The sequence below is a fragment of the Strigops habroptila genome, chromosome 4, assembly GCF_004027225.2.
Source record: "Strigops habroptila isolate Jane chromosome 4, bStrHab1.2.pri, whole genome shotgun sequence".
Classification (NCBI taxonomy): domain Eukaryota; kingdom Metazoa; phylum Chordata; class Aves; order Psittaciformes; family Psittacidae; genus Strigops; species Strigops habroptila.
Window position 1 is genome coordinate 54,879,067 of NC_046358.1, and position 133,169 is coordinate 55,012,235.

General features: G+C 40.7%; 3 protein-coding genes and 1 long non-coding RNA gene across 5 annotated transcripts; 3 read left to right on the top strand and 1 right to left on the bottom strand.

Moving 5' to 3' along the window:
- The first annotated feature begins 3,718 nt into the window (after window positions 1-3,718).
- Window positions 3,719-13,523, top strand: PSMA1 (proteasome 20S subunit alpha 1). The gene is made up of 10 exons (XM_030483356.1): window positions 3,719-3,878; window positions 4,708-4,752; window positions 7,490-7,591; window positions 8,084-8,187; window positions 9,027-9,115; window positions 9,837-9,907; window positions 10,832-10,961; window positions 11,622-11,701; window positions 12,565-12,669; window positions 13,174-13,523. Exons 1-10 carry the CDS (start codon window positions 3,876-3,878, stop codon window positions 13,228-13,230), a joined length of 786 nt encoding a protein of 261 aa, XP_030339216.1. The 5' UTR covers window positions 3,719-3,875; the 3' UTR covers window positions 13,231-13,523.
- Window positions 13,524-14,820: 1,297 nt separating this feature from the next.
- COPB1 (COPI coat complex subunit beta 1) lies at window positions 14,821-37,533 on the top strand. Its single transcript, XM_030483357.1, has 22 exons — window positions 14,821-14,981; window positions 18,115-18,266; window positions 18,963-19,192; window positions 19,936-20,105; window positions 20,797-20,911; window positions 21,533-21,625; window positions 22,160-22,297; window positions 23,357-23,476; window positions 23,920-24,027; window positions 24,122-24,268; window positions 24,694-24,839; window positions 25,886-25,982; window positions 26,518-26,678; window positions 27,138-27,258; window positions 27,606-27,833; window positions 27,995-28,174; window positions 29,266-29,410; window positions 30,921-31,040; window positions 31,497-31,642; window positions 32,856-32,945; window positions 33,709-33,864; window positions 35,302-37,533. Exons 2-22 carry the CDS (start codon window positions 18,176-18,178, stop codon window positions 35,359-35,361), a joined length of 2,862 nt encoding a protein of 953 aa, XP_030339217.1. The 5' UTR covers window positions 14,821-14,981; window positions 18,115-18,175; the 3' UTR covers window positions 35,362-37,533.
- A 35,223-nt stretch (window positions 37,534-72,756) lies between these two features.
- Window positions 72,757-74,158, bottom strand: LOC115606288. The gene is made up of 2 exons (XR_003990875.1): window positions 73,828-74,158; window positions 72,757-73,118 (listed from the first exon to the last, which is right to left on the bottom strand). It is a non-coding gene; the product is annotated as an uncharacterized LOC115606288 (long non-coding RNA).
- A 2,977-nt stretch (window positions 74,159-77,135) lies between these two features.
- RRAS2 (RAS related 2) lies at window positions 77,136-121,350 on the top strand. 2 transcript variants are annotated; one of them, XM_030481948.1, is made up of 7 exons: window positions 77,159-77,436; window positions 94,846-94,906; window positions 108,108-108,195; window positions 108,919-109,021; window positions 111,358-111,466; window positions 119,311-119,429; window positions 119,899-121,350. In XM_030481948.1, the coding sequence occupies exons 4-7, from the start codon at window positions 108,954-108,956 to the stop codon at window positions 119,984-119,986; spliced, it is 384 nt and encodes a 127-aa protein (XP_030337808.1). In that variant the 5' UTR covers window positions 77,159-77,436; window positions 94,846-94,906; window positions 108,108-108,195; window positions 108,919-108,953; the 3' UTR covers window positions 119,987-121,350. The 2 variants fall into 2 exon arrangements, with proteins under 2 accessions (XP_030337807.1, XP_030337808.1); XM_030481947.1 differs by lacking the exon at window positions 94,846-94,906 and having other exon boundaries at window positions 77,136-77,436.
- Window positions 121,351-133,169: the final 11,819 nt, after the last annotated feature.

The window sequence follows — 133,169 nt, forward strand, 5'->3', positions numbered from 1 at the left end:
TGTGCCCATTCCTACTTGCTCAACAGTAACAGCTCTGCTATTTGGAAGTACCATTTGTCCCTGTGACAAGAGTGGCTCCATGATCTTCCTGGGACCTGTCCTTCCCCTTCTCCAAGGAGATAGAAATGCTGCCTTCATTCAGTCTGTCTCTTACTCTGGCACAATAGAGCTTGCTTTTTTTCTCCTTTTGTAATCTGCTGTGCCTGTGTAGCACAAAACATGCAGTCCCTGGGAGCGTTACCACTGGCCCCAGTGGAGACAATCTTTACCAAAGAAACTCTGTACAGTTACACGAGTATAGTACATAGCAACACAGTTGTTTTACACAGATGGACAGTGAGTGGTATCCCAAAAGGAGAGTTGGTGGAATGTTGTTTCCTTTAGTGAATCAGCAGAAGAGGAGGCATAATGACCTTGCCTTCTAGTTCCTGTATATTAATCTCTGCAGAGCAATGTCTGACATTGCTCAGATGTCAGATGCTGTTTATAACTAGGCTGGAAACATAACATTGAACAAAATAGTATCATTAATTTCTCTTGAGACTGTATATGCATGTTTTAGGTTAGCTGTTTTTTCACTGCTGCACGTAGTTCAAACATTGTATCACCAGTATTGTAAGGTTGCTTGAAAAGTCGTTTTGTCCATGAATTTGTCCAGCTGCTCCCTCAATCCATGACCAAAAGACCACAATGTGTTCAGGTGCAAAGGTTTTCAGAGCACATGTGAAAGTATCTGAAAAAAAGTATGACATGTCTCAGGCAGTACTGCTGTCTTTGCTTGAGCCTGCTGCTTTTAATGACACCCAGTTCCAGCATTGGAGGACAAAGAAGCATCGTTACCTATCCAGAACCTCCGTGCCAGTTGTGATTTGATGAGTGTTCATCACCTTTGCTTGTTTTCTGTTATTTGGACTGAAGACTAATTCTACTCTTTCCTGTTATTCTTTATATGAAGCTGTTCCATAATCTGAATAATTCTTTCCACGTTTCCTAGGGTCTGTAAGTACTGCCACATCGTTTTAAGGTGGGAAACAAGAATCACAGACAGTATTCAAGTGTGAATGGGTATCAGAATAGGCTGGGTGCTTTTTAACACCAACACACTGAAATGTAATCAGAAATACATTACAAACCCAGTGACTTTAGCCCTGCCTACACAGGGCTCATACAAGTGCCTGAAGGGCAAGCAGGACCATTCAGAAGGAAGTGAATGACTTCCTTCCCTGGTAAGCATTTCCCCTTTTGAGAGATTATTCCTGCCTCTGACATCCTTTTGTGCTGCTGCCTTGGGAATACGCTAACAGTTGTGCTGCCTGAAGCACTGGAGGGCAGTTGGAACTCCATTCCATGCCACTCTTCCTGCCATCACATGGCCTGAATCCACTTGCTTTAGAATAAATTTTTAATAGCTGGACATCTGCTTAGTGTGGTTTTGAATATATTTTTCTATCCATGTAATAATAAAGGATTAATAAAGGATGTTATTTAATAAATCTATACAATAGTTCATTTAGCTTCCAAAAGTTCTTAATCTATACAGCTTAATCTATATAGCTTCATCTATACAGTTCTTAATCTATAAAGCTGTATATGAAGTTTCATGCATGGATATATGGATGAAATTTCACAAATCCTGCCTTTTCATCACTAAAATTGTGGTTCCTAACATTACTTGCTGTATTTATACAGAACAATGTAGAGTCTTGGCATAGTTTAGCATTTTATTAAAACTAACATACTATTGCCAGAAGAGAGGAAATATCCGTCTATTGTTCTGTTACTGTAGGTGGAGTAAAGGGATCTTTAGTGAGTCCCTGATTGCTGTAGGAAGTTATTACAGGATGGTGTTATAGCAGAGACTAAGGGACTATCTGCTGAAACTGCAGTGAAATTTGAAAGCTGTTCAGCTCACTTAATAAAATGTTTATATATCCTGTTACAGTGCACACCCAACAATGTTGAAGAAAGGAAGTTATTTCAGATCAAATTATTTTTTATTAATCAGAAAGCTTATAAATAGCAAAACAAGTTAGATAAATCAATCTGGTTAGATTTTTTTATTTTTCCTAGAAAACACTGTAGCCCTCTCCAGGGAAAAAGAGAAAATTGTACAGTGGTAAGAGAAATGTGTCATTGGTCTGGCGGTAATCAAAAGGTGACTGGGTACTAGTTTGACTTTAAAGACTGTGACCTCAGCAGCTGGATACTTGTTTAAAAAAAATAAAACATTAAAAATAAAAAATAAAACAGTATTAATTGTTTTTCTTTTGTCTTACTGCTTGAGTCATGCAATCCTATAGAGGAGTTCTCTCAGCAATTTTTAACTCACTTTTCAGTTTTAAATATACAAAAGTACTTTATATTGTCCAAAATAAGAGCTCCAGTAAGCAATTAATTTTTGTTAAGCACTTGTAGTTTTTTATCTTTGAAAGCAAAAAGACCCATTTAGAAATTTAATCCCACCTTAGCTGTAATTGAGACATAGTAATATTTTTCTAATGTAATTTATAATAGTGCTTCTCATTTAGCTTCATATAATTTCAGAGACTTCCATTACTCTTTTTTTCCAAAACAGAAATATAAAAGGATTTCCAGTCTGCTACATCTGATTAGCAGTGGCTGTTGTTTTACTCCTACCCAACTGCCTTCATTTGGTTTTGGTTTGGCTTTTTTACCCTTAACTGCTTAAGCTCATAAGTGTTATGATCCTGGACACTGCAAGAAAATCTAACTGCAGTATTGGGGAGCACTCCGCTTCATAAACTGCATGCTTGTGAGAAAAGGGCAACGGCCTTCTAGTGGTTTTAGAATGGGGAGGGTTGGGCTCTGGAGCCTCCTGAAGCATGAGGTGCCATTCCTCTGCTGTCTGCATAGGACTGGTGCGGTGTACACTCTACAGAGATGCCTTCTCCTCGATAGCAATGGATTTTGCCTCAGAGTGGGAAAAAAGTGAGGAGGAACGCAATATAAGTCTAATATTGATGGTTCTTACAGTACAAACCCAACATTGATGGTTCTGCAGTACCTTTCCAAGTGTCTGTGCACATCTGTGCACAAACTCACAATGAAGTGATCAAACTCTCACAGCTGTTCTGGAGGGACCTTTTCTCCAGTTGGCAGTAGCGGGGTTCTTTAATCAATGTCTAAAGAGTACCTGTGATTGAATTTCTCCATACGTACTCCGGCTGCAGCTAAGGTTTTCATGTAGCCTGACGCTATTTGTAACAATGGGTGGAACGGCTGTGTTTTTACCCCATGCTCTCTTCATATCCCGTGAATGTAAAGAGCAGAGTTTTCCCAAAGAACAAAGAAAACCGGATAACAGCACATGATCCTATCTTATGTCAGTGCGTTTATCTTCAGTGTGTTTAAAAACACTACAGCTTTTCCAAAATCAACAGCTCGAGTTTTATTGAGAGAAACAGATGAATTTCAACCTCCACAATGCAAGTTTTCCTCAGGTAATGAAACTTTAGTATCGCACGCAGGAACCTGAGGAGACATGCTGCGTTGTTTCGAGCGGCAGAAGCGCTGAGCACGAACAACGCCCGGGCAGAGCAGGCCCAAGGCCGCCGCTCAGCACCTTTAGCACAGAGCAGCTGCTGCATTTTGTCAACCGGACCGTGTCCAGCCCCGCCGCCGCAGCGCCTCGGTGCGCCGGGATCCCCTTCGCAGGCGCAGCGCCGCGCCGCGGCCTCCCGCCGCCCGCCCGCCGGCACCGCGCATGCTGCAGGGGCGGGGCGAGCCGCCCTGCGCTCCATCGATGTCTCGAGGTGCGACTAGCGCTGCTTGACTGCTTCCAGCCCGGAGCGATCGCTGCCGGAGCGGTCCCCTCTCGCTGCTCCGGAGCCCGCGCCGCTGTCGGGGGAAGGAGGATGGTGAGGGGCGGCCGGGCCGGGCCGGTTCGGGCCGGGGCACCCCGCGCTCCCTGCCCGGGCTGCGGAGCGAGCGGCGGGGGAAAGGGGAGGGCGAGGAGGAGGGAGCGGGGCCGTGAGTAAGCAGTTCCCGGGCCGTGAGGGGCCGGGCTCGCCGCTGGCCGGGGACAGGCCTGTGACTGAGCGTCGCTGCCGGGGCTGCCCGGGAAGGGGGGCGGCCGCGCTCCCCTCGGCAGGGCCGGGGCAGGGAGGGAAGGAAGGGGAGTGCAGTGGTGGCGGCGGTGGGGCCCGGCCCATTTGGCCCGCCGCGGCGCGGCCCGGCCCGGCCCGGCCCGGCGTGACGGTGCAGAGCGGAGCATCGGTCCTGCAGGCGGCCCCCGGAACCGGCCGAGCAGCATCGTTCACCCCCGCGCTTAGCGGCAGGCAGCGGCCATGGCTATCCCGGCGCGGCACCGGGGTCTCGCCTCGCCTGGTGCCCCTCATGGTCCCGCCGTGCCCCTGGGGCTGCTCCGGGACTCGCGCTGCCAGCGCAGTGCGTGCGCGTGCTCTGACGGGAGAAGGGATTTGGCCGGAGAACGGTCCCTGCCTCAGGCCTGGGGACAGCCGTGTCGTGTGAGGGGCCCTGTAAAGAAATGGCCAGAACTTCACCGGGATGGACGGGGCTTGGAGCAACCTGGTCTAGTGGAAGGTGTCCCTGACCGTGGCAGGGGGCTGGAACTGGATGAGCTTTAAGGTCCCTTCCAACCCAAACCATTCTGTGATGATTTGCTGGGGAGTGCTCTTTCTGCCAGCTTATAAGTTACACTAATGAATCTTATTTTGCTTGTTCTAGTTTCGCAACCAGTATGACAATGATGTCACAGTTTGGAGCCCACAGGTAAAATTTTTATAAGCTTGGTAACAGACTTTTTCCTTGCTTTTTGGTTTTCTTCCACTCTAGCAGAAGTGGTATCACAGTAGTGTAGTTTGAATTCAGGTGCCTAGAGCTTGCTGCAGTCTGCTCCCTCTGGCTTTGTTGGCTGTTGGTTTCTACGAGGCCATTAACATGTCTCTGAGCTTCTGGTGTATGAACCTGAGTGATGCTTAGGTGGGCCCTGTTACCTCAAATTACTTAAGGCCCTTGCTTTCTAAATGTACTGTGAGGTACAAAATAGATGCTATCATTGTTGTGGCTTGCAACTGGATGATCTTTAAAGGTCCCTTCCAACTCAAACCATTCTGTGATTCTATGATCAATTTACAGACCTATAACGAAAAGTTAAGTAAGATATAAAAAAGCATGAAACTGGGTTTTAATCTCCCCAATGTTAGGCTACTGCTAGGTCATTCTCTCTTTTTATTCACTAGCTAATATTGGAAAGGAACTATTTGGTTTATAGTTGGGAAGAACTTGATTTTTTTTTTTTTTTAAGAGCTTTACTGTATTCAAATTGTTCAGAATAAAATAAAATTATCTCTGGTTTTATGCACAATTACACGATTTTTATTGGCTTGTAAGCCCCTGTTTGAATGACTCTACCCATGTGGCAGTCTGAAGTGTGGAATCTGAGATACTGATTTTTGTAGTATGAATTCACAGATCTTCATTTTCTAAATTGAAATGATCAAAAAACGTCCTGCTGAGTAAATTCCATGTATAAAGCTTGTAATTATAAGGTTGAGAGCTAGAATGTTTAAATGGTTAAATGCCTTTTTGTAGTGCAGTTAACACTGTGCTTCAGATACGAAGTCTGTGCAGCTGTGTGTCCCTAGTTTCCCATGTTGTGGAATGTCAGGGGGGCTTCACGCCATCTCTGTCCTTAAGATCGTATTGAGATTTGCTCCTAAATTGGAAATGTTATTATCTCCAAATCAGTTTCTCGTTGTGTATTGTTATTAAAACATATATGGTGTGTTCTGAAACTTACACAGGTTGTGTTGACTTCCAAATAAATATTCTAGAGGTTTAAAAGCAAGTGTCAGTTCAGGTGTTTAATATTGCCTCCGCTCTTGGTATGGACATTTCAAGATAAGATACTAATGGAAAACCAGAGTCTTGAAAATTGACTTTTATCTAGCTATAGCAAAACTAAAGCTTTATTTTAAAAGTAAGTAGTAAATTGTATTAAAGTTAATATAACTTTAGTTTATGAGTTTATATTAATACTGAAAATCATGGTCATGAAGACAGCATTGAATGTTGGAATGTTCCTCAGTCAATATCATGGTGGCTGTAGATAGCTTTGAACTGGTTTATCCTTAATGATTGTGTTTCTCTGCAGATTCTGTATCGGGAACTTCTATTTTTTTATAAATCTATCTTTAAAACTTTAAAAATTACTTTTAAAACTATAACATTCTCTTAACACCTTAAGTAGATATTATGAAGTCATCAACACTTCTTTTTTTTTCATAAATTACCTTGAAAATATGAGTAGTGTTGATACCTTTTATAAAAAAGACACTTAGAATTGCTGCTGTGCTGCAATTACTGCTCCATACTCTCCTGTAGGTGAAGCAGTGATATGATACTGCAATAATTCTTAATACAGGAGGAAAGAATAATCACATTTTATTGGGAAATGTTTTAAAATATTGTTATAAAGAAAAGAAAATAAGAGATTAAAGGCTAGAAGGGATTTCACACTTTTACGGCCTTGCAAGTCATTCATGAAAGCTGATAAATACATGTTGGAGAGTGTTCCATACTGCTGGACAGTATTCACAGTGATGCCGTACTGCTCTTGGACAGGAAATAGCCTATGTTACTGAAATTCCATTTGTAACTTATGGATGAAATGGGACAATAGGGTACTTTAAACATATAGTGGACTTTGCATTTCTCTAGAGAAATTAAGTGAAAAGCCTTGTACCAAAAAACCTCCCAAACAAGCTAATAGAAGGTGATTTCCTGTAGATAATCCCCAATACATTTCACTATAGCAACTCCATCACAACTGGTTGGTTGCAACTGTGTGCTGTGGTCAGTAATTCCGGTACTTGCACATCAGTAGTGAAACGCTGACTATTTGACGTAGGCTGGCCAACTAGAGTGCAGAAAATGAGCTGTGTTGCCCTCAATTGTTGCATTAAAAGGACATTGTCTTATTTTCCTGCAAAGCTCCTGGCTGCCTTTGCAGAACTTGTGGGGACTTAATTGTCTTTGAGACCTCTACTCCTCTTTCAGGCTTTACTGCAGTTGACTAATAACTTGTTCAGAAGTTATTAGGGAATGGATAGTGAGACACAACAATTGCATAAGACTCATTTCTTCAGGAAACTCGATTAAAAGTTAAGCATCCAACTTCGGCTGGAAGGTCTGTCTTTGAATCACACTGGGTCAAGTACTGATTCCTCTGAAGATAGTGACAAGTCTTATAATGGCAAGATTTTTCACCCTTTGTTTTTAGTTTTCCTGTTTCTTTGTATGCAGTAGTGAGTGGCTCGGAGATGGCCACATTTTTGGCAGTTAATGGTGAGGTGTTTGTAGAAGTTAACTGAGGAAGTCTATTGTAGGTTTAAACTGTTATGCAGTAAATTGGGGTGGAGGAATCAAAGGTTTGAAAACCAAAAGCCGTTGAAAATTGTTTCAGATTATTAACTTTAGAATGATTACTCTTGATTTTATTCTGTAGGGCCGAATTCATCAAATAGAATATGCTATGGAAGCTGTGAAACAAGGCTCAGCTACTGTGGGGCTGAAGTCGAAGACTCATGCTGTTCTGGTTGCTCTCAAGGTAACTTCAAAACTATGTTCTCAGGACAGTGATGTTAGTAGAAAAGTTTTGGTTTGGCAAATTAGTTTTGCGCAGTCTGAACTCTTATGTGAATGTAATCAATCCCAGCTTCCTTTTGCTTCTGTATCAGTATCGGACTATAAATATTTTCAGTGCCTACGTAAGGCAGATTTTCATAATATTTTGAAGGAAATGAGTGAAAGATTTTTCTTCCCTTTAAAAGATGTGTTCCTCTTCTTTTAATCTTTTTTTTTTTTATTAGTTATTAAGTAGTAAAACTATTTCTTTTCCCAAGGTTTGAGTGTCTGTTTTTTCTTTTGCTCTGACAGTTTCCTGCTGAAGTGGAAATAGGTTTCTGTTGCAAGTTTATAAATTTGTTTGTTTCATTGTTTCATGATCATACTTGATTCTTGCTATAAATGTTAGCAGATTTCTCCACAGTGCTTGGCAAACTGTTCAGCCTGCCACACAGCTTTCTCCTTTTATGCATAGAGAGCACAGTCTGAGCTCGCAGCTCATCAGAAAAAAATCCTGTACGTTGACAACCATATTGGTATCTCAATTGCTGGACTTACTGCTGATGCAAGACTCTTGTGGTGAGTATCTTAGTTGTTGACATACACGGTTCTGCAATAATGAGTGAAAGTTCATTTGTAGACTATTGCAAATGAAATTTTCTGGTCAGCTAAGGATTAGTATTAAGTTGCTGCTCTGTTGTACCATGCCAAAGACCTCAGCATGAAATTCCAGCAGATTTTTAACTAGTTGGCAGAAATCTCATTTGTTTGGGCCAAAATTTTGCTCTTTGGTTTTGTTACTAGTACGACAGTCGTCTGGTTTCCTCAGTGTGATGGGGTTTCCAAGCAGTCTGAGAAAGTGCATCACTTAGTTCCCACTAGCAGCTGCTTCTGTGTACATACATTTAAGAAAGTTATTAAAAACATGCACTGCTGTATGTCTCAGCTTTAGAGGGGCTTGCTTTTTACCTGCTGGCCACATAGTTTCATCAAATGAGGTAAACGTACACAGAATGAGGAGTGTTCCTCAGTTTGATAGGAAAGGGCATAGAAGAAATTTCTAAAATAAATTTAAATTGCTGTAGCATTACAAAGAAATGTTAGCATTTAACTGTGGCTTTTTTCCAGACTGTCGTCTGTTGCCTGCATGAACTTCTACCTTCTTTGCATTTGTATGGCTGAAATACAATAATACTCTTTCAAACCTGTGGTGAACTTTAAATAACAATGATAGGTCATGATGAAATGAAATTATGGAATGCCTTTCACCCTTTTTCTCAACGAGCAGAGTTGAAACAAAAATGCTTATATTAACAGACAAGTATTGAGACAAAACCTCATTGTGTCTTTAATCCCTGCGTTGATTTGATTTTCTTTTTTCCCTTCCTTTTTTTTTTTTTTTTCTTTTTTCCTCTTAGCAATTTCATGCGTCAGGAGTGTCTGGATTCTAGATTTGTGTTTGATAGACCTCTTCCAGTTTCTCGCCTAGTGTCACTAATTGGAAGCAGTATCCTTTTTTTACACTTGTATGACTTTTATATATTTTTACTTGTTCATACATGTTCATAAAATTATTTTCTGATATCCCATCTTAAAAGTCACTTTAAATTAAAAGAGTTAAATCAAAGTTAATTTTTCTTTATTCAGAGAGCTTGCGTATTCTTTCAGAGAATATCCCATAACATGCACTGAACTGATAGAGAAGCAATAAAGTGCTATGCAACATTTAACATGGCACTGGTTTTTTTGTTACACAGTGCCATGCCTTTGGAGGTGGGGGAGGAGAGGTGACTGCACAATCCAAAATAGCATCATTTACTGGATTGTAGTTGCTCACTGGGGCACATATATATATTTTTTTTTTCCCTGTGGCAACTTCTTTCTCTCCATGGAACACAGCCGAGGCCTGGTATTCTGATATCAGGTGCCTAGAAAATGCTCAAAGGGATAGAAATTAAATGAGGCTGTGCAGCATTAGGTGAGCTATTTGTACTACTTGGTTTAATGCCTCACTGAGTTATTTCAGAAAAGCTAATTGCTAAATTTGTTCTGACAAAAAAGAAATTGGTATTCCAATAGGTCGCGAGATCTGTTTCTTTTGAACATAGTCTTCACTCCCGCAGAGAGGTTTGCAAAGATGGTATAATGATTTTGGTGTATCTTTGCTTGGCTTAGGAAAATGGGTAATTAACATGTTATTTTGAGATTGTTTCCTTAGCTTTCTTAAGAAACCCAGATACCAACACAGCGGTACGGCAGGAGACCGTATGGAGTAGGACTGCTCATTGCAGGTTATGATGTAAGTAAGCTGCAGTAGTTACTATTGACCTAGCAGAAAATGTGCTTAAGGCAATTTTATATGACAAATACATGTTAAGAGGGGAGGATGGAAGAGGCAGATTTACCAAAATTCTCGGAATAAGGAAATAATTTTCTGTGTCTTGCCCTAAAATATCTTTTAAAAATGCTTCTTAATAGCTAATGCTGCCTACACTTACGAGGTGTACATTTGCAAAAATGAACAGCTATTTACTGCAAAAATTAGATTTATGTTTTAAGGGATCAAAATGTTGATCCCACAATGACAGTAATTATTTTACTATTGATTATGAAGCTTTGCGAACTATTATTTTAAATACTTTCAATAAAAAAATGTATGTGGAAATCATCACTGGCCTCTATCTTACTTGTTTAGCAACAGCAGTTTGCTCAATACAGCACACACAGAATCTCTGACCTCAAGAATTTTGATATGAGGAAGGTTGAAGGAAATTGTCATCTTGCCTAAAATCTTGCATGGGATGTTTAAGCCTACAGCAAGTTTTTACTTCTGTGCAGATAAGATGGAATGTGTGTGAAATATCTGCTGCAAGCCATGAAGTAGAAAGCATACCTAGGCATAGTACTGTCTAAGGAACAGAGAAGGAAACACTTCTAGTGCCAGCTAGCCTGCCCACATAAAAACTGAATTTTAATGAACAAAGTGAAAGAAAGATTATTTTTTTTTTTTTTAGATTGCTTTTTTTCAGTAGTTTTGAAGGAACTGTATAAGAACGGTGATATGATAAGCAATATAGAATATATTTATGTGCATGCGTATAAACTGTGATGTACCATGAAGCAAAACTGTTTTATAAAATATCATGTGTTCCAGCACCAGACTTGGTATGAATTTATACATTTGGTTTACATTTTGTGGGTTGTTTTCTTTCTCTCTTTGTAGGATATGGGTCCTCATATCTTCCAGACTTGTCCCTCTGCAAACTATTTTGACTGCAAAGCAATGTCTATTGGTGCTCGTTCACAATCAGCACGAACTTATTTGGAGAGGCACATGACTGAATTTACTGACTGTGAGTAGTGAAACCCTGTCTATCTAATGGTATTCATCAGTTATGCAGTTTGTTTTCTACTATTGCTCCATTCTTTTGCATTTTGGGAGCCAAGTTTTGGCATAAGTGTAGATCTGGCATAAGTATAAATGAAGACAAAATCGTAGAGGAAATGTTACAGATTTTCATGTCTTAACTTCTGGGTGCTTGTAACATCTAATGAAGAGAAAGGTTGTGCTCAGGAAAGCAGAATTAAAAAAAACCTAATAGGCCTCTGCCCTGTTTAACTCAGGGAAAGTACAATTCTGTCCATATCAGAGCAGGGATAGTCTGTCAGGGCAGTTATTTAGGTGGTGCATTTAAAATGGTGAATTTATTTTTGCGTGAAATAGTGATGAGGAGGCTATTGAACAGCTGCTTGGGTTTAAAAAAAAAAGTTACTGCTTGCACTGGTGGCAAGGCAGATGCCAAAACCAGATGCATTCAACCTCAAGTGTAGGGAAGGGCTTGTTTCTCAAGATACACCTATAAAACCAACTCTCTGTTCAGTACCAGGAAGGAGAGGAGCTCTGGAAGTCAACTTAGCCAAGCTGATTTTCTTGTTATCAACTAGGTATGGGAAGAAGGGGAAAAGAGATAATAGCCTATAGTTTGTACATGTCTTTCTGGTTTTGTTTGAAGGTAATCTAAACGAGCTAGTTAAACATGGACTGCGTGCCCTGAGAGAGACTCTTCCTGCTGAACAGGATCTGACCACCAAGGTAAATACTAGGTTTTCTTATGAAGAAATTTTACTGCCACTGTTACTAGAAATTACTGTGACAAAATTCATGTGAAGTATGGCTGGCACTGAAATTTGGAAGCTGAATAGTGGTAGGCAATTTCATGTCCCCACTATCTACAGTTTCCTTACTAATCTTAGATTTAAGTTTCTTAACAAAAGTGATACTATCTCTATATCAGACCTTGCTTCACTGGTTGCTTCATTATTTTAAACTTTGATCAGTGTTTAAGATGCATCACATGCAACTAAAATCACAACTTGGCATTGTAAGCACAGTCAGTAATTCACCTGGGATGTGGGGGAAGGTAATGCACAAACAGTTGATTGAGTATCCAGCATCAAAAGTTGCAGAAACTTCTGACAATGAATTAACTATTGAACAAGAAAATTCTAAGGATATCCACTAGTCAGTGGTCTGCTTGTGGCTGATCTGCCCTTTTCCATGTTTATTTTTTCTTATTCTTAGCCCTCCTTTTTTTTTTTTTTTAGAACTCTTAAAATAATGAAAATCCAAAATAAGACTAAAATCGTGGAGTTTGAAAAATTGTGTATCTTATTAAAAAGAAAAAAAATTAAAGAAATTAGAAACCTTAAAAAGTGGTTTTAGTTGCAAGGTTTTGGAACATGATAACTTTTATAGGGTATAAATCTGCTCCCCTTTCCTAGTAAAATCTGCCAAAAAGGGAGTCTCTGGATTTTTTTTTTTTCCCCTTAAGTTGACACAGACAGCACAATGAGTCTCTGTCATGGGAGGAAACTTTTCATCTGTTTCACAACTGTAAAGCCAGAGTTTATTTGCAGAAAACTGCTTCTCACTTCTTTCAAAACTTTGCTTGACAGAATGTTTCCATTGGAATTGTTGGCAAAGACATGGAGTTCACCATCTATGACGATGATGACGTAGCACCATTCCTAGAAGGTCTTGAGGAGAGGCCACAGAGAAAGGTGTGTGGTTTAGATACAAATAAATAGGCTTTGTTGAAAGACAGCATTTTGTGATATATGACCTAAAACATTTGTGTTTACAACATTTAACTCTAGTACTCTAGAAGTTTTAGGAATGGGATTGTTAAAATTTGAAGTTACTATCTGAAAACCGTATAACCTCGGTTACTATGTGAAAATCATATAACCTTAGTTGGAAACTAAGATGCTTATTAAATCAGTTTATGCTGAACTTGCACCAGGCTGTTCCAATGTCATCTTTCCTCATCTTTGATCAAGTGCAAGTTTTCACTATTTTTCAATAGAAGTGGCTATGTATGTTTTATGCCTGTAGCAAGATGCTCTGTCCTGCCCCATGCTTAATTTGGATACTGCTACTTTGTAAGCGATTTGCTGGCATGAGCTGTATTTGCTGCTCATGGGGCTCAAACCAGGGTAAAGCTGATTTATTTGTCAAGTGTTGTCTTCTGCCTTCCTAAAATACTTGTTTTTCCTCTCTTCCAGCCTGCTCCACCTGCTGATGAACTTGCAGAAAAGGCAGAGGAGCCGATGGAGCACTAGTTGGTGGAGGAGTTCCTCGTATTGATGTATGTCTAATTATACAGGAAAGTTTATCCATTTGCTGGTAACTTTATCCTCACCTATTTCTGCCCATACATTCTGAGGATTACTCTTCAAAAAAGAAAGAAACAAACCCACCTATCCTTAAAAGGTAGACAGGAGGTCACGGTTGGGTGTTTCACAAGAAAGTTGTAATCATTTTCTAAATAGTACATGAAACTGTTTTTTAATGAAAAGCATACTATCTTTAACTTGTAAGGACAAGTGGAAATAAATCACTTTCTTGGAATCTGCTGTGGGTTTGGTTTCTTTTTTAATCTGAACAAACATATTCAAATTATTCTGTCATATCAAGGTGCCATTATGTATTTTATCGTTTGTCAGAGTAAGCATTTACTTACTGTATATAAATATGGTGCTTTGTTGAACTGAGAGGACTTTAAAATGCCTACAAAACTACAAAATAGTCATGGAACAACTAGAATGCAGCGTGTTTCCCCATGTTGTCTTGTCATTTTCTCAAACTCAACTTGAAAAGACAATTCTGGTGATGAGTGTTTACTAGAAACGTTGCAGGCTGAAGGAGCGGGAAGCTTCCAACCAGCTCGTGTTTGGGTTTTTTGAGTTCTGTGCTTGAGTAAACCCCAGCGCATTTGCAGCTGATTTGTATCACTTGGTTTCTTTAGAGCCATCAGGCAGACGTGGGTAGGAGGGGGCTTCTAGGTCACTGACGGCCTAAACTGGAGTATGGAGGGAAGCACACAAAATGCCCATCACAGGTTCCCTGACCCTTGGAGCCCCCACGGTGCTGTGGAAGAAGCCGGCTCCCTTTAGTGTGTTCTGTACGGTCCGGCTGAGTGGCACCCACTGCCTGCTCGGATTCAGATTTGGGACTAACAGTGGCTTCTTTAGGGATTGCTGGCAGGAAAGCCCAGTGAGTCGATGCTTCCAAACTGCAAAATGGGCGTGACGCTGTATTTTAAGCAAAAAGAGTTCAGTTGTTTGTTGTTGGTTTTTTTTCCAGTTTCCATGTTGGATCGTCCTATTTTAATTAGGAACACACTGAAAAGGATAAACCAGTTTTTGGGGTGGACTTTCATAGGGGCTTGATCACGTGCTCAATGCACTGTGTAAAAACCCAAACCAAAACAAAAAAACCCCAAACAAGCAAAACCACAAAATCCAAAAGCCTAACGTTAACACCTTGTATTTATTAATAAATTGCTGTTTTGAACAGGCTTTAAAACGGGCTGTGGATTTAGTTTTAAGCATTAGAGCCTATTATTACTTTCCCCTTTTATATTTTTCCCTATTATTTTGCTATTTGTTTCCCTATTATTTTGCTATTCATTTCCCCCACTATTATTTTTAATTTCACCCTATTAGTTTAGCTATTTTCCCCGCATTTACCTGTATTTATTTATCCATCCCCGTGTGGGTGCCTGTTCCCACCCTCCTCCCTCCCCGCGCGCGGGAAAAACCCGCCTTGCCGCGCCGCTGACGTGGCCGTGACGTCCCACCCTCCTTCCCGCCCTCGTGGCGGTCCGACGCGCCCGCACGGCACCTCCAGAGGTGGCCCCGCCCCTTTCGCGGTGTCGTGCGGGCTAGAGGCGTGTCCCGCTGGGGCCGCCGTACTATCGATGTGGCCTCGGAAGGAGCGGCTCCACGTCAGCCATCGCCGGAGCGGGAGCGCCGCGGGCACAGCTCCGCACCGGGCCCGACTCGACTGGGCCGGGCCGCCACGCCTCCGGGTAGGGAGCCCTGCGGCTGGGGAGCAGCGGGTTTGTGGGGTGCATGGTGATGGTGGTGGTGGTGGGGAGGCCATGGCGGTGCCACCGCCCCGTTGCGGCCCGCAGGCCCGAGGCCTCGCGGCCCCGCCGGCGTCTTCCTGGTGGTTCCCTGAGGGGAGCCCCCAGCGCCACGGGCGGGGGGGCATGGGGCTGCGGTGAGGCGGTGGTGTGGGCCCGTGAATTCCGTCAGGGGAATGGCAGGCAAACGGTAGCGTCAAATGGTTTAGCTCGTAGCTAAAAACGCTAGGCGTTTAGAGCTAAAAGTATTCGCCCGGAAAACTAAGAGAGAAATCTCCCCGAACCGGCTATAAATTTACTTGAGATTTTGTTTATTAGAAAATAATAAACGTTAATGTATCGTAGGTGGTGCATCAGTGAAATGCTGCTTTCTCAGGGGCTTGGCTTGTAAGGTGTCCCCATTCATAAGGCTCCCCATGGGTGCAGCTGGAGAGCAGGCGAGGCTTTTTGTCTTCCCGTGTTGTACAAACTGTGTAACTTTCAATTTCCTTCCACAAATACCCAGAAGTTTTGTTGGTGGAGGAGCAGCACGTACTTCTGTGTCTGTGGGGATTCTCTGTAAGAGTAAACCGTGGTTTCAGGGCTTGGTGCCTTGCAAGGAGGAAGACTCGGTGGTGGTTCTCCCAGCTCAGCATTTGTGGGGAGTTGTTTTTCACTGCTGCTTTTCAGAGCCTAAAGCACCCTCCACGTTCTCATGCTTCAGAGACCTGTTTGGCTGTGATTTTGGAGAGGATTTCTGCAGCTGGGATCTTTATATGAGTAAAAATACCTGGTCTACTTTTTGCAGTGATCTGCTTTATGTTCTGTGTGAGTCATCGCTAGAGATGAAGGTGCCAGCTGCAGGGCTTTGGGGCAGGAGCTGTGGGTAACAGTATGGGAAAAGCATGCAAAAAGCTGCTGCTGAGGCAAAAAAGCTCTCGTCTTTCTAAAAATGAGCAGGAGTCCTTTCTGTAGATACTAGTAAGCAATAGGTTGAAGGATCTAATCCTTAAAAATACAGCATTCATAAAAGAGGTGTTGTGTTTAGGTTGTGGGTTGTTTTTCTTTTTTAATCGTATTGCAGGTATTTGTTGGGGTAGTTGTGATACTGTTTTAGTCGTGTGGTGTTCCTGTGCAGAAAGAGGCTGTAGTCCAAGTTAGCACAACTTGCCTGCTCTGTGTTCAGCCTGAGGTTCTCTAGGTGCCCGCTGGATGAGAAAAGGACCCTGGACCCAGTACCAGGTTGTGTAGTGTCTCAAGCATTCATTCAAATGCTGCAACTCCATGTCCCACCTTCCCTCTCCTTCCCCAGAGCTATTTGTGGGGCAGTGCTTTTAGCCAGGCTGGGAATGGGTGTTTGTTGGTCTGTTGGATTTTGTTTTTCTTAGTGCTTCAAAAATAAGGTAGGAGCGGATAGTTTACAGTGTTTGTATCTCAAAAGACATCTGCACAGGTAAAAGAAGTGATTTGGGGCGGAAGCCGTTTTCCCCAGACAATAACTTCTTAAACTGGCATGTTAGTGAAAGCTTGATGTCAGGGAGGGAGGTATGGCTCTGCTCAGGACCGTTGAACTTAGCAGAAAAGTGATCTGCAGTGAAAGCATAGCCTTGAGTTGGAGAGTTGTGGAGTTCAGCGTTTTTGTCTTTACATAAATCACAGCCTTTGTGGGGATCATTTTGTTCAGTTCTGTTGGCTCTGTTGTTAGTTAGTGATATTAATTATATAAACCATGTGTGCTTTTACACAATAGGACAAGAGGTAACGGCCTCAAGCTGCGCCAGGGGAGGTTTAGACTGGATATTAGGAGAAATTTCTTCACCAAGAGGGTGCTCAGGCATTGGAACAGGCTGTCCAGGGCAGTGGTGGAATCACTGTGCCTAGAAGTGTTCAAATATAGTGTAGATGAGGTCCTTGGTGATATGGTTTAGTGGTGACCTTGGCAGTCACGGGGTTAAGGTTGGGCTTGATGATCTTAATGGACTTTTCCAACCTCACTGATTCTATGATTCTATGAATAATTGGCTGATGTCTAGTATCATAATTTAAAGTAAAAAGGCATCTTTCTTGTTTTAATGATTTGTTAAACTCATTCTAAGACTCACAGAAAATTAACAGCAATAGCGTAACTTTTCTGTAAGTTTTTTGACACATCTTCTGTAGAAAACACAAATTTGCACATGTAATAAGAAGTATCAGTTTTCTTTATTGTGCTTGGCAGTGTGGTATCGTAACGTTAATTGAGCAAACTCAAACTTGAGCATTTTACGTTGCTTAATAAATGGAATAAAAAGATTGATTTGATTCTTGATGTCTATTATATATGGAAGAAACAAACATGAGAATGAGGATTGAGCGTAATTGCTGATTCTGTTACCTGAACCATCAGCCACATAGCAGCTTTGATAGGTCTGTAACCTCTCATACTTTGTCACCATAAAAATACTTCCTGTGCTCAGAGGTGTCTAGCGGAGCAGTTTGGACAGTAGAGTTGAGCTGGTCTGGTGATCCTTGGCACGTAGAAGGGCAGTGCTGCTTCCCTCTCCACAGTGTTGACTTTTCTTCCGTCCTTGGTTTTTGCTCTGTTGGATCTTGTGCTCATCTTCAAAGCTTCCTTTATAAACTGATTCAATTTGTTAAACAAGCAAAGTATTCCTTTTTTGGGGGGAGGGAGCGGGAGAGTGTCTTTTTCTGTATTTTTTAGCTGATTTTGCAGCTTTGCCAGCTCTCCTGGAGGGGCACAGGCTACAAGGAAGGTAGTGGGAGTATGTAGCCAGAATCAAGGGGAGAGTAGATGAGGGAAAAACTGCTGCATCTGTTCAGCTGCAATCAGCTACACTTCTGTTATCTCTGACTGCGCCCTAAGCATTGGAAAGATTTCTTTCACTACCCTTTTCTTTTAGGAAATGTTACGCTCTTCATTTTTTGGTACTAACAAGAAGATTTTTGTGTAACAGAAAATTGAGAAGGCTTTTGAATGTGGCTTCTTGAGAAACCCAGCAGTTTCTTCAAGTCATTAAGTCAGTTGCAAAAACATTTTTGTGTTGTTTGTTAATACAATCTGTTAACTTTGGGATGGCTTTGTTTGCTTCTTTTTTAGGTTGTCTGATATTTGTGTCAAAATAATTCTTCCATTGAGAAAACTTCTGTAACCAAGAACCATGACTGCTGCAGAGAATGTGTGTTACACGTTAATCAACGTTCCCATGGATTCAGAGCCACCTTCTGAAATCAGCTTAAAGAATGACCTAGGCAAGTAATGGACAAAGATTTGAAGGATACTCCTCCTTACCTGAATTATTCTCGCATTCTCTCATTGTGCCTTTCCTAGAATATTGTTTAAATTTTATAAATTCAGACAAGTCAATTTCATGTTTATTTTGTTCTGTTTGATTTTTGAAATGTATACATTCCTCTGTTTGTGTTTTGAGAAACTTCGTGTTATTCATCTTATGTGCTTTAGTTTTGTGGTTTTGTTTGTTTTTCCCTCAGTCGGTGCAAACATTTGAAATCTTTTTCTGTCTTTCTGTTTGAAATAATACCTATTTGGGCTAAGGCAGATTTAAGTGATATAATGATAAGCAACAAGTTGGCTTATCACTTGTTCAATGCACAGCTGTATTTTGCTGGCAGAAGTGTCAGTGTTGGTATTTAGTATACATATGACATCAGAGGACATTGTAGTATCTGGTATAAAAGGCTGTTTAAATTTACGCATCAAAACAGCCATGAAATTTGTTGAACTTGGAAAATTCCAATATGTGGATCTTAGAATGGACTCCATGCTCATTCTTTAAATATCTCTTGCTTCCTCTTTATCGTTTTAATAGAGGTGAGGGTGTGAAAACCCCCCTTGAGAGCAGGTTTGTCTTTTTTGACACTGAAGATCAGTATTCCTGTTAAACTGTGACATGTTAGCTTTCCTGATTTCATTTCTTCCTCCTCTAGAAAAAGGAGATGTCAAGTTGAAGACGGAGGCCTTAAAGAAAGTAATCATTATGATTTTGAATGGTGAAAAACTCCCTGGGCTTCTGATGACCATCATACGTTTTGTACTGCCTCTCCAAGATCATACCATCAAAAAACTGCTGCTTGTCTTTTGGGAGATAGTGCCAAAGACCACTCCAGATGGCAGGCTTTTGCAGGAAATGATCCTTGTGTGTGATGCATACAGAAAGGTAGCACATTGTTTATTTCATTGTGTACGTTCCTATACTGGATCTTTATGGAAACTATATAATTTTGTGTTATTTAAGAAATATAAAAATGGTTTATGCTCAGCATTTCCTTCCTAATCGTTATGTCTCAGTGGATAATTGTAGACAACCAGCACACCTACTATCAAGGATTTTTCATGTGTTCTTTTACTATTACAAAAACAAAACAAAAATTATAACAAAAATTTAGTGCTTTTCATTTCCAAGTCAGTGAACCGCAAAGATGAGGGGTAACCTAATTACCATCTTCATAGTAACTTGGGACAAGCCGTGGGTCATAAAAGGACACTTTTTGGAATAAGTTCATCACTCCTTCACAAAGAAAAAGTCCTTCAGCTTCTTTTGGAATGGGTCAGAAGCAGATGAACTAATATACCTTAGAGGTTAGTATCCAGTGTGCAGGAATGCCTGCAGGGTGAGCTTTCACAGCCTTAGTAATCAGGGAAAATACATAGAATGCAGGAAAAATCCCACAGTCTTTGTAATTTTTACTACACAAAAATGCGTGGTTTTACATATTGTGGGGCAGCAGTGTTTTGAGAAGGTGTTTCATGAGAAGACAGACAGAAAGGTGTCATTGTGGATGTTGGTAACTTGTACTATGGGCAGGCTGAGTGTGGGGAAGACTAGCAAGTGCATTCATCTGAGCGTAACCATTTGACTGAAGAGTCTGGCATTTCAAATATGTTTCCTGTTGATTTTAGGATCTTCAGCACCCAAATGAATTTATCCGAGGCTCTACTCTCCGTTTCCTTTGTAAGCTGAAAGAAGCAGAACTATTGGAGCCTTTGATGCCCGCCATTCGTGCGTGTCTAGAACACCGCCACAGCTACGTGCGCAGAAATGCAGTTCTTGCTATTTACACAATTTATAGGTAAATGCCAGAAACTCTGTGAAGTCGTGGGTGCAGAAGATCAAGTCTAGTTTTAGTGACCTGGATAGTTTTTGAGATCTCATGAACATTTATCAGTCACTGGTGTGGTGGTTGGTGTTTTGATGGGGTTTTTTTTTTGTTTGTTTGTTTGATTGGGGTTTTTTTTCAGTTTGTTTGCTTTTTCTTCTCTGTCCAGTGGACTTACTTGGAAAAGCAAAGTAGCTTTCTCAAGTATGACCAAGGTCCTTATATTGCAGGTTAATTTGTATGGGAAAATGGCTTTCTTAATGATCTAAACATTATTAATAGGATCCATTATCCACAACCATTAATATAGAAGAATCCTTGCAGGAATATGCATATATAAATTTACTTGAAGTGAGACATTCTTCATGTGCTGCAGTTACATACTAAGCATTATTACAGTTGTTACCTGAGCAGTAAGACTGAGTATTACTATTAAACGGAAATCACTGATGGGGTGATGTCTTAGTTGTCATGATAACAAACAATGTTTGTAAAGCTCCTTGAGTCTGTTCACAGTTTCACATAGCTACGCAAAAGCTATGTATCACTGTTTCACGCTTCTTGAATTTTTGTAAATGCTTGTCTTTAGGATATGCCCTTAAGCCTGGGGTTCTACTCCCTGCCAGTAATCCTTTTAGTTCTGATTTTTTTTTTTTTCTTTAAGAAATTTTGAACATCTTATACCAGATGCTCCTGAATTGATTCATGATTTCTTGGTGAATGAGAAAGATGCAAGCTGCAAAAGAAATGCATTTATGATGCTAATTCATGCAGATCAGGTAGGAATACTCATCCTCAAACTCATTTTGTTTAAATACTTCAAAATGTGCTAGGTAACCAGCCCATAGTTTGTTGGTAGTATAAACTATTTATATTCATAAAAAGCCAACTATGGTACTGTTAACCTATTTGTGGAATATTTGGTGACTGAAAAAGTTAAAGTAGGTCTCTGTGCTGCCTTAATTTTAAAGGAGAATTACTGTATTGGGCGAACACATATGTTGGTGCTGACAACTGCAATTAGTTTCGCCAAGTGAGCTGAACCAGATTGAGAAGTGCTCCATTACCTACTGTTTTATGGCTTTTGTAGTCACATGAGAAAGAAACGGCAATTCCTGTTTAGTGTTCTGGGTTATTTGCTCTGGGTTAATTGCATACAAGCAATTGCCTTGTATGCCCAATTACTGTTAGTTTCGTCTCTCTTTTTGCCACCTATAGACAGAATGAATTAATTTGCTTTTCAGGTTTACAGTGTTTTTGTAAATTGCTTTAAATTTCAACTTGAAGGAGTGAATATATGTTGGTTTGTATTTTGATTTTTAAAACATGTTTCGATTAAAAATATAGCTCTGTGAGCAAACTCAGAATAGTTTAGAATCATTTGTCTTTTATTTGTATAGGATCGAGCCCTGGATTATTTGAGTACCTGTATCGACCAAGTCCAGACATTTGGTGACATACTGCAGTTGGTTATTGTTGAACTAATTTATAAGGTAAAAGGGAAATGTTGTGGCATGTTTAAAATAAATGTGCCTGTTAGATTGTTAGACTGCTTTTTAAAAGGGATAGGACATTGCTGGAAGAGGCATTATGGCTAGATTTAGTCCATGTCAGGAGTATGTCATTGTTTAGTAGAGCTAAGTAAGTTTTGTCTTTTCAAACAATAAACTGCTCAAGTGTGCACAGTATAGAGCAATATGCCTCACCTGCTTTGCTCTCATGTTGGCTGTGTATTATCAGACTGTTCTTCATGGACATGAGCAGGGCATCTGTTATAGAAGCTACTGGAGGCTATGCCTTTCCTTTTGGTCTGAGATTTTAAGACCTTGTAGCATTGCGTAGAATTGTCAATAATAGCTTTTTAATAGCTTTTGTAATTATATTTTTACAACTTCCTATCCCCAGAAAAGGTTGTCACATTTTGCTTAATTTTCTCCTTGTTGTAAGATAATGGAGCAGTTAAGCTGCACAGTTGCTATTTTCTTTCTTCCTTATGTGCTAACTATGTGGTGGTGTTCTCAATCTAGGTCTGTCATGCGAATCCATCAGAGAGAGCTCGGTTTATTCGCTGCATCTACAACTTGCTGCAGTCATCGAGTCCTGCAGTGAAGTATGAAGCTGCAGGTACTCTTGTTACGCTCTCCAGTGCACCAACAGCAATCAAGGTATGAAAGTGATGTTTTCAGATCTTTCAGTAGCTTTTAGTGCACTGGAATGAATACTGTATGCTATATGTTGATACTTTGAAAGAGTGAATGCTTTAGTAATACGGGTCTTGAACACTTCACATGTGAAACACTATGTTAAGATATCTCTTAAAATTGGTCATAAAAGAAGACTGAGACTATTTTGCAGAGCTGCAGCTAGTGTCACTTTGGTAAGGGACAAGCTTGAATACTGTGCATTCCAGCTCGAATATTGTACAAGAGGTGGTACCAACCTGCAGTCTTCTTGGCATATTTAGCAAGGCAGACTGAAGCTGAAGACTTGCTGAGATTGAATGGCTTTCTTTACTCATAAATGTTACTCTTTCCAGAGCAGGGTGGAAGCACAAAGCAGTAAAGATTTGTATTGGTTGCTGATTGACCTTGCATTCCTAGATCTATGTTGGTACAGCTGATTATTTGAGACCATGCAGAAATTTTGAACTTGTATGAAAATTTCAAAAATAAAACATGAAAGTCTAAAAATTAGACTTTTTTTTTTTTTCCCCTCCTTACTTCTAGAGTGAAAGCATTGTAAATAGTATTTTCAAAAGACCAGGAAGATTATTAATTCCAACATTCTCGCTTTAGCATAGTCATTTTTATTGAGCAGGAATATTATATAGAAGCTGTCATTAAACCGATGTCTAGATAGGCTAAAACTGGCAACTATTTTATATTGGTTTTCATGGCCTGCTATGTACTTAAGAGATGACCCAAAGCATGCCAGGAAATTTCTCTCTTTATTACTTTCTTTGAAATTGAAACCAAGTCTGTGTATTGTAAGCTGATGCCATTGTGAGCCTTCCTGTGTAATTTTTGTAGTGTGGTGGTGGAATTGATATTTGCAGTGGACCAGAAAGTTTTGAAGTCTGTTCGAAAGTTCATTTCTCTGCCAACTCTTCAAGTAGTTGCTTTAATAGCGATGTAGAAGAAGGTGTCTTTTTCCTGAATTTCTCGGAAATTTGCTAGTTTCTCTTCTTGATAACTTAAAAAATGTTTTGATCCTTTTAATTTTAGGCAGCTGCCCAGTGCTACATAGATTTGATTATTAAAGAAAGTGATAATAATGTGAAACTAATTGTTTTGGATCGGTTGATTGAATTAAAGGAGCATCCCTCACATGAACGAGTGTTACAGGTATGTGAGCTGTGTCTTTTCCTCCAAGCTTGTTGAATGCTTTGCTTTCCTAAATGAAAATTGGGTGTTGTGGTGTATGGAAAAATGTACTTCTGAAGTTTAAATCTTCTGTTGATACGTTTTTGATAAAAACATACTGGATGGAATTTTATGTCGATGACTTGATGCCTTTATTGTCCCTGCCTGTAACAACAATGGCAAATGCTGCCTTGATTGTGAGCCTTAATGATGTAGGTTGCATGGTAAGACTTGTGTGTAACTGTAGAATGTGTTAAATAAATGCTGTGAAGTTCCTAATGCCTAGGATATCTTGCTTGTTTGTCAGTAGGTAATGTATTATGTATCCAGAAAGGCTTTGAAAATCACTGAGGACTGAAAATTAGAATTGTATGAAGGAAGTAATTAAAAGTATCAAAGTAGTTACTATTTTGTTACTGTTTCAGGATCTAGTTATGGACATCCTCAGAGTGTTGAGTACCCCAGATCTAGAGGTGCGCAAAAAAACCCTTCAACTGGCTCTGGACCTTGTCTCTTCAAGAAATGTGGAGGAGGTAAAATATGTGTTGCTTCTGTTTCATTATACTGGATTTTTAGTCTTTGGAAATATATGGGGCTGTCTTTAATTTTATTTGATCTTTTCTGCAGCTTGTGATTGTTCTGAAGAAGGAAGTGATTAAAACTAATAATGTGACAGAGCATGAAGATACAGACAAGTACAGGCAGCTGCTTGTTCGTACACTGCATTCCTGTAGCGTTCGATTTCCAGATATGGCTGCAAATGTTATTCCAGTGGTATGTAAATGTTTAATTATATTGTCATTAAATTGATCTAGCTATACCCAAAACCTGGGGAATAATTGAAGCTGAGGTGTTTCTAATAGTGGCCTCACACAAAGCAATGCTGTTTTTAATGCATAAAGAAATACAGGACTTTTAATGCTGTAGTTTTGTCTTCTGAGACTTTATTTTGAAATATTTTTGAAGAACATGAGCTGAAGAGTACCTTTACTTAAAAGAGCAATAATTCATATAATTAGAAAAACAATTTGGGGATTATGGTAATTGGAAGTTGTTTGGAATGTACTTAAGGATGTTTGACTTCAGCTTTGTTTAATGGGAGATATACAGTTTTAATTTTCTGAATGTAGAAGGAAAATACTATTGTATAAACTTAGCTGTGCTGTTGTTTGTGCTCATGTTCACTCTTTTTGTGCTAGCTGATGGAGTTCCTTAGTGATAACAGTGAAGCAGCAGCTGCTGATGTCTTGGAGTTTGTGCGGGAAGCGATCCAGCGATTTGATAACCTCAGACCTCTTATTGTTGAGAAGATGCTTGAAGTCTTTCATGCTATTAAATCTGTCAAGTGAGTCCAAAATATGTATCAAACAGACATCGGAGCACCCTGTAGCTCACTTACATTGAATGTATATTGTCATTAAATATGTACCAAAATCCTTGCAACCCCTGCACAAAGAAGAATAACTGAAGCTGAGATATTTTGGGGGTAGATGATTTCTAGGTACAGCTTCCTTCTTGCCTGCTTGTATGAAAGATATATTGGGTGTTTATTGCATTGAATGCAAAAAATAAGTTCAAAAATTATTTTTTTTTTAATATTTTTTTTTTAATCTTATGATGCGATCGATGTTTGTATTTCTACTTGCTAGAAGACAGTAGTGTTGATGAAGGCCAACTTTCAAGTAATGCATGTGTTGAAACAGAGTTACTAAGGGATTAGTACAGCAGGAAATTGCACTTGTAGGCAATTGGAAATACCTCCTGTACATCTGTTAGAAAATCTAATTTAATGTAGACTGGGCTTTGCAATCTGCAAAACAAGTTTGGTACCTTTCAGGACTCTCAAAACTTGGTTTTCTGATGGATCTGTAAAGGTTAAGTCGTATGAGAACTTCTCTATATCAAGACACCACTCTGCCATTCTTCCAATACACAGGAAATTCTGAATCCTGTCTCGATTGTCATCTCATTAAGTGGGGAGGGAAAAATGTGAAGCTTTGCTAATTTTTCCCCTGATCTTCATTCATGTTCTTGTTTTTCATTTTTTCCTGTATGAAGGGAAAAATAGTTTGTCTCTCCAAGTTAACTGGAGAACTTGGATCTGACTTGATTCACACACATTGATTGACTCTGTGTTCAGTAGTTATTTCATTAACGCAGATGGGAATAAATTTGTAGCAGAGAATTTATGTCACTTGGTACGCTTGTTCGTTATTACTCAGTTCACTAAGGCTGAAAGTATGATTGCTTTTGATCAAACTTGCTTTCTGTCAATCATGTCCTTTTGAATTTATCAGGACTGGCCTTTACCACCTGACCAGAAACCACTTCCCTTGATGGTAGTTCGAGTATATCATGAAAACATGACTTATGTTACTGTTCTTGTCATAGGATTTATCGAGGAGCTCTGTGGATCCTTGGAGAATATTGCAGCACAAAGGAAGATATACAAAGTGTAATGACAGAAGTTCGCAGATCACTTGGAGAGGTGTGTTTACTTTGTTAGGCTAACTTAGTGTTTTTTCTTAGGATTACTCAGTGCGTTTTCTAAGAAAAATGTATTTTTAAGAACTCAAGATGCAACAGGGTTTTGAGCGCTTGTGATAGGTAAAGGCATGTGCATAAGAAATCTAACGTAAAAACTAATTAAGGCTTTGCATTCATTATTAATTTTGTTAAGTAGCATACCTGTAGCTAGCATATACTGGGAGATGAGAAACTCCTTGTTTCAGAAAATTTTGGCAGCTTTAAGGTACAACTCAATTGTACGCACTGACAAAGGAAGAGTGCTTTAAATCTGGGTTGTTCTGAGATCCAAAATGGGAACTTCATTGCATGGGTAGGAGCCTTCTGTGTATATTTCAACATCTGCCTTTCTCCTCAAATTCTCTCAAGATTATTGAACTGTAACTGACCTTTTATGTATAAAAACCTTAACAATGCAGATAATTTTTATTAAAACCTTCTCTAGAACAAAAATATTTTTATATTAATTGTAACAACTGTTTCTTTTTCGTTTCTAGATCCCAATTGTAGAATCTGAAATCAAGAAAGAAACTGGTGAGCTAAAACCTGAAGAAGAGGTGTCTGTGGGTCCAGCCCAAAAACTGGTGACGGAGATGGGCACTTACGCAACACAGAGTGCTCTCAGTAGTTCTCGACCTGCCAAAAAGGAAGAAGACAGGTATGGTATTTAAGATTTCAGAGTTGATTCTTTATAGTTTATGTTTAAAGCCCATCACAATTTTAATTGAACACAAAGATGTTGCCTTTAGATTAGAACTTTTTTTTTTTCCTTAAAATCACCTTACACTATAAAATACTTGATATAGCTTATTTTATTGGTAGCTAGAACAATTGGTCTGTTTCCTTAATTACTGCAAATGGGCTACTTCGTCTTGACTAGTCATTATGATCTCAGAGCTACAGTGAAATTATTCTACATTACACTTTTCACCGCTATTCTGTGTGTAAATGGCTATGTGAATTGTGAATATCTCTGTATCTGGAAAATTCCTTCTTGGGGGGGGGGGGGCGGAAATCTGAGACTTTTCAAACTTGTTCTGTTTATAAAATATGGATGTTAAGTAGGCTAAAGAGTGTCATCCAGACCTAGTTTTATGGTTATCGTTTGTCTTTTCAGACCTCCATTACGAGGATTCCTGCTCGATGGTGATTTCTTTGTTGCAGCTTCTCTTGCTACAACTTTAACTAAGATTGCTTTACGATATGTATCGCTAGTTCAGGAAAAGAAGAAACAAAATGTAAGTCGTCACTTAAGTTGCAAACGAGCGGGTTGTTGCCTCTTTTCTTTTAAACAGATGCAAAATGGGTGAAGTCCAAAGTGAAATGCCAGTTACGTGATTGGAAAATGATGAAAATTTGGGTCACAAACAGGACCTACTGCTTTCCAGCCACTCTATTTAGACAGTCTACAAATCATGCTTGGTTTCTAGATAGCAAGTAGTAAAAAAAAATAAAAGTAATCTGTTAGTACATTTAATGATTAATGTGCACCTTTCTGTAAATAAGTCAGAAATAAACATTTCTATAAAGCTATATAAAATGCAATAAACTCCTTCCATTCTCTTCCCTTTGTCCTTCTTCTCAGTCCTTTATTGCTGAAGCTATGCTGCTGATGGCCACTATTCTCCATTTGGGAAAGTCTTCTCTTCCCAAGAAGCCAATTACAGATGATGATGTGGATCGTATTTCCCTGTGTCTGAAAGTTTTGTCGGAATGTTCTCCTCTCATGAATGATATTTTCAACAAAGAATGCAGGCAGTCCCTCTCTCATATGCTGTCAGCCAAGCTAGAAGAGGAGAAACTTTCTCAGAAGGTGAGCTACTATAAGTGTGTAACCAGAAACACTTTTTATGTTTTTTGTATGGGTGTTAACATCCAAGCTGGTCCCAGAAATGTCACCATTTGACATTATTTGACTCTGTTTCTGTGTTAAGGAATTGAATTAATAGTCAACTCTTGAATATCTCCCTGCAGAAAGAATCTGAGAAGAGGAATGTGACAGTTCAGCCAGATGATCCCATTTCCTTCATGCAGCTTACTGCTAAAAATGAAATGAGCTCAAAGGAAGACCAGTTTCAGCTTAGCCTTCTTGCAGCAATGGGAAACACACAGAGGAAAGAGGCCGCTGATCCTCTTGCATCCAAACTTAATAAGGTGATGTAGAAGTCAGTGTTTTAATTATATACTTCTTATATACTTGTGCTGCTTATGCACAGGATCAGCTTTGGGAATCACAGGCTGGAACTAACAAACCAGGCTATGCTAGTTGACTCGAAAAGTATTTCCTGGTTAGGATGAGGAAAAAGAGAAAAGCCCTTCAGCTTAAAGTTGTTACCTTCTTCCCATGGGAGAGGAAGAATAAAGAGAAGACTTGGAGAGTGCTGAGCTTGTGGGATGTGGAGAAGAAATTAAGATTGTTTGCTGAAGAGTCCAGTAAAGTTCACAGGGAAGAGAGCAGGGATATCACAAGTGATTAACACCTGCCTTTCTTTGACTGCTGTATCCTACTGCAAGTGCAGTGCATCCTTGTCTCAATTTTATATGTTTTTTTTTTGCTGCTGGTTACCAGGGCTTGCAGAGAAGGTCCAAAGAAGAGAAATTTTTTGATTCATTGGCTGAAAGTTAACTCGAAAGAGTTAAACCCCCAGACTTTTATTCTTTCAAAGTCTGGATTAATTCTTTTTACTGTTTAAAGTTACCTGTTTATTTTAAGTCATCGTTTCTTTATCCTGCTGATCTTTTTAAGAATAAATGGCATTACAGTCCATGTTTTAGGAACTTACGTGTATTCAGTTCAGAATACATGTCATCTGGAAAGACTTTGTAGTGTGTATGCAAAAGGACATGTGAAGGAAGGAAGCAGTTAAAATTTATTTGTATGAATAATATGGACAGTGACTGTGTGTTTACCTATAAATTTGTGAAATACATTTATTTTGGAAGGGTTATGCATGAACTTTAGATTTCCTAAATATCACAACTACTTTAAATACTATTTTCTAGACAATACTTGTGATGGTTGTTTTCAGTGTTTTTTCTAATTTTATTTCTATTTTCCTTTTTCCTTACTAGTAAGTTGGTTCTGTGAAATTAAAAGCTCTGTGCACACCTGCTTGATTTGGAGGCTCACATTAAAAAGTAATGGATTTAATTGCACTTTATTTTTTTGTCATTGTTTGAAGCGATTCCATGTTTTGAACTGGTTTAAGAGAAGAAAAGTACCATAAACTCTTTTTCTCTCACAGGTTACTCAACTGACAGGTTTCTCGGATCCTGTCTATGCAGAAGCATATGTCCACGTCAATCAGTATGACATTGTGCTGGATGTGCTTGTGGTCAACCAGACCAGTGACACTCTGCAGAACTGCACACTAGAACTAGCCACGCTAGGTAAGGAGTGCTGTTGGAAACAGAGCAGCCTTTGAGCAGCAGTGAGCTGCTGGGCATTTGCACTCAGTTGTAAGGAGTGTCTGAAATAAATAATTACAAATATATGCCAGTTAGTGGCCGTTTTGAAAGGATGTTTTTGAACGCCTTTAATAAATTTTATTTCCAGTGCCAGTGGACTTGTTTTCCAATACTGTCTGATGATATAAACCGTAGTCAGATTTTGTGGGTTTTTTTTGTTCCACACACCTCCACACCCCCCCAGAAAAACAGCATTCCTCTTCCCCTTTTCCTTTTTTCCTGAAATATGGGCAGGGGCTTTTTTTAATATACTTATTCTCTATTGTGTTGTTAGCATTGAGCAAGAGGGTAAAATCCAAACTGGTATGGAGCAAATGTCAGGCAACAGAAAGCCATCTGCCCTAAGGTGATTCTTGCACTCAGCCTTAAGTACTTAAATACTTCATTTACACAGTTGAAACCGTTCCATGTACCAACAGCTACAGCAGAGGCTTGCTTGAACAATATTGAGGCTTCACTAACTTCTTTTAGGGAAGGGACTGGAGCAGATAATTCAAGAACAGTAAGGAGTTTGTATTAGTTGGCCTCTGTCTTGGCAGTTGAGTTGAAATACGCTTGCAACATGCTAGGAGAGCACATGTTAAATGCTTTTAGTTGATGTAAGTATGACTGGAGTGGCGTAACCTTCCTCCTAATCTTCTGTAAATCATTTGATCAAACTAGTAATGGAGATAAATAAAAATTAATATATTACTTAAGAGGTTGAATTTTTCTATTTATCAGCTCAGTAAAGTGGAATTCTGTATTTCCCAGTTGGTGTCTTCAGATATATTGCAAAAACTGACTGGATGCATCACTCCTGTGTGTAGAGCTGATGCTGTTCATGCTGTGTTCTCAAATTGCACAGCTTGATAGAACTAAGGAGTCTTTTACAATTGCTTGCTAAAGGATTAGGGAAAATAAATCTCTTGCTGTTTCCTGAGAGCAATTATATTCCAAATTAAGGTGATATTTGACCTGTTTATAAATAGCTTAGTGCATGTAACACTGGACGTTGAACTTTGGTTTTGAGACACTTGACTACAGGACTAGTAACTATGATGATGTCAGTGATTAAAACACAAGGTAGAATTAACCATTTCCTGATTGTTAGCCCCAATCTGAAGCCCATTTAAGTCAGTATTTGCATTTGTTTTGAGTGGGTGTTGGGTTTGTTTTCAGTTGTGCTTTATTTTAACTGAAATTTTTAATGTAAATGATTTTTGTCTTGCAGGTAGCAAACTGTAACAAACAACTAACCAACCGAAAAAAAAAATTCCAAATCAACTAATACCTTTATGGTGGTGTTTAGTGCAAGTCTGTAGACATTAGAACTTAATGGCAAGAAAATAAAAAAATGTCATTCCAAAAGCTGAACTCATTGTGAACTGTTAATTCTGTTAACTGTTAATGTGCCCTGATCCCGATCTCCCAATTTCTTTTCTTTTCACAGGTGACTTGAAACTTGTGGAAAAACCATCTCCTCTGACACTTGCTCCACATGATTTTGCAAACATTAAAGCTAATGTCAAAGTGGCTTCAACAGAAAATGGAATAATTTTTGGTAATGTTGGTAAGTAAACAATTCATTTTGCAAAATTAACATTAATGCATAGCATTTCGTAACTGAACCAAAAAATAATCAACACACTTCATGCTGGGAGAGGAAATTAAGTGGCCTACAATGAATGAATCTTTTGTGCCTTTTTTTTTTTTTTTTTTTAATTTTTAATTATATTGCTTCTACTTAAAAACATAGTAGAACATGCTGCCTTTAGAATGATTGTCAGTATGATACTTGAACCCAAGTCTCCAAATTGGAAATATGCTAGGCAGCCTTGCCTGAAAGGCCAATACAGTTAACTCAAAGTTCTGTAGCAACTGGGTGAAGTACTTGTAGAGGACATAGGTCAGCAATGAGATTGAGCAAGTGTTGACTATACTTAACTGGGAGGTGGTAGCTGAGCACTCTTATTAAGTGCAAATTCACTTTTTTAAGCATTGAGGTGGTTTGTGTTTTATATTGCAGTGTATGATGTCTCTGGAGCAGCCAGCGACAGGAACTGTGTGGTTCTCAGTGATATTCACATTGACATCATGGATTACATCCAGCCTGCTTCTTGTACGGATGCGGAATTCAGACAAATGTGGGCTGAATTTGAGTGGGAAAATAAAGTTAGTTTTATGTTTTGTATGTTGTTTGGGTTTGTTGTTGATGAGGTATAATTCTGTTTCTTGTTCTACATCAGCTCATTATATCAGCATTATCTCTTGGGATACAAACTTCTTTCAACATCCACATTGGATGTTAGCCTCAAGTAACTTATTCTCTTATTGCTATCTTATCTGTTTCACAAGCATAATGATGCAATAACTAGTTTTTTGGGTTTCTTTTACTAAAGAGGTATGTTCATTGAGCCTTACCTCTTTTATGGACGGTGTCCAAATTGCCTGGTGATTACTGTGTATTTTGGCTCAAAGGTGAGGTAGCAGTATGTGTAAGTTTGTGCTGAGACTGCAGAATTACTCATACTGCTGAGCTTCTCCAGTTCTGAATTACATTGTGGTTTTTGTTTCATTACTTTGCAAGATAGCTGTAGCACACAGTTACAGATACTATGTAAGATCAACAAAATAGTGGGTATGCTTAATATTAGGGGGTGGTCAAATTGTTAGTTACAGACCTGTTAAAAAAGGGCTTAAGGGAGATAGCGTCATACAACAGAGCAACATAATTTACAACTAGAGTAGAAACATTAAAACAGAATGGGATATATATTACGCAAACTGTAGCCTTGTTTGCCGCAAGTATTTAGGTGTATTCACTTAAGACTAGATTTAAATGTCTCAGAGGAAACTTGTGAACAATAAGTTTTAATACGTGGTATGTAAAGCCTTAGCAATTTGTAAACTACTCCTAAAAGATGTCTTAAAAAGCAATTAAAACAAGACCAGAAAATTGAATATGGGGAAGCTAAGCCAGACCAGAGAGCTTTGTTGCTAGAAGAGAAAGATGAAAGTAGTTTCTATCATTGGTTAAAAGCAAGCTTTTGGACTAGATAACTGCTTTTTCGTGTTCTGGCAATGTGTAAACTGTACTCGGATAAGTCCACTATTTACTGTAGGGAGACTACATGTTCATCAGAGTATCGTATTCACCTTATACATCTTAGAAACCATGGTAATAATATGAAATTCTCAGTCTTTAACAAGTCGATGGCAGGTGTGAAGACTTCATATGATGCCGTCACATAATGGGAAGTGCAGCTAGCTTACTGACTGTGATGTTCCTCAAGGAGAAATGTAGTGATAGTCTCCTTTATAGAGCCCTGAGGAAGAGATGGTTTCAGAAATGCCTGAGTAATTGCTGTTTTTTCTCTTCTTAAAGGTTACAGTGAATACAAATATTATTGATCTAAATGAATACTTACAACACATACTGAAATCAACCAATATGAAATGCTTGACTCCAGAGAAGGTGAGCTATTTCCTTGTAGACTTTTTAAACAACCTTTTTAGTTTGTATGCTTTATTGTTTAATTTGTTTATCATTTGTTAGGAATATTATTAGAGATGCTTGCTTGCAATGTGAAATAGTACATATACTTCAGATTTTTTAAATTAGTGGTCTGAAATGAGTAAAAGCAAATTAATGTCATCAGAAGTCTGTGTTGCTTAATCACTAGCTATTTCTTGCCCAGTTAGAAAATGCCTGGTTTAATTCATAGTATCTAAGCTGTAGTATAGATTTGATGGGACCATCTGTTTTTATAAAGGTTTTTTCAGTAGCTCCAAGTTCCTTCGTCTGTCAAAATTTACCTGTCTTTTGCCACGTTAGCCTTTTTGTTGTAAAGCAAAAAATACATACAATAGCTATTTGCTGTTAAGATAGAATATGTATAACATCTATTAGTTAATATATGTAAAGTAGCCAAAATAGGTGTAGAGCTATTAGTACTATTTAGCTGCTTTACCATTTTACTCTTAGTTAAATCAGACCATAAAATTCCATCCTACCTTAGCCTGATGAATACTGTAGATTGCATATCTTCCCATATTAATTTCATAGAAAGGCCACCACTGTTTCCCATTGGATGATTCTTAGTATTTCACAAGATGTTGCATGTGAAGAAAGAAGTTTAAACATTATATACTGATACCTCCCTAGCTAACCTAGGATGAATTAAAATGCATTTAAAGGATTTTGGCCTTTCTAAAGAGTTCGAATGTACTTTCCATAGGCGCTTTCTGGTTATTGTGGCTTCATGGCGGCCAACCTTTATGCACGTTCCATATTTGGAGAAGATGCACTTGCAAATGTCAGCATTGAAAAGCCAATTCATCTTGGACCAGAAGCGCCTGTCACTGGTCACATACGAATCCGTGCAAAGAGTCAGGTAATATGGCTCATATTTACAGCACTGTTTTGCATTGTAATTTTTAAGAAATGTACTAAGCACTCTAAAAACTTGTAAATTTCTGAGTAGAATCACAGAATGGTTTGGGTTGGAAGAGACCTTAAAGACCATCTAGTTCCAACCCCCATGCCATGGCCAGGGACACCTTCCACTAAACCAGGTTGCTCCAAGCCCCATCCAGCCTGGCCTTGAACACTGCCAGGGGTGGGGCAGCCACAACTTCTCTGGACAACCTGTTCCAGTGCCTCACCACCCTCACAGTAAAGCACTTCTTCCTAATACCTAATCTAAATCTAACCCTTTTTTGTTTAAAGCCATTACCGCTTGTATAGCACTGCATGCCCTTGTAAAAAGTCCCTCTCCAGATTTCCTGTAGGCCCCCTTTAGGTACTGGAAGGATATACGTTAGTTTCTGGTACTAGGTAAATGGGAAAATTTTTGGGGAAGATGAATATAGGAACTTTAGCCTTCATTTTGAAACTATCTGACACAAATTTTGTGAGGAAAGAATGTCTTTCTAATTAGGTGTAATCATACCCTAAACACATATAATAGATTTGTTTTTGTTGTTTTTTTTTTTCATCTCCCAGAGCATAATCAGAAAATAGGCCTTTGGGCCAAGATTTCCTTATTTTATCTACAGTGCTGCAAGTGGGATGTTAGATTTTATTTGCTTTTAAATAAAGAGCAAATGCTCCTCAAGGTTCCATGATCCATTTCCTACTAAGTTACACATTTCAGTTTCACACAAGGAAATGGTATGCATGTAATTACTCTTCAGTGGTTATTTTGAAAACAACAAACACAAAGTTTGTCAGTAGGATTATTTTCTGTAGGTACATCTGTGAGTCTGCTTTGGATTTTAGAACTACTTCTTTCCAACTAAAAAAAAGTACAAGATTTGTATAACAAAAAACCCCAGTATCGATAAAAGTATTTTAAACAGCATACCTGGGAGTATTGACATTCAAAGAAACCATTTAGTTTATGTGATGTCATTGTAAAGATCTTAGAATTGTTTAAATTAATGTTTCCAATATGTTTACACTGTCATTTTTCCCTAAGACTGCATTCAATTACATATGCCAGCTTGGTTTCATCTTGAAATCGTTCTGCTTTTGATTACATGGTTTTATTAATGCAGTTTCTTTTGACATTTCTTCAGTTTCTATGCAATGTTAATATAGTTCTGTGATTAAATTATTTCTATAGCTATAGTGCATTGAATGCTAGTATCAGCACTGAGGCTTTCAACAGCGGAATTCCAGTAACTGGGCTGACAATTGTAATTTCTGCAGTGGCAATATAGTTTCAGTTGGGAGGTATTCTGTATATAGATCTTCCATTTTAATATAGATAAGATAAAGTTGCTTTGAACTATCTGTGTCATGAATGTCGTCTTTCTTTTTCTTACAGGGAATGGCCCTGAGTCTTGGTGATAAGATCAATCTGTCTCAGAAGAAAACAAGTTTATAAATTTTACCTTATGTCTTTTTGGGTCTTTTACAATTTAACCTTAGGTATGTGGCTTTTGGGATCCAGAACATCTTATATACTTCAGTGTTCTGTAACTGTAGAAGCCAGGCTTTTGAGCTGAAAGCATTCCAGCAGATAATTTATAGTTCTCCATGATTGATACTGAGCAAAATTTTAAATCTCAAGGTTTTTTTCTTTGTCCTGGAAGTCATGTTTTTTTGTCTCTAATATATACTGATGCTTACAGTACAATAAACAAATTATGCCAGTAGTGTTTTGTCTGTAAATTATCTAATATCTGTATTATTTGATCAGTATTGAGTATCTGGCCAGGGATATTTTGTTACTCTTAAGAACACGGGAGTGTGTAATAGCTTAAGTGTTTATAATAATGACTAGGCCTGAATTTGTGTGAACATGTGATTATGACACTTAAAATACTCTGGTATACCTCGGAGAATATATATTTGGCAACTAAATCAAAGGCTGTATGTTCTGTATGGTTTGTTTAGTAATGTAATCACTTCATTCAGACAAGCTTGTAATATCAGAAGAGATTGTCAAAATTCAGCTCTTTCCAGCAAGTAGTAGAACCTTAAGCCTTGTTTCTGAAATGCTTTCCTAACAATGTTGTTGTGAGTAACGTAACATTGCTGGTGGTATTCTTGTCTTGTAGTTAATACAGAAAAGATAGCCAAGGGCAATATTAAAACTGTAGCATCATAAGAAGTATTTTCAGTGAATGCAGCCATTAGCCACATGTAAGCTCAGGAAGGAAGGATTCGTACTGTTTATGGTCTTCCAGTGAATTGAACCAGGTGGAGGAATTCTGGAAAAGGAAGAATTGTGATCGAAGGTCAGGTCAGGATGTGGGAGTGAGTTAACACCATTTGGTTACTAAATGTTATGCAAATTAGCAGTAGATTAAAACATATAACCGTTAGATTGAAAATACTTGTAGCTGAATCTGTTAAGCATTAATTCTAAATTTGTTACATTTTTGCAAGCAATTAATTCTACAGAAGAATCTCCAGAGCCAATGATACTCTTCCAGTTGGCAGAAAGTCCTGCCGCTGAAGTTGAAGAGCTGTTTACTGCTCCAGTAGGACAGAAGAGAACCGAGTTGGTATCCTAAGTAGCTGATTCCCAAAACGTTTAAGGACTCAGTGATGAAAATACCTATTTTCCACTCTGAATAAGCACAGGCAGGAGAAGACATGTAAATTCTGAGATGGAAGAGTCTAGGCTGCTGTATTTTATCTGCTAAAGGACAGTCCTAGAAGAACAATGCAAAAGCTGGGCTAATAAGTGACATTCATGTAAATATTTCATTACCTGTTCCTTCCAATACTACTTTTTTGCCAGCTGGATTTTGTCTGTTCTTATAAGCATTAAGTTCACTTATCGTTCCAATTCTGTTCTTAAGGTTAGGTGCTAGAAGGCAATATGTTGTCCACAGTAAAAAAAAAAAATGGGGCAGATCTGTCAACAGCTAAAACTTTGCACAGATGCAGCTGTACAGTTCTGAATTTTTAGTACATAAAATCTTTAAATGAATAAAAGTCTGCTGGCAGTAGTTATTTTAAGCCATTAGCCAAGTGTGGGAGGAATTTTATTCTACAACCCCTTTAAGCCAAAGCAAGAGAAAAGAAAATCTTAAGATTCCAGTGAATGGTTTCATCTCTTCACAAAGGCATTGCTAACAAAGATTGAGTCATACCTGCATGTATACTGACTGGTGTGAATGAGATGGGTTTGCTGACTACAACCAAGGAAAGGATGTTTGTGGCGAAGGGGAATAACTTCCAGTATCTGTTATCTAAGCCCTGTTTCAGTCACAATCTGCTATCCTTGTTGAAGAACAGAAAAAGCATCTTGGCATGTGCAGATACCCACGTTTCATGTGACTCTAGTCAGCTGGGAGGGGTGCATAATTTAACTTTGTTTACGATGTCTTTTGCTATCAGAACTTTATGTGAAGGCATGAAAACACCTGTTCACCAGATGCTGCCATGACTTTAGGATTAATTTTCCACCTGTCATGCTTTTCAATAGCTCTTCTGCATAATTGGTCTTGTACAGACATTTTCAGTGATGGTGTGCATTTTCTCAGTAACAAAGATGCGTGTTTCATGTCCGTACTTCAGAGATAAAATTCTATCCTTTTATGTACATCCTGTTGTGTTTTTGCTAAACTTTTGCTTAGTAGCTCAGATAATTGACTGGCTTTGGTTCAGAACACCTCTTTGTAAAATAGCTTTGTGCCCTACAGAGAGACTGACGGAGATTTTTCTGTGTCTGCTTATGTGCACAGACAGGATTCTCAAGTTGTGTTGTTGGAGACTGGTGGCCCACTGGTCTTCAGCCACTCCTGTGCAGGCCTGTCACTGCTTTAAAAAAATCTCTGCTTGTGACAACTACCGCAGCCATTTACAGGGAAAGGCAATAGGAGGAAACTTGATGTATGATCGTCTTGGTTTCCATGAGGATTAGTGATTGTGAGCAAATAGGAGAGCTGAGAACCACAGATGCACTACTGCTCACTTTAATAATTGCTGTTTGGAGAATGGGAACTTTGAACTAATTGCTGTTTAAGTATTTGATCAACATTAATGGGGTGCAAAACATTTCCTAGATACTAGAGAACTGTTCTGGATATAAAGAAGAATATCTTACACAAACTATCCTACTTTAGGATCCACTTACAGCTTTTCTATTGCAGCAAAACTTAGTAAAAGCTAGTGTAGCTGTGGCTATGCTGTACTGCTCAAAACTTTGTACAAGGAGGTGATTAAGCCATTTTCTGCACAGCAGTAAGTATTGCATACATTGTGCTTGGGAAAGGTAGTGTTATTCCACAACTCTGATTTCAGAAGATTTGATAAGAACAGGAATAAATTCCCAGTAGGAGTAAACAGAGTGAGGAAATTTTGCTGCTTTTCCATTAAAAATTCTGGGAAGTCACTGCATGAAGCAGTACGGGCATAGCAGGTTTCTCCTATGCCCCTGCTGCTGATGTAGAGTTGCTGTGAGTCAGGGCCAGATTTCTTTATTCAGAGTCCAATGAGGATTTGTATTTGTGTCCTGTTTAGATGATAACACGAGAAGCAGGAATGTTCATCTGATGTCAGGCATCATGTAGGCAACTCTCAGTTGGAGAGGAAGGGGTCATGCCAAGAAAAACATGAAGATAGGTAGTATAAAACAAAAATAAATCAGGATATGGGGGAACATAATTTTTATAGTGACCTTTAAACAGATTTGTAAAGGGTTTCTGTAGAGACAGCTGAACACAGCTCTCAGAAGCGTGAAGCCTCATGTGAAAGGCATTTGCTCTGCATCATGTGCTTTTTGGCACAGAGCTGCAGCTGGAGTGTTGAGGAAAGACCCAGCAAGTTAATCCACATCTCGGGTAATCTATATGGTAATACCTGTTGGTTAGCTGCACCCCATCACAAATAAAGGTATTTTTATAAAGTTTGTAAGGTTTTCGTGTGTTGCTACACCAGGGGGTGCTGTCTAACAACTGATCAATTTTGGTAGTTTTTGCTTTTGTTTTGTTTTTTAAAAGTATCAAGAGAAAGAAAGTAAAGGCTGTCCAGCAGGTTTCATCATAAAAGCAACACAGGCTAGTTTTAGCCCACTATTGGTGTCACTTTCCGTTGTTTTTTTGTGTATTTTAAGGTTGCCTAGCTATGTGTAACCAGTGCACAATGATGCTGAGAGCTCAGATTACTAATACAGTACATCTGCTTGAACACAGCCCTTTCTCTAGAGATTTTACTTTTCTAAAGCATAACCAGATAGATTTGGCTGTATACAGCTGGCCTAGGGAGGATCTCCTGTTTGAAAGACAAGATAATGAGTTGATTAAGAGGGATATGGGTGAAACACAGGAAATTCCAACTGGTTTTTGCCTGTACATTTGTAATACTAACCTAAGCAATTTTGTTTGAGCAAAGCCATAAATATCCATCTTATTTCACTAGATATTTCTCCTGAGGATTTTTGTGTGTTCTGTAGCTTGTAATTTTAACCTGTTCCAAACTGTGACATTCTTTTTATTTAATTTTCTTTTTTTGCATCAGAGCAGTATATTTCATCAGAATGATCCACAATTGCTAAGAATAGAATGGAGTTGCTAATGATCATTTGAATTTCAAAATGCAGCAATGAGTTTTTAATCTGACATTTTAGAAAAACTGCCGTCACTCATATTCAGACACAAGAATAAAGAATTACTTCCACTGAGTTGTCCTTAAGCTATATGTTAAATGAGAATACATAAATATTTTATTAATGTGTAGAGACTTCACTCTAGATGAGATTCCCCATGACCTTTACTTTTTCCTTCCTTAATTTTAAAACATTTATGTTACTGACAACTGTAAACCTGACGTACTGTCCAAAACTAACGTGACATTTTGCAGAGGTATCCCTGCTTCTAATTGTTCTTAAAATTAAATTCTGTCATTCTTTCCAATATCCATTGAATTCAGTGGTGCTAGTGGGCTAATTTCCTCTTTGAGCTATGCCTGCTGAAACACATGAAAAGGTTGTTCATATGCAGAAGCATATACCGTTTAGCAGTAAATTCTTTTTTGAGGCCAGGAGTAGCGAATGAACAGTGCAGGCATGCATAAGCCCCTTCAAACTCTGCAGGGTAGCACTGTTATTTTAGAGGTGTCTCAGCTTGATGCAGGGTACTCTTTTTTTTTTACCTGTTAAACAGAATGTGGGACCTGGGGGTGCAGTGAAAACCACTGTAGTGCATGGTTTTGGGTGTTAATCTGCTTTACATCTATAGCTATAGTCTTGTGCTATGCACTTGAACTTAAAGCAGCTTTCTTCCTTGTGGAACCCGGGCTGAAGTTGTGAACTAGAGCACAATCTTGGTGCATCACTTGCAACATGGCTGCAAGAGGGCCTTTGAGCAACTTGGTCTAGTAGAAGGTGTCCCTGCCTGTGGCAGGGGGTTGGAACTGCATGATCTTTAAGGTCCCTTCCAACCCAGCCCATTCTATTATTCTATGACCTCCAGCAGTTAGGTCTATATGCCTTTGTGATGTGCACCTGGGACCAGGACTTGGTGCCACCTTCATTCCCAGTTAAGACTGAGCCTGGACATGCAGTGCCAGAATGGCAACAGGTCAGACCAAATCAAAGCTGATCTCCAAGCTGGTGTCTGAGCTTCACTTCAGCCATTTACTTATCTAGGCCATTCCTACCTCGTTCAGTGGCTGCTGGCAGAGAAGCAGCTGCCTGCACTAGGCATTATCCCATGCTCTGAGATCTTTCAGGCTGTTCCTGTGCCTGTCAGTAGGAGGCCACTCTACGTGAGGAGACATCTTGTCACAAAGACCAAATGTGCAGTTCTTTGTACCAGATGGGAATTATGCTCCAGGCTTCTATCTATCAGGTCTTAAGAAACATCTCTGCCTGCTTACAATATTCTAATATCTGAAAAATGCAACTTGAAATGGTCCACTTAATTTATTGTGTGTTATGCACAGATCTGATACCAGCCTGGAAGGCAAGTGTCCCAGTTTATTTGGTTAGTACAGCTGATGATGTCCCCATGTAGAAAGTAACAGATATTCACTGGCTCCTTACAATTAGACCTCTATTGACATGCATTATTTTCTGAAGGAGAAAGAGTGAATTCTTATTCCACCATGGCTATGGTTCTTTGAAATGTAGTTTCCTCAGAGATCCTGTAGCTCACCCTTCATCCACACTTGAACTAGGTGGAGAAAAAGAAAAGGCCACTTGAGTCTGTACCTGGTGGCGCATGCAGCAAAGCACGTATCGCTGGTTGGTTCAGTCTGCAGGTCCTACAAGTGTGCCCATGGAGAGTCCCACTGGCTATACCTGCTCCTAAAACCCCTGCTGCTGAAAATCCATTCTTCCCTAGTTTACTAGGCTGCATTCAGACAGGTGATTACCTGCCCAGAGAGCACATAAGTGCCAGTAAAAACCCTGGCATAGGAGCATCCTGTTATTCTGCTTTATCTGACATAGACTTGGTAGAGCTGGTCTCGGAAACGTGTTTTCGCCCCAGGTGCGGTCACTAGCTCCCTGTGCCGTGCTGTACTGTCCCATGGTACAAGTGGCTATCTCTCTCCTATCTTTCTGGCATACAGAGACTAACAAGGCAATTGACAAAACTGAGATTTTGTTTCTTATAATTTACATATGTAACATATATAAATGTTTCCATCATGGAAACCTTTTACTCGGAAGGAATTCCCTTGGATAGTAGTAGTAGTTTTGGGTTGGGTTTTTTGGTTGGTTTGGGGGTTTTTTTGGGTTTTTTTGGGGTTTTTGGGTTTTTTGGGGTTTTTTTGGTTTTTTTTAATGCCATATCAAACTTTCTTTTATGAAGGTGCAAGAAAAATAAGCTATTAAAACCTTAAAGTGCTTGACCTGTCAATACTTTAATGCTTTATTTTAAAGCATGTAGTGCTATGTTAATGCATCTTTAACAAGAGACAGACTTATTCCAGGGTTCGTATGCCTATTCCATAAGTAAGAACAGGTGTTTTTTTCCTATGCCTGTTCTCACTTATGCTTCAGGTGCACAAGTTCAGCAGTGATACTATATCCAGCCTTGATAAATGTGAACGTTGCTGTGGAAACACTGTCACTTTGAGAGAGGTATGGAATGCCAGAAAAACCTGTTCTTGCAGCATGCAGATGCTAAAAGCAGATGACATTTATCAGTTAATCAGTTAAGCTTATTATTTATGGAAAATGCAGATCATGTGAGGCTATGGAATGCATTTGCTAATTAAGTGAAAATCAGGAATTGTGTGTGTTCCAGCTAATTCCTCATGTGTTACTGAGAGCAAGAAGATACAAGCCTTAATAAATATATACTTGTATTCTGGAAGCATAAAGTAGTCCCTAACTTCCCAAGTTACGTATATTAAAGCACATAGACAATGAAGCTGCAAATCTTGTTTAACCTTTTGCTTTTTTGTTACCAATCTATTTTTGCATTACCAATTTTCCTAAAAATTACTGGGGTTTGTAATTGGAGCAAACATGTTTTCTAAAGCTTGTAGCTGATTTTTGTGGCAGTATTTAATGGATGGTACATGGGAACAGGTCTTGAGATTGACACAGATTTCTGCCATTTTTCTCACATGCCCAGGAAATCCCCTTAGAGCCACAGTTTCATAGCTGGGAAGTGGAGATATGCTGCCACCTTTGTGAAGTGTTCTGAGATCTGTTGGTGAAAAGTTCTGTATGAAACTTCAGATGCTGTTTTGCTTCTGAAAACCTAGTCAACAGTCCCCACTTTCTTCCTAGTCCATAAATGGGCAGGTAATGAGCTGAGTCAGGTTTCAGGGAAAGCTTTGGGTGAATGCAACAGCGACAGCGGTAGCACCTCTGGGATAACGTAGTTCAGAAGAGGGAAAGGTGGCTGCACAGCAGCAATTGCAGCTGGAGAGAGGAGTGAGAGCACATGAGAGAAACAGCCCTGCAGACACCAAGGTCAGGGCAGAAGAAGGAGAGAAGATGCTCCAGGCGCTGGAGCAGAGATTCCCTTGCAGACTACAGTGAGGCCAGCTGTGCCCCCGCAGCCCACGAAGGACCCTGTGCTGAAGCAGGGGGATGCCTGAAGGAGGCTGTGATCCTGTGGGAAGACCAGGGGCTGGAGCAGGCTCCTGGCAGGACCTGTGGCCCCATGGAGAAAGGAGCCCATGCTGGAGCAGGTTTGCTGGCAGGACTTGTGACCACATGGGAGACCCATGAAGGAGCAGTTCATGAGGAACTGCAGCCCAATGTTGGAGCAGGGAAGAGTGTGAGGAGTCCTTCCCATAAAGAGAAAGGAGCATCAGAGACATGATAAACTGACCACAAGCCCCGTTCCCCATCCCCCTGCACCACTGGCAGGGAGGAGGTAGAGAATTCAGGAGCAAAGTTAAGCTTGGGAAAGAGGGAGAGGTGGGGGGAAGGTGTTTTTAAGACTTGATTTTGTTTCTCATTATCTCACTCTGATTAGATTGGTAATAAACTAATTTCCCCAAGTCAAGTTGGTGATGGTAATTGGCGAGTGATCTCTCCCTGTCCTTGTCTCAACCCACGAGCCTTTCATTACATTTTCTCTCCCCTGTGCAGCTGAGGACAGGGAGTGATAGAGTGGTTCTGGTGGGTACGTGGTGTTCAGCCAGTCAACCCACCACAGCCCCTTGAAAGGTTTAGCTGATCCTGGTTAATTAGATTATGATAAGATTTTGAGGGAAGTTAATTTCTTCAGCTTTGTGTGATACTATCCTATAACAACCTTCATAAAAAAGATTAGTGTCCCTGAACCATTCAAGGATCCTTTAGTAGCACTGTTCTCTGCAGCTGAAGCACCCACATCTTACCAAAGCAAGGGAATATGTACTTTGGTAGCCTAGAATATTTTGTGTCTGATCACTGCAGTTACTTTTATTCCAGGTATAGCTTTTTAACTTCACATATTACAGTATGTGAGATATATATACACACAGTATATATATGTATCGGTATATATATATTTTGAAGTAACCTGAAAATGCTTTAAATTAGTTGGGAGCTTGGAAACACAATGACATCCAGAGAAAGGATGTTGTACACTAAACTCCTGGTAGTGCTCATTCACAAAGCTTTCTGCGCTAAAACACTGCTACACAGAGAGTGTGAATGACAGTGATAACAGTTATGTTGTGGAGTGTGTCTGTATTGTATGATGAAAGTTTTCCTGGGTGATGTAAGTCATGCAGGTATTACAATCACTTGTCTCTTCATGTTTTTTGAGGGCAGTCTTAAATGTGATTTAGCTCTAACCTGATAGATTATCATATAAAATTCAGTCATCTGAAAAGTATGTTGAATTGGTGCCATTCACATAGATGAGCTCCATGTAACCATTTCAAAATCCAGCTGAATCTTGTAGATTGCCCAGTGGCAATCCAGTGCATTTTTGTTCGACTGGTTCTACATACGTTATGTGCCTGAAATTAATTCTGGTGCTTCTGACTGTGAAAGATACTTGTCTCTTTGAAGTTCCACTAAACCTCAGCTTTCTTAACGAAAGAAGCTACTCAGAGAATTGGATCTTTTGTTAGTTCTTTCCATGCAGAATTTGCATTATAGGTTGAAAACAGGGTCTGAGCCTCAGAATAACTGACTGGTGGTCATCTCTGCCCTGCAGTTTGGATCCAAGGAAATGCACAGTTACACTGCAATGTCAGCAGTGCAGTAATTGAGCATTAATTCAAGTTTCTTCAGTGCTATATTTGGGACTAGTGTGTCATTGATAATGCAGACAAGGAATGCTGTAATTTGCTGGAAGCTGGTCTTGAAGTGGCAAGGAAGTTTGCTGGTATCCCAGTTAGAGTCAGTTTAGAGGTTCTTAGAAGCATAGCAAGGTGGAATCTTGAAACCTGGAGCATGAGTGGCTTGGGCCTAGCTGGGCTGGGCTATTGCTCCCTACAAGAGAAGGACAAGGAGTGGATCTGAGGGCAATGGGAGGGTTGTAAATGATTTTACCTTGTAATGCATTCGTTATAAAATCTACATGCCAGGTACTACCTGTGGTTAATAGCAGTTACTACTGGCTGTATTGGTGCCAGGGCCTTAGCTGATATCCTTAGAACCAACGTTTGGTGCCACTTGCAAATTTGCAAGAGGGTTAATGCAGGGTTTAATTTTAAATTAATATGTTTGATTTGTTTTAGGAGTGTGTTTCGGGAGGCTATAGTAGTATATTTGGTCTGGAAAGCCTATTTCTAGATAAAAGCATAACAGCCCTCATCCAAAGGGGATGAGGGGTCTCTGTCAAGGACTGTTATACTTTGAAACTCAGGTATGGTATGTTTACTTCCACAAATGTTCACAACTGTACATAATGTAGCAATGTATTAACTGAGACAAGGGATATCCTTGGTTCTGCTACATCAGTAAAACTCACAGGGAGGTGCACTTCCCCATGCACGCAGGCCTGTGTACTTTTATAGCATCTGAAGCTTTTTAATAGGATCTATTATTCTAAATTCCTCAAAAACTTCCTGAAAATTAAAAATCAATCCGTTTTCTCGCTCTCCGTCAAGCCAGTAGTCTTATGGTAGTACTTTTTTTGCCTAAGCTGGAGGACTTTGACAGCAGACAAATGCAGCCATTTACAGTGGCAGAATCATTCTCTGCCTGACCTAACTCCAATGGCATTTTGAAAGTGTGGGTGTGCTATTTTGTTCAGGTGAATCATTCAAAATTACCATTCCTCTGAAAGAGTTTATCAAAAACTAATGGGATTTTGCAAAATAAATGGCTTTGCAATTCTTCATCTAGCAGACTGCTGAGAGATGAAATGAGTCTCTGAGATATTTATTAACTTCTGTTGGTAGCCCTGAATATAGCAAAGACATGTGCTTGAAACTTTTTTAAAGGAAGTCTTATATACCCTCTTTAGTTATGAGTGAAGAGTTTTTAATGCACAATGAAAATCCTAACCATCCAGTTGTCTGCTGCTTATAATACTTTTTGTAATGCCAGAAGATTGTTTTTGATAAAGAATTAAAATTTTGTAAGCATAATTTTCTAAAAGTAAGAATTTTTAGAAGACTCTTCAGAAAACTATTTTCTGAATAACTGGTCTTTTCTAGCAGCTCAAAACACTGGTGGATGCCTAGTCCCTGAGGATAAGGAGAAGGGTTTCTCAGCAATGGACTTGAAAGAAAATGGAAGCGATGACACTCATCCTTCTCTTAAGTTTTGTCAAGCAGTTACAGTACCCATCAAGTTTTGATACCAGATGTAATTATTCACTAGAGGCAAGTGTATATTTAATCCTGTAAAGTAGGAGTGTTAAGTAGGCAGGACAGAGTTCGCATGTATGGAATATTACGTTCTTTACTGATGCTGGAGCAGGCTAAAGCTTATTCTCTGCTTTTGTATCCACATGTCAAAGCATGAACACAAACCAAATCTTTGTTAGTACAGATCAGTCACAGGTGCAAATGTAAAGCCACAATTTAGTTAGTGCAAACTATGTCAGCAAAGGGGAACTTGCCTTTCCCAACAGGTACCCCTCAAATTGTGCTTTAGCCAGAACACTGTTAACTAGATGATCTCTTCCCACCATAAAGTTGTGTTTTCAATCTTATCTAGATTGTCAGATAGATGGGCTTTATGGAGACAGGGATGTATGTAACACGTGCTAGACATGTTTGGACCATGATATGCTGTACCATCATTATGACTGGGTAATCTGGGTGATACCATAACATAAGCTTCAAATGATATGTGCCTTCTCTTTACCTAGCATGCCATATATTCTTATTCACCAAGGAGCTAAGGACTGTGAACAAGGGAAGATTGTGTGTAGGAAGGGAAATTCCTGCTAACTTTCTGTGATTCTGTAATTTTCCACAGTCACCTGTGTTAGTGGTTTGCTTATACTTCTTTTTTTTTTTTTTTTTTAATAAACACTTAACAGGCCCAAAATAATAGTGGAAGAGAAAAGGAGAGCACAGTATCACTGAGAAATTCTTTTAATTTTGATGGTCAACAGAAAGACTGTTCAGCAGTGCAAGGCAATAACAGATGGAAGCAGCAATTCTAAAATCAGATGAGGTTAAGATTAGTTTTTAGCAGATTGTTTCATCTGTAATAGCTGGTAACACCTCTTTACATTCTATTTTAAAGGCAAAACATATTTAAGATAGGGTTTTTTTTCCCCCACCGTTCTGCAGATGGGGAGAGTTTGGGGATTTTTCAGAAGATAATTATCTCCAATGAAATGTTTTATGGCTGAGACCATTGCTAGAATAAAACAGTTGGCTACTTCTGCTTGCAGCTTCTACATCAAAATCCTAAATACATTCATTAACTCTAACTTCCTCCTTTCTTATGGATCTTATTCATTAATGAATACTGTAGGTTCCTTTATTGCATCTTCTTTATCCTGGATCATTATAAGGTCACTAAATGTAATTCTTCCCTGTGGGTATATACTAGCTGTTCCTGCTCCTTTCACAACATTGTAATTATGGAGAAATCAGAGGTTGCAAATTATGAAAACAATTTAGTTTAATTTAGATTCAGTGTCAGTTGTAGGGGAAAATCCATTTATGCACCCACATTGTTGGCTTTATTTTTTGCTTTGTTTTTAATAGAAAGAGACTTGGTTTTACTTACCCAATGCCTCATACAGGGTAGGAGTCCTGTGGCAGTGTTCCTTTTTCATAGCTAGTTGGATTTGAGATATATGTACATTTTAAGTAAAATTATTCTTAATTCACCAGGCAAATGCACCTGAGGTCCTGTGCAGCAACAGCAGCTCTGGAGTCAGTGAATGCGATGGTCAGTTCCCTTGAGGACTGCACTGTGTGCAATGGTACTGTCTGTGTGGATGAAAAAAACCGAGTGCTGCTGCTCGAGGCCTCTAGCTCTGAGTTTTTCCTCTCCTGTGCTTTGAGCTGAGCTAGGTCATGGTGTCGGACTGGCTGCTGCCAAAATGGGTTGTGCTTCCCTCTTTTGCTGTGTGCTGTTGATAGAAACAGCAGCTTCAAAAAGATGACAACTGACTCCTCTATTTTTTTGGAACAGCTACTTCTTTCCTAATTATCCTGGCATGGAATTAGTTTCCTATCAATGAATCACTCCCAGCTAAGAGTGGACTGCCCATGTTTTCCCTTTCTAATTTTCCAAAGTCAGGGGCAGCACACCTTTCTTTACATACACACTGTCCATTACCGCACATGCCCTCATGCTGCTTTATATTCCTCTGGATGTCCCTAGGAATATATAGTTGCACTCTTGAGAGGGATGGTTACCAGCAGGTGCAGACACTTGATCTGATTCTGAGAGAGATAAGAAGACATGGAAATAAATGTCTTTGGTCAGCAGCAGAAATGATCCACTCTAGGTTTAGTATTACACTAATCTCACTAGTGTAGCTGACGTTTAAACCCAAAGATAACAGGTACTTTACAGTACTTTTGACAATAGACAAAGCAGGTACTGAGTACAGATTTCCACACAGGGCTGCTGTTGAACCTCAGTTGTTTCTGCCTACAGCACAAACATCCATTATTCTAGTTCTGAGACTCTGATCATCAGGAAATGGCTACTGCGTGAGTGCTGCAGTAAGACCAAATCCCTGAAGTGTCTGAGGGCCCTAAGCCCATTTCACCTTTACCCATGCATCAAATAGGAACTCAAATCTCCAATGACTTGAGTTTCTGCACCACTGGTCTCCAACCCTCTCTGTGTAATGCTCTTATTTCTGCATGGGTCACAGGGGAGCCTCTCAGGCTTTTAATCTGTACCATATTGTTTAAAGATTTATTTGTTTTGTGAGACTAGTGACAATGCTGATCACGGGCCAGCATTCATGGAAGGAGCTGGACAACTAGAAGAATGTCTACTGCTTCTCCAATTGGGTGCCTTATCTCTGAGACTGCTTTGAAGGATTCAGGTCACTTGCAAATGGCATCTTAAAACTGCAGATGCTTAATTTTTCTTGTTTACAATGGAAATGCATGAGAGAAAATGAGGTGTAACAAGTAAGTCCCTTGATGCTGCAGAAAAGCCTTTTTCTTTTTTTTTGTCTTTCCCCCCCCCCCCCCCCCCGATAGGAGTGCCTTGTTTCCATGGCTACCCTTTGTGAAGATTCCTGCTGTTGGGACCAACTTTGATTCTTCAAGTACCAGTGGATGCCCAGCGGTGGGACTGGTTGGTCTCAGGCAGGGGGTGGGGGCAGGATATTCCACTGCACAAACCAGCAGTGTCTGTTTTATGGGCCCTGCTAATCCCTCATCCTCCTCCTTCAGTTTAAATAGGGCAATCTCACGTTTCTTTCTCTGCTGTCTTCTCCCTCCAGCAGACTTCCCCCGCTTCAGTGACACACCACTGTAACAGGCAAGTTAATTAAGCCCAGAAACCATAAAGAAAATGCTGATGTTCTTGCCTGCCATCAAATCAAGACAGTGTAGCAAGGAAACACTGGAGTTTTTGCTCCAGCTCCTCTGCTTGCCCAGTGGTTAGCCTGTATCCTGCTAAAAAAACCCAAACCCACCCAAAACAAAACAACCCCTGTCTCTTGGAACTGCTGTTGATTTCAAATCGAGATATTAATCTTAATTGTTTCTGTCTCAGATTTTTTCCTGTGATTTTGTTTTTTCCTTTTCCAGACTCTCTCTCTCATGCAGGCAGCAACAAGTTGATGGAAGGAAGTGTTAATTTTTGGTTATTAGTGTAGCTATACTTGGATGCCACAACCTCAGGAGTGTTGGGTTCTAGATGAAACGCTAATTTTCTATTTATTCATAGATATACCTGTAATAACAGGAAAAAGTTTCTGAAAGCCTAATGGTGGTTTGAAAACATTGGTAACTTCTGAAAGTTTGCCTGGGTGTTTCTGTGAGTTTTTAAAGTGTGTCACATATGGATCGTTTGATTCCCACTCTCATCTGTGTTGAAATTGTGTGTGCTTGTCAATGACGTGTGTGCAGAAGCAGTAGACTTCAAACCTATTCATGGGTATTTCTAATTTCTCATTATCTTTCTCCCTTCGGAACTGATTGAATATATCTGGGGCTTTCTCTCTTGTCATAAAAAGGAGCAATGCAGCTTGCAGCCTTTTCTCCTACTTATCTATTTCTGTAGCCACAAGGTACAAGAGAAATCTCAGCTTCTATTTTCTTCAATTTTCCGCTAAATTTCCTTTGAAGGTTATCTTTCCTGGAGGCTTCAACTGATCCATTTTCTTTTCATTTCCTTCTCCTTTTTTTTTTTTTTTTTTTTTTTTTGGCACTGCATAGTGTGTTTGTGTAAAGAAGAAAGGAGAGGAGAAGAAAGTATACCTTTCTGTTGACATAAAAACTCTTTGGTTCTCACTCTGCTTCTGGGCTTTCTGCTTGGATATCCTAAATACAGTCACGCATCTCCTCTGTGCTATAAAGGGGAATGCTGCTGTGAAGAATGCCATTTGAAATAGCTTTCCTTACGGACTTTGAATCAGGTCCTTTTGTAGCAGATCTGCTGTCCATATATATTCATGTGATCATAGTTCTTTGCTTTACTTACTTAAAGTCAGTTTTAATTATTCCTTATTTTTCTACTTTATCTGAGCCAATTTAGCTAAACCACATTTACCCTATTTGGGAGAGGATATAAGGTTAGGAGGGTTGTTACTGCTCCCTAAAGATGCCCCTGGCTATTCCTTTAGTCTGGGGTGGGGACACTCAACACTCCTGGAAGGCTCTCTGCCAGAACCAAGTGTTGGTGAGCTTGATAGTCAGTCGGCTGCTCCTTCACTGTATCCATGTTTCCTCTCTATGTGACTACTTCTTTGGGTTTCTGTCCTCCATACAGCTGATTTGCATGAACAAAAGAAATAATCTCAGGTGGTGTGTCAAATTTGGCTGAAATTGGTATTAACAGGAGTATCAGTCTGCTTCTTATGCTGAAAAACTTTCATGTGCTCTTATTTGGACCCTAGTCATCTTACATTTTATTGAAATATTTGCCCACTAGCCTTAAAAGATACCAATAATAGAGCTTTTATTATGTATTTCTTTTTCTGTGGAATTTTATTTATTCACAGGGGAGCAACCTAGTAGCTTACATAGCATGCAGACCATTGGTTATATGAGTTTAGTAGAAGGTCATTGTGCAGAAGATTAATGAAGTTATTTGACTATGTTGCATTTCCTCTTTATTCATTGTACAAGCGGTGTTGACGTGTGCAGTACACTGATACAGATTGTACTGTTTCATCGAAGTACACACAGTCCTCTTCTCCCTATTTTTTTGCCTTTAAAGTGAAGCACTTGTAGTTGTGAATGATGTGATTTATTATATTACTGGTATCTTTGCTGCAGGCTGTAGCATTGAGTCCCTTTGTCCCAATGAATCTTTATTATGACAATGATAATATATGACTCGGTGTTTGTTTCAGCAACAAGGAGACAACTGTATTTTGCTTGTACTTATTTTTTCAGTCTTGAATCCTTTGGCTATTCCCAAAATAGACAAAATGGGCTGAAGCATATGCAAAGATCCTTATTTCAACCTTAGCATTATCTACTGGCATATTATTTTTAACTGGAGACAACAGCTCAGAAAAACCAGTGCATTCCTTAAGCATATCCTTGGGTTTTATTGAAATTAGTCTGAGATTTCGCGCCAGGTTTAGCAGCTTTAGCCTGCTGAATTTGTAAAGTTAATTAGAACTGTGGATCACTTTAGTTCTGGACTGCATTAGATCAGCACATACAGAGAGTGCAGGGACCCGTTTGAGGTTTCTAGCAGGGAGAATCTGTGTTGTCTCCAGCTGTGGCAAGGGCTTAGGATGCAGTTGCATAAGCTGGGCTTTGTTAAGGGTATCAGGAAACCCTATTCAGAGAGAAAGTAGCCTGGTGCTTTTATTGACCACACATCACCAGGGCTGCCCTTTACAGCCCTGTGTAAGAAGTGGCAACGTAGCCGGAGTAACTCCTTCCAAAGCTCGTCCTGCAGTTCTGGCTCAGCACTGGGTTGAGCCCAGCTCTCATCAGCATTGCTTCCTGCTCACGTTGGTGCCACTTGGAGACCTTCCACTGCAAATATTGATCCAGTTAACACTGCTTAGCTTATGAGATCTGAGGAGATGAAAGTATTTGGCCTTATGGCTGCAGGCTATTACAAATGATTACAACATGAATCAGATCCTCCGCCTACCTGCGAGGTACTGAGTTTGGGATTCTTTTCCATCCCCTGCCCACGCAGTCATTACCCCAGAGACTGCTACCTCCATAGGGAAACATGCTGCTGGAAGGATTAGGCTGGCACACCGCCTTCTGGTTTGTGTTTCTGTCTTAAACGCATCACCTTTTTCTGCTCATTATATGCTTATGACAAGGCATAGGGTAGAGTGGAAATGCTTGGAGGCCTTCTGGCTCCAGCCGTGTCACTACTTGTTCAGCTCTCTGTTGTGATTCACAGGTCTTCATTCTTTGCACTGAATCAGACATTAGAGATGCAAAAGGTCTGTTAGGTCACCTAGCACGCCCTTTGGTGACTCTCCCTTTCAGGATATGTCTGGTTTTTGTTCTGTTAGGAGAAAAAAGGAAGCAGAGTTACACAGTGTCTCTGCAGGTCTGGATTGCTGCATGAACCTGTGGCTCTTTGGTCCTTTGTGCTTGTGAACAGCTTTTGGTGTTCATAGATTCAGAAAATCAGTAATGTTTCATTTTGACTGATCACATGTGAGTTGTTGTAGCAGGGTCAGAATAGAAGTCACAGCTAATCAAGGGGGAAAACTTTCTAAATAGTGGAGTTTGGGGATTTGTGCGATCTGCTTTTTAATGTCACACAGCACATGTATATCTTTTCTGGCTTATTTGTCCTGACACTTCTTTTTTTTGTAACACTGAAAAGTAATGCTAATATTGATACTTCCTTGATGTGCATATCTAGCCAAAAAATCAGGATCTTGTGTGTTGTCTAGCTTAAGAGAAACTGGTCAAAGAGATACTTCTAGGAACAGACCTTGTTTATTTGAGAAGCCAGTCATCCTTCCTTGAGCAGACGAGAACCGCAGGAACAGAGACTGTCATTCCATGCTCTTAGAGCCAACACCCTCTTCCACTCACCAAGGTGTTTTTCTTGATTACACTGCCATACTTGTTCGGGATGAGCTTCCTTCTCTCTTTGATCTGCGCCTCTCTTCTGCATTTCGTATGTGTGCGTGAGTGCCTAAGGCAGGACTTGGACAAATACCTCCTGCCATACTCAGGTTTCTAGCTAGGCTGGAATTTCTGCTTGGGTTTGTGTGTGATATTTTGGAGACTATTATTTCAAGTATCAGCTCTCAAAGAGGAATTTACTGATGTCTTGAAGTCATTTTAAATAAAGGTCAGTGTTTTATCTCATTGTTTTAGTGAGGTATATCCCCAGCTACCATCAAACTAGATGATTATTTGCATTTCAGCAAGATCTGGATGGATTTTTCTCTTGCTGGGCCCTGTACATACACAGTGGGAGACAACCCCTCAGTGGAGGAATTCACCATTGGAGGAGACACTACAACAAAGGCTAAACAAAACAGATGGTAAATGTAGCAGCTCGAAAGTAGGAAGCAAAGCAAGCTGAGAGCCTGACTTAGAAACCGTCTTTCTCCGGTGCTGCCTAAGGCCTAATGTATTCTACTCTAGTACTTCCCAGGTACTCTGTTGTATAATTTAAAAAACATTGAAATCAGTGAAAAAGCTGATGGCTTTAAGTCCATAATGAAAGATTCTCTTTTCAGTCCATTTCACACTGATGACGGGACTTACTAAATGAAAGGTGAAGTTATCAAATCTAACAGAGGAGCCTTTATTTCCAGTGGAAAGGAAATTGCTGCCAACTTGTTTGGGTAACAGCAGTTAGCCAAGCCTGTGTCCTGGAGCATGATTTAACCCTGAGTGACTCCAAGTTTGCCAGCTGGTTCGCAGCAGGCAGAACAGCAGCACACGTTTGCAAGTGCTCCAATTCTGACCCTCTCACTGGCCATAGCATGGTGGCAGCCTGGACTTCCTTAGTGAGAAGCACTTCAAAGAAACAGGTGCAAATTGGAACCTACATATAAGAGTTATTTCTTATTTCATTTGCTGGATAGTAAGTCAAAAAGGAGAACAGTGAGGAGTCTTCATCATTTTCCTAAACGGGTCTTATAAATCCTTTTAAAGTGTCCTAATTAGGGGAAAAAGATCCCTTCTGAATCTTGCTGGTTAGGAGATGCAACTGTGATTTCAAACAGCCTTTGCCCTCTCCCAAGCCCCAAAATAGCCTGATGATGCTCTGATGCAGAGGAATACTTGTAAGTCCCCCCAGCACAAGTTGGTCTGAGCTGGAAGCACTCTCTGCAGTGCCCTAATAGGATGTGGGTTTGAAAGCAGGATGGTGGGCAACAGGGGTGTGGTTGCCAGCATGGAGGATAACAAAACAATGACTTTTGTTTGTCTCCTTTCTGTTGTAGCTCCGCATCCCCCTTCCCTTACTGTGAGGACACTTTAACCCCACCCTATTTGTCTAAGCGATGTGTAAAAAAAAAGAGAGGTTGGTTTCGATTCCAGTCAATAGTGGAGGGGTTTTTATGTTTCAGGGAGTAAAAATTCATGCCCAGTTGCTCAGGATGGGAGATTTTGCCAAAGTTGTTCTGGTCATGCCTCAAGGCTAGTTGGGAATTTAGTTATTAAAGTCCATACTAAATCCTGAAGACCTGTATCTGAGAAATGTTTTTTATAAGCCAATGAATCTGTCTCAATGTTTTAGGTTTTGCTTTAAAACAAGCAATTAAAAAAAAAAATTACAATCTTTCCCCAGATATTGATGACTTGAGTTTGTAGTTATGCGGCCCCACAGTCACCGGAAGAGAGGACGCTTTCCAGAGAGGTGAATGCCCAGGTCTAGTGCTGACACTTCTAAAGGTTGCACTTGTTCTGCTGTAGGTTCTCCTCAAATGAGAAGTTACATTTCCAAGCTCAGCTTGTTTTGTTTTGTTTGCATTTTCCTTACTAGTGCCTGCAAATCAGTCTTAGGGGCTTATGAGAAGTCGGAAAATGCTCCTTACTTCTCACAGGCTAAGTACGTCCCATCCAGGGATGCATCCTACCTGGCTTGTTTAAGCATATCTTTCACAGAAAACTCAGGGTACTCAGCAGCTCAAAGCCCCATGCTTTTAGTGTCTCTGCTTGATTATATCTAAAATAAGTAAAACAATATGAACCTAAAAAAAAAGATAAAATTATCGTTTTCTGGAAAATGTTTGAGTTCTTAGTCTGTTCATTGGTGTCTGTCTCGGAAAGGGCAGATGAATCTTGTGTTTCCAAGAAGACTATAAATATAGAGCAGTGCCACCTCATTCGCTAATATTATGAAGCTCATTTAGCAGTAAATTCAATCTTACATCTCTATCTAAACCATCAAGAAAAAAGTCACCATGCTGGGAGACTGAGTTCCCAGCAAATAGCTAAGCAGGAGCATGTCTCTACTTTTCTATTCCTATCAAATCATGAAAATGGTGTCTTCTTGAAGCTTTGGAGTTAGAAAATCTCTGTAGATTCGGGACCTACTGTTGTCCAAAGGCACCTTTATATATTTCCTTTTAACTTGTATATGGCGTGTGATCTCTCTGTACTTAATGATTACTGAATTTTCTTGCAGTTAAAAGCAGTGTCTCCTTAGTTATTAATTAAAAAAAATATAAAAGGGTATCATTTTATAATCTGCCTGGTACTTTTCCAAAAAGTGAGTGATAATATACTCTTCTAGGTATCTGTAGCAATTCATTAAGCCTTCCAGCACTGAGCAGGCCACTAATGGATGCAGAATATCCGTTAAAGTCCCTACTAAAATACAATAATCTTTACTGGAAATGGTAAGCCTTTGACAATACGCTCTAGTCTAGGGTGGCAGGGATCTACCTGAGGTGGAATTTGGTGGGACACGCAATTTATTGTCACTCACTTATAAAATATTCCAGGAATTTCTTCCAATTCTTTGAGCTTTCCCTCATGTCACCTGACTTTGACTCACAGCCCAGACTGCAAAATGAAGTTTGGTTTATGAGATAAGGTTTTAAATTTCAACCTTAACAGAATTAAGTATTGACTTGACATTTATACAGATTCTGACTCGTGGGATGAGTTGACTGATTAAAATGAGGACAAGCAATCTACCAGAGTATGAAAAAATGATGAATAGTGAAGAAGTAACGGTTGGTAGTAATTAAGAAGATTATATGATGTCTGTAGCACTATAGGACCTCATACTGAATGAGCTGCAAAAGTTGGTTAGAAGACCTACAATAGAAAAGCAGAAAATTCCACTGAACTTCTTAAATATGTTCGACTTCAGAGTTTACTTAGTGCAGGTCTTACTACATCAGGTGAGTATTTATCAGTGGTGTACAATATGAGTTTCCAGCTTTCTCCTCCAGTGAAGAGGTAAGGACAAGGCTCATTTGCAAGCCTGTTTAAAATTTGGATTTTATCATGCTTTTTTAATAACCTTTAATGTTTCTTTCTATTATCAAACTCTTGAGTGACTCCCCCTGCATAAAACCAAACAGAAATAATAAAAAGGCCTTATGGCAAACTGTACTGCAGGTACCATTATCACAGCTTTGAAAAGAAGGAAAGTGAGCAAATAAGAATCTGTGTCCTCAAAGTCCTGGTTTCCTGTTAGATTCAATTCCCATTTTTGTTGCCTATTTTCTTGTCTATCGCTGTTGCTCTTTTCTGTTTGGTGTCTCCACTGTGTCAGGACCAACTCCTGCACTATGAGCTTCTGTGATCAGACTATCTGAACTGGGCACAGGATTTGGCTAGCATTTTCTTGTTCTTTTATTAGAAGTGGTGAAATTTGTGTTATTTATCTCTATGCTGTGTTCAGAAATAGACTCCTAATTTCTGTCTGATATTCCTAGGCAGTACCTTAATTAAAACAGTAATCTGACAGCAGATGACCTGAAAGTTAGCTTTCTAGAACCAGATTTGTCATCGTTTCTTCTTCAATATAAAATTCATTACAATCTTTCTGTAGCCCTAGACTACACCGATTTCTTCACTGGAACCATGGGGAGACAGCATGAGGGAATACCATAAAATCTCTCCAAGAACAGCAGATGGGGGGAGAAATCCTGCTTTGCTCCCAAAGGCAAAATATCTGGGCATAGATACAAGTATCGTTTATAGTAAGAACTGATAATATTTTATTACTTTTTTCTTAACTAACCAGCTTCCCTCTGGCAAATGCTACTTGCTTATAATGATCTATTTTAGTGAAACTGGGAAAACTGTGAAACGTTTCAATATTGAAATGGACACTTCACTTGGACTTTCTTGTCTCCTTTACACTCTTCCATTTCTTTTGTTCTGATGTCTTCGCTTATTCCTGTTATATATATGATAGGAATTATCATATATGACATATTGGTATATTTTGATGTTTAGAGTTAATTTTTCACATTTCACCTCTATTTATATTCACATTCACTAACTTCCCTCTCTGGTGGGTTTTTTTTGTTTGTTGTTGATGTTTTAAGTTAAAATTAACCTATGACACTATTTCCCACCTTCCAGTCCCTTCCTCCATTATTCTCCTCCCAAACCTCAGATGATGTTCCCATCACACCTACAGCTATTCACCTTAACTTATGGGATAATGGGTTCCCATTTTGCCCTCATGGTGGTGATGAGCATTAGGAGAGCTCAGTGCAAAGTTTCACTATAAGAAGCAGGCAGACGAGTCTAACCTTGATTACTGCCATCTCCATCTTTACCCCTGGCATGTGCTACAACTCTTGGAAATTCTCAGCAATTATCCCTTTCCTTAGTGTTATTGCTATTTCTGTTTTTACAGATGTGCCAAGCATAGCTTGAGGACCCATTTTAATAGACACTGTATTAGGCTGATATATGATTTCTGATTTTAGATATTTATGATCTCAAAAACCTTCCATGAACGTTAATAATGTCTCCAAAGTGCTTAAACAAAATCCTGCTTTTAGCATGTTGCAGCTGAGGAAAGGAGATGATGGCAAAGATGCAGGGTTTCAACAAGAAGAGATGGTTAGGAAAGCTCTCAGGAAAGAAAGGGAGAAATGGAAGTGAGACTGTCAGTCACTGAAGCTGGAAAACACGAACACGAAGGCAGGAGGCTAGCAAAGGAATTCCTTGAAAGAAGTGGACTTCTAGTCAGTATGAAGAGGAAGATAACTTGCTATTAGAGCTCTACTGTGACCAGCCTAGGGCAAAGCAGAAAAGAGCCGAGAGGGGTTTAGGAGGCCATGGAGGGAGGTCAGCAATAATCCTATTGGGTGGTGATTGAGCTTTCACAGTGTGGGATGTCTCTGGTGAGATTTTGACTGAAGAAATGAGCACTAGTGAAGCAACGCATCAGATGCTGTGACTCTTGGCTGGGGAGAGAATAATGAGTGGCAAGGAAGACAGGAATGAGAAGTAGGTGGAAAGATAAATAGAATCTATTTACTAGAGATTTGTGACAGGGTGGGCATGAGCTGCTTTTTATTGAATAAATTACTGTCACTGCAAATACTGTGTAAGTGAATCCATTCTTTAGCCCTAACGTGTATATTAACTAAGTCATGTCTGGCTGTTCCAGGATTTCAAGTGAAGGTGAATGGCTATTGCAAACTGCAGCTCTGCTTTCACATTTGTTTAGTGTTGTCATATGTGCTGTGGGCTTATTCTTTGCTTTTCTCATTCTACTGATTTCTGTTTCAGCTACTGCTGGGAGTGAGGAGGGGTATCATTTGTGGTGTTGATGATAGTTATATGTGTTATTTAAGTAAGGATAAAGTCCAAGTTCCCTAGTAACTAGTGCAAGCTACCTTCTGGGCAGGTGCTGTCTAGAGTTGAAAGACTCAAGAGGCTTTGCCCTTTAAGGATGTATGGATAGAATCTCAGTCCTGGTGCTTAATTTCTCCTACGTTTGGCCTTTAAAGATGTTAATTAGGTACAGATATTGGTTGTTGGACCACAGAATACCTCCTGTCTTGGATATCTATACTTATCAATATTATTTTATAATTATTAGTGAAATAAATCCAAACACTTCAGTGTAGATGTGAAGTGTGAATATCACTTCTAAAAGCTGGAACCCAACCTTTATGGCAATGTCAAAGGAAGGGGACTCTCTAATAGTGCAGGTTCCATTTTCATGACTAACACGAGATGATTGACACATCTTGCCTTGAAGAAACCTTCGTTTGTGTGTGACCTGTGGCTTGCCCTACTGAAGTGCAGTGGAAGGCTATCTCAGTGTAAAGATGAAAGGGAATTGTCTCCGATTATCAGTGATGGAGAACTAATGCACTTTGTGTGAGCTTACGGATTACTTTCAGATAAACACTAGGACACTTAAAAAGTAAATTTATTTATTATTTTTTCCCTCCATATCACTATGCCTTCCATGGTGACTGCAGAAGCTCTTTTTTTTGTCATAATTTATAGCTCACAGTTCTTATCCTCACCAGTTTCAGTCAGTGTTGCATTGATCCCCTAACAGGGGGGGTACTCTCAGGGTGAATTGCTGAGTACTTTGCTTACCTCACTGTGTTTTCCAGCTTCCTTGTTTGTTGTGCTTGCCATGGATACTTTAACCTCAGAAACCCAGTATTCAGACCAAATCAAACTCATCTTAATCTCAATGTAGTGCATTAGTAAGTGATACAAATACATGTTTACCTTTCGGTAGGGAAAAGTCTGGGAAACTATAGCCCATTATTCTGGTGCGTTTCTACAACTGACTTCATATTTCCATGTATTTTTCTTTTAATATGGTAAATGCATGGTTAAAAAATCCAGTAGCCTGTTAGTAGTCACACACATGCACTTGAGTATTTCTCTAAAAAGCATTTCAGTGCCTTGGATGTGTATCCAGTGTTTTAAGGAAGCAGTTGTCTAACTAGAGATTCATTGTCTTCATTTTTACTGTTGAGAAAGCCAGACAACTGATGTATAAAAGTACAAAAGACAAGTGCATGCTGAATGCGTTGGGGTTTTACAAAGGCTTTATGAACTTATTATGAACCTATTTTAAAATACTATGTCTCTAATAAGTAAATGCTGAGTTGAAACTGCTAATATAAGAAACTACTTCTGACATTTCTAAGTGGAAAAATAGCATTGACTGAAGAAATGAGTAAATTATACATCTGAGTAAGGTGTGTAGTAGGCACACAAGGACTTCTTCTCAATGCTGCCTGTAGATGTTCTCATGAGACTCCTGGGGCATAAGAACATCCTTATGGCTGTTCTTATGGCTCATGATTAAAAAGAGAGAAAGTAGAAATCTGTCTGATTCAAATTCTTTGTGGTGGGGTCACCCTTTTTCCCCTGCACTTTCTTCCTCAAAATCCAGCCTTCTCAGGAGTCTTGCTAGCGGTCTTCCTACCATTTGCCATGGACCATTGTGGTCATATGTTGAACGCGTGCTGAAGGACATGGGAGGGCATGGCTGTGACTGGCAATATGCGATGTTGGCTTAGCTGCCTGGAGAGTGTGCAGTCTGCTGTACTTCTCACAGCACTGGGGGTCATGTTAGTCATTCAGTGAAGGTAAACTGCATTTAATGAAGTTCATCCTGCTATTTCAAGGATGAGAGCTCAAATCAAACTCATTCTTAGAGAAGAAAATAAACGATCTGTTGAAACAATTAAACTAAGAAATGCCACATCGTGTTATTTTGGCAGTGATCTGAATCATGACACACCTTCCCCCATTTGTGTGGGAGAGATATCTAGTGGAATGCAAGATTAATTATTTGGTGAAGGTTGGGTTTTTTTCCACCGGAGATTACCTCTTTGCATAGCTATGAGCTGCTGTTGGTAGTTCCTGTCCATTTCCCTAATAAAACCATGACCCTTTACCACAGAACCAAGTCAGAAACAACTATCAACTACAGCTTCATCTGCTGCAGTAACTAGGGCTTGTTTCTATATGTGCTGCAGTTTAAGCTGCAGTTCTAAATTGTTCTTACTTACACGAACACATGAACTGCTTTGTTTGCTCAGAGACCAATTTGATTTCAGGAAGGCTCTGTGTAGTCACTGCAGCCTGTCATGATGTTATCAGCTGAAAGATGAGAGCCGTAGATCATAATTCTCACTGCTAAGGAGTGTCAAAAATACACAGCAGGAGCCCATATGTTATGTGTACATTACTTAGACCTGCCTGTTATCCCTAGGGCAGATTTTTTTTATGTATTGAAACACAAAAATAATATAATCATGCTGCTTGTGGATGTAATGACTATAACCATATCCAATCCATTCCCAAATGGTGAGAAAGATGGTCTTTGCGCTATGCCTTTCGTTATTAAATCCAGACTGACATGAAAGAAAAGTGGTGAGGATGAATCCCTGTTCAGATATACATCACATTAAAAGGTCATCAAACAACAAAACTGAAGTTTTGTCTATATTAGACATTGCTTTGTTCTGTTTCTTTCTGGAAAAAAGCTTATCCCTCACTCCCCACCCCGGAAAGCATTAACAATTCACTGCCTGATTATCTAGGATGGTTCTCCAATAGTAAGACAAGTGACAGAAGAAGAGAGTCTAAAAAGCCTGTAGGGCATAGATGAATGACAGGTTTGGTTTTATGACTTCCTACAATGAAATGAGAAACGACTTTTCTGAGAGCGGGAATTACAAAAAGTTTGGTCAAACATGTAGTGTGAAATCTTGCTTTCAACAAACTGAGGAGCATTTTTGGCAAATGTGGAGGCATGGCGTGACGAAAGTATTTGGAAACCAAAGCTTCTTTATCACCTTGGGCCTAAGTGTAAAAAGCTTAATGCCAGTACTAACATCAAGCTCTATCATTTCACTAATATCAGGTAAATCCAAACAAAATGAACAGACCACACCTTTTGGCTGCATCATGTAATGGCTTCTGGTGATGTGATTCTCCTGTCTCGTTTGAGGAGCAACCTGGGCTTGCTTCCTCCTGCCTTGGGCACAGCGCTGCTGTGGAGGAGGCTCATCGGCCACAGCCACACAGCGATCCTTAATGCTGTGGCTGAAGCCACAGATTTGCCTGCTCCCAATCCCCTTGGGGATGGCTAATCATCCTGCAATACCTGGTTTGACTGTGCTTGTGATCTGATCTGTTGCCAAGCTGTAATCAGGAGCCTGTTTGTTCTGTCTTATCTCAGGGCTGTATCACTGTCTTGTCTTTGGTTTGTAATTTCCTTACAGCAGCAGCTACATTTGTGTTTTGTGCAATGCTGGCCATCAGCTACAGATATATATGTAGTTTGGCTTGGAGTGCTGGTGTGGCTCTGGAGCACATGTCCTCAGTTGCCTTCATGTGCTGCCTGGTGGTCTGAACCACAGAGCAGCTTTGGTGCATGCAGACTATATCCTTCCTAGAGGAAACCAAACCACTTTCAGGTGGGTACTTACTGTGTGCCCACTCCTAAGGTGTTCAAAGCAGCAAGTGGGCCGCACCGTCACAAAATCCTCCAGTGTAGACTGAAGTGATCTACTCTGGGAGATCCTGTGACACTCTGAGGTGCTTTTCAGCAGGTACAAAAGCCCAAAACATGTCAGACCCCTTATATTTCCTGCTGTTAGCCCTCTAACTTTTGCAGCTCACTTAATCTTCCCTGAGAATTCTCACACCTAATCTTTTCCCTGCTTTGCTTGCTGTACCTTCTGTTGCTGTTCCCCTTTGCTGAAGCACCTATCTCTTTCCTGTCTCCCTCTCTCTCTGTTTTTTTTCCTGTTGGGCTTTTTGTTTTGTTTGGTAACATCAATCCCTCTTCTCTTCCAGGAAATCCAGTGCAGAGCAACCTAATCAAGCTTAGAGGAAACGGCACTGCAGCACTATCAGGAGGATGCCAGCTGGTAATGGGAACAAGTTCAAGGTGTCTTTGAGGACCTGAGGAAAGAACCATGCAGAGTGGTGATGTGGCAGCTGTTCCCCATGTTACAATGTGATATAGACATCTTGAACACATCTTCCAGTGAGAGTACACTACTAAATTAGACACTCCTTTGAATATCCATGCTCTGGACAGACCATGCAGAATAGTCACAAGGAGAAGGTATCCTTTAGATCCGGTTTATAGGCACCACAGAGTCCCCCAGAGAAGACAAATTCAGGAAATCTCTTCAGCCTGCTCCTAGCGCCAGCCCGCATCAGCTGTCCTCTGTGCCAGTACTTCTCATTCCAGCCTGAGTAAGTGAACTGATTTTCTATGAATTTTTTTTTTTTTTTTTGAGCACTCCTTGGTGGGTACAAGTTGCAGGTTCTGCCAGGATAGTTGCTGGCTCCCTCTACAGCCAATGAGTTATGCTCCCAAGAAGTGCTAGGTAGACCAGTCAATGGAAAATAAGGAAGAGTAATGTCTGCTGTGTTCCCCTCTCTTCAGAGACCTCTTTAGGTGTAGGCTGAAAGGACACAAAATGGAAGCAGGCTCCACACCACATGGTGACCACTGGGACATCTCCTCTCCACAAAACAGAAATTCTTAATAACACCTAGTGCGCAGGTGGCCTGTAGTGAGGTTCAGAAGGCATGTCCACTCCATGAGCAGAGCAGTTGGCCAAAAGCCTGGGTAAATGGTGAAATAGCCGGTTTCCTTAGAGATAAAAAAGGTTTCCTTGGTGAAAGGCTGCTTGTTTTGTCCTGCAGGATCCAGACAGCTGGGCTGATCCCTTGCCTTTCTAGCCCTAGTCAAGTCTTACTCCCTCATTCGAGTTGCTTACGAAGCCTTATTCCCTCTGCTACTCTCTCCGCTGCCTCTAAGAAGATGACAGCAAGCAAATCTCTCCTCACCCTCCCCCTTTCCAGAACTGCATGGCACAGCCACTTGTCAGACACATTTTTCTTCAGCAAAACATGTAGCCCTCAGCCTGTGATGTTTCCTGAGGATTGTGGAGGCAGGCAGCAGTCACAGCCACATGAAAGAATGATCTAAAGGTCAAAAAATACAGGGGGCCAGGACAGGCATAGTCAGAGTAACTATGCTTGCTCAGAGGTATGGGTTGAGGTTCCCTGGAGAGTGAGTGGGTAAAGCAGAAAACCTAAACCCCTGCTCTAGGAAACAGAGTGAGATAGAAAAGTAGTGTATAGTTAATTGGACTCCACCTTGACCTGCATGGTCAGACAGGGGGTCATCTGGCTTCTCCAGCTACTCACAGACTGCAGAAAATAGGCATAAAGCTGCTGAAGAAACTAGTTCTTGTTCTCTTGGTCCATATGGAAAGGCTCAGCTAATTCCTTACAGAAGCTGTGTAGGACACAGCAGTCATCAGGGCTGCACTGATTTATGCAGCTTGTGCAGTTTGCACATTTGTGTCTAGTCTGTCAATCAGGACCTGACATATTGTAGTCAAAGAAAAAAGCACATTGCACTTACTCAGCATTTCACAGCATGTGGTTAAACTAGCCCTTCTCCCCACTGTTGTGTGGGTATGGCTTCAGCACCCAACAGCACAGAGGGGTTTCAGCCTCTTACACTTTATGCTGTGAATGATCCTTCTTGGGAAAAAGGTTTCAGCATTCCCTTTGAACCTCATGCTGGAGAAGGGGAAAACATGGGTATGAGGCCTTCTAGCAAAGCCTGCTAGGATGTCTGTAAGCCTGCTGGTGGGTGAGACCTGCTGACAAAGGAGTGGTAGTAAGTGAGTTAAGTAGTTGCAGCTGCTCTGGGGCAGGCACTGGATGGGAGAATGGGCCTGGTCAGAGAGGGAATCTCTGGAGAGCAGTGGGCTGGATGTTTCAGTGATACCCTCTGACTTGTGCAGTCCAAACTGAAAAGGTTTGGAGGATGGCCTCGTGATCTTTAATCATGACTTTGTCTGTGTTGGATTTGTCCACCACAGCCTGCTTGGCTGCTGGCTGGTGCAACTCAGAAGTCCCAAGGCTCTGAGGGGTGACCACTGTGCAGTGCAGTGGTGGTGCCAGCGGGTTTCATTTGGAAGTTCTGCATCTTGCTGCTGTTTGACCCACTGGTCTGAGCTCATCTCCCTGGCCCAGAGTCTTCAACTGAGAAGGTGCAAAGCGACTGAAGAGACAAAGACTCAATGCCTTTATCTTCTTCCCCAAGCAAAGGGCTGTCCAGGAAGAGACACGCTCTGGGTGTCCTCCTAGGGGAGCTGCCATGACTGTGGTGTCAAGCCTCTCATTCTGCCTCCACCTGTGACCAAACTCAGCACTGAGAGGAGGCCTAGATAGCAAGCCTACAGTATTACCTGGATCAGGACAAGGAGAAGTGAGGCAGGAATATCACCAGAGCAAAAATGTTGTGCATGGGAGGCCTTGTACTGGGGAGGATGGCTGGGGTGAGATGTGGCAGGTGGAAAGACAACTTGTGGGAAGGCAGAGCTTCAAACCATGTGCACAGTTTTCCAGTCCAGGGAACCAGAATGCATCTTGTCCATAATGGTGCAGCAGTGCATACCACGGTTGCAGGGACCTCAGCACAGTTGAATTTAATCTCCTGATCTACTCCTATTTCGCTGCGTTCCTTGTTATCAGGCAGTGCTAAAGCAAGAACTTAAATGTTTTCGTTTGCAGGGAGCCAAATGCACAAATATTTGCTAGCATCTTATAAGCTGTTTTGAAGAAGTGCAAATCTAATGCACTAGACTTGATGCCAGAACCCAGGAAAACTGCAGGTCACTTTCTGCATTCCTTACACAGCTCCCCACTGACCTGAAAATGTAAGAAAAAGCTTCCTGGTTTCCTGCACAAGCTGTGCCACAGCCAGGGAAGATGTGCTGACCTCAGAGTCAGGTATCTTACAAATGTTAATGTTATTTAGCATTGTCTCTGCTGATTTTCATTTTCACCACTTTCCTTTCTGTTCTGCTTTTCCAAACAATGCTGGTTAAGATCAGGCCCTCACCTTGCCAATGCTTTTGGAAAATGTCCATGCACGAATTCTACCTGTGGAACCAAGAAATGATGTATTTGGGTAAGAGTCTGCTGGAATATTAGTGATTAGCCATCATTTACTTCAAGGTAGTAAAGAAAAGTGCCATTTAAAGCACATGAGAGAATTCAGTGAGTGGTGAATGCCCACATTTCAGTGGGCCTGCAGTGTAAACTCTTCAACGTGACTATTTATTCTATGTAACTAATAGAAAGATATATTTAGATTTAATGGTAGGTTAAATAGTTATTGTAATTCCATTATTATTTATATATTATTATATATTTTATATTATATAACTTTTGCTTTAATAGAGGATTTGATAGTGAGCCAAAGCTTCTTAAAAATTTTGCTTTATTCTGTTGTGGACTGTAAAAAATGGGAGTCACAGTTGCTAGTAACAGAAAATCCTAGAGATGTGTTTGTGCTGTTTTTCTGAAGGAAATTATTTAGCAAGTAGAACATTCGTCTTGCACGATGCTTATCAGAGAAGACAGAACTTAAAAAAAATTATACATTGGAAAAATAGCGTCTGATTACATCCAACATGTTCTGCCAGATATTCTGAGACAGCACCAGAAGGCACCACATTTCAAGTGGCAACAACATGTCATGGAAATATCTGAAAAGTCTCCTTTTCAGTAAAATGTCTGTTTATCATGCACTTGTTATCAAGCGGGCCTGTTTGTTTTTACCTTCATTTCCCCATTCTTCAGTTGGTAGGTACATTTTCACTTTTCAGATAGGTTCATATATTCGATGATTTGAGAGCATAGAGAAAATAATATAATTTCTTCTTTCTAAAACAAATTACAAATATATATAAATATATATTAAATTTAATTAATTTCTACAGCAGATATATTGATCTCCTTGATTCTTATTGATTCCGTCCCTCATTCTCATGTATATGAGAAAATGACAATCTATTTCAACAGCTTCTTCATCTGCGGTGTTACTGGTGATGAATTTGTAGGCTGATTTCAAGGAAGATACAGTGTCTGGAGAAGGAGTGAGTAAAGGGCTTACGTTGTTTATTCCCCAGTATGGCTCACTTGACTGGTGTAGGCTTTCTGCATATCCTCAGGCATATTCCTTAGCATGTTTGTGCTTGAATGCCCTGTCTGCAAATGGGATAATAATATTTCTTCTGTCTCTTTAGATGGTAATTTCCATGGGACAGAAACTGAGTCATGACATGTTGGTACAGAATCCACTGGTGTGATCCACTAATACTGTTTCTTTAAATTGGTGGTAAAAACCAACTTGTACAAATATGAAAAAGTATGTGTTAATTCCTCAGCTGAAATCTTGGTACAAACTAATTTCACATACTTGAACAAGTGTTTTTCTTCTTGGAAATAGGCCCCACTGGTCAAAATATGATGGATTTGGCAAAGTCTGCTGATATCACTTTTGAACCAAAAGTTCAAGTGCCTCTGGTGCTGAACAGAAAGTATTCTGAATAACAGAGTGTTCTGCTATGTGTGTGGGGCGGCTTCCTTGAGGTATGTAGATTGGAGTAGGAGGAAAATGAGAGGAGGAGGAATTGCTGAAACTCTGAAACTGCCCATTCTCTCACCTTCAGCAATTCTTCCACTCCTATTTCCCCATACCTAAACTGTGGCAAGCAGAAGACAATAATTTTACCTGGGCAGTGTATATCTGTTGAGTTTTGGAGAAAACACTTTTCCAGGACTCTAAGCTGGCATTCAGCAGTACCTCAGAACACCCCCTGCCCTGAGAAGGGGCTCCTTGGCCTGTCAATGATAGGAAGAGGGTGGAAAGGGAATTAACTTCATTGTTCATGTGTTGAGAAGCACAGGGGCTGTGATGAGACTGCTAGGCTGCAGGACTTGGTGGAGGAATCTGAGGACAAGACCAGCAGAGGAGATTGGGAGAGAGAGAGTTTGCCAACAAGGAGTTGCCCTCAGAAGAAAAAATGGGAAGAATAGTATACAGGAGAAAGAAACACATCTTACAGGATTTTTACACTGGCATCTCAATTCTCACGTCCAAGGAAAATGAACTGCTGAACCTTCTCCCGTTCATCCGCAACTAACCCTTACATGATGAAACGACAGTGCTGAGGCAAATTGTTGCAGGCTGAGGAAAGAGAGTTCCACTAAGTAACAGCAATGATTTCAGCAAGCTGTTACGTTTGAAAACAGAGACAGACTAGTCTGTCCTTTATTTACTAGCAGTAGAGATGCCCTGTTATATTTAATAGGCAACCATGGTCTACCTAAGAGTCGATGAAAATAGTAAGGGAAGCTTCAGCTGTTGGGGCATCTTGGAGGAATGAAGAAATGTGGCACTTTGGAGATAAGATGCATGAAAAAGAGAGTGGGAACAGGAAAAATATTTCCTTAAAAGAAATTCTTGTCCTCTGGCAGCTTTTAGCCAGAGAAAGACTAAAGTTTATGTATCTACGAAGCTCTATACAGTCAGGACTTTGCTGTACAAACTCCATAGCTAACAACAGTATTGTTTTAAGACACTACCTAGGTGAAGAATCCTTGCTGCCCTATTTTTAGCACTGAAAATTTAAAAGGCAATGTGAGTGTTTTGAAGGACAGCTCTTCTGGCTAGATGCTGATCTCGCATTATACGGATTTTCAGTCTTTTCAGTCACCAGCAAGAGATCAGAATGTGGCATGAAGAACCAAACATTGGACAGCCAACAAGAGAGCATTTATCATACCACCAGACAGTTCTGATGGTTCAAGGAAGAACCTGACATTTCATATCAATGAAGAGCAAACCTTTCACTGTCCTCAGGATGTACCTGCATTACACAGGGAAGTGCACACTGTAGCGGCAGGATGGGTAAACTAGTCTGGGCACAAAAAGCATGGTTCCATGTATAAATGTGCTTGCTGAAATAGACTTCCAGTATCTCTATCGTATACTGCAATCTCAGTTGTTTAAACCACTCTGAAGTACTGAATCTTTTAAATCTCATCATTTCATAGCCTCAGACATCTGGTAAATTCCATCTGTGCTACGGAACTATGCTATTTCAAGGTCATGCATTTCAGTAAATGATTCCTAGTGCATTTGCTCCTGTGTGGATTTAGAGTTCTCAGAATTAAGCAGACGGCACTCTGCATCCGGTTGAGGTACAGAAATACTGGGAGAATGAATTCTAGAAAAATTGCATATGAAAATTAATCCATGGGAATGGTCGTGAAGGGTAAAAGTAAAGAGAAATGAGGCTGCAAGTGAGTGGCCTTACAAAAAGTGCATTTATAGGAAATAGCAGAGTTGGCATTTTGCTAAAGAAATGCTATGAAGCACAGGCACACACCACCTGAGTGCAAAAGGAGGGCAGGAATTTAAGTAAGACCAGAGTGCCTCAATCATTAGCTCTCCTTTGATCTCAGTGTAAGAAGGAAACATGGAGAAAATAAAATGTAGGTCATCATACTAAGGAGTTATGCTAAAGTGGTGATACAAGCCTTTATCATGGAAATTACACTGTAAGTTAGCAAAAGAAATAAAATACAAGGAAGGATATTTCTGAAAGCATAGAAGTAAAAAGAGGGAATTCAAGCTCAAGTGTTGTATAACCAAGCAGCTAGGGAAAGCACCAGGGAAGGGAAAGTAATGGTTTGGGTTTGTTGTTTGTTTTTTGGTTGTTTTTTTTTTTTTTTCCCCCCGTTAGTATACTTAACTGCAATCAGACAATTAACAAATTTTTGTCTACATACAGAACAGTGCATTTGTTGTTTCTGAATTACATTCTCTCTTTTTAGAACTTTTCTTTAATTCTTGTGGTCATTTGGAAGTCTTGTTTTCTCCCCCACCATCCAGCCTCTGAAAATGTAAGACATGTGCTTTCTTATTTCATCATCTGGGTTATTACTGAAATATTCAATAATACTAGATAAGGTCAGGTCTTCTGCATAGATAGTTCTGTGGCACTATCCGCAATTTTGTCAAAGAACCTCTGAAAATCACTTATTCCAGTGTTCCCACCTGCCCTGCTCCAGCTTTAGTGCTGCCATCTAACATGACACAGGGAACTAGCCTGTTTATAGGCACATCATGAAAGACAGTATCAGAATCTTCACTAAAATCAAGATATAGAATGCGTACTGCTTCCTCCTACTCAAATGCCTGTTAGTGGATCATAGGAGAAAGATATTCTGATTTGACACAATTTGTTCTTGGAGAAGAACATATAGGTGGCCAGTTATCTCCTTGTTTTCTTCCAGGTCTGTACAAACAGTTCAATTATTTGTTTTAATACTTTTTTCAGAAACTGAAATTAGAGTGACAGATCCATAATTCTCTACTCTTCCTTTTCTCTCTTTTAATGTATTTATCCTCTTCAGCCTTCTGGACTTCTCATTCGTCTTCTATAAAATGCTGAGGGTAACCACCAATGCCTCTGAGACTGCTCACCATGTACATTATAAGAAATGTTGTCAGGCACAGCTGATTTAGTCCAACCTATGTAAGTAATTTCTTGCCCTTTCTTTCTCTGTTCAAGCCTAACTATCACAATTAAGTGGATGTAGAAGAGCAGTACTGGTGTGGGAGATTTGTGAGAGTAGTGGAAATAGGCTTTGACATTGCAGCTCTCTTGGCTGCACTATCTATCTTGCCAACACCAGGAAAGCAATAGAAGCCAACTATGATGTGGCTACAAACCCTCAGGTTTTTCACAAGGAAAAAGTTTCTTGGGGCAGGTGGTAAAAGCTAATTGCCTCTTTCCATTTTGAGGCAGCAGGATCATGCATGACTGAGAGGTGGGTGAAAATCTGGCTGTTCCCAACCTTGAGATTCAGAGGCTGTTTTGGATATCCAGGCATTTCCTACCCAAGAACTATCTGTTATCTTGCCTCTCTCTCATTGCTCTGTGGAAACATCGTAAATGTAGGAAAGCAAATAGCCCTGTGAGTATTAGGGGGAAATTAGAAGTTTCTTCTATCCTGTACAAGGGGAAAGGAAGCCAATAGTGTTTAGCCTTTTGGCAGTGAAGAATCAAAACCTCAGTTTCTGTGTCTCGTGCGGGGCAGAGGCTCCAGTCATACCGTGATCCACGAAGTGGCTGTGTGCATTGATTAAGGTAGCTCATTTTCTGGCCAAGGAAATCCAGCTGTGGTTTGTGGGATTATCTTTGACAGCACTGCTGGTTCATTCCTGTCTGAGGTCCCCCACGTTGTGGAGGTGGTGGGTTCAGTGAATTTGGCTGTGAAGCACCATCAGGCTGGAGGGGCTCTCCCACAGTGTGACATGGGAGAACGGCAGCTCACTCAGGCGTGAACGAGAGCCTGGCAGGCTGTGAATTCCCCCAGACTGCCTTCCTGCAGGTGGCATGTGCTGCCATTGGGGATGTACACAGAGACAAGCACAGGGACAGAGAGTTGCAGGTGTTATCTCTGCTCTCAGCCCTGAACCAGCCACTGACAGGTTGATGGCAGCAAGTCAGGAGCTGCAGGGCTTGCTCAGGACTGCCTGCACCTGAGAGACGGTGCTCAATGTGCCCCCTGTATTGAGAAATTGTGAATGTAGTCATCCACCAAGGAACAAGCACCATAACACAAGCTCCTCTGGGATGCTGGAGGTCCATTAGCCAGCAACATCTGGCCTTGCCCTATTCCTCTGGCCCAGACATAGGTCATAGAAGATGCCATGAAGACCCCTGTGATGGTCTTGGGTAGCTCTCTGTAAGTGGCATGAACAGCAACTGAGGGCATGTGTGGGGCTCACCAGTCTCTGGGAATGCTCTGTTGTGGTCCTATACTGCGAGGAAGACAGAACATTGGTGACCAGAGTAGACAAAGACATTTGTGGTGTAAGGGATTGAAGGTCCCACACTTTACAGTGCACCATGGACATGGCCACCCTGCTCCGGAGGGCCCTTGTGCTGAACAGCAAGGAAACGCCATCTGTCCCGGGTTTGCTTCTGCTGTGTACCACAACCAACAGTTGTACCCCTACTTACTCACTTCATCTAGAAGGAGACCAAAAAACGTGCACTCTCCAATAGAGTAGAAGTCTTCTTGCAAGTAGTAATTTAGAGGTGATTTGTGGAGAAATATTCTTTTGGGCTCACTTTCATGTTTTTAGGGTCTAAGGGGATGGTCTAGAAGATACTAGTTTGGGTTTCTTTCCTGCTTTTTTTATCCTAGCAATATCACAAAGTAATGTATAAATAAATAAATATGTAAAAATACAGAAATACATAACATCTAAATATGTATGGAAAATAAAAATCAATATTGGGCTGCTTGGTTAGCTAGAGGATTGCCTGAATGCCAAACCCGACCTGCTCATTAAAGAACTGATGCTGGTGCATTCTCTAAAAAAAAAAAAAAAAAAAATTTGCCCACATGTTATTTGCTCAGAGCAGTTATGTAAGTGTTAGGGAAAACACATACCATCATAAACTTAAATAATCTTGTCTAAAAATCCTATTCCTACACAGTTTATTTTACTATTTTATTTTGGGGTGTTATTGTTCTGTAATTACTACCTGGCATACACATAACTGAATTGCTGAAGTAATCATAGAATTACAGAATGGTTTGGTTTGGAAAGGACCTTAAGATGATCTAGTTCCAACTGCTCTACCTTGGGCAGGGACACCACACACTAGACCATGTTGCCCAAGGCTCTGTCCAACCTGGCCTTGAACACTGTCAGGGATGGAGCATTTACCACTTCTTTGGGCAACCTGTTCCAGTGCCTCACCACCCTCACAGTAAAGAACTTCTTCCTTACATCTAACCTGTACTTCCCCTGTTTTAGTGTCCTATCGTACCTCTTGTCCTATCGTAATAATTAATAAAAATTTACAAGCTCATCTTACAAACTATAGCACAAAAAAGGGGGCACATAGTATTTTTCCTTTGTAGATCAATTTCAAGCCTCAGAGAAAATGGCGCATGTTGAAGTGTTTATCGTAGACTGCGTTACTGGAATAGGTAGATGCAAAAATAGATGAACATTTATAAAAAGTTGTAGCTATTTGGCTGAAAATAGTTTTACTTCTTACTCAGATAGAAACTGACAAGTGTGTCTGAGGAGAAATGGCTCATCTTTTCTAGTTTCTGGGTGTTCATTGCAAGTGTAATAATAGTTCACTTTTTTTTTTTTTTATACATAGGACCAATTATTGCCCATTTTATTCTGAATGAGGTCTTACATTCCTATCCCACGGAAAATCTAACTGTTTGTAACATTTTTCCCAAGCTTCTTGTTTAATGGCTTGAGAGAGCTGTTTTCCTCTCATCTTCTTATGGTCAGTGGTGGAGTCCTTGGTGGGAATTGCAGCACATGGATCTCCTTACGTCGCAATATCCACTCAGCACAGGGGTGATGTTTAAGGCCTGTTTGAGCAAGGTAAATAAACAAATGCAACCATGAGGCATGCATATAATCCTAAATTAGTGGAATAACTCAGTGTTAGTTACCTACCATGCTGACTCATGTCCAAATATTTTTGTAACTTTTTTCTGTGATAAGGCTGTGAACAAGTTTTCTTCTAATTAAGCTATTACGTTCTCACAGAGCGCTTTTTAGCTTTCAATATGTCACTTACTGCATACACATCCTCTAACCTTCCAAACCCACATCTTTGCCAGGCTGCCAATGTAAAATAGAGTTCTGAATCTTTCCCCCAAGCACTTCCTGAAATCTTTTTTTCCCTGTCATTATATAAAGCGCTATGGTGCTCTTTCTTTTAAGCTTGCCATCTGGATGTCATTTTTGATTTTGTCTCTTTTTAAATATGCATATTCAGGCTAGACCTGAAATGACACAGCTACTTTCTTTGTAACAGTTCTAAAAGCTATACTTTCTTTCCCAGCCGCTTCATCAAAACTTTGTCATGTCTTCATCATCTCAAGTCTTGGTATTTCAAGTTCTTCCTCTTTGTTATGAAGTGCTGCATTTTCTACCTCCGTAGGGATATGCAAACTGGTGCTGGAAGATTTTTTTTCCTGACTGCATAGGTCATTTAAACCTCTTTTGAATCATCTTCCCCTGCTGCCTCCTATCAGTCACAAGTTTCTTGTCTTCACCTTCTGGGTCCCTTACCACTCAGCATTTCCCAGGTTAGCTGATCTTGAAATGAGAAATGAAACCTCCACTGAGTTGTATCCTCATCTCCATGTCTTTATTCACATGTATGCCCCTTGTCTCCTGAAACCAGCGCTCACAGCAAGGGCTGCTCCTGCAGGAAGACAAGGTGCTGGGGTCTCTGCCAGGGCTCAGGGTGCAGGGAGTAGAGACTGGCACTTCTAGGGCTGGTTCTGCCCTGGCTGCCCTTGAACATTCCTCTGGAGAGTCCAGCTTCAGTCTATTGACAACAAGAAGAGTACAAGACAAGTGTTTCCATGTATAAAATTACTATTAGGCATAGAGGTTGGAACACCCAAGCTTTTATACTATAAGATTTCTGTACTTGAGACTTTCTCCCTCTACATATGTTTATACAGCAAAGAGAAAACAGTTCTTACTGGGCTCTTTGGATACAGTTAGAAAACTACCAAAAAAAAAAAAAAAAAAAAAAAGACCCCAGCCAAAAAACCCACAATCCAAAAAAACCCAAAACCCCAGAAAACCCCCCAAAACCCACAAAACAACAAATCAAACCAATAAAACCCAACCAACCAACCAACCAAAAAAAAAAGAAAAAAGCTGTTCATTAATTGCTGTCCATCTCTTGCTTTTCTGTAATCTCTATCTTGTGCTTTGCAAGAATATTACTCTATTTATGAAACTGGATATCATTACCAAAAATAACAAATGTGAAGAATTTATCAGTAGTAGTTTTTTGCAGTTGAGTCTTTTTTAACATAATGGATGATCATGTTGTTTCAATCCTTTAACGTATCTATCAGTGTTGTTTAAAACCCAAGATTTTCTTGTAGAATTCACAAGATTGGATAGCCACATCAGCAACAATAGCTATTTAAAAGGATGTATAATGAAAATGAAACCTAAAAAAGATAAGGGAAAATAGAAATGTTTGGTTTTCTATGTCTCTTTAAATTAAGAAAACAGATGTTGCAGTAGTTTGCACAGAGATTAGTATGTTCTTAAAACTCACTTAAAATCTGCTTTTTGTGTCAGTGCCATACCTGACAGTGGAGTTGGGTGGTTACTGAACTAATCGCCAACTATGAGATTGTAACTGTATTTTTATTAAAAACCACCCAATACTTGCTAAACTACGAGCAGTTTTACTTCATCATAGTTTATACTTTTATTTTCTCTTAAGCTACAAAAATATAATTAAGAATTAGGAGAAGGCTTGTCCTGTTGGCTTAGTAGTCACATAGCTTCCTGACCCTGGCAGTGGACAGCCAGTAAGCGATTCTTAGGTGAGGGTACCAGAAGCAGGACTTGTGGAAAGTAACTTGTTCCTCATAGCCAACTTTTAGGCTGCCAACCTTTTACAAACTTCCCACTTCAAAACTGTGTCCCTAACCGCTGTGCTTAATAGCTGCTTTATGCCCTGTGACTTTGTCTCAACTTTTGTCACTCGGATGCAGGGTTTTTTTCCACAGCCCCCTATGGCAGTATATTTTTCTGTTTGCTTAAAGTGGTTTCTTCATACTGTCACTGGGTATCCTTTACTTCTATTTTGAGACTTCCCCTGTTCAACTTCTCTGCTGCTTAGGAATTTACAGACCTGTTATATCTCCCACTCACTTATCTCTTTTCCAAACTGGAAAATGTTAGGCTACGTATTCTCTCCTCTATGAGTTGTTCCTTATTTCTGATCGGCCAGGGCAATAAGCAAACATGTGAAAAAGTGGCTTATTGCTGCAGGAGAATACTAAGCCAACAAGGCATGAGTCCTGGCGTTCGGCTTCCAAAATATAGTTGTGAATTCTGGTGACAAAGTATCTCCCTGTCATACAGTTACCCCATCAAGTCACAAGGTATCGGTTTGTTTCCTGTGTGTCAAAACACTTGTCCCCTCCACTGAGAGAGAAGGGATGTTGAAAGATATTATTCATTGTGCCGGTTTTGGTTTTACAGTTCTGCTTTTTTAAGCAGAGAAATCCAGTGAAGGTATTGCAAAGTTCAGCATGACAAACTAGGACATGGTGGAATTAAGATTGCGGCTGCATCATTGATTTACCCCCATGTGCATGTATGGTACCATGTTAGCTCTTAATTAGCTCCACAGTGTGTTATTTCTCTGTGGGTCTCCATTAGTCACTGTGTGAGGCAGTCAGTGCTGTAGCGGAAAGGAGGCCCCTGGCTGTGGGACCCTCGCCTCATTTGGTGCAGAGCCGAGATGTGTGTCAAATGCAGAAAGTCTGTATTTCTTGGGCAAATAAGCAGAAGGTCACCTGGATTACTGTCCCTGCCCTCCCCTGACAGCTCCAGCATTGTACAGGGCAAGTCCCTTCAGCAGATCTTTCATACATGGACACTACTTTTGGTTTTGTTATTTTCTAGGTAGGAGGAGTGTGTCTATGTGACAGACTTGTTGGTGTGATTACACCATTCAGGCACATGGTAACAAATAACTGTCATTCTGTGCTGGTAAAAGGCTGTATGTTATGTGTATATGTGTATGTAAAATCATATGTATCATATTTTATTGCTACATATCTCTGCAAAAAGGGAAGAGGGAAAGGTGGGGAAGAAGGAATTACCTGAAAGTAGGTGTACCAGCAAAAGTTTTGCTTTGCTGTAGTATGTGCAATGGCCACCTGCCTGGTCTTTTGGATGTCCAGAAACATACTGGATGGTAAATTATCACCCAAATGGGTCGGTCATCACTGAGAGCAGTAGTTTGCCCCGAGCCGAGGTGGCAGAGATCTAAAGGGCTAAGGTGCATTTACCTCAGACCGCAACCAGTGTGCTCTGTACAGAAAAGAATGAGTAGGAGCTGTGACAGCTGGTGGTGGGTGACACATGGAGGAGAGGTTGGTCGTGATCGGAATGGCCTAAATGGGTGGGAAACCCATTCACGTGCGTGGTCACAAGAATTTCTGCTGAAGAGTGGGGAAGGGTTCAAGTCTCTGTGACTTTTTACCCCCTTTCCCCTCCTGGCCCCATTAACAACGCTTTGGCTTTAAACCAAGCTGTACGCAGGGGCAATACGACCTCCCTCCTCACTCGTGGGTATTTAGAGAGCCTCGCTAATGGCGATGAAGCACCCGGCGGCGGGACGGGCGTCTCAGGAAAGCCCGTGAGGAAATCGGTGATTCCCGCTCGCTGCGTTCGGAGAGACAGCGCGGAGGAGCGGGGCTGGCACAGCCGGCCCATTGCAAACGCAGAGCTCGGTGCCGAGCAGCCGGCTCCGGGCACTCCGCCGCCGGGCCGGGCCGCGCTGCCCTCAGGGGCGGGGCGGTGAGCGCCAGGCCCCTCCCCGCGGCGGCCATTTGTAGCGCGGCGCCAGGGCTGCGGGGCGGGCGGTGCTCGCTGCGCTGCGCTTGGCGCTGCCGCTCCGCACGGCGGGGCTGCGGCTGCGGCTGCTCAGCACCGGCCGGGCGAGGAGGAGAGGAGCGGGCAGCGGGAGGAAGAGAGGCGCCGGACACGGCGGCGCTGCCGCGATCGGCCCCGCTCGGCTCCCCCATGGCCGCGGGCTGCAGGGACGGCCCGGGGCAGGAGAAGTACCGGCTGGTGGTGGTGGGCGGCGGCGGCGTGGGCAAGTCGGCACTCACCATCCAGTTCATCCAGGTGAGGGGCCGCGGCGCCCGGCGGGGGCAAGCGCTGCGCTCCGCCCGGCTCGGCTCGGCGCGGCGCCGGGGCCTGGGCGCTGCCCGGCGCGCAGCGCGGGGGGGCCGGGGCCGTGGCGGCGGGCGGCAGCTCCCGGAGGCGCCGCGGGCTGCCGGCGGCGGCGGGGCTCGCCGCGCTGCCGGGCGGGGAAGCGGGAAGTCAGGGGCGGGGAGGGAGGCGGCGGCGTGACCTTGAGGGGTCCGGGGCCGCGGGTGGGGTGCGGCGCCCCGGGGCGGTGCGAGCCCCCCTGGGAAGGTTCTGGAGCCCGCCGGGGGCCTCCGCGGCGCCGCCGGGGTGGGGTGGTCGGGGCGTGGGGACCGGCGGCCTCCCGGTGGCGCGGGCGCGGTCCGGCCCCGCGCTCCGCCCGGGAAGCGGCAGCCGCGGTAACGAGCCGTGGCCGGGGGAGCGGTGACACTTGGGCGTCCGGCTCTGAAATAGCTACCCCGGGCCGAGCCTGCGCCTCCCGTGCCGGCCCGGCGAGGGGCGAGGAAGCTCTTGCAGCCCCCCGGCAGAGGAGCGGGGTTTGCGGGGATACAGGCGGTGTCAGCTCTGTGCCGGCATCGCCCAAAGCCCCCTGAGCTCCTGCGGTTGAGGCTTCAACTTCTAGACAATTGGAACTTTCTATTCGTTTTCAGTGAAAAACATGTCAGAATAGGTGATGTAAAGTGGGTGTATCAGCCTCATGAGGAAGAGCCCTTTTCCGCCTCTAATTTGGCCATACCCCCTTCATTTTAATCTTCTGCCCTGTTGCTTTTAGCGTTTCTGCTGCTGTCATTCATCTACCTCTGTGTGTTTAGGGTGGAAGGAGGAGACGACTACTTGTGTTTTGCTTGCTGGTGTTGCTGATGGCAGATCAGCAGATCAGGAGAGAACGACTTGTTGTTCGTTTCTTTAATTCCACTGAGAAGAGGCTGTAATACTGTACCTACCCCTAAGATCGGCTGTTTGGCAGCAAGGCAAGCTTGGCTTTTAATGTTTGGGGCAATGATGTTCTCAAGTAATGTTTCGTTAGAACAGGTGATTTGGTAGCAAATAGGCTATTTCTTTATTTCAGATTTTCTTCGCTAACATTTTCTTCGCTAACACATGCACTTTCAAAATCTGGATAAGTACTGGATAACTGAATGTTTAGAAGATCCACTATTGCACAGGACATTAAAATAGCTGATGCTTTAGGGGAATCAGTTCTTTGGAAATTAGTTTGAATGGTGCATGTGAGATGGAAAAGAAATACATATGCAGGTACCTTGTGTGTTGGAGGTGTAGATAGCTGGTCACATACTGGCAAGATACGGACCTGCTGGTCTGTTTAAAGGTGATGGAGCTACAATAACTGCAGTCCTCTCACTCTGTGGGTGGAATTCCTCATTGCTTGTATATGGAGATAATTACTGCGGTTGACCGAAGCTGGTTTAGAGTGCTATTCACCCAAACATGGTACTGCTGCTTTAGATGGTATTGCCCGAGTCTTCCTGTGGACATCTAAACTGGTTGTGACAGCAGTGTGTGCGGCTAGGCACGGCTTCAACTCTGAGATGCTGCTGTCTTGGAAAATGTTGCGGAATGGATTTCTGGAGTCCCTGGTGGTGTTAGAGGCTTTTGGATAATTTTAACTTCACAAGAAAAAAAAAAAAGTGCGCTGTAATTTCTATTAAAGATATAAGGAGAAAAAACAATGTGAGGTACACACTTGATGCCTTGGTATGTCCATTTATTTTAATAGCAGTAAGGTTCTGTCAAGCACTGGGTAACTTCACTATTTGAGTGCTGGTTGAAATTGATTCTTTAAGCTAAAAGCTTGAGATACACTCCTATAGAAATAAGAGTTTTGGCTCAAGTGCTGTGACTGACACTTGTCTTTTAGCAGATATCTGCAAAAGAGGAACCTGCGTCTGCTTTGTCACATATAAGGATCTCTTCAAATTAATAGTAGAAAAAGAAATAGTTTACTTTGAAAGAGTGTTGAGGGAACAGCACTATGGTGTTAAGCTGACATGTTGAGGATGAATTTTTCATAACAACTTATTGTCAGTTTCTATTAAGTTATCTACATCTTTTTGCCCTCTCAGCTGCTTTATCTTGAGATGGACTCTTGCCACGACAAAGTGATGTTTAGCAGAAAATTCTGAAAAATAAGAGAAATAGCTGGGAAATAAAGACTTTCTGAGCAGAACCTCAGGTATCTTGAAGAGTTTAGTATTGTTTCCATGCTTGCTAGGTGGTTACGGACAATAAGAGATGAGGCTTGGTGTATTATTTTTATACCACAGTGTTTTCCTGAGCTCTTAAAGCTATGATGTTATCAAGTGGGTTGCAATGCCATGCAGCCACTTGTGTACTTTCTGTATGGCAAGTACATTGCCAAGTATGTTGTTTGTCTCTTAAGGCTGCATAGAAACTGCTCCAAAATGTTTTAAAATTGATTACAAGCAAGTCACGTGCTTCATTTTTGGAATTGCTCAGGATTAAGTGACAAACTTGTAGTTGCCTTCACTAAAACATGGATCTTACTAGCTCTCACCACATAACAAATCTTGATGTCAGTGAAGGATTTAAATTATCTTTTGCTTCTTTATTGCTTGTGTGTCACCAACTCGGTTTTGAAGCTTAAAAAGGCAAGTTTCTTCTTACTAATACTAGCAAATATTTCCACACTTGGTCTTGCTTTCCTATAATCCTCTGTTTAATTTTCAGTAAGTCAGTACTAAAGTGCAGTTATTCTTGGTTTTCCTTCAGTGCTACTGATTATTTTCCAGTAAATGAGACTATTGTGGTGATAGGATATCATGGGGAAGCATGTGCTGTGATTTACATTGTACCTTTGAAAGATGAGAGGGATTTGTATTTGAAAATGGGAAAACTCTTCCTTCATTTCAGATGAAATAAGTGAAAACATAAGACACTGAGGATGTACAGAAAAACCAGTTCATCTTCTTTCTTTTGCCAGTTTTCTGGGCTTTCTGCACAGCAAATCCTCTACAGCCTTATTTAAGTGTTGGTGGGGAAACAGAGAGTTTTCATTCTTACAAGAGTTGTAATTGGCTGTGGTTGGACTCCTTATGGTAGTGCTCAGCACGTAAAGTGCTCCCGTGCATGCTGTCCTGTGTGCGAGAGGATGGGGAAGATTGTCGTGCCTCCATCTGAGCTGAAACAACAATGTTTTTGTAAGGAGGCTGAGTGAGCAAACCCACATCATACAATGAAAGCTCTTTCACATACTGGGTTCAGCATCGTTGTGCTCATTAGCACAGTGCAGGAGGACTGGTCTGTGAGATCTAACTGGTCAAATGTTAGTGAATGTGATCTTGGGTTCCCTTTTCAGAACTTCATCTAACAATTTAGAGAAACTTTAAAGTACAGATAAGCAGATCAAAGCTTTCAGTGGTTAGATGGCTGCTACGTTCCTCAAAATTCTTCCTCTGGGGAGATAAACAAAGCTCGATATTGCTGTTGGTGGGCCAGGATTTCATCCTGGAAATACCAAATCATTTCCTTTAAATCAGGATATGATATATGAACGTACTGCTGTAGAGTCAGTGCACTGTTAAGACAGGAAATGAAGACGTTTTAATTGTAGAGGAGAGTTGATGGGATCTGTCGCAGCTGTAAACTTCAGGAAAGCAGCAGTGGATGATAGTTCAGTGTTACGCCATGGTATTCTGTAATACTGTAAGTGATAGAACTAAACATTCCTTCTGTTATTTAAAACATACACAAATAATCCATCATGCTCACATCCCAAGAGGCAGAAAACTTTAAAAATGCCTTGCAGCCAGCTAACTGGCCTCTTAGCAGGCTGAGGTATTTGGGAGTCTGAGCTGTGCAGAGCACACAGCTGTTGCCACAATAGCTTTTCTCCAGCTGTCATGCAGAGGTCTGTCACAAAATACCCCACATTCCCTTCTAACTCAGCCTTTTGTAATATTCAGGTTTCCTTGCTCAAAGGGAGTAAAGCCTAGCCAATACCTCCTCATCCTCTGCTTTTTTCTATCCTGCAGTTGCCATTTACTTCATACTTATTTTTTTTTGTTAAACTGAACAATGTGTAGTTAGTTTTAGCAGTATACAAAAAGAAAGCCATTAATGTTTTATTCTTTCAAATCTGCTCTGCAAAATAGTGGATGATTTTGATCAGAATTGTTAATATTATTTGTTGTACTGATTTTCCTCTTCATAAAACTATGGCTTTTGGTTTGTGATAAGGATGTGTATTTTTGCATACTGAGTAGACTTTCGTGACTTACAAGAGTATATTGGTTAAGAATGTATGTAGGGGTTCAGTGTTTGGTTTTGTTTGCTTGTTTACTGATTTCATGCTGATTTCATGATTTACAAGCATAATACTGCCAAATCTGTAAAATAAAATATTTTCCTACTGCTCTTAAACTGCCAGTAATAAGTAGTGATTGGAGCTAAGGTTACTGTTCTACTAACTAGGGAGTAAAATGAGTTGGAAGTAGATTGCTTGACTCTTTAATGTTAATATCAGACACTTGTCTGAAAGCAAGCATATATGACTTGCAGATGGGTGGTGAGCAGCTGTTCAGACTTTTTTTCCCTATTTTTTCCTTTTCTTTTCTGAGCTGCTACTTTCACAAGACTGTTAGTTCTCATTAACTAGCAATAAAGCTAAAGGTGGGTTATCTCAAAGTATCATTTATCTGTGATATAGCTGTCAGACAAGAAAATAGCTTGTTCTGGATTTGGTGGTAAAGCTCTAAAATAGAGTAATAAAGCAGATTGAAAAGCAACAACTGAAAACGCAGCTGGTGTTGGAGCCAGCACGCTGGATGTTTGACAGACCCCGATGTCTGAGTGTACCACTTTTGTGTGCTAGGCTTGGGGCATGTGCAAATCCCTCAGCAGTTTCTAGGTATTCTGGCTAACCGTTGCTGACGATCACAAAAAATGTTCTTCAAGTAAGCCCATAAGAAAGTCAAAGGAATTAAATACCATGAATTCCAGGCCGCGGATTCATGCAGGGCTGTGCTGGGGCTGGTATGCTTACATTTTGATAAAGCGTGGGGCCTTCTTACGGTAAGTAGTACAATGTAACTCGAGGTGGCAAAATACAGTTTAGGAGAGTGAGCAACTGATTGTTGGCATCTGTTGAGGTTAAAGGTGGGAAATGAAAATCCTAATAAAAACAAAGCACTTGTGATGCAGTCACCTCGAATAATAAGGGCTGCTTGTTGCACTTGTGAAACTCGAACTGCTTTGCTCCTTGCTTCCTAGAGCACTGCTACCAAACAAAAGATTTGTCACTTCAGTTAGTTGTACATCTACACCCTGGGAAATGTAGTAGAAGACTTCAAGCTTAACTTGCTGGCAAGAAGGAAGCGTCGGTTTGCACGTTAGTGTTCTGTATAGCTAGCAATGGTATAATGCATCGGAACTTAGCCCGCAGGGATGCCGTGTATTAACGTGCATGTAGCTGAATGAACTGAGCTGGGTTCAAAAGCTGGCGTAAATTTGGTGTAGTGCTTAAATTTTTAGATACTCATTATTCTGGTTTTGAGGAATTTACAGTCCTTTCCCGAAGTGAAATTCGTTTGGGATAACTTCAATCACGCTGCAGTCGGAAAGCACCTTTCCATGTGTTAACCCCTAGCAGCAGTTGCGTATACAGCAGGTAAATATTGACGTACTTTTTGGTTATCAGGTTGTCTTCTACCGCCAGTTGCACAAGGAGTACTGGCACAGCTTCCCAAATTCCTGGCCGGTGTGCCCTTTGCACTCTTGGGGATGAATAGGCAGCCGCTGGCCTGTAGCCCTGTTCCTCCTTCCCATGCTAGGGGGAGAGGCTTCTGGTTTTGGCTGGAGCTCCAAATTCCAGTATTCAGTAGTGGTGGTAGAGGGTGGCTCTTGTAAGTAGAGCCCTTATATTCAGAGAATTTTGAAGGACCTGAATGGCTCATGTTTGTATACCTTACGCAACCTGTCTGCATTTACTGAAAGCGTTACCAGCACTGAAAACGTTGTGGCTGAGCTCCTTTGATGTACCCAAAGATAAATAACAGCTTCATGAAGTGAAATGTAACAGTCTTCTGATTAGCTGGTAGGAAGATAGTTTTTTTTGCAGACCTTCCTAAACTGTTCATTCTTCAGGTCTAGGCTGGTATGACAGAAGTGGCTAACTTCTGTGTTGGTTCTAATGATTCAGGTGGCTTAACAGCCCTGGTTTGGTAGTCTTGTCTTCAGTTAGGGCCATAAGCACCATTAAAGGAAAACTTAACATCCAGGTAAATGCAGCACTTGCTGTGAATGTGTTCTATTTCAAGAAATATGTAAAAACGGCATTAAACCTGAAATCTGGATATATCTTTGATCAACCAAGACAAACTTATACTGAAAGGGGTAGAGTGAATGGGATCCCCGTTGAAAAGCTTAGCTGCAAGTAGTACTAGTAGGCAATGTTTGTCTGGGAAATGGTTTGCCTTACAAAGTTGCTGGAGTTTTGTTCTGAAACACAGACAGATAGTAGTGGTAGCCTTTTACTACAAATGTAGAGAGTTGAGTTGGGTCCCGGGTGAATGCAGTGAGTGAGGCCCTTCCAATTTGTCTTGAACTGTATCTTGCTTTACTAACAAACAGAAATATACCATGTGATTTTGAACAGCTTTTCCCTCTCCCCCCGCCTTGGCTTTTTTATTTATTTTTTTCTTTTTATTTTTTTTTTTTTTCCTTCTCTTTTAATACCTTCTGTTCTTTGTCATTTTAATGTTCTCTCTCACAGCTTAAGTGTGGCTGCAGCTTGGGTCCAGGTGGACCCAAAGGTGGACTTTGTGGAAGAAGGTAACACAAAAGAAAATGTTTCTTTCTGCTTTTTATAACTTAATTACTTGAAGTAGATAGCAGACAAAAAGGATGTTTACTTAATCTGTTTGCTTTGCCTTTTTTTACTTATTCTCCTCCTCTGACACACTATGCATATACTTGAGCTAGTCACATCCTGATGTGTGAACTGCCTGATACGCAGCACTGCTTCTAGGTGGAACTTTGGTGAGGTAAAAATGACTTTTGGTTTATTTGGGTTTTTTTTTTTTCCTTTTATAGATTGCTTCTTTCACTAGGTTTCTTCTAAGAGGGCTGGCTGGAATGCAGTGCACGGGCTGTTCATGATTAAGTTAAAGAAGGTCACATATTCACATTCGAAGTGCTTGATCTTGAGTCTAATCAAGCGTTGTACACGACGGCTGCCCGTCATTAAAGCGAGGTCAGGGATTCTTATCTGCCCCTGGAAAGGGAAAGGCTGGAGAACCTGGGCTTTAGCTGTCCTTAAGGATACGCAGAGCCTCAAACCTGAGCTGGGTGAGGGTTACTGGGGAGGACTGCAAAGCACTTCTCAAGTTAGGTAGGGAAGTGCCGTAAGCTCTACTTACACATGGAGATCCTGTTGGATGATATAAGTTCTGAGGTGAATTTCTGTAATTTGTGCAAATGTGTTCACACAAAAGCTCACAAAGGACTGAAAAGGAGAAGGTGCCTCTGGAAGAGGCTTGTGTGGAGTTCCCCAAAACCAGGCTGGAAAGCGAGGGCCATGCTGAAGCTTGGTCAGAGCGGTGTGCTGGTGCAGCTGGAGAAACTGAAGGGAGGGCAAGTTGATCCTTTGTTTGCTTTTGAGAAGGGACCACCAGTGGGAAGGCACAAGGCTAGGGAAATGTTTTTACACTTCAAGCCTGAAAAAACAGGGCTTTGCTGTAATTGAAGGTTTAATTTGATAAGCTAGTACTGCCAGTAAGGAAAAATGCTCAGAAAGTCCCCACATTGCCCCAGCAATTCATCACTATAGCTATTTACTCCATCTAGTTCACCGAAACTCCACAAGGGATCAGAGTTAAAAATAACCAGGGAATGTTTTTACTCAGGATCAGTTACCCTGTCTCATTCACTGTGCAGCTCTGCAAACAACTTCATCTGGCAGTCGTGCTCGTTTAACCAGACCTGCACCAGCTTCTCAGCTGTGTCCAGAAAGCAAACTGTAGTTTCTGGTGAATATGGACAGGAGTGAGTTCAGACACTAGGAATGTACGCAGAAGGGCACTCTTAAAGATAGCATGAAGTCCTAGCTGCTAGGACCAGCCTGCATCAATAATTAACTAGATGTTAGCACTGACACATAAAAATGCTACCGTTCAAGCAAAAAAAAAAAACAAAACGTAACACTAATAATCAAAGTACTCTACAAAGATCTTTATGCAGAAGACCTATGAGAAACATTATTTCTCAGCAAATTAACTCTAGGTACGCATATTCATAACTATCATGTGTGTCACTTTTCTCAAGTCTTTTAAGCCAGAAAATAAACTTGAGCTTCCACACAATTTACAAGCAAATTATTTATCCAGTCCTGTTCTGAGTTTCTTGTAACTGTAGTGGTATAATATGTTGAGTCACTAGTTATATTTGCTAGGAAAAGGAGAAATTTTAAAATCACTGCAGTTACTGTTTTGAGTTTTTCTGTCAAAACTAACTTGCTCGGCTCGTATCACAGAACATCTTCAGCATTCCCCATTTAAGCAGATAGAAATCCATAAGCTTTCAAGCAAATCTGAATATTTTGCTTCTTATGTGGTAAGTAGACCATGAAATGGTAGGATGCCAGTGATAAATCTGTGTGAAAAATCTGGTATCTTTGGGTAGACAAGTGATCTGCTAAATTTCTTCTGTCATTAGACTTATTCTGTGTGAGGAAAGTAAGTGGGATTACAGTAACATGTACTGCGTGAGGTAGGCCATTTCCAAATTGAGTGTTCCTGATAGTATTTCTGTGTTTATCCCTTCTTTTATGAAGACCCTTTATAATCGTGTGTAAAATGTAGTTGTTGATAATATACTTGTCTATGTGCTACCAACTCTACTACTTAAGAAAAAGATCCCATTAAAAATGCACACAGTGTTTTGCTCTACTAGCTAAGAAGTGGATATCTTCATTAGCAAAACTTGGTAAAAGTAGGTAGCTGTGATGTATTTAAATGGATTCTGTCTTTGCATGACCCAGCGTTACTAAGAATGCAATTATGAGTGTATTTGAACTTTGTCTTGCAATTTCAGTTGCTGCTTAGATGGTTGGTTTTTTGTTTTGTTGTTGTTTGTAATTTTTGTTTGTTTGTTTTTTGGGGTTTTTTTTTTTTTTTTGGCATGTTGAAGTCCTCTGGAAACATACTATCCTTGCGCTTGCATCTTTATTCCCCTGCCTCCCCCCAGACCTCAGACAGTGCTGTCTGAATCTCAACCACATGTCCTAATTGAGATTTCCAAGATGGAAATATATGTGCTGTATCATTCTGAGTTCCCATGCTTTGACTTTAACTGATGTTGTTCCTCCCTGTGAACCGGATACTCACCCTGCTAGGGATTATCAGCTTGGGATCCTGCTTGGGCTCTTAAAATATCATGGGTGGGGACATATCCTTCTGTGCTCAGCAGCACTCCTGTAGTGCTGCAGTGAATTCTGAAAACTTTGACGGCAGGTTATATGCCATGATAAATAGTATCCAGACCTTTAAGTCTGAAAGTAAACTTGTGAGGCCAAAATCCTTCCTAGCATATAAGCAAGGTAAAAGAACTCTATAAGCCAAATGTGTCTTGCCTTACTGTCTGAGATTAGTTAAATGAGAAGTTTTAAACTGTGGAGATACATCTCATTTCTGGCTCTGTAGGGGTAAGATGTGTGTGTGGTGGTGTTTTGTTTGTTTGTTTTGTGGTGTGGTTGGTTGGTTGTTTTGTTTTTAGGAATGAAGTGTTCTGCATGTGGCATATTGTGGACAGACCGCTTTGAATATCCTGCCTTGCTACGTTTAGTGCTGGGTCTTAACAGGTTGTCACCAGCCAACAGTGCTGTTGACTGCTTAGTTTTGGTTTGGATGCTTGTGCTTCCAGCTCTTCAAAGTTCAGAAGTGTCTTCCCATAAACTAAGGGAAAAGACATACTAAACCACCGTACAATCTTGTGCATGGTTTAACTGCTTCTCTAGCTTTCAGTGCAATGTTATTTTATTTTGTATGAGTGATACTAGCAACTGCCGAAGTACAGAACCTTAAAACTCTCATCTTGTTTGATTGCTGCAATAACTAAACATATAAACTGTATACTGTACCTGGATTATGGGAAGGCTAATCATCTGGAGGCACTCCAGAATCATGAAGTAATCATCAGAAGGGGATTGGGCTGCTCACTGTAACTTCTTGAGCATGATTTTAGCATTAAATGTTACAGATCTTCAGCAGTAAAGATAATGTAAGATGCTTCTGCTTCTAGCAGAGCATAATTTGGTCTGTTGCAATGCTTCAGCTGTTGGGGATGATGCTATAAAAATGATCACAAAAACCCAGGTAGAATTCTCTGTAGGTCATGTGGACTAACGCAGTTACACTGAGGCCTGTGTGCAGGCAGAGCAAGTGGGGGAGGGATGGGACAGGCAGCAGCTTCTGCAGCAGGTTAACCACTGAAGGAGATGTGTGTACAACGGCATGAAGCCCTCTGCAGCAGGGGGGAAGTTAACCTGTTCCAGTGCTGCTCAAGTGGAGAATGAGACTGAAGAGTGGTTGCTCTTATCGTGTCGAGTGAACACAAGAAGAGTTGCAAAATGCCTCCTGTGTATGATACTGATGAGCGAGTCCTGTTATCTGATCAGAGGGTGTTCAGCTGAAGCGTCTCTGGCTTTAGACTCTGTCAGGTCAGCTAATGGAGCAAGAGGTTTGATTTCTTTCTGGTTCAGCTGGAAACACCAAGGCAGCTCTGAGGCTTCAAGCTATTGTTGTCTTCTGACTAGTCTAGCTACAGCAGGTGCCTGTGCATTTTTGAGACTGCTAAGGCTGAAAGTTAGTTTACTGCTTGTCAGTGGGTTGGCTCTTTGGTCCCCTCGGGTATTAGCTCTAAGAGCAATACCTTGTGTGAGGAGACTTTGTTAAACTGAGTGTTTTACTTTAACAAGGATATTTAAAACCTGAAAAATTTCTGAATTTCTCTGTCTGTGGCCTAAACCTATGAACTATAGAAAATGTTTTGTCTCCTATGGAGTCTTTGCTTTGTTTCTGTCTTGCTGGAAAAGTACACTCAAATATGTTGCTGCATCTCAACTTCTCTGAATTAAAAAAAGACACTTCAAAGCTCAGCTTTTGAAGTAGTTAAAGACACTTTTTGCTGTCTAGAAGGTTTTGCACTCGTTAGAATGGATATAGTGTGTATCAGGTAACCAAAGGATTTGGTAGTTTTGTGTGTGTGTCTGTGAAACTAATTTTTAGTAATGTATATTCTACAAAGGTTGATGAAATTCACTAATATTTGTAAATTTGAAATTGACCAGTATCTATGTTGGTGGGACTGTATGGGCAAAGAGCCTTGGATCTGAAGTAGTTGACTTCTTTGTCCCAGTATTATCTGCCTTCTTCCAAGTAGGTTACATTCCACACATTTTTAATAGTGGCTTCCCCTCCTCCATAGCTGCTTTGACTTGTTTTGTGGGAGGACTTGAATATTTCAACTGACACACCAGAAGTCTTCTCCCAAAAAAGGAGACTGATAATAGAATTGTTCACTTTGAGCAGAATTTGAAAATAATGTGATCTGTGCTGACTGGATCTCTGCTCAGTGGAACAGTGACCTGGGGCTTTAAAATCCCGCTGAGTTAGGGATTTTGCTCAAGGTTTAAGAGTTCGGCATTTTTTCTATTTTAAGAGCTAAAATTACACCTTGGAATTCTGTGTTCTGTGCATTCCTTCAATTTACAAATATTCTGAAGAAAGTAAACAAAAGCCCTGCATCTCTTGATGTGATCTCCTGAAAAAAGGCGCTGGCTGCCTCCCTGCGTGAGGGAAGGTGGTGATCTGGAAGAATTTGTTCAGGGTGATTGCAGAAGATGAATAATTTAAGTTGCAGCCACTTGCTTCAGACTAGATAATTGAGTCTGAGTTTTCTAACAGCTGAGCAGCTTATGTTACAACTTAAAACATTTCCTGCAGTGCGTGTACTTTAGGTAGCTGTTCTGCACGTGAGTATTTCCATGCCAGTCGAGTAGCCGCAAAAATTTAAAAGCTTTTCCCTCGTGCTAGTCATTATGAGATGCTATGTGATAGTTTAAAACACTTCTCAGCTAGGTGTTTATCATCTTTATGTAACTTTTTCCCTGAATGGATTATGATACTTCTGGTCTCTCCTGAATCTAGAAAATACATGAAGTTAGTGAAAGGGACTGTGATTCTCCTGGGCAAAACCCCATGTTTGTGCTAGTTCTATGATTGCTGACTGAACACCTCCGAGTTGGAGCACTGAGTTCTTGCCAGCTTCCATGCTAGTACTTTTGAGTGTGCATTGTTACAAACCAGTGGCTGACTGCTCTCCTGGCAGTGGGCTACCATAGCAATTCATAGGAAGATATCTTTAGATTTGTTTTTATGTCTTCAGGATCTGAGAATCATTTCCTAAAGCTGAAGCACGTAGGCTGTCAGTGCCAAAATGTATTTGAAAAGGATTTTATTGTAACTCTGCTTGCTCTCTAAAAAAAGCCCCCAAACCATCAACACATTAGTATGGTCTTGATTCTCTTCAGCAAGTTTGTAATGCATATGGCCCATCCTAACCAGTTTTGAGTTTTGGTTCCTATGAAAGATGGCTTTTAACACATGCCCAGGAAATGAGTCTAGAAGACTTTAAATTAAAATACATTATAATGCTGGAAGAAAGCTCAAAAGAGAATCTACTTGTCTTTTCTTGGCAGCATCCGCCCTGTCCTTGTAAATAACATTAGCTTAGCTGTACGTTAAAAGCTAGCAGAGCTGTGTGGTGGTAATGCTGTGTTCAGAGGTACATTCACGCTTGGCTACGTATGAGTTAACCGAGAAGATAAGGTGTTCTGAAGAGTTTCTGCTTGTCATACTGATGTACTGCCTGTCCAGAGACTTCACCTGTGATTACTGGAATTCTGAATAGCACTGAATAGTCCATTATTCTAAGTATGATGGAAGTTGAAGAACCTGTTTCTAATCTATAAAAATGAGAGAAACTAATGTGCTTTCCTGTGGTTTCGGTGCAGAAGGCTGTCTGCCTGTGCATTCCACGCTCTGTTTTCTCTTCACTGAATGCCTTTACCACAAGATCACTACTTGGTAGAATATGGGAGCGGAAATAGCAGTAGGTTTCTCAAAAAAAACAACAAAACCCCCTCTGATCAAACCCCGTGCATTCTAAAACCTTCTTCTGAAGTAAACAAATTGAAGGTCTTTGTGCACTGCTCACAGATTTAAAGATAGCTTTCACTGCACTGCTACTTCCTTACACCTTTAAACAAAAAATATTTGCATAAGTTCTTTGCTCAAGAAAGCAATCCAATAATGATGTTCTCTACTTATTTAAAGTCATACCTTATTGTGTGTGCCTGTTGGACCAGGGAAGAATATTGCTCATAAAAATTTGAATTTAGAAGTTGCTGTATATATTATTTTTGTTATTGAAAATGAGTACTTTTGGGTGATGAAGTATGTTCTTTCCTTCAGGACAAGACATCTTAAGCTGTCTTCCCTACTAGATGTACAATACAGTCACTTTTTCAAGTGCTGCTAACCTGTTAAAGTACTGAATGGCTATGGCATGCAAGAAGTTTGGGTAGTTTGGTATGACTTCCTCACTTCTGTACATGTTTATGAATTGGGCTCGGGTAATTTATCAGCTGCTCAGTTTCTATCAATGTGTGCTTTCTTTCAGAGAGGAGAACTTTAATTTGTTTTGTTTCTGTTGTTTTTCATTTGGGGATTTTATAATTGCTCTATTTCATGCTATGGAAACTCCTGGGTTGCCTTCTTTCTTCTTGCACTTAGCATGGGATAGCTAATTCTTCTGATGCTGTGCCTTCTGCACTGCAGTATCAGCCTCCTCTTGAATTATGGCCTCCAGAAATGAGGTGAGGAATGGATGGGTTGCTTTGGAGAAGTCCAAAAGGCAACTGGGAGCACCAAGGTTACGTTTCAGTAATGGCTTTCCTCCTGGAAAATCTTACAAGTTGAAAGACTGTAAACTAGCATAGTGCAAATGATTATGGCATTTGATAGTGGAAGTATAACTTCTCACGTTAAGATGATAAAGCGAACAGGATCTTCCTTGTAAGTTGCTAATAGCCTGTGTAGAAATCTAATACTTTCTGTGCTTTTTGTTGGATTCATACCGGTATCCTCTCTCTGAGCATCTTACCTGCTCTAAGAATATTGGTGTAAGTAATTTTATTTTTTTTTTTTTTTTTTTTTTTAAAGACAAAATGTGTTAGTAGTGAACAAATTACTGAGTTGCTTTTGTGGCAGTGTCTGTTCACAGAATCTGTCCTGAAGAAGGTAGCTTACTTTGCTGAAGATGTGTTACAAGTTAATGTTCATAAAATCGGAGAGAGTGGCAGGTAGTAGAACCAACTTGTCTAAAATGGAGAAATATGACTAGCATGATTATTTTTCATCAGCCCTTGTCCTCACTTTGATCATACTTGTACATGGTTTAGATAATCTGTTTACCGATGCTTTTCATGGCCTATATTCATCTTGTGCACCTGTGTTTTCCAGGTAGTGATGCTTTTCTCCTCAACTGGTATCTATAAAGGAATATTATATATAGAAGTCAGCATGTATCCTCTAATGCAGGTGAAGTCAATCATGTGATCTGGCTGCTCCGTGCAGGCTGGCGGGAACTCGTAAGTTTAGAAAACAAGTTTATTTGAGAATTTATATAAATTCTTTGTAAGAATGAGAGCACACAGGGGACAGAAGGGAAATCACCTTGCTGGAAACCCCCACAGCAAATCTTGACTACATGCTGTTGCTAAACTTAAAAACCTTTAGGTTTTTAAGATCACACTTTAATGAGCCTAAAAATCCAAAAGCCTGGCAGTCTTGAGGATGGGATGATGAACTGGTCAACATGAGTATGGTGTAGGAGAATAACATGCTTTAAATTTTTAGTGGTGTGTCTCCTCCCTGTTTTCCCTTAAAACTTGAAAGCCTCCTAAAATACAAGATTGTTTTATTGAAATTGGGAGTAGCAGGAGAGAGAGAGAATAATTGAATCTATTCAAATGAAATCTGATAAAGAGCTGTCCTTGAGGCTTTGCATGGATATACATGGGTGGCTCTGAAGGTTTAGCTGTGCTTCTCTTAGTAAGAAATGCCAACAGAAAATGGGGCTCAAATGTATTCAGATAGACATAGAAAGCTACAATGTTGCAGAAGGATGAGGTTAATATTTTTCTTAACCGAATTGAGATGAGATCTGTTGTGTGTGAGCTGATGGTGTTTCTGCCCTTTTGTACTTGGGATGGGGGATTTCCTTGAAGTGGAGCATGTGAAAGAATAAGATACCATCAACAAATGGGATTGTAAGGTCTACGTGACTCTAGCAAATGCTTCTGGCTCAAACTGTGAATTCCCTGAGCAAGGGATTGTCTGTGGATGTAGTGTTTAATGCAAATCATGGTTTTTATCTGTTACTTAGAATCAGCTCCACCATGGGAAGTGGTGCTGCTTGGTGTAAAACTGCTTCAGTCTTTCATTTGCCGCCTTTACTGCTACCATAAATGGCCATACTGTAAAAACATTTGTTGACTGCTTGTGGTGTTTGGTTTTGTAGCACCTCAGCTGAATGTTTGCTTGCAGTTTCTTGATGTGGTTCGTAATAGATGTGGCTTTTTGTAATGTCAGAGTAGGTATTTGCACATAAAACTGTAGTTTGTGGCACTGTATAGTGTGAAGCAGATCTTAACATGAGAACAAGTCTGCTAACGCTTGTCTTTAGCATGCCGTGTTGCTGGATTTTGTTAATTGAATGAGGGTGGTACCTTTCAGGAGATGCTTTTATTTTTTGCCTTAGTTATAACAGAATTGGGTTTAAGAGTAGTTGTAATCTCACTGAGGTAAAACAGTCGTTGTGATTGAGAGGAGATAATAAATTCTCTAAAAGTATAAAGAACAGGATTAACAGCTGCTCAGGTCCTCTAGCTCAAAGATCATGCGAAATATTCATCTAACATTATTAATGCTGTAGATGTTAAGTAGAGTTGTTTATATCTATATTCTGTGCAGTGTGTATAGTAATTCCAAGCAAAAAGTAAGCTCCCTCTGAGTTTCCTATGTGTTTCCCTGCCTTGTGGTTTGGGGTGATGCTGACTCAGAGTGGTGCTACTCCTGCAGGTGCAGAGACAAAGGGGAAGGAACACTGTGGTTAGTTTTAGTATAACCAAATATTTTGCTGGTAAATATGCTTTTTTTTTTTTTTTTTTTTTTAAGATGGAAATTGATGCTTGCTTACAAGTGTAGACTGAATAATGAAGGGAAAAGCATTTTTAATAAAACTTGAACATAAGCATGTTTCCATTGACACTCGCTCTCTTCACTTTAGATTTTAAAGTTGCTGAGAGTGAAATTCTGGAATTGCTTAAGAGCATTTGAATTGTGCTTACTGGGGCTTTAGGATATCTTCCTTTTCCCTGTAGATCAGCTACCAAGCTAATTTTAGCAAGACAGTGCTTGTAACCAGTTCTGCGCTATGAAATCTTGCTCACATGTCAGAATTAGCAACTGTAAAACAAGTCAGTAAGTTTCTGGTTGCTGGAATTTGAGTCTGTACACATTTCCCCGCATGTAAGTTGTGACAATGTCGGTCATGTTGTGCTTTTGAAGTCTTACTTAAGTGGGATGATAATGCCGTTCAAGAACTTGCTTCTGCCAGCCTCCCTGGTAAACGTTCCTGTTGTGAATGATTCGTCTTCACGACCGCCCTGTTGCTGGGGTGTGCCTGTGTGCAGCCACTTCCTTGGTGAGTGAAAGGGGAGCCATCCATGCATCCTCTGGCTGGAAAGCATCTTGTTCTTGTTTGTTGTGTGATTCTGATGTTGATATGACTTCATGCACACTACGAAAAATACTTGGGGTAAAATAGTTACTGCCCAGTTTGATACTCTTCAGCTAAGCATAAGCAACTATGGATTGGGAGTGAGGTGCACAGGAAGTCTTAGGTTGTACAGAAACTTCTGGTGCTAGTCTGCAAATTCGTTGGTTTAAAAGTGAATTTACTGATTCTGAGCAACTCTGTGCCACTGAGGTATGGATGTGAGTGTAGCACAGGCAAGGGCACAGACCTCAAAATTGAGAAATAAAACATGGGGGCTGGGGCTACTGCAGAACAGTATGTTTGTGTTGGTTTGTGGGGGACACTGATGCCAAATAGAACAGTAACTTCTAAACCTTCCCAACCATGAGTCTGGTGGTGGTTGTTGGGTTTTTTTTTTTTGGGGGGGGGGGAGGGGGGGAATTGTTTGTTTTTTGTTTTTGTTTTGTTTTGTTTTTTAGCTTCTATTTAGGATAAAGTTTTCTCTAAAGTCTTCTGTATTTCTTCTAGGAACTTAAGCTAACTGTCTCTGATGTCAAAGTTCCAATACACATGGCTTTGCTTCTGAAAGGTCAGAAATGAAGTACTACATTTCCTATTGTAAATGATCCCCGTGCACTATGCACTGTACTGCAGCTTACCACTTGATGAGAAAACCAGTCTGTATTACGCTGTTGTCAGATGCGAAGTAGCCATAACCTTTGATCTTGAAATCTACTGCTGGTAGTAGTAGGAGAGACTTATGAACACATTCTCCAAGGACATTAAGATTTACTTCTCCGCAAACACTGATTATGCTGGAAAGAAAAGCATTGTACTCTACTGGTATCTGTAATGGAAAATACTCAGTATTACTTTTTTCAAAGTGGTTTGTCCAGCTGAAGTTTCTTTTCAATTACACAAGTCCATTGCTGCAGGTTCCTTTAATTCCATATATTGGATTTCTTATCTTTTGTTCTTATAGAAACCTGGAGTTTTTGAAAATAGTGATATTAATTTGAACCACTACTTAGGAAGCAGGAAGTGTCTACCTAAATAAGACTAGCCTCTGTTTAAAATACTTGTGCTTTTTGACAGGCATCATGCCTCATCGTGATTTCAGGCCTGCATCACTGAAATCTCTGTGCCAGGTATCTTTGCTGAGATGGGGTAGGATATTCTCTGTCTTGCTTCAAGGGTGGAATAACTTATCACATTGTTCTGATACATTTTGTTGACAATGACCAAGTCTGCTCATTTTTCCTTCCCCTCTGTCAGAATGGGATCTGTTGAATGCCATGCCCAAGCAGTCAAACAAAACAAAGGGACTGCTTGTGTGCCAGGAAGATCTGAACACACTGTCCCTAGTGTGAAAAGGCTTACACAGCCTGCTCTACCTTGGAAGAGATCCCCTTCTCTTCTTTCTGCTCTCAACATTAGGTGGGTTAACCTGATACCTTAGGTTAGATACAAGGCAAAAAAGTACTGTTTTTAAGCTTTTTGTTGTTTGGCTCTAAATCCCGAAGTGAGGTTATGAGTACTTCTTGACGTGTCTGGTTTAAAAACCTAATGCTGAAATGTCAATCTCTTGAAAAACTTCTTTGCAGAGGGGACATTACAGTTATGGAGCTTGTTGCTGGACTCAAGAGTGACTGACATGTACATGCACTGTTCTCCCTGGTCCCTGTGGGAGCCCATGTGCTGGTTCTGCCTGGAACTGCCAAATCTGAAAGTGCAGATCACATGGAAAAAGCATTTGTTGACCAGTACAAATTCTCCCCCTATCTGAGGTTTTACTGCTTAGCCACAAACTTCTGAGAAATGGTTCTGGGAGGCAGAAAACACATTTTCATCTAGAATACAGTGTGATGATTGATACAGATGTGCAAAAATACCAGCTGTTGGTGTAGGTACTCCTGAGTGCTGAGCTGCCATGGCTGATGGCACTGCAGCATGGAGCTCACGTGTTGAGTCGATCAGCCTGGTTTGGTGCGGCTTTCATGCCGTCTATTTGTGGTGTGAGGACAGCTTAAGAAATACCTTGTTAAGAAGTTTGCATTTAGCATGTTATTACAATCTAGCTTGAACTTCTTATTGGTAGCTTGCCACCTGCAAGCTGTTTGGATACCCTTTTTCTAAGTGGAAGTTGCCTAGTATCTTGCAACTTTAATTGATTTTGCTGCACATTTTAACATTATACATGCATCATGTAGCTTCAGATGCTGGCACTGACTCGGATGATCTGAATGACTTTAAGTCCATTATTTCGTAGGAAGGCAACCAATTCTTTCATTATAATTTAAAATTTTCATGTCTCAAAATGATTACTGCTTTGCGTATTTTACTTAGTTGAGTGATGATTTTGTGGGAAGGCTAGTAATAATTAGCCTTTCTAATGAAAATAGGTGGCTAAATAACACAGCTGCCATTGCAGCATTGTTGGCACTTTGAAAAATTAAATATTATAGTAGTTGTCTGTAGTCTGCGAAGTGAGTCTAGACAGTCTAGTCTCAGGCTGAAAGGTTGGAGTTGAATAAATATGTAATTTAGGCAAATAAAGCTATTAGAATTGTGCTTATCTTCTGACACAATAGTTCTTATTAGGTATAAGCGCTATTTTATAGCTTTTCCTAAATAATTAGCTTCTAATGATCAGTCAATAAATCTCTGAAAAATAAAGTACTTCAGACTTTGCTAATGAAGCTGAATGTTTTTATATTGGATATTGTCCAAGCTGGTGTTCAAAAATCCCATGGAATCAACAATGGCAAGGTGGGGGGGGGGAAACAAAAAAAAATTACGGGACAGGAACTAGTATATTGCTATCTATGACTTTAATGAACTTGCAGTATAAATGAGATGTATTAGCAGATCTGAAAGTGTCATCTAACTTTTAATTACCTGTGTGCTAATGATTCTGTGTCGTCGTCTTTTCTGACATAATGATTTCTTTTCTGGCATGATGAAAACTTCTGGAAGCTTTCAGTCTTTTGCTTCAGTCCCCATTTGGCACTTTACATGCATACATATGTAAATCTATATATAAGCAAATAATTTTTTTTTTTTTTTTTTTTTTTTTTTTTTTTTTTAGATTTAATTTATATATATTAGAGTTGGGGGGGGAAAGGCATCTTTTAGTGATATACTGTGAGCTTTCCTGGAGTGGCTGGACATGTAAAGGTGGTTTGCAGTTGGCAATTTTTAGCAGGCAGTGTGAACTCTCTGGTCTCCTGATTGTGTTGCAGGCTGCAGGGAGCCATGGTGGAAGGTCAGGAGTTGGGATGACAAAACCTCCTTCTTCCACTAGTAGGAAGTTGCTAATGTAGTTTTAACTGTATTTTGAAATACTATCCTGCAAATATTTAATCTGAACTTGAATCATTCTAGAGAACTGTAGGCTCTGGGCTTAATGGACTAGTTAACCTGGCTGTACCTCCATGTTAAACAAATGTGTTAAGAGCAAGCTCATGGAGAACTTATCTTCCTCAGGCTTTTTACCTGGCTGTTTCTGATGAACTGTGATCCAAGCCCACATCTGCTTCCAAGCTATTGCAAACCTACACAACTGACAATAGTGCCTGTGTATGTAGAGAATTGAAATGTAATGGTAAAGGTAGGAAAAAGCTTTTACTACTTAAAGCAGATCTTTATTTCAGATGTTTAGAATTAAGGGTATTAACTTCAGAAATTTTTGACCTTAGCTTACTGTGGAGTCCCAGGGCTCAACCATTTTCAGGTACTTAAAAAGCAAAGTAGGAGCTAACACTACTAAAATGCACTAGAGTAGCTGAAGAGAGGCTGGCTTGTTTGGGCTAGAAAAACTTCTCACTCATTAATGTAATTGTATGGGTCCAAATGTCCATAACCTTGGCTGGACAGTCCAATTAACAAGCAATTTGTTTGCAGCTTGAACCTATTTTAAAGGTTCTGATTTGACATGAATACCTGCAGTCAGGAGTTTTTTTTTTGCCATGGAATTAGCTTTTCCAATCTGTATTTCAGTTCTTGCAGTATGTTCCTCAAGGAGTTGTGAAATGGCTTCTTTATAGGCTGTAAATGCCCTAAACATGGGCTTCCTCATAGTCTCTAACCTGCAGTCTGTTACTGTGTTTTAGTTAGGTTTAAGTTGCTGAAGTAAAGAGCTATGTTAATTGATAAACTTATCTTACCCTGTTACTATACTTATGTTTATAAATCAAAAGCTCTTACATTATGCCATGTATCTTGAGGTATTCTAATGATTTCATCTGTATGTGAAAAGACATTCCAGTAACTTCTGCCCCACCAGGGGATTTTTTGAGTAATCTTTCTTTCTTTCTTTTCACTAATAGCTATAGTCTCTGTTATCTGGTTATACATGTATCCTAAAATCAGATATGTACTTTTTAAAACACATCATAGGCTTCTTGAGATACAAACCTGAGTTCATCCTGAAGAGGCTGTGTGAGCTGCTATGCTGAAAACTGTCTGAACCTGATAAAATTTTATGATGAAAAGACAGTATCTAGTGAATATTTTAAGCATTCCTTGAATTGCAAGTGGCCAAGATCAGGAAGATTAAGCACTTGGTGTGTTCATAGTTCTTGCACATAGTGTCTTGCACATTTTTGCTTCATGTACTTACTGTGAAGCAAAAATGAAATTAAATGAAATCAAGACTCATCTATGCTTGCAGTATAGAGTACATTTTACAGTCAGACATGTTTCGACTTGAGAAATTACATAGCTGCCTTCAAAGAATTTTGTAGGTGCTTACTGGCATTAAAAGACACTAATTCAAGGCATTACAAAGAAGTCTTAACAGACAGTGAAAGTATGTGTTCTCTGATCTGCATCACCAGGAAGTAAGTATTCAAAAGGCCAAATTTTAATGCATGTATTGCCTAAAACAGGTCTCTCTGAGTGTACTTGGTGTTTGGTGTGGTTTGGTTTTGAGAAATTTGGGAATTAGAAATTAGAAGCAAATATTCACAGGCTGGTGAGCTTCTAATACAGAGTTGATGTACAGTGAGGAGACCTGTAAGCTAGTAACTGAAAGGAAAGGTAAGCATAGTGCAGGTTCAGTTTGAGTTTAAAAGATGAAAGCTGTTTTAAAAACAGTATCAGTCTGCTGTTTTTTAAGGAAGATGGTATTTTAAAAGGTGTTCACATGTTATGTGCATGTAACTAGTACCCCCTCTATCTATAATTAGAGTCAGAATTGTAGAATCATTTAGGTTGGAAAAGACCTTTAACATCATCAAGCTCAAATGTTGAGGCTGCACTAATGCTTTATACATTACGCAACAGTATGTTTAAGCTTGGCAGGGTGTTAGCAAAAAGGCATGTAACTTTTCAGTAAAGTAGTTGTAACAGTTATTCTTTAAACCTCTGTGGACTGAGAGGCCGCCTTAGTTATGTTTCAAGGACACTCTCTCTTCCCCATGTGCTGTCACTGGGGGGATTCTTAGGTTTTTTCACAGAATCTTGTAATTATCTGTCCAGCAGTTAAACTCTCCAGGTTTCTACCTGTAAGCCTGAGCTGTTTTGCAAGCAAAAAGAAGGGAGATTATTTCCTGTGCTGCTGCAGCCCAGGCAGGGTTGGAGAAGATAAAGTTGCTTTATTCTAAGTAGCATTTAACGGAAGGCCAAAAACTGTCAGGCAGTTTTTCAGGAGTGTTGAAAGGTGTAAAGAGCAGATGGATGTTCCCTTTCAGAGCACAAAAGTCAGTTTCATTTTAGTCTTATCTTCCTGAGACTTAGTCCACTGTGTGACCTGCACAATAAGTTGGTGTCTCAGAACCAACTCTTAAATCCCTAATGTGAGTCAATCCTGCTGAATTGCAGATAACATCTGTAGAATTTATTAGTATATGGATATCTAGGGAAACATCGTGGAAGTTAGTGTTTTTATGGTTACAAAGTTCAAGTGTTCAATTAGGAAATATGAAAATTAAAGGTGCGTAGACAGGACTCAGTTATGTGTATGTGTATTTGTCTTAAGATTGAAGATGGTTTATCCTCTGTGCCCTTACTCCCCCTGCTCTCCCTATCCTAACTCATGTTTCCCAACACTTGTGAGGGAAGCAAAGTGAGTTTTTCTTTTAGGCACTTTGGGTAGTGACCACAACAAAGGCCATAAAGAAAAAAGCTGTGTTATATTTGGATGCATGCGGTAAATATTCTTGTACACTGAGCACAGATTTCTTAATTGTTTTCTTATTTGATGTGCTTGTTCAGTGATCACTGTATGTATGAAAGGGCAGGGAGTGGAAAAAGGAAGAGAGAAGAGTATGTGGTCGTATAATAGAACTAACTCATGCTTTGTTTAGTGTTTCTAGACCAGGCACAAGCTCTTTACAATCCATGCATTGCATAAAAAAGTTAAGGGGAAGACTTGCCTAAACTTAAGTCAGATGTTGGTTTTTGTATCCTACCGTTTCTTACTCAGAATTTAAGATCTGTATCTCTTCTGTCCTCGAATAATGTGTTGGGGGGTAATGTGATGGATGCATTCTGAGGCCACCAGGGGTTATTCAAGAACTTTACATTCTCTGTTGTGATTTTCTTCTTTAACAGAACCACTAAGATTCGATGAAGCAGGTACTTAATCATAAATATCAGTATTATATGTAATGCTAGTTCTTCAGGAACAAATAAAAGAACTTTTCAACTTGTATTTGAATTTCCAAAGGGTTTAATTTGTATAGGGCTCATGTCATCTTTCTTTTGCTGTAACTTTCTCCAGTTTAATCCTCTCCTCTCTTTGTGTCTCAGTTTTTGCTGTTCATGAAATTATCAAGTGTTTCACATCACTGGATAATTGCAGTAACTAGTTACAAATTACTATTTCCCTGGATAGCCATAACAATGCTGGCAGTATACATTAGAACAGTGGGAAATAGTGTAAATGGAGGGAAGCATCAATTATTTACAAACACTGCTGTCTTTTTATTTTTTGGAAGAAAGGAACGGTGTTCTTAACTGTTTGTGTAATTAAAAGAAAGTAACCTTCAAAATTTGTGTGAATATGGGATAATTGGAGGAGGATATACCTGGCCTTCTCTAGCGTGATCCAGTGTTTTATTCAGTATCTCTGCAGTCTGGTCTTTTATAAGCATAATTTAAGGCCTTTTGTCCCCACTTTCCCCAATGTTCAACACCAAAACACTTCCCCTCATTCTACAAAGTGTGACTGTTTATGCCAGCAAAGCATGTTCAACGCTATCTCAGGCACTGCTGTTTAAAATGATGCTGGGTTGCTGTGGGTAGCTCCTGCAGTCTTCATAGTGTGGTTTTGTGCAACGTCCAAGCCTTTTGCAGAGATGGCACTGTCTGTTGTCAACCCCAAGAGCATTAATCTCCTTCTCCCCCAACACCAACCAATTAGACCTGCCAAAAACATCAGGTCCTAGTGAACTACCTGCTTTGGGGAGGTATGTATTAGGTATTTAACAAACTGGTCAAAGGCTATCTAATCATTGGTGTGGGGGTTTTGTGTTTGTCTTTCTGTGACTCAAGTACATGGGGCTCTGCAAGATACTAAATTTGTATGTTTTGCTGTGTCTGTTCCTTTATTTTGGAATGCATTCTGGGTTTAATTTTGCTTCCAGGAGTAAGTCCAGTTTTTTCCTGTATGTTTTCCAGCCAGCCAACTCAAATATTTAGAAAGGAATGACACGAGGGATCTCCTTTGTGGTGTGAAAGGAGGTTCTTTGGTTAGTCTCTTCAGGTGCTGAGGCCCTAGTGCTGCTTTGCTTAATTACCAGTTCTGCTGGGTGGGTTGGTTCTGGACCGGGGCCAGGGTAATGCTTGAGCAAGTAACCTGCCACCCATTCTCTAAGAACATGTCTGTGGTGATATTGAATTTCTTTGAATCTCTAGGGACAGGGGTGGACACATAGATTAAAACTCCTTGGAATGGTCTCTAACCCCCTCTGAAGCCTGGAGGAGGGTGCAGTGTGACACTGTGGTCATGTTAGTGTAGACTTGGCTGTTGTGTCATTCTTCCTAGGTAGAAGAGCTGAAGGTGGAGGCTGTAAGATTTCCATGGGGTGGCAAAGCAGTGAAGCTTACAAACTGGTTTATGCAGTCAGTCATTTGATCTTAATTCATGGTCTGAAAAAACTTCCATGGTGTAGCCAAGTACCTCAAACAGAAAGGTGTCCACTTATGGTCCTACTAACTGGCCAGGGCACTAGATTTCTGGTTTTACACTAAGGCACTGACTTTGTCTGTGGCTTGTAACAAATGCCAGAAATACTCATTTAAATGAAGAAAGCTGTTCAGAAGAGAACTTGGTCTGGTTTCTGTCTTTTTCTGTGTGAAATATTTCTAATCTGGTCAATGTGGTGTGTGATAGAGCTGTAGCTGATAGGATTATTTGTTCTATACCCATGGTGAGGACATGCCACTACAGATCGTGAATTGAACTTTGTCTGTTGTGTGGGACAGGAGCAGACAAATGTTCTTGGTGAAGTGCAAAGGAAACAAGGAAAAAAACCTAGAGAAGAAATGATAGTGTTAGAGGTAGCCTAAAGAGAAACTGCCAAAAGAAATACTCTGTCAAGTAGCACTTAGAGCCTTGGAGGTGTTTGAGATCATGTATTTTGGGTATTTGGGAATGTACTCAAGTCTAAAGCTGAAGCTTTGGTGTGTAGCATTCACCAACATGTTTGGTTTAAGTTCTAACTTACAAATTATAGCTAGGAAGTATTTTGGGCTATTTGCAATGCTGAAATTGCGGATGCTATTTAAATCCAGAGCTGGTCTGTAACTTCAGCTTGGAGGGTGGAAACCCTTCTATTTCCTTACCCTCGCTGGGTTGAAACCAAAAATTTAAACATGTGGAAAAAATTTAAATAAGCAACTAGTGGCTCTTTGAAATATTAAGTGTATATTTAGTAAATACAAATGGAGATTATAGACACAGCAAGGATGAATATATATTTTGGCATGTACCACTCCTTTAACTTACTCGTGGTGTGCTGTCATTACGCTGGGCTGCCTTTTGTTGCATGTTCTTCAAGCTTTGTGTAAAGATAAAAGGAAGCAGCTTATAGCAGTTCCCTGTTGATAGTGTCTGACTTCTTTCTCACCTTAAGACTTCAATGTTGGCGCAAAAGAAAGTAATTCAGTGTTTTTTCAGCTTGTGGACTGTTGATGACCTTAAAAGGCTAAATGAGAAAAGCTGCATAAAACCCATGAAACTGTATTAGGGTTCTCCATCTTTCCATGTAAGATGTCTTTACTTAGGTCATTTTTATTAATTTATGGAGTGGGACTCCTGAGCTTGTAAATGAGTCCAGCTAATGGAAGAATTCCCTTATGTATATTGAAGGCAGCATAACAAAGGGGGAAGATGATAAACCAAAAGCAGGTTTTCACATGTTCTCTTTGCCAAAAGACTTGAGTGATTGAAACAATGATTTAAGGATTACCATTACCTTAAGTGGAGAAAGACTGCTAGAGCAGTGTTCAGTGTAGTACTGTCATCTACCGCAAGTAGAAACTCCCGCAAGGGCCAGGATACTGTGTTTGAAAAACATTTGAAGATGACAAGTGTGTGTATAGGAAGGGATTTTGGTGGTGGGTTGCTGAGTTGCAAGTGAAGTATGGTGTGGGGATGAGCTTTTTGTTGCTTTTGTGGTTTTGTTTCGTTTTTTCCCCTCTGCAAAATGGCTTGCATCCTTGGCAGGCTTTCCCATCTCTGGACTTGATTGCCTCAGCAGTCTTAGAAAGAGGAAACCTAGAAAACATGTTGCATAATATTTTGGGTAAATTGAATGGTTGATGAGACTACTGAGCTCAGCTTCTCGTTTGCCTTCTCTGAGGTGGGTGGAAAAGAGCCTTGATTCTATTAGTGATTAAGGGAGTGGTGTAACAGAAGAGCATGTTTAAGTTACTATCTTCATAGAAGAAATTTAGTTTCTTCTAATTGTTTCCTGCAGGCGATGTCCAACTGCAGTGGAGCCAACAGATTGCAACTTAGCTCCTGCGATTCGTCATAGAAACTCAACTGCTCCAGGAAGAGCAGATCTGACAAACTGGTCTGTAAGGGGTCACCCTAGAGAGTGGTGTGGTGTCCATCCGGGACACCTGCTGTAGCTTTCTGGTAGTTTAGTAGTTTAGCAGGGCAATTGCTTGGAAGTGTTGGAACTTGCGCATACCGCTTTCATAAAGGAGATGGCAGTAGGCAGGCCTGAGTATTCACACACTGTGGTGTGTGCATGCTCCTCCACTCTGTCTGCACTCAGCATCAGTTTAAAACCAGTAGGTTGGCAGTGATTTGCATCTGCTGGAGTTGCATTCCTGTTAGTCTTCTAAGTAGTTTTGCTGCAAACTCCTTGACCTTTACAAAGCTACATATGCAGCTACATATGCAGGTGTATGGTCTTGGGCTTGTTGGGTATGCAGGCACCTTCCTGCTATTGCATTCAGAAGTAAAGGTACAGCCTAATGAAGTGCTTCAGTTCTTTAAACACTGTCTGTACAGCAGCAAAGTCCATTTCTGTTCAGACTGATAAATACTGTGTCTGCTGCACCTAATTTTTGTGAATCAACCCTGACTGAATGAGGCCTGCAAGCTATGGTTGATGTGCTCCCTGTGGCAGTCACAGTGCAATTTGGGAAGACTCCTTCAAAACCAGCAGCTGTTTCAGCCACATTAGTGTTGTCCAGTGCCTGGAGGTAAAATCACAGTGCTAATTGCCTTGCAAACCTCTCCTGGAGTGGCTGTGACAGCAGGCTTGGAAGTGCAGCTCCATGGTAGGGAAGAAATTGCACATAAGTGGCCTGTTAAATGGGGAAGCTCTGGCACATGCTCATCCTGAATTTGAGATGTGGTTGATGCTGGATAAGGACAACTTACTCTTGTTCCATTTTTTGAGGGAGGAACCTTGTTCCATGTGTCTGTAGCTAGTCTGGCACTCTCACTTTGCATGTAGCTTCCTTTTGTTAAACAAACAAACAAAAAAACAAACCAAAGAGGGTGGAGGGAAACACAGAAATGCCTTGGAGATTACAGAACATGCTGCAGTTCTTGGCCCTTGGACAGATAATAAGGAAAATATGAAGAATTCCTCTGAGATTATTATGGTTTTCTTCTTCTGACCTCTCTCAGTGAAAAGTATTGACCTTGTTGGATAGAAACTTGCTGCTTTAGGTGGTCTACTAATATTAATTCGAGAGAGTGAAGTAAATTGATTCCAAATTCTCCCTTTTATTTAAAACTTGGCATACTTAATATATGTGAAGGGTCAGACAGTAGCTTTGAATTCTGCAGGATATGGAAATGAAAGTTGAAGCAGGAGAGGGATAGGGAGTAACTTCAAGAGCGCATGCTTTATCTTCCAAATCACGAGCCTGAATTTCTAGGTATACCATGTTACCTCATGGGTTTGTGTGGTTTTTTCTTTTTTTTTTTTTTTTTTTTTTTTAATAAATACCCCTTTCTGTTTCGTTAATGAAACATAAGACTTAAATTCCCTTCCTTGTGATCGTTCCTTCTAAAGTCAGATCCTGTAAATGATTTTATTTACACATTTACATGGTCACATAAGTGAATTCCGCTTCCATCTTTCAAAGATTATTAAAGGCCGCAGAAGACTTGAGATGTAATTTATAGTTTATGAATAAATTAATTACTCAAAAAGTCTGTTAATAAGTTTTGGGGCAGTGATTTGTTGAGTTTTTTGTTTGTTTTGTGAGGGTGGGGTTTTGGGAAGGGTTGGAGGGGAGAGATTGCTTATCCTTGTGAATGTTCTAAACAAGGAGAAACTATTTCATATCCAGAAATGACCACATGTTAAAGGAGTGAGTTACAACATCTCATGTCTCACAGGTATCTCTGGTGGGACAGATTGCTAACATTTTATACTTCTTGGAGGGAAACATGGTTGTTTTAGTGTTATTGCTACGTAAGGGCAGCTGGTTCCATGGTGATGCTGTTGATGCAGCGTGACTGAGACTACTGTGTAGGAGCATCCTGAGAGGACAGTTTACTGGTATCTACTTAAAATGCAAAGGAGATGTGCAGAGCTGTTCAGTGTCTCTGCTCTAGCGGTCAGTGGTTTTTCAGTATGGGGCCAGATCTCAGTGAATAGATCAACAGCAACCTGTGCATACTCCTCCTGTAGCCAACTGCGTGATGGTGAGTTTGTGGTGTATGAGCATGGGTCATGTAGAGTATACAAAGCTGGTGAAGTGTGTTACAACTAGTGATGTGTTCTCCCAGTGAGGTGCCTGCAGCTGGATTGATGAGCTCTGAGGGGGAACCCATGTCCACGCTGTTAGACCAGAAAATTAGGGCAGATGTGCCCAAATGGTGGGAGTCAGCTGGGTGCAGTCAGGACAGAGCACTGCAGCCAGCCCCCATGGGCAACTCCAAATTGAAACTGAACAAGAACAAATACACCCATACTAATAAAACTGTATCTGCAAGAGCAGAGTTCACTGTATTCTGTACTGGCAGTGGTGTGTCTGGAGAAGGTTAATGGGCTAGTGCTGTATTGCACGCTTCTCCCCCCTGACCCCCCGCCCATGACACCTGTGAACTTGACTGTGGTAAGTTTAGCGGAACAGAGTAGTGTCTTGTTGATATCTTTGAATTTGTGTGATAGGAAAGACACTTCAGAGAGAACTATTAATTCTGACACTAATATGGAGATGCACCTTTCCTTGGTGATGTCTTAATACAAGACCACCACCACCCCCTATTTTTGCTTCCTAGGAGCCGGTATATACTTTTAAAGCATTCCTATTTCCTTACTGGCTTACAGAACTGAGTAATGTACTTGGATAGTATGCCTTCAGTTACTGTGGCGTTCATCCAGGTGTGTGCATGCCCAGTGTGCTTGATTTCCGAACTGTCAGGGTGTACACATCCCCAGTGCCTCCTGTGTTGGGCCCAGAGGGGAGGAACTTGATCAGAATTCAGATTTGTTATGCCAATGTGCTTTAGTTTTGGGTGAAAATAACTTTGCTGTGGCTGCATGTGAACTAAAAAAGTCATCCTTTGAAATCTAACTTTGTTGTCCTCAGATAGTATTGTAACTCCAGTATTTGATACTGGGTCACCCAGTCTCTCGAAAAGATGTGCCAGGATGTGCTTTGCTCTGCAGTTTGGGTGAGAAACAACAGACTGGCAATATCTGGTAGAGCCTTGTGCTTAGGGAATGAGTGACACAGGCATTCCATGGCTTATTCTGCTTTCAGTAGTTTTCTTTTTGGAGGGGGTGTGTGCTTAGTCATTTAAACCAGGAGAGAAATCCTGGGAACAAGGATAATCCAGGAAACTTTATTCACCTTACAAAATAAGCGCTGTTTGTGCTGCGGGGAGCTGTTGCTAGAAATTGTTATAAAACTGCTAGAGAATCCTAGAAACAGCTGGGAAAATCCTGGCACTTAGAAATTACTAGCTCTGGGAGCGGGAGAGGAAATCCTGGAAACTTTTGAGAATTCCCAGAAATTCTAAACCTTATCAGAAGTTCAGAGAAGCTTAGCAGTTACTAGAGACCTAAGAAGCCACTAGAAACTGAAAGTTCTAGGAGTTACCAGAAGTCACTAGAAAATGCTAGAAATTCTGTGGGAATCCCATAAGTTCAGTAGCTCTGCTAGTAATTTCTACAGTTTATGAGCATTTGCTAGGAATATGAAAGCTGTTAACTGTCTTTTTGGGTAAAGTGGCAAACAGTTGTACACGGGTAAAACCTGCTTATCTTCCCTAAGCTGCCAAGCGTACAGTTTTAGCATCTTACTTGATGAGTGTCCTGTTTTCGCTTGTCTTACACACAAACTTGTTCTATTTTCTGCAGTCCTATTTTGTTACGGATTATGATCCAACGATTGAAGACTCCTACACCAAGCAATGTGTGATAGATGAGAGAGCCGCGCGCTTGGACAGTAAGTAGCCCGGCTAAAGCGTGGTACTGACAGCCTGTAGCTGTTAGTGCCTGTGTTTACCTCTGTATGCATAAAATGTAATGCAGGTAAACAACTGTGCAGGGTTTATGTAAGTGGGGTTTATGTAAGTGTACAGCTGATAAAAGCTACCTACCTTTGTTAATAAGATACCCTGGATCTGAAGTGCTTCTGCCTTAAGTATGTGTGTCTAAAGTAAATAGGACATTTTTTTGAAGAATTATTCCCAAAGCCATAGTGTCGACAAAAACAGGAGAATTTATGTGACTCTTAGCAGTTACCTGTGTGATGTGGTGCAGTGAAAAGCGCATCACTTGGCTGTTGTGTGCTGCCTATTCCAAGTGCAATATAAATGCTTTGCCTTAAAAGTTTCAGTTCTTCCTTGCCAGTGATTTCTTTAAGGACAAATCAGCACCCCACCCAAGTCTCTCTAAGCATTTTCCAGCTGTTTTAGCTGGTTGTGAATTAGCCAAAGTCCACCAAACTTTGTTGTTCAGTTTGTTTGGTAGGTCTTGAATTGTTCAGCCAGTCCAAGAACTTGCTGGGAATCTTAGCAAAAATCTAATAGAATCTGTGAAAGGTGATTTCTGCTTAGTTATGATGGACAGGAGAGGCTCTAACAACATCCTGTTAGGAAGGATTTTTTTTCTTAGTCTATACTTTCAGAACATGAACTGTAGTAATCAGTGTTTTGCTTATGTTCAGTTCTGGATACAGCAGGACAAGAAGAATTTGGAGCCATGCGCGAACAGTACATGAGGACAGGGGAGGGTTTTCTGCTTGTTTTCTCAGTCACTGATAGAGGAAGGTAAGCTTGATGTCAAGTTATTAAACAAGTTGTAATTAATCTTAAATTGCTGCTTATCCTTTATTGAAATGATCTCAAAGAGAAATATTAAATATGCGTTCACTTTCAGATTCTGTGGTGTGACACTCAGCACTGATGAAAACCCATTTTAAACCAGTTGCTTATTGGAAGTATCTGTCTCTTGGAATAGATGACTTGAAAGCATACACACACACACACACACACACACACACACACACACACACACACACACACACACACACACACACACACACAAAAAGCAATTCTATTCAAGCACTTCATTACAGTCCAGAATTATAGTTTCCTGGAAGTGACAGAAATTTAAACTAGATGTCTGATCAGTTCTTAGAAATATTCCCTTGCCGTGTGCTCATCAATGTCAAGTGGCTGGCTCTGGATTTCTGAACAGGTTATCCAGTTCAGAGTATGTCTCTGCACTCTTTTGCAGGCAGTGCTCACTCTTACTCCCATGAATTGACCGGAAGCTGTATAACTGTTTGACTGCAGAGTTGAGATAAAACACATCTTTTTAGAAGCTCACAGGGATTGGTCAGGAAGCTTCTGATCGTTGTAAGAGTAGGAAACTGCCACATATATATAGACAATCACTTAAAGTTTTGGTTGTGATCTTCTTCCATTGAGCTTATCAGATATGTAGTAATAAAGAAGTGCTCAGGGATGTGTCCTTCCACTTGTTTCAAAAAAAACGACAAAGAAAATGTCTGTGATGTCCCCTCTCATTCCCCACTTACAGATTCTATCTAGGCTCTAATAAGTTACTTCTGATCTTATTAACATCTCTCTCTATAATGAGAATTAAGATAAATATTCTATGGAGCATGAGTGTGTTTCCGTTGAATCGTTACCTTACACTTAATGCTGCTAAATGTATAAATTCATCTTGACGTACTGTCCAGAAGAGACTGGGTCTGCGGATTTAGGACATACTGAGCACTTGTGTTAGCATAAATATTTTTGCTAGAGAAGACTGTAGTTTTTTTGAAGTCATCATGTAAACTCCTTGGTTTGTCTAAAAATCATAAGTTTTTGTTTGCTTTTCTGGCTAAAGGTCTGCCTTGATTTTAAGCAGGTCTTGACACATTAAACCTGCATATTGTTCTTCTCTCTGAAATCCTTCAAAGAAAAGCAGAGTTTTTTATTTTTGTTTTGATATCCATTTGATTCAAGACTTCCCTTGCCTGTCAATGAAGTACCTGCTAGCAGTGTCTGTCCTGCTTGTGTGATGGAAAGTAATTCTGAAGCAAGAAGAAACCTAGAGGACTTAGTTGGTAACTTTCAGTTCTCTTCCTCTAGTTGCTACAGACTTCTGAGCAGAGTATTAAAACAGCATATCTAAATGGAGTTGCAGCTATGCTTAGTGGCATACCTTCCTTCTAATTCACCTTTCTTTTCATGATTGCAGTATATGGATCGTGTGGATTGGCATTGTCATGATTGACTGCATAATTTTTTTTTTTGTAATGCAGTTTTCTTACTGATAAATCATCTTGCTTTTAAATTTTAGCTTGCAATCTAAGTGTAAATGGCTTCAGACTGTATGCCTGGAATTAAATACAGTGCTTGGGAGGTCTGTGCTCCAAAGGATATGTGATTGTCTGCAAGTATCTGTGACGAAGCTCCTTATGTAGTGATGTAGCTTTAACAGTGTTTACTTGAAAGCAATTATTTATTTATTCCCCCCACACACTCCAAAAATCCTTGTTTAGGCCAGAATTAACTTGTTTAATGCACAGTCTTTGTAGAAGCTTTCTGCTTTGCTCACTTTCCCTTAAGTACTGCTGGAATATTCCTTACTGCTTGAACAGCATCAGTACCTGGTATAACTCTGTAACTGGAAAGTACTCTCATCACTTAGCCCTGCCATTTTTCTGTTCTTCAGGAAGTAAAATTGTCCAGCTTTGATAGCTTCCCCCAAGATTCCTAAAAGCAGCTGTGGAGGTTGCCAGCTGAAATGCTGATTGTCAGGGTCTCTAGACTGTAGTTTGGATATTCTAGCTCGAGTCAGTATTCACAGAATGGACTGTGGTCGCTTGATTCTCTGTAGCACATTGCCCCACCTAAGCCCAGTGCATAGCACACTGCTAACTTCAGGATTTTGTTTTTAGCTTGAGCATTAGATGATTCTCTAACTGGTCATGCTGTGACAGTGAACTCTGGTGGAGTGCCTGCAGCTGTCTGTGCTTGTGTGGCATGGCAGGGCAAGTCCAAATAGGTGACTCATTATCTCTGAGCTTCTACAGAACCTGAGAATCTATGAATTTGTACACTGATGATCTACTTTTATTCTTTTACAGTTTTGAAGAAATTTATAAATTTCAGCGACAGATTCTTAGAGTGAAAGATCGTGATGAGTTTCCTATGATTCTAGTTGGTAATAAAGCAGACCTGGACCACCAAAGACAGGTAATTCACTTGCTATTAGTTACTGCTCACTTTCTTCTAGAAATTTTAGTTTTGTTCCCACTCTATTTTTGGGACGAAGAAACAAATGAAAAATCGTATCACAGTTCCAATGCAAGAAACACAACTACATTCAGTTTCTGTACTTGAAAACTTAGAAGCATGGTGGCATTCCAAATACAGCACATCTTCTGCCTGACTCAGTGGGGTTATGTTGAGACCAAATGTATTCACATACAGGTTGAGAGCTTTCTGTCATGACTTGATTACTCAGGCATGAACGTGTCTTAATTCCTCTGCTCTGTTATTCACCATAGTGCACTGTGCCAAGCAGAGTGCATTCCAGCACTAGCTGTAACGGTCCTGAGACCTCAGTGCTGTTGCTTTTACTGTTCACTCTTGTTATGTATAAATGAGTAGCCGTTTGCTGGTTTCCATTTGGCCACTCATCTTCTGTATAACTGACTTAATGCTTTTAAAGTTTGAAGTACAGCAACTTAATTACTTTTGTATTTAAGTACCTTAAGATTAAATTTTTGAAACAAGTAGATTTTCAACCTCACCTCTAGTTGTAAAGAGATCTTAAAAGATTAATTTAGAATGATTTTGAAAAGGGGATTTAAATTTGTTTTCTTTAGTTACCCTTGATTTTTCATGAATTAAACTGATTTGAGCGGAAATGAAAATAATCTTACTACATCAGCAGGAAAGGAACAGGTGTCAAACTTGTATTCTTTTTCAGCAACTTCAGAAGCTTAGTATTTTCTCTTGAGTCGGTAAGATGACTCTCAAAAGCTTGGTATGAACACATGATTGTTTTTTATCTGAGAGTAAACTAAATATGACTAGAATTGCTGTAATTATTTTAAGAGTGTCACAAGGAAAACACAGCTTTAAACAAGAAGACATTCCCAGATTTGTGTACCAAGGCATGACTTAATTTCTGTACACAAGTGCTTATGTAGGTTTTTTTCTTTGTCAAAAAACTGTGTCTGGGACAAGAAAAAAATTAGGCTAAAAACAAGAACATTGAAGAGTTTAGTGAGTTAGTATGTTGTTGTTCAATGAATTTCTTGAATACTACATAAAACCTTCAGTACAAAAATGTTCCTGTTGAGTATGCTTCCTTGATTGTCACAGCCTTTTTACCCTAGAACCTGTGTGGAAAGATCATGACAAAATCAACACCAATGCTGAAAGATACTGTATTGAAAGAAATTTTTACAGAAGTAGCTCACAAACTCATCAGGGGTAACTTCATGTACTCACACATGCACAGAACTCTCAGTGTATCCCTGATACAGAAGTGAAACTCTTTCACTCTTCAGTTGCCATCGTGCCCCAATCAAAATTCCTGAATTTAACCTTGCAGGTCCTGGAACTTACTGTACTTTATCTTATGCACAAATATTGGCATGGAAACCATGTAGGTGAAACTGAACTGTTCTACAAACAGTAGTTGCTGAAGGACAAACATGCAGGTGCTTTGGGAGGGAAATAACATCATTGCTGTCAGCTCCAGTTTTTGGAGGATACCTGCAAAATGTAGTTGGCAATCCTGTAGATCCATTTCTAGAAATTGTTATGAACTTTGTCCTCCACCCTCCTAATGTTATTACACCACATCTGTTTCTCCCTTAAAGGAGGAAAGAGGTACCTGTCACCTGTTCTCCTGCTAGTCCCTCTGTACCTGATTACTAGCTGCTTTTTCAGCTGATGATGGGCTGGCACGCATTGAAGCTCAAAGCAGCTGTTTTCAGATTGCTTAAATTTGCAGTTTTGCTGCTTATATCTGAACACAAATAAAAGCATATGTCCCCAAAAGCTCCTTTTGCTTTTTATGGCTATTAATTGCCTTAATTGAATAGATGCTGACGAGCATAACTTTTGGTGCTATCACACAATTTACATTCAAATTGGTGGATTTGTGACTTCCATCAGAAGTTGAGACTTAGACAGTTGTAGCTGAACAAGCAGTTCTAGGTTTGCTTAAACAGCTACTTATGTCTTCTTAACTCTGCTCTGCCCCTTTCCCACCACGTGGTGTGTTTCAGTTGGCCTTAAGTCAGTCCAAAGGAATGGTTTAAGGATGCTGAGCTGACCAAATTGGTCCCCAAAAGGGAGAGGCTCCCCTCTCCCTTGTCTGCACGTTTTGCTCTTTCCTTTTCTGGCCCTAGCTCTCACTTGAAGCACTTTGTGAGTTGAATCATCTCTGGATGGGAAAAAACCAGGCAGCTGGAATGGTGTTCTGGGACCTCTGTGAGTTAAATCTGCCTGTAAAGATTTGAGTGCCAGCACTGGAAACATGGGAAGGGGTGGGACTGTGGCTTGGAGCAGAGCAGGGAGGAGCTGGGGTGGGGGGTAGAAAGTGAGATCTTGCCTTTTGGCAGCAGCAGCAAGCAGTTAGATGTTATCAGCTGGGTGTTAAATGCAGCCAGAGTTTCTGCTTCATCGGTGGGGTTGTTTCTGCTCCATCACGTGAACTCTCCATGCAGACATCCAGTCATTGAGCTGGACCAGCTTGCTGATCTTGGCTGAAAACTAGTCCTGCCACCATGTCTCCCCAAGCATGGGAAAACTTCAGCCTGACAAGCAAGGTCATCCTGCTCTGGCTGCAGGCTTGCTGCACATGCAGCTGCGATGGGAGGCCTAGGGGCAAAGGCAAGAGTACTCTCTCACCTTGCCTAGGGGTGCTGGGGCAAATGGGAAGTGTGAGGTGTTCCAGACTCACTGTGAGAAGTGCATTTTGCATCTTCAGTCTGGTGATATGCCAGGCCTCACTCAGGTTACACAAAAAACGTGGTCAGCCAGGCTAGAGTCGTACTGCAGTCCGTTTACTTACCTGGCAGTACTACAAGAAGTTGTCTTACTGTCTTGTGTAATCACAAACATACGTTTTTCAGCTTCAGAACTCAAGTAGCATTTTTAGAAATTGAGGAAGTTGGGTGTGAGTTTTTAGAGCAAAACAACTTGTACTAGGCACCTGCCCTTTTTTCCTAAAAGACAGGAGGCAAACCAGTGAAATAATAGAGAACACATGCTGCCTCTGAGAGACTAATGCTAACTTAAAGTAATTTAGTGTGCATTTTGATCAGCAAATAATACTCAACAGAATTAACACACAAATCTTCCTGAGCCAGAGTTAAACATGTATAAAAGTTTTGGGTGTCTCAAGGGTCTGACCACGCCTTTATGCAAGTAACTATTCTGTAGTTGAAGACAGTGCAGAGTACTATTGTTGCGATACCATACGTTTGGGAGCAAATGATGTGTAACTACTAATCCTTGTGTGGTGGCAATTGTTCCTCAGGAAATGAATGAACTAGGTTCTACAGCCCAAGTGCACAAACAGTAGATCTTGATGAAATGTTGGGGCATACCAAAGGTGTAGTTTGGTACAAAATAGTGGTGTCTGTAATAGACTGTAGGTCAACTCACAGGTGTTTTGGGGAGAGGTGAAAGAGAAAGTTTGACATAGTGATTTGCTGCAGTAATACCTGTATAGATAAATGAGAGTTAAGCAGACTTGTAATTTTGTTTCCTTTGTGGTATGGGAGGCAAAGTCCTCAATATCCACAGGTTAGGTTGACAAAGAAAAATGAGTTATTGAAGGATGAGCAAGCGTTAATCTTCAGAGAGTCCCTGTATGATAAGGAGTAAAGTTACCAGTGTTTCCAGATTCCCTGATCAGTCACATCTCTCGTGGCTCTTTCCTTAAAGTTAGTGGTGCATAGTAGTCTTTCTCTTAAATGGGTCAATTCTGTACAACTCCAACAACACTGGATGTTTCTACACTAACACAATTCAGTAGAACACCAGAAGTTTTAATAATAACCACTACTGACGGAGGAGTAGGCTTGTCAGTGCAGGATATGTATGACTTTTAGTAGATAAGTACTAGTTTAAACTAGGTCAAGTCTGATCATTCCCCAGATGGCAGCGTTTCAAGGAAAATCCAAGTTGCAACAGGAAAGTGCTTGGGTTTCATTAAATGCCAGTTTTTGCTTTTGCATCATGACTAAACTAAAACAATGACCTAGTGCTAAGATCATCTGTGCTGCTAGATACCTTTAAAGCAAGGTTTTAAAGAGAGGTCCATGTGACTTCAGTTTTTGCATGGGCGGATGATGAGCAAAGCTAATGATCTCAGGCAAGCAGCCTTGTGCTTTCACTTTGATCAGCATCAGCCTAGATGCTAGCAAGCAAGCAGTTAATATTGGTTTTGCAGTCTCACAGCTTCACAAATAGGTTGGCCTGAGCTGGCTTATTGCAGGAGGTGGATGAGTTCAGGGACCTGGGTGGTTGCCTACCCAAATTCACGAACATTTTGTTTTGGCCTTCTCTTAATGATTGTGAACTTGTATGGCAGTGTGACATTAACTTCTTGAGGTAGTAGATTTTTATGGCCATATACAGTGATGCTTCTGTTCTTACAGATGGGTTGTACCTTGTACAAAATCCTGGCTTGCGGATTTTGAGCTTTACACATAACTAGCAATCAGGCACCTGATGCAGTATTTGAATACAGCAAGTCAGTCTAAATATGTGTCATAACCACAGTTTGTGTGTACCAAAGTGACCTTTTATATGAGAATGCAGAGAAAACAGAATTGGTGAATAGTGGACTACCCTTAGGAAAGCATTATGGTAGGCCACAGTAGGCATGAACAAGCAGCTCTTGTGGGCGGGATGACAGATGCACTCTTCAGGAGCCATGGAGCTCTTGGCAGGAACAGGCGATGTTTCTGAGCAGAGAGCACTGCAGGGTGACCACAAAGAGGTAGAAATGGATTCCTCTCAAACTTGAGGAAACAGTTACTGTTACCTGCTGACACAAGTACAACGTGGCCCTGTGTGAGTGTCTTGCGTAAGTGTCCAGGCAAAATACAGATACAGTGTTAGATTAGGTAGCCTTGTAGAGTTGCTTTAGTTGGAGGTAAAAATAGAAACTTCATAAATGAATATATTCCTGGCAGTTCTCAGCTACAATAATGAAGAGGGAGGGCCATGTGAGATACGTTCACAGGATTCTTGCATAGATACTCAAATGGTAACTCTTTCAGCAAAAAGACTGTGAGCTTAGGGAGTTGGGAAATAAGCTTTTCCATGTTTGACTTGCTCACTTAAATCTTCTATAATGGTGTTTAAGTTAAGAAACTTTTACCAAATGTCTGAACAGCATGAATGAATGATATCCCAAAAACCCCAGTAAAGTATCCTGTAACAAAAGGATAAGCTTCATGATTCCCATTTGTATTCAGCCTTAAGTTTAGCAAACCTAAAGAGACATTCCCTGCAGAACCAACACAAACATGTACACACACAGTTACTACCAGAAAATCTGTAGTTCTATACTTCTGTCAAAATAAAATACAGTGTTCTTTGAAGAAAAAGGATTTAGTTTCTGGTTTTTTTCTGGTTATATTTAATAAGCTCTTGCATCACACTTACTGAAAAGCCTGTCATGATACAGAATTGTTGTACTCAAGAAGGGAGAGTAAAAAGATGTAAATTCATATTTTGGTATGTTTGTACTTACTGCATTTCCCTCAGACTCGAAAATGGAACTGGTATGTTCTGACCTCTAATTTACAGCTTGGGCACTGCAAATGTTTCTATATTGTGCCCAAAATCAAGTATTTTATCTAAACTGACTTTGTTAAGGTCACTAAAATTGATCATAAGTTACTTGACAATATGCTTGTAAGACTAAAAAGAATATTTTGGAATTAAGCAACTACAGATATTCTAGTAAATGCAATAAGGACTTTAATTTGCATCTATAATGTTTTATATGCAGAATATTGTGGAAGTGTAGCTTGACATTATCACAGTGTTAGTTTGACTTCTATTTCTAATGTGCTTTAGATAGAGTAATGAAGAAAGTAGTAACCATGTATGTTTAAAGACTGGGTTCAGTTTCTCCTCAGGCCTATGCATTCATTCCCAATTATTTATTTTTATTAGACTTTAGCCTCTCACTTTCTGGGGCTAGAGAAGACTATGCAGGGATGAAGAAAAGTAAAGGCAGTTAGTTTTGCTAAAACTGCCGTATCTGTACTTTAACCTACTTTTTCTGGTGAGGCAGAGACGTAGGGAAGGTTCTGGAAGCCCTAATGCAAACTTGGGGAGATCCTGCACTGTCATTGATGTGCCAGAAAGTACCTATAAATGTTTCTCAAAGTGCAGCCTTTGTAAGCTTTGGAATAAAGATACTTCAACATCTGGGGCTAGGGAGGAGGAAGGTGGAAGTGGGTTTGTTCTAGCTAGTGGAGCAAAAATCTTGAATATAATTCTGTATTCAGACAGCCATGGAGGATTGAAGGATCCCAGTCATTCTCACATTGCACTCTGCAGTTAAAAATGAAGCTCCAGTAGTTGATCTTGGTGTTGGGTTGGTTTTGAGGGTATTTTTTGGCTTCAGCTGGTGGTAATAACACTGAAATAAATGTAGAGTTTTCTGTGAGTGTTTGAGATCAGCAGATGCATCCTGAGTTACTCCAGTTGGCATCTTTTTGTAGAGCTTCATGAGGGTTTAGTGGGAGCAGCCCTCAATTCAGCAGTAAATAAATGAATATAATGCCACTGGGGGTACTATCAAAGATGTTGAGGTACTGTGCATGAAGGCTCTCAAACCATGTGTGTAGCTGTTAGGCAAATATTTTACAAGCTAATAAGTACTTCTGTGCTTTCCTATTCCCATCTATTTCTGTGTAGCTTCTTAATCTAAGGGAATATCTGAGTGCCTTTTTGAAACTTAATTAAAAATAAACCTTCTTTTTGGGGTGGTTTTTTTTGGGGTTTTTTTTTTTTTTTTTTGGTTCTCATCATATCAGTCCTCTGCGTACTGCTTTAACATTGTTCTGTGAAAGCAGTGTAATCTTTGACATTTCTTCCACTAGCCATTGTCTTGGCAAGATCTGTTGTGTTTCCTTTCATCACTGAAAGCTGCGCTTTCCTCTCCGGCCCAGCGGGTGACCTTCCCATTAAAGCTTCACATGTCTTATACTGCTCAGGGTAGCCTTCTGCTTTCTGACCTCGCTGCTTTCTACTTCATCCAAAAATACACAGTGATCACCTTTGGTTTTAGCCTGTGACCGACTTATTTCTCCTTCCGATAATGGTCCACTAGCTTCCTGCCTTTTGCTTCATCACTTTAAATTTTGTACCAGCTCTATGATGCTCATTATTTCCTCTTCATCTCCCTTTTCTCTGTCCTAAGGAGTCAGAAGGTAGACAATGTTTCTTCAGTATCTCTGGATAGCCTGAAAGCTTAATGGGTTTTTCAGATGTCTTGTAATTTAAGCTACATTTAAGACTGACTGTATTAATATTTTGCTGTGTCCAAAGTAAATTTTTGAATATAAAGATTTGGAAGCTAAACATCAGCTCTTGTTTCTAAAATAGCCATCTTTTTTTTGGTGGGGTTTTTTTTTTTTTTGTGTCTAGATTTAGCTGGGACAGGGAGCGAGTTTAGCAGTAGTATTCACAGTTCTGTTAGTAATCCAGCAGATGTTAACTGGAGCACTTGCTTTGAGGAGTGAAGGACTCTTGCCTGCCTGTGAAGAAAAACTTGGTCTTTTTATGCAGAACTGGAGTGAAGATGAGGCAGCTGCAGAGAGGGAAATTCCTTGGAGGGCTGGTCTTTGCCTGTTGCAGAAACCTAAAAAGAAAGAAGTCTTCACTTGCATTTGAAAAGCGGTATCACATGGATTTGCTTCCCAGTTGTATTATGTGGGCAGTGTGGAAGCTATTCTGTGGCCAAATTAACATTATTGCTTGAGGGAAACAAATCCTTGACATGTATATGCAGAAGCCTTGAACTTAATGAGTGGTGTCTGTTACAGGTGACGCAAGAGGAAGGTCAGCAGCTAGCACGGCAACTCAAAGTAACATACATGGAAGCCTCAGCAAAAATCAGACTGAATGTAGACCAAGCTTTTCATGAACTTGTCAGAGTTATAAGGTATGCTAACTTGAGACCAGGTAATTGATGTCCATACATTAATGGATAGCTACAGCAGATGTTTTGAAATGTAATGGGAAATCACTGAGAAAATTCTGCCTGCTGTTTCCTGTGAACTTTGACCAATGCTCTCTATTATAAAGTGTTCCTGTGTGTTAGGGAAAATGTTTACATGAATGTAATATGTATTTGAAAGGTATTTTCTTCACCTTAATCTCTCAGATTTTATTGATCACCCAGCAAGTAAGCCTGATAAACTAAATTTGAGATTAGCCTTCTGTAAAAAGTGGTGTTTCTTACTTGGAAAAAAAAAGGCAAATCTCAAAAAGCTGTGATTTAATCAATAGTTTGAGTGTCAAAAGTAAGTCCATCCTCCGTAAGAATATAAACCCCATAACTTTAAATACAGTATTTATTTTTATTTAACTAAAACTGATTCTCTGAATTTAATTTGAAATATCTATTTCAGGAAGTTTCAAGAACAAGAGTGCCCTCCTTCACCAGAGCCAACACGGAAAGAAAAAGACAAGAAAGGCTGCCATTGTGTTATTTTCTGAGAATCCCAAGAACCAAGCTATCAACTGCCAGATTATTTTTTATTTTCCATGATTTTACATCACTTCTGGTATTGGTCTAGCCTTACATGTGCATGTCCTAAAAGTGGTCACCAGAATAGCCTTAGTCCAAGAAGCTGGCAGAATAGTTCTTGAAGAAGACTCAGTCATCCTGAGGCAGACTTCAAAGCAAAACACTAAGGCTGCTTCTTTAATACCACAGTTCCTTCCTCCTCTCCCTTAAGAGCTTGCACCTTGTGGAGTTTTATTCGCAAAGGAGATGAAACAAAACCGTGTAGGACAAGGTGTTGAAGTCATGCATAAGTTGTCTCTTGTGAATTAATTTATTTTTACTTCTGACATTTCATTAGCTATTACAAAGACCTATATTGAAGTATAGAGAATACTTTTTAAAAAAGGGGTGGATTGGCTTTTTTTGCCCTCAGTTAAATTAGACTTGAGTATTCAGCTAGCCTTAAGAAACCTACACTGAATTTCATTGTCAGCAAAAATTTTCATCTCTCACTTATGCTGCAGTTTTATTTCAGTGGCCAAAACAGTCTACTGTATTTATTTTATGAATCCAGAACAGCTACAGGATGATTACTACTACTATTAGGATATGGCCAAATACCTGAGCTCATTCTGGATTGAGGCATTTCAGCTTATTAAGAAATTTCACATCATTTGTTTGGAAACAAATTGTGTCTTCCTTTGTATTTTTGGGTAAGGGATTAAGGAAAACTAAAATTGTAGCTGTTTTTGTTTCATGTGATATAAAAATGAATTTGATCTTTCCATTGTCAGAGATGATTAAATGTTTTTGCTATATACTTTTATACATTATTTTCTTATCAAACTAGTTAACAAGTATTTTTATATGTTTGTAAGCAAATATGCTTTCACAGCATAACTTGTGTATATGTAAAGATGAGTATTTAATTCTCACAGTTCACTTTTAACTGACAAAATGTGGGATTTGCCAAACTGTGGTAAACTTCTCCTTACTCTTCGGTTATACCCAAGAATGGCCAAATTATGTGCCTGCCCAACGCACCCATAGAGTAAAATCTAGTGTTGTGTTTTAATGAATTTCAGTATCCCCTACTAAAGACTATTATGTGAATTATTAAACTGTAAGACTTTTAACTGATTGTTTAGTTAAACTGTGGATGGTTGTTTAATTTTGAGTTCTGTGGATTGTGTTTAAACAATTCAAGAGTATGGTCCCTGATATTGAAATACTGAGTGGTATTGCACAGTTGTCACCTTACTGAATGTGTCCAACAGTTCTTTGAAACTTGATTATTAAGCAAACCCTTGTATAACTTCAGGTGCTAGAATTAAAGATGATCTAACCATTATAAGGGGGTAAGCACATTGCCTCTTTCTGACTCTCCTCCAAAACCTGAATTTTTTTGGGGTGGGGGGAAGAAGGGCATGATGGGACCTGCTTAGGAGATATATATGCACATCTGCACAACCTTTCTTCAAGCTTGGAAGAAAGCCTACTTCAATTTAAATCGTAAGAGATGATAAAAGCTGATGATTGTTTTGACTTGGAGTACATAGTCAGTGGTCCAGTCAACAATTGTTGTGTTGCTGTGCTCACAGTCAGGTGCTCTGCCATAAATCTGTAAACATCTGCTGAGAAAACAGTGCTTAAACAAGTTCAGTTACCTGTAGAGCAGCAAAGTGTTAAACCTAGAAGTAATGCTAGGGCTGTGCATAGCAGAGAAATTTAATTATTTTTTGTGTTATTTAGATTAGGTTGTGTAATACTGCTTTGAAAGCGTGGGTAGCTTCCCCCCCCAATCCCCTTTAAATAAAGTTACTGGTTGTTGAAGGGCTACTTATGAGCAATGTGTAGAAGATTCAAGCAAGAAGTTACAGTGGAAGCACATTTGGGAGATGGATTACATTTTTCAAGTCAAATGTAAGAAGTTACAGCCTATAGCAAACACCATGTGTTTTCTTAAATATGCAAAGCTCTCTAGAGTGAAGTCACTGAATGTGTGGCATTAGAATGAGTTAAGACAACAAATTACAGCATGTGTGTTGAGACTGAATTTCGAAGGTGCAAATACCTTCAAGTTTCATAATTTTTTTTTTCCCCTTTTTTTAACCTTTCACGCGTGATAGACTGGTTTTAAAATAGTAGACTGTGATATAGATATGTCTTTTAATATGTAACTCTGTAATTCATAAAGAAGGTGGAGAGCACCACACCCTTGCTTTTCCTCATAGGGAAAGCTGAATAGCTTCGAAGTGGTTGATGCTAAGCAACCTACTCCTATCTGCTAAGCCACATGGTAAACTGTATAAGCAAGTTAGATAGAAGTGGGACCACCAGCTGCTGCTGTGGAAGTCAGCTCTATGTTTATTAACTAAGTATATTCCTGTGCATGTGTTTCACGGCTTCTACTGGAGAGAATGTACAGGGAAATCTTTATGTAATGTTACGGTCTCTTTTTGAGAGTGGTTCATATATGGCACTTTAAAGAACTGTTAGATGCAGCTATTTGGATCCTACTCTTCAGACTTGAAGTTGGTATTTAGAAAAGTAATACCATTTTTTGGCCAGTAATGGTGATCTAGGGGGTCCTGTGTTCCAAACAGTTTGAGGTATTTCAATGATCTGCTTTTCAAATTCTTGTACCTGAAGGTAATGGTGAAAGATGGCATTTCTGTCCCTAGCGTGGAGCTTGCAAAGTGCAAAAGGGACCTTGCCAGTCTTCTCAAAAGTAGTAGCCCCGATCTGTATGCCTTGGATTATTTGTGAATTTGCAACATTGCTGCCTTGCTGTAGGATAGCAATTTAGCTGTCAACTTGAGAGTTTCTTAGGAATTTACCTGCCAGAAGAAATGCTTAAAGATCTGTAACTGATGTTTGTAGTTAGTTCAGTTCAAGGCCACATTCATGAATCATTTAAATGCACACTTGAGGAATTTGGGGTGCTTAAAATGTATCCCAGAAATGACCTCCTGCTCCTCCTAGAGTGGAGAAGGAGGGTCTGGACCTGTGTTTCAAAGCACAGAATAACGCTCTTCTTTCTGGAATCTCACACTGCTGAGCCTGCTACTCTGCTGGATGAGGATGATTGACTTGCTTGTAGGCAAAGGCCTTTTTTTGTAATTGGTGGTGTTTTATGGATGGTCCAGAATTGGGGAAGAATTACTTCCACATAAGTACACTGTAGTTACTTATGCCTCCTCTGATTGATGTGTTTGCTTTCCCTGACCTAGTAACTCTTCTGCATCAGTACTCATGCTAACTAACATATACAGGTGAAGAGGAGAATTTCCAGAAGTATTACATTACTTCCTCTAAAACTGCTCTTTTGTGACATGGCCTGGTCAGGGGCAGTAGAGCCACTGATACTGATGATGGTTATAAATTGACCTGGACTGTGCAGAAAAGAGAGAAATCAAAAGTAGGACTAGTTGCTTAGTCTGTTTCCAGCCTGTTGCACAGGGCATCTGAGGTGGGTGATCTTCCTATCACAATTGGTTTCCTTTAATTTTTCTAATGATGTAAGTTTGTGGTGTCTCGCAGCGCTCAGGACACACGGTGTGGTGCACCCTGTCAGTGCCTGCCCTCTTCCTGCAGAAGGAGGAAGGCTCCTCCACCCCTCCCTCATTGCCCTTGCTAGTGGTGTTGGCCCTGCAGAAGTGCTGGGTGCTCAGGCTATTGGGCAAGAGGCGATCAGATAAATGCTCTAGCTCTAGGTGGCTAGCCTGGTGTAGGAGCGTGTAATGAGATGAGCTGTTGTGAAAGGGTTAATAAAGCCAAATATATTTAGAATGAGTTAACACCCACTGATGCCAAGGAAAACTCTGACTCTATGCATGGCCTTGTGGTTAGTCATTGCTGATGAAGTTCAAGTCTGGATTTTCACACAAAAATACTAGCTAAGGCTCTTCCGACATCAGTTTATGTGACAAGATTTCACCTGTTGGCGTAGCTGTAGCTGTCGTCGACTGGCCTTGCCACGTTATCTTGTTACTAAGCTTTAATGAGCTTATTCCAAATAGAAGATTCTTGAAGTCAGTCACCACAAGTCATGCACTGCCAGAAGTTATCTGCACTTATTATTTAAAAGTGCGTTGCCTGGGAAAGCTCAGGAATCTGCTAAACAGGGAATGCATTTGTTCGCTTAATTTAGGCACAGATTTTGGGAGTTGATTACTCTCATGTACCAAAACCATGCTAAGAACTCAAATTGAATTTAGAAAAACACTCAAACTGGAAATGTGGGGTCACTGGGGTGTTTCCTGTGTTGTTCAGCTGACCCACTGCAGAGCAGCAGTCTGCCAAAACCTGCAAGCTTGAAGTTGTTTAGATGGGCTCTTGCTCAGAGCATCCCGAATGGTAAATGCAGTGCTTGCCCCTTTGTAAATACAGCTTTTTCTGCCGTGATTACTTGATTCTATTGGAAAGCTAAGTTAAAATTGCAGGCTTGAAGCAGGTTCTGGGTTTTAATAGGGGTAAAGTAGAGGTATGTTCAAGGTCTTAAACCCTGTGTTGTGTGGCATGTGTTGTAAGGCCAGAAAACTTGCCAATGTTCTTGATATTCAGATATTCTCATAGAGCTCTGACCGCAGAAACGCTTGCATGCAACAGATTGTGTGCAGAAATGGAGGTGGGTAGGACTGACTTAGTAGTCTTTAGCTGGGAAGATGAAGAGCTTTAAATGAGAAGTAGCAGATGTGGAACAGGCAATGGATTAAACTACAAGGAGAGCATAATACCTAGAAACATGGTGAATATGTGCTATGTTTGTTTTATGCTTGCTATACTAGACTTGTAAGTCTTGCATTTGTTTGGGAGAATTTGAGACTTGTGGATTAAATATAAAGGGCAGATGACGTCCCACCACCAAAGCTAAATTGCATTAGCACTTGTAATATAATTAATGTTCCTAGCCAGCCAGGAAGTAGTATGCAGAACTAAAGGCGTCATCTTGCTGCTGGAAAGCAAGTCATAATCTATTCAGCTGCTTTTTAAACTGGATACTGTGAGCTATATGAAGACCCACAGTATTTGGTACTCAGTAACTTGTAGTGACACTAGCACTTTATAAATTACTACGTTTTTGAAAAATGTTTCTGACGTGGAAGTATTGTAGAGAGGGAGAAGTTACCATAGCAGAGTACGGGCGCCAAAATGCAAGTAGGGGCAATGATAAAACCTCTTAGTTCTTTGTCTCTTAGTGCTCATCATGAGTTAACGTGTACTAGAGACAGTTTTCATTTCACCCAGTTCTACCCCTCTGCCACAGGCAGGGACACCTTCCACTAGACCGGGTTGCTCCAAGCCCCATCCAGCTTGGCCTTGAACACTGCCAGGGATGGGGCAGCCACACTTCTCTGGGCAACCTGTGCCGGTGCCTCACCACCCTCATAGTAAAGAATTTATTCCTAGTTTCTAATCTAAATCTCCCCTCTGTCAGTTTAAAGCTATTCCCCCTTGTCCTATCTCTAAATGCTCCTGTAAAAGTCCTCCAGATTTCCTGTAGGCCCCCTTTAGGTACTGGAAGACAAGTTCTGCCCAGAGTCTTCTCCTCTCCAGGCATTTCACTTGAACTGGGCTGCTGAAGAGCTATAGCACAGTACAAATACTCCTCTGAATGCATCTCATGTTTCTTAGGAGAAATCTAAAATAAGCTTACTTTGGTGATAGGAATAGCTTATATGCTTTAAAAAGTATTCTGTGAAGTAGTGTTTTGAGACCTGTCTGGGATCGCATATCTAGTCCCCTATGTAAACATAACACAAGTTTGTCCTTGCTGTGAAAAGCCGTGATCTGAATAGGTAAGACAAGCACTTCTATAGAAGAAGGGTCTCCTAGGAATAAATGGTGTATTATCTTTTTGTTGTGATTATTTATAAAGCAGTGGACTTGTGTAGGGAATCCACCTCTAAGCAAGGGATGAAAGGTGGGATTAAAAACACAGCAGTAAAAGCCATGTGGAATGAAGTGGCGGTGAAGGCATAAGGAGGGGAGAATGGCTAAGGAAAACTGCTAACTACGGCCATGAAAGGTTCAACCGAAGCTGTAGCAGCTGCTACAACCACTAGCTGCTGCCCTAGTAAATGTGAATTGCACAGGGAACTATTTATTGACAACCACGAGATGTCACTGTTGGTAGGCATATACCTGAGTAGTTACGGGGCTGTTCAGGGCTGCTTTTGCCAAGATCCTTGTACAGAGTTCAAGTTCTTATTTTTACAAGCAGGGTAGGAATGAAGGATAAGAACCATAACAAAGCCGTTGATCTATAATTAAACAGGGCCATGTGTCAGTGCTATTTCAGAGTATTTTGTTCTGTGAACTCTGTAAAATCCGGATAGTGGCTAGGGAAAAAACAATGATTTATAAATAGTAGTTCTGAAGAAATTCATGTGGAAAGCAGGAAGGATACTGAACCATTAGATTCATGTTAATTAAAATATTGTACAAATCCTTTATTTCTTTATGGTTTGCCAAACTTCCATAGTCAGCAGCTGTGTCACGAGTACAGGAGACAAAACAAAATGAGTAATATTTGCGTATCATTAGCAACATGTACAATTTGCAGTTGGAAAGTTATGTATAAACATTTTGTGTTCAGCTAAATCATGCATCTAAATGAGGGTTGCTGTTAGCATGAGAAAAATGTCCCTCTCGTCCAGGCACCAGGCCTGGCATTTCCCTGAGGAGCCAGGAAATCTCTTGAATGTGGTGCTGACCTTTGAAACTTGAAACAACATTCTAATGCTTTTCTCCTTCCTACAGCAACTTTCAGGCAACACCTGATGTGTCTTTTAAACAGTAAAAGTTTACGTGTGCTCTAATGTTTCTCCTGCCAACTGTAAAATCTGCCTGTCCTTCATTGCCTCTCGGAAGAATGTCATATTCCTGAACTGCTGGCTTCCTGTCTCACCGTAAATGGCTTTCTGTCCTATTTCTTTCCTCATTCTGTCTCTTGATCTGGCTTGTTCTTTGCAAGTATAGAGTACCACCCTGGCAATGTGAACTGACACTTCTATTTAAGTGGTCATCCATCTCATTCAAAAGATTGACTTTGGGTCATTCTGAGGGCTGCGTTTTCAAGGTTTGGTAAAGTACCATGTGCCTGCTGTAACCTTTCTGCCCCCCCAGCACTGCTTTTAAAATACCCGTTCAGCCATTTGTATTTCTGGGAAATGAGAGGGAGAACACCTTGTGAATTCTGAATATTTTGGTACATTTTTTTTTGTCTTGTGGGTTCCTAATGTGCAAGTTGCACAGTGAAGTTGCTCACCGCTCTACTCCAGTTGCCTTTTGGAACTAGTTGTCTTAACCTCTTGATCTTTTTTGTAATTACAATGCAGTGAGACCTCTCTTGAACAACCAGCTTGAGATCATTAAAATCCTCATTACAATAGCCACCTTCATGATGTTATCAACATCTGCCAGGGTCTAATACCATGTTTTGCTGGGTTTGTAAGGCATCTGGGAAGGCATCTGTTACTGCCAGGCCCTAAGACCTGGGCTTCATTGTTGCTGCCAGGAGCTGCTCTGTGATGACTTCTTCCCAGTAGTATTAACTCTAATGCCTTTGGAGGGCTCTGGATGTGCAAATAGAGAATACACTCCTGTTTCTTGCTTGTAGCACCAGAGCAATCTCTTAGCAACTACTATTTGACTCCTTCAAATTACTAGGGCTGAATCTAACTTATTCCTCTGGACGACTTCAGAAATAATATGTCGCAGACAATTCTCCTCTTGTTTTTTGTCTTTCAAGAGTTGGGTATGACTTGCTGAACAACGAAAATGGGGAACTGTTGCTGGGTGATTTAGTGACAGGAGACACAGTTCCCAGTGTCTTTGTTGCCTCCGTCTTGACCAACAGGGTTTCCCAGGCCCATGGGATTAGTGAAAAGGTATGATGTGTTTTAGGGGGATAATCAGGTACCTTTGTTATATTTTTGAATCTGTTGAACACTACTTCCCACTAGAGAGAAGCTGGGTGTTTATTGGCAAGCGGCTTGTCGAGCTCAATAACAAGGGGATGAACGGTGGTGGTCTCCTTGTCATTGGAACACAGCTCAGGTTCAGATTGTTGAAGTGAACCATAAAACAGGTTTTGTACCTTGTGTGTGTAAGGATAACGTGCTTTGGTCTCTAATTGTGAGCTGCTGCTTATGAACGGGAAATCAACACATTGTGAGGCTTGCAGTTCAGTTTCCAACTAATCACCTACCAAAAGTTTCTGCTACTTTAATGCCAAGACATGGGCCCTCTGAAATCAGCACCCTGCACAAGAATTATTTCAGAATGATGTTAAAGAGCTGGAAGGTGTAATTGGGGTGTACATGTTTTTCAGCATGAAATCTGTCACTTTTAGCGCCTGAGATGCGGTAGGGCTGACAGCTCCATGGAGCTGCTTTGGTGCTTTTTGCCAGCTCTTCCGAAGATGGCATTTTTTTGAGGTGTGGGGCCACCTCGTTTTTGGCTAGTGTCACTGCACTGAGGTGACAAAGCTCCTGCTTCCCAGCAGAGGGGAAAGCCTGAGGTATGCGGGTTTGTGGGCATTTGTCTGTCTGGGTTTCACTGCAAAATCTCAAATTGACTTTTTGATATTTTCATGAACTTCATGTTCTGCTGTCCTAAAGTAGTCCCCATTTCCCATGCCATTTCAATAACATTAACTTATGTTGTAAGCTTTACATATTAATTTTTAAAGAGTAAATCAGCTAATTTGCATTTTTGCTCTCCCCCACCCTCAGATTCTAATCAAAAAGCCTGAGCATCGCTGTTGTAATGCTCTTGGTACTGAGTTTTTTCTCTAGCATGAGATACAGTTGCTTAAAAATTCCCATATTGCAAGGCAGTTGTGATGGCCCCTGTTACTGCACTGATTTAAGGGCAGGGCTGCCTGGCTGGCTAATTTACCCACTGTCTGTAATAGTTACAGAAATCTGCAGGAGTTTCATTGCTTTTGAGGACACAACCAATGGAGGCATTAGCAGTTTGCTTCTGAATGCCAAAGCCGGCTGGAACTGTGGAGGGATAGCAAGAGGAATGAGATGTACAGTACAGAGCAGGGATTTGAAACACCTTTTGGCTGTAAGACCTGGTTCTGTATTGCGGCTGACATTGTCACTCCTGCAGGACCCCAGGGTTTGAAAGGTGTTCTGAACTGTTGGCATCTGACAGGATGGAGGCGGGCTGTGCTGAAAGCCTCCATCCTGCCCTTGCTAGAAACTGTTCTTTGGTCTTAATCTTGCTGTTGCTGTGCGACATCCTCTATGCTCATTTGCTCCCCATCTGGAGCTCAGTCCCAACAATGAGGACATTATCTGGTTTAATTATTGTGGAGAATAGCATGCACAAGGCAAGAGCTGGCTGTGAGCTTGCTGGGGTGTGCTCAGCACCTGTGGGAGCTCAGGTGGTTGAGGAACAGAGCAGGGGACAGCACAGGCAGGGCTCAGCCAAGAGCAGCGTGTCCCTTTGCCTGTGCTGTGTTACTAATACATTCAGCTGTTGTGTGCACACCTCTCGGGGCTGCGTACTTCAACCTAACTGCAATGAAGTTGCTCATCTTTTCTGTGCTTTACTCCTGTTCCTTGCAGGTGATTCTTCACAACCTGTCTCTGGGCCTGAAGTGTCTGATATGGCTGCTGGATCTGAGTGGTGGTTTGGGGTCTTGCATTACTCTGCTGTCTTCTTTCTGTGCCACTGCAGTTATGCGTCTTTCCTCTCTGTCTCTCCTGGGCCCTCTTTTATGCCTTTTTTTGCTCTCTCCTCCCTGCTTTTTTCTAGTTTTTATATCTGTTTTTAGCTGGTCCATGTGAATGAAAAGATCTACACGAGCAAAATGCTGCCTTCTTGAACAGCATGCTCATGTACAGTCTAGCACCATTTGACTAAGAGGCAGCAAGCAGCAGAGTGGATAGATGCGCTGTGTCAAATTTTCTGTGCCGCTTCCCAAGGAGCAGAGCTGAGAGCTGGCTCCTGGGGGGCTTCATGGCTGACGTGAGCTGCTGCAGCCCAAGGTAAGCATCGGGGAGCTGCTGGTGCCCCAAAGGAGGGGGATGTGGTTGAAGCATCAGTGTCCAGAGCTGCTTTGTATTTTCTTCAACCCGAGGGAAATTATGAATAGTCCAAGCAGTGTTTATATTTCTTTTTTTTCATTATTATTCAGATAGATTAACAGAGCAATACTTCACTGAAGGCCACTATAACCATCCATCAGCACAATCTCAAGTTTGGTGTACAACATGGGGAAATTTCCCACATGTATGTTTGGGAAATTAGCAAATATTATCAAGGTGAGTAGGGGATGAAAAGAGCTAATGAGCTACTAAAAGATTGCCTTAGCAATTAGGACTGTACAACGGGGTGAAACCAGTGTGCAGTCCTTTCAGTAATATGGTCCTTGAGGAAAGCAGTATCTGCTAAAAAATCCAGATCAGCACCCATGCTACTATGAATTTTCTCTGGTTTAGTAATTATAGTATTTTCTATAGAGTAAGCGTAGCACGCACGTAGCATATATAGTAAATATGGTGTTTCCTAATCACTCAAAAGGAAGAAAGAAGTTGAACTCTTGTGAGCGCAGCACCAGTTCCTTGTATTTGTGAAGAGGGGGACTGTGAAACAAGCCTGGATTGCACAGCTGCCAGGAAGGATGACAGGATTTTAAACACTTACTGGAAAGAGATTATCAGAGGGTCGGTGGTGTCCTGTTCATGTGCAAGAGCTGGAGGTGTTGCAACATGCAGGGTGCTGGAGTGGGACCCGGAGGCTGCAGGCAGTATGGGTGCCTGCCATGGTTTCTTGGTTGCTGTTGGGAAAGCTGTGCTGCTTCAGTTTCCTTTCTGTAAGATGTAAATAGTGATGCTGGCTTCTTTGCAAACTGCTTGCAGACTGACAAATGAGATTGTTTATTGTACTGGGAGCAGAGTAAAATGATAATGACTCTTGGAGGGAATTTTTAGAAGCTGCGTTATCCTTTGAAAGGAAGATGAAATACAGAAATATGTCAGATGCTTTTAATGATGTAAATATCTTTTCAGACAAAATTGTTAAGCCCAACTTTTTATGAGCTTTACTTTGGCAGGGTAATATGAGGTCATGTGGAAAAACAAACACCAGCATTCCACCTTCCCTAGCTCCCCAGTATAAAACATGATATTATTCAAGGCACTGGTTTATTAGTCCCTGGCACAGATGTTATGTGGTCTGGACTCCTCACTGCTTGTCCCGTTGGTATGTGTTCCTCCTCATTACAGCTAGCTGCTCTCCAGCAGCACAGATGCTTTTATGGCGTTTTCTCCTGCTGTGGTAGGACATGATGTACCTTGCAGCCTGTGTTTGCTGCTTTTGGGGATATTTTTTTTTTGTTTTGGCTTTCTTTTAATGATGTAGTGTTTGTTTCACTTGCATGTTATGCTTCTTTTAAGGCACCAAAGCCCCATGTGAGGAGGCAGGCTCTGCAGTGCTGTTCCTGCATCTGTGGACACTCCTAGCATCTCACATTGCTACTGGTCAAGTACCTTTAGCTGCAGCAACAGCATGTGGTGCTGACTAGTGATTGAGGTTCTTAACTCCTAAATCTGTCCGGAGCATGTGTGAAGCTCTGTGAGGCTCTGATGACGTGCTTTATGGACTCAGGGGCATGTTTAAACCCCAGGGGGTCGTTGTGTTTGGGCTTAGGTATAAACCCGTCTCTAAGCAAGGCCCAGATGTTTATTCTAGAAGCAGATACAGGGATGATGTCTGCCCAGGTGTCAGAGTTTGTAACTGATTTTTCTTGAGGTTTTCCTGTTGCTGTCCTAATATCTGTCTGGTATTGAAGGAGAATATACATGTTTTGTTCAAGTCAGCCTGAGTCTCTGGAGCTGACACACATACTGGGTTACAATAGTCTCCCGCTGGTATCTCATAAATGTCTCCCTGGCACTCTCCCCCAGCAATGTGCTGGAGCAACGGGTGCTCAGGAGGCCGGGTCTCCTCGCCTGTGGCTTGGAATCCTCTGCGCTCGCTCTCTCCTCATCAGCTGGGACTGCCTGGCCATGGCATTGCACACAGGCAGCCCCTCTGGAGTGCGGGAGGATTGTTTTGTTGAAGCAACAGGGAAGGGGCAGTCAGTGCTGCTGCCCTGGTGCAGGTCCCCAGCACAGCACCACTGCCTGCAGCCCAGGGAGCACTGTGCCCTCCAGGCAGCAGCCCTGAGGGCTTGGAGAAATCCTTGATTGCATAAGCACTAATTAGCGCTGCTGAAGGACTTATAATCTCATTGAGGAACTTGCCCTGGCTAGAAAACAACCTGAGCAGTGCTGGCAGGTGCAGCTTCAAGCTCTGCCTCATAGGAAGGGAGATCCTGGCAATTAATTCACTGACCATGCCTGTGCTGGTGTCAGGGTTTTGAAGCAGGAAAGCAAACACGTAGTCTGCTCTGCCAAGCATTGTTCTGGCTGGATAGATGCAGAGACCTGTCTCTCTCCAGAGCTCACCTCTGGACTCGGGCTGGGCTATAACGAAGGGGCAGATTCTGCAGCCACAGACAGCTGATGATGGGACAGATGGGTGGTCATGAATGTGATGTTTTGCTGGAAAAATTACTGTCTGGGGATGCCCAAAATGTAGTCTTAAACCTCAGAGTATTTCCAGAATGCCTCATCTGGAGTTGTGCTGTGTTGGGTTTTCAACTTTCCGCTGTTAAACCTGTTAGGCACCATCCAGTGACTCAGCAGGCACTTTGTCACTTGTTTGCAGCAAGGTACGTGCCAACATGAGAATGCAGGAACAGCCAGCTTGCTTCAGCACTGCTGCCAGTTTAATTTCTGTGACATTTCAACAGATCAAGCTGGTATTCCAGGTCATATTTGTTTGGGTGGTAAGGTCATTTGCCATGTACTAAACTCCTGAAAAAAGGAATGTTTTCTGCTTTCTTGGTGCTCTCTCCTAGCTGGCACTGGGATGGTCACTCTCCTGAGATGCAGCTCCTCAATGCTTGTAACAAAGAACTGAAATCTTATTACTGCTCCAGCATTTATATTTGCTGATAATACAAAACTGGGAGGAGTGGCTGATACACCAGAAGGCTGTGCTGCTATTCAGCGAGAGCTGGACAGGCTGCAGAGCTGGGCAGAGAGGAGCCTGATGGAGTTCAACAAAGTCAAGCGCAGTGTACTTCACCTGGGGAGGAATAAC

Coding starts and splice junctions, on each gene's coding strand:
- PSMA1 (XM_030483356.1), top strand. Junction 4,753..7,489: donor TCACAGTTTGGAGCCCACAG/GTAAAATTTTTA, acceptor TTTATTCTGTAG/GGCCGAATTCATCAAATAGA. Junction 9,908..10,831: donor TGCTCATTGCAGGTTATGAT/GTAAGTAAGCTG, acceptor CTCTCTTTGTAG/GATATGGGTCCTCATATCTT.
- COPB1 (XM_030483357.1), top strand. CDS start 18,176: ATGACTGCTGCAGAGAATGTGTGTTACACGTTAATCAACGTTCCCATG. Junction 27,259..27,605: donor AGGAAAAGAAGAAACAAAAT/GTAAGTCGTCAC, acceptor CCTTCTTCTCAG/TCCTTTATTGCTGAAGCTAT. Junction 31,041..31,496: donor AATAATTTTTGGTAATGTTG/GTAAGTAAACAA, acceptor TTTATATTGCAG/TGTATGATGTCTCTGGAGCA.
- RRAS2 (XM_030481947.1), top strand. CDS start 77,332: ATGGCCGCGGGCTGCAGGGACGGCCCGGGGCAGGAGAAGTACCGGCTG. Junction 77,437..108,107: donor TCACCATCCAGTTCATCCAG/GTGAGGGGCCGC, acceptor TATTTTCTGCAG/TCCTATTTTGTTACGGATTA. Junction 111,467..119,310: donor ACCTGGACCACCAAAGACAG/GTAATTCACTTG, acceptor TGTCTGTTACAG/GTGACGCAAGAGGAAGGTCA.